Genomic DNA, 118783 nt, shown 5'->3' with positions numbered 1-118783 from the left:
AACGAAAAAGTGATGGGATTAAAGGCAGAACGATGATCAACATTGGACCAGCGTTTGCTCGTCGGCGTGAGCTGAAGGAGGCGTGCCCGACCGATGCTGTCATGCTTGTTACGGTGATTACCTACCACTCAAACATTGAACTGAAGTATCATATAGATTCTGTAAAACGGTAACTAATAGACTACTATAATGACGCTGGCTTGTAAACGTGAGCATCGTGATTATTTGGCGTTTGAAAAAAATAAAACCAATGAAATTATATTCATATGACATGCTGAAACATATGCCACTGACTGTACCTGGGATGAAGACATTTCACACGCACCGCCAGAAGAACACCTGCATGTGAACTCCTCCCTCAGTGTTCAGGTTAACTGTTAGTGCTGCACCAACCCGCAGGGACGCTTTTATGAAGTTATTTGGCCCGCACCGCACCACTGTATATATTTTTACAACCCATCCCGCACCCGCGATCATTAAATAGACATACGGGGTCCACGGGTTATGAGACGACCCACGCATCACTAGTTCAGGGCTATCAGGGTTGTCATGTCAACAAATGCACGCGCGATGGCATCCCCTGTTGTAGGATGACTGATCTTACGACAGTAGTTGAGGACATTATTTTTTCCAAACTGTAGGGGGACCCCGAGAGCAAAAGTTGCCAAGTGCGGCTTTAAGTGTTTTTAGTTTATACATTAGTTAGTTGAGTAAATATATGATTTGATCATGTAATTTAATAAGAATAAATCTAATGAGTTTAGAACAACTGTAATGCATTAATTGTGAATTTAAGCATTACATAACCGACTGTTACTTGAATACGTCAAAACGTACATTTCGACAGCGGTTTTGACCGTGTTTTAGAGCAAAAATACACGAAAGAGAGATTCATGACTTTTTTGTTTGTTGTTTAAAAACATCTATATAGTTTTTATAATGTACTTCTGTTTTAGTATATCAGGTTTATCCAAAGCTTCAATTAAGTATAACAGTTTTTTTTTTTTTTCCAGTTAACATTTATTTAATTTTAAGTAATAGATTTTTTTAATGGTCTTATTTTTATTGGTCGTATGTGTCAAATACTGTTCTTAGTCTTTCCTCCTGACTATGAGTTAAATGGGAATGAAATTAAATAGTTTGTGTAACAAAAAACGTATAATGTGTGGCTTTTAATTATAAACAAGCTTGAAATACACATTGACTGTTATTTTAAAATGTCTGCGCCTTACTATTGCAGTTACCAACCGGCTGCTTATTTAAGTTTTGATGAGGGAGATCAAATAGTTACAGTGGTCTAAAACATAAATATTGTGAACTAAACAGTGTCATTATTCATCAGCATCAGTTCATAAACAATTACCTGCATAAATGTGTGCTATTCATTGATTAAGCCGCTCCAAAGCTCAGTTTCTTGAGCCTGCAGAACGCGTAATGGTGTCACATTTTCCTGTGGTTAGTTCTGCACGTTACAACTCAAATGTGCGCATCTTTTACACAGGATATCAGTTCTGACTGGATCTCATCCTTAACATTTTTATCTTAACATCCTAAAACATTCGTTTTTATCATCCAAAACTGTTTATTTAGGTCTCGATTTTATCAGTAAAAAATGGTTGTTGACGAAAATTATTCGTCAACAGAATAAACACCTCTAAAAAAATTTTTTTTAAAGCATTTCACCATCACTCCATTTTCTTTATCTTCCATTTACATAAACGTAAAAGAAGCTAAATGAATTGAGATCATTCTTATCTGTCGACTTGGTTCCAGAATGTGTTTGTAAAGTAATGTGACCTTTGACCCATAATTAAATTGACATCTTTAACCTTCGTTACAGCCTGTCACATCTCATCTGTGCAAATCAGAATGCCAATACATCATTGGGTTTGAATTAACTGCACAACACATAGGCTTCGAGAGAAGTACACACAGGGACGATCAACAAGGTAAAAATAATTCATCATAATAGAAATATCAAGAATTTTGATAAAAGTAAGAAAAAAACAACTCCACAGGATTACTTAATTGTTTCTCATTACATATTAACTACAATGTAATAGTGCTCTGATACTACTCATTGCATTTATGCAATGAGCAAGAAAGTCTTTCAAAACATTCTGGCTGAAGCTCAATCATACATGTATTACACTATCAGGTAAAGTCACAGCAAAATAGTGAAGTGTTGAATACAGTTCAAAAGTTTACATACCCTTTGTAGAATCTGCAAAATATATATATATATATTTTTTTTTTTTACAAAATAAGCACCATCATGTCATGTTATTTATTATTTAGTACTGTCATGAATAAGGTATTTCACATAACAGATGTTTACATATAAAAGCTGCAATCGTTCACTGATGCTCCAGAAAGAAATACACTCTAATCTTGGTCATCCAATACATTTTCTTTTTAAGTAAACGCTCCCAGCATCCCTTAATGCATCAGGTTTCCTTCTGGAGCATGCAGCCTTTGTAAGTTTTGTTTAAAACCCTAAACCCTACAGATGAACTGCTCAGAACAAACAAGGGACTCATGAACAACCATCACAAAAAAAAAAAAAAAGCCACAGATCATGCAGGTAACAAGTTTTACAAATCAAGGGTATGTAAACATTTGAACAGGGCTATTTTTAATATTCATTTTATTTTGTGGACTATATGTAAATATATGTAGTGTGAAATAACATGCAATTTTCTGTAACGCCTCTTTTTTTGTAAAAGTTTACATTTTGCAGACTTTTGTGCACAACTGCCAATCTGTTATCAATTACAGAACTAGAGGGGGGGGGGGGGGGGGCAATCTACTGCACATTCAGCCATAAATGACAATAACGGGTCAAAATCGACTCTACTGAATATTTTTAAGTTATAATAAAAAATGACATCACAAACCAGCCAATATATATAAATAGAAAAAAGGGTTTTGCAGGAACGCATGTGAACATTTACACCGACAGACACCTTTAGCAGCTCCTCCTGCTTGGGTGTTTCTCACAGACTTCACTGGAGTATTTTTAACAAGTGATGGCTGAATCTGCCCGCGGTCTCGCGTCCTGTGGCACCCCTGACACTAGTATCTGGGATGATCCATTGCCCCTGGCAACACAGGGCCTATTCCCAGAAGCCCGTCTGATTTATGGAGCTAATTTTGCCATGTTGCTGGGGAATCTGGGATTTGTGGTTCAGCTGAGGGCAGTTGTCTGCATGACAAGGCCACTGTAGGGTTCAAACAGCCAAAGCTTCTGTCAGCACCTTTACCGACGCCGCAGAGTGAGACAGATGGAGCGACTCTTGACAACTCATCCACGGAGAGACATGCAAAAAAAAGACAAGCAAGCGCAAAACACAAGTGCAGTAATCTGTCATTACCAGCACAGTATTGAAATTCCCCTTACTTCTGTTGTTTTTCTTCCGTAAAATTGCAATGAATTCATCTTAAATTACTTAAACCATGGTCCCACTAGGGGGCCTCAGCAAACGCCCAGGGGTGCCTCAACTTATTTTAAAAAATTTACTTTAAATATTTTATTTTAGCTGTATTTACCTTAATTAAACAAAACATAAGAATGCACAATGATACACTGATATTGTATTTGTTGTTTATAGAGGCTTAATTAGCTTGCTTAGGAGGTCCTCTGAAAAATGTCTTGGTCATAAAGGGGCCTTTGGAGTCAAAAACTGACGTCCTATACTATACGCATGCAATTGCAGGATACCTTGAAGGGTTAATTCACACAAAAACTTTAATTCTTGAAAAAATTGTTGAATAAAAGATGTTAAATTCGTTTGATTTTGTGCACAAAAAGTGTTCTTGTTGCTTCCTAACATTAAGGTTTAACCACTGGAGTCACATGGACTATTTTATCAATGTCTTTACTTCCTTTCTGGACCTTGAAAGTGTTAAATACGTTGCTTTGTATTCCTTATAATTAATTTCGATCCCGAAAAGAACCGGAAAAAGTCCTGCTGTTTGGAGGTAAGTAAGTAATGTATATTCTGTTAAAATATGCTGATCTTTATGAGTGTTTGATGAGTAAGCGTTCATCAGACACAAGTGTACTGAGCAGCTCATCAGAAAATTGAATATAATGTGTAATTTATATTTATGTATAGAGACGGTCAGTGGAATTAGTTCAATAATATGTTTTCCAACATCTTCCAATGTTCATTTAATGAAAAACATAGTACGGTCATTTTGTTTAGCTTTGCTGAAACCATGTGAAACCATTAATAAAAACCGTTGGGCTTGTTTAATGAAATGTCTCTTCATTAATTATGTGTGTTAGATTTGATTTAATTTATTGTAATGCCCTTGAAAACAAATGCATTCAACATTGGGGAAGTAAGTCAGTAAGTAATTCATTAAAATGTAATGTAGCACATTTCAAATACTGTATTGTGAGACATTATGTAATTCAAAGCATATTGTACAATGTATAGCTAAGTAATAACACATTGTATTGTTATTGACTACAAAGTGTATATTTTTAGTAATTTGAATAAGTCAAGGTAAATAAAATATATATTATATTCATTGTATTTTGCTTGTGTGTTCTGAAGATACTGGTAATTAATTTGTAATTTACTTAAAACACAAATAAAGTATACCTATAATACAAATAAAGTATACTATAACACAAAGTGTACATATAATACAAATAAAGTCTACTTTAACACGATTAAAGTATACTTATAATACAAATAAAATATAATTAACACAAATAAAGTATACTTATAATACAAATAAAATTAACACAAATAAAATATACTTATAATACAAATAAAGCACATTTGATATCACTAAGCGTGTAGTTAGTCCCTATACGTAGTGTACTAAGTATACTTAAAGTTGTTCCAATTTAGCACACAAATGTACACTAAATGCACTTAAAGGTATGCTTTAACACAACTTAATTACAGCTAAAATATACTTAGTACAACATTAGTTGTGTCAAAATAGCACACTTCAAGCTAACTAGTCATTAACACACTTCAAGTATACTGAAAATTAGTCTGGCCGCAAGTATACCGGTACTTAGCATGCTTTTTTTCACTAGGGCTATGAAAGTAAAGGCATGAACTTAAAATGCGGCAGACTGAACACGCTATGTAACAACTATGTAACGTTATGCCATGCCCACGATTACCTCAGCTCTCATCATGAGAGCTCATTCAGCTTATTCATCACAATGAATGTAACCTGACAGCGTTTGTGTCGTAACTCTTGCTCGGCTCACACACATACACACATTATATTGAACAGACATGTTCAGTTTTTAATTGTAGTGTCTGTTCTCTAAATGAACTGATTTTATGAAAATGAACGAGGTGGGCAAATGATCCAGTAAATCCAGTAGCGGGGGCTTTGGGAGTGGCCTCATATGGCAGCGAAGCAAGTGCATTCTGGGAGTTGTTGTCTTTCATCCCCATGAGACAAAAATACATTCTCTGTCTTTTCTCAGTCTAGAAGGCACGAAATTCAAAAATAATATCCCATTTCTACTACATTAATGACCCAGTTTAAATACAAAGCTTTTAATGCTAAATCACTGAAGTAACCCTTTAATTTGTGAATGAAGGCACTTGACGTTTTGGAACGACATGAAGGGTGAGTGAGTAATTAATGACAGAATTTACATTTTTGGGTGAATTAACCCTTTATATAAGCTAATGCAAAGTAAGCATTCTACATCATACAAAAATTCAAATGGCCTGACCTGCTAATTCGTATGACAAGAAGAAGTAAACCAATATAGGATGCAAACATCATAGACTGAACTTTTGGTTGATTTGAAAGAACACTAATGGTAACGTGTCCTTGTCACGTTACATGTACATACAAAAATAATATAAAAAGATTTTACAAGCAACTAACGCTAATCTTAAGTACATACAGTACAGGTCAAAAGTTTGGACACATTACTATTTGTAATGTTTTTGAAAGAAGTTTCTTCTGCTCATCAAGCCTCAATTTATTTGATCAAAAATACAGAATTTTTTGTGATATATTACAATTTGAAATATTTGGTTTTCAATTTATAATACTTTAAATTATCATTTCTTTCTGTGATGCAAAGCTGAATTTTCAGGATTGTTCCTCCAGTCTTCAGTGTCACGTGACATCCATCACATGATCCTTCAGAAATCATTCTAATATTCTGATTTATTATGAGTGTTGGAAACAGTTCTGCTGCCTAATATATTTAATGAATAAAAGGTTCAAAAGAACTGCATTTATTCAAAATAAAAACAATTTTCAAATAATATAAATCTCCTTTACTATCAGTTTTATCAATTTAACACATCCTTGCTGAATAAAATTAATTTATTTCAAAAAAAGAAAGAAAAAAAATGGCCAACCCCAAATTACTGACCAGTAGTGTATATTGTTGTTACAAAAGATTTATATTTTTTAAAACATTTGCTTCTTTTTCTTCTTCTTTTTATTCATCAAAGTATTATAAAAACAAGTATCACAGGTTATGAAAAATATTAAGCAGCAGAACTGTTTCCAACTTTGAAAGTGAATGATCATATTATAATGATTTCTGAAGGATCATGTGACAGAAGACTGGAGTAACGATCCTAAAAATTCAGCTTTGCATCAAATAAATCAATGATCATTTAAAGTATAATAAATTGAAAACCAATTATTTTAAATTGTAATAATATATCACAATATTACATTTTTTTCTGTATTTTTGATCAAATAAATGCAGAAGAAACTTCTTTCACAAACATTACAAACAGTAATGTGTCCAAACTTTTGGCCTGTACTGTACATACAGTTAATATTACAGAGTACTCGACTGTATAATTACACTGATAACAAGGACACCTGAAACAAAGTGTAACAGCACAAAGGTTTTCAGTGCAGGAATATTTCAGATTTTGAATGCAATCAGCTATTTTGAACGAAATTCATTTGTGATTGATTATTATTATTAATACGTGACATCATATCCAGTGGCATTGCTGGTACAAATTTTGCATTCTTAAAGTAGGTCACGGGTCCACTCGAATCCAAAAACCCAAGGTCCGACCAGAGACCTGAGTGGGTTTGGGTCCAAAACTTTGACAAGTGCTTTGGACACAGGTCAGGTTTGGTAATGGTGGCCTCTGGTCTCAGGTAATTTAAAATAAGTGTGCTTTTCGTAATAGACACGAGAAGACCCGAATTCTTTTGAAATATGGTCAGCCATTTAACAAAATGTTATTTAAATCAATTTTGACAATGTTATCATCTCTCTTTTTCTAAGTTCTCTCTGGTTGCTTGCGCATTTAGACCATTTCAACGAGCGCCTTCAGCACGAATTAAAGTAAACTTTAATCATCTCATGGTCAGGTAAATAACATTACACCAAAAGTTATAGGACGTAATGAAGTTATTGTGATGAATGATTGAGGTTTCAGCACTTCAGCGCACACTTGCGTGTTCGTTAAGTGTATTTGAGAAACGCACATAGAAAAGCAACAAACTTTTGTAACCTTACACACAAATCTATCAGGGAAATCCACTCGCTTCATTAGGGTGCGTGACCATGCAGGGCTTTTCTTTTTCGTGTGCAGAAGCCCTTCGCTGAAGATGAGGTAAATAGCATTGAAGACAACATTAGGGAATCCATGATTTATTAGGCTATCGAATTCTTTATCACGTTCATGTTTTCAATCCACTGGTGACAATTGAAAGTTGAACTCAACTCTTAACTTGTATCCATTGGGCAGGCAATACTAAAGTAATAATAAATAAGTAAATAAATACATTAAAGTATTGGAGCAACGGCCAAGTCAGTCAGAAGGACAGGATTTTTCTTGACGGACTGCGGTGCTGCAGGCTGTGCACACCTCAATGCCGTTTACGTTCAGGTCCAGTCGGGTTTGATACATTTTTTTTTATTATTTAGGTAGCTTCGGTTAAGAAGTGATTTGGGTCGGAGGACAGGTTTTAGGACCCAAGGAGACTTCAAGCCCAAGTCCACTTAAAACAGTTAGTTCACCAAAAATAAAAATTCTGTCTACTCTCACTCATGTCCTTCCAAAATATGAATATTTTTGAAAAATGTATTTTGAAGCAGAAGAGTTCTGGTGGAATAGACTTTCAATGGAGGGTCAGAAATTGCTCAGATTTCATTCAAAATATCTTCATTTGTGTTTCTTTGAAAAACAGAAGTCTTATGGATTTGGAAGGACATGAAAACATTGGCCAGACTAACCCTTAAAGGCGTATGTATACTATGTATTCTTGGTTATACTTGACTTTAAAGTCATTTACACTATTAAAACTAATCTCATTTAAGTATTTTAAATCTGTCAAATCAGTGATGTCAGGGTTGCATATGGCACCTAGGACTTAACTACCAATCACCTTGCTTTTCTGGATAATTTTACCAAAAGAGAAAAAAATAAAAATGCATTCTTGCATTGTGTGTTTGTCTTTACCAACCAGCGCACCATGGCACGAAACCTAGTTCAAGGAATCTCAGTTTTCCTGTTTCTCAGATATCCAAAAAAAAAAAAAATGCAGCCACAGATTTCTCCTCAGGCCTGTATTATGATGTAGTGTTAGAGATTTAGTCTCAAACTGAGCTCTGCACGTCTGGCCGAGGGGGTTTTGTTTTTTTTAAAGGATGTCTGGGATAAACACTAAATTTATCATGTTTTGGCTGAACTTGCTGGGGACTGAAATTTGCTTATAGAGGCTCGTGATCACATAAAATATTAAAGACTTTCTCAGCACTAGAAGGAGGGTACGAGAGAGGTTGGGTAGGAGGCCACTGTCACCCATCGCAGACCATTAAGACTAGCATATTTTAATGAAACAAACGAATAAATGAGACTTCAATTCATCAGAACTGAATGTGGGTTATATGTAAATTCATATCAGCAGGACGAATTATGATTTTGCATACATTAAATGACCTAAATACTCAAGACGGAGACTTTGCACCTTATTTTCAATTCTAAAATTCACATCATTTACTTCACCGGTTAAGAAATAAACCCATTTATCTTACTGACACAAATTACAGATTAAAGAGTCTTTACAAATGACGGGGCCAATTTAAACGCGTTAGCTGAAGCTCTCCGACATGCTCTAAACTCGTTAGCCCACGTTTTCTGGGGTAAACACATTACGTGGTTTATCCTGCCGGAAATGCATTCGCCTCATGGACTCGCAGCTCACGATGAGTCTCAGTTTAACAAATACATCACTTCATTACAGAGTAGTCAGGCTGCGGGAGTCCCTCAGATTAAATAGCCCTATTTAAGAATTGCGATTTACATCCCTCATACACCGCGGAAATCTCCATTGTAACGACACACTAACTGACCCAACAAAGCTTATTAAAATGTTATATTACACTGGGATGGAGGTCAAAGGTCAGTTTTTAACTAGGGGAGGAATGGGACACACAAACACACTCACTTTAGGCCTGCATGTGCGCTGGTGAGAGATCAGGTCCTAGCCACGGACGGAGGGGGGGTACTGGGTGAGGATTGCAGCATGAGGCCGTGTAGGAGGGGGACCGCGTCCACTTAAGGGCCCCCTTGCTGGGCCGGGCGAGGTTTAGTTGGTTGGGGTAAAGCCAAGCTTCATGGCACACTCCAAGAGCAAATCGAATTCTTCACAATTAGCCGAGTTTCCATGACAGGCACCAAGGTGGGAGAGCCACTCACCGACTGCCACAGCTCTGATTGGGTAATTCATTCTCCACTATGCAAATGTGATGCTCTGAGGTTGTAGGGGTGGCCGGATACAAGTAACTGAGATGGTGTGATGGCATAAAGGGTCAACAAATATTGTAAAAACAGGTTTTAGTGTCCCTGCGGGAAAATAGGTGGGCAATTTCATCACAAGTTGACAATGAAATGTCCAAAAACTAGAGAGGCTATCAGGAAAATAACGGAGTCCATACCGATTTGTGACGTTTGGTGATCCGATGTAGTTCAACCTTCATCCATAATAATGTTATTGCTATTGCATCATCACACATGGCCTAATGGGCAGAGACGCACAAGAGTTAGGAGTCGTTTTTTTAAGTATAATAATAATAATATCGATAAACACATTGCTTACCTCATTTTATGCTGTTCGTGTTACATACCTGCTGGTACTGTGGTGCATGATGGATTTAGGAAATTTGCTCTTTTTGTGAGGATTGAGGGTGGGGGTTGAAATGGTCTTTATTCAGCTGTTCAATTTTTTCTTTTTTTTCTCAATGCTGCTTCTGCAGCAGAGCTCTCAATATTTTTTTTTCTCTTTTTTTCCAGCTGTTTTTTTTTTCTAGACCATTTCAATTCTTTATTTTTTTTTACATTTCAAAATTAAACTCAGGTGCTGAATTCAGAAGCAAAGAATTCATACAAACCATTAAAATTCATACATAAAATATGTACACAAAAGCTACATCCTCATCAGGCTGATTATACTAAGGAAAGCGTACAACATGTTTTATAACAAGGCTTCAAAAATGCTCTACTGTCGTCTTTGAAATTGAAACATTCTCCATATTAGTTTCAAACTGTAACATTTTCAGAACTGTTCAAAAGAAATATGGGTCAACGTATTGACCATAAAAAAATAAAAACAAAAGTTAGTCAATGTTTTGACACAATATAAAAATCAATGAGGGCGAGAAACCAAATTATTCATGTTATTTCACAACTCAGTTATTAAATTCACAGCCTTTTGACAGACAATCTCTATGTGCTGCTTAGGTTTGATAAGTAAAATAAAAAAGCCAATGAAATGTAAATTAGATTTTTAAAAACAACCATTTCAAAAATCACAGAACTCAAGAGTGGTGCAGTGCAGCAGGACAGAAGACTTCATCTTCATCTACGCCATGAGCGCGGCTCATTATCGTCTTCCTCTTCGTCATCGTCCTGCAGCAGGGAATCGTCCACAAGCGAATCCTCTGGAAACTGTAACCAATCAGAAAACAGACACTCAGAACCCAATGTATGCTCAATGACAAAACTTTTCCAGGTGGTCAGTCACAACTTGCTGGTCTAAGTGACGTTATATATACACACCATGTGATGGTATCAATGTTTTGTGCTTATACATGTATCTCTCACTCTACATGTGAGCTCTACGTAAGCATATACTTCACACAAAATATAGAGTGGCATGTGTCCTTTATTTATTGAGTAATGTAAGCAATACAAAGATCCTTATAGTTGCTAAGAAACATCACAACTTTCCACCATAGAAAAGATTTCTAATGTCACAGATGGGCATGTATTGGCTATTATGGGCCTGTTTACACCTGGTCACTTCATGCGTTTTCTCTGATCGGATAGCCATCTGATCGTGAGAAGACCAGGTGTAAATGCCCTCTGAAAGGGTTTCAAAGTGGTCCGAGACGCATTCCAGACAAAACTGGACAAATGCATCTTGTTATTTTTTTACTCCACCCAAAATGTTAAAAAAATAAACATGTGAGAGCATTAAAGGCTATATGACAGCACTACTGCAACATGCATCACTGCAGACGAGTAGCTGAGCATCTCTTCACCAAGCCAACGCACAAACTGCCGCAAATGAAGATGCAGACGCTCAAAACACAATCATCTTCATTGAAAGTAGTGAGACTAAATGATCTTACCAGTGCTGATGCCGCTCTCTCCCCTATTGCGGTCTTTGATCTTGAAATTAGCTGATGATAAATAAAATGCAGCTCACAACGGTTGCTTTGGTTGACGTGAGCTAATATTTGGATATAGCGCGAAATTTGAAGATTGTATTTATATTACTTATGCGGAGACACGTTTATGAGGCCACGTGTAAAGGGAACCTTTTTAACAAATCAAGCTATCTGATCAGTAAAAATGCATGAAGTGACCAGGAGTATGCAACAGTTGTAAATGTGGCTCATCCAATTAGAATTTAGCGTAAGCTGAAGAACTGTTTTCTAATGGCTTACATAAAGCTCTGATGCACTGATGACTGCATTTATTATAAATAATCAGATTTTTTGGTGTCCAATAAGTTCTAAATAACAAAAAAATTAAGATGAAGAACCTTTCAGTTTGTATTTTTTTAAGCTATTGGAAAATCCAAAAATTTGTATAACCGCAGAACTGTGTAACATATACAACCATTCAAATGTTTGGGGTTGGTACAATATTTTTTTTTTAATGTTTTTTAACCAAAGTTAGATTTATTTGATCAAAAACATTGTAAGAAAAAGTAATATTGTAAAATATATTTACAACTTAAATTAACGTTTTATTTATATATACTTTAAAAGGTAATTTATGAATTTTCAGCATCATTACTCCATTCTTTAGTATTACATGATCCTTCAGAAATCATTCTGATTTGTTGCTCAAGAAATATCATTATTGTTGTGCTGCTTCATATTTTGTAGAAACTGATACATGCTATTTGTTTGAAATTTCAGTATCATTGTAATTGTCTTTATCATCACTTTTGCTCAATTATGTGCATCCTTGATAAATACAAATATTAAATTGTTTCCAAAAAAAATTACTAACCCCAAACCTTTGAACTAGTGTAAATAAATGTAGTTAAATTTCCTGCAAAAATGAATATGTTGTAATATACAGTTAGATAACTTTCATCCCTAATATCTACAATACAAATAGCTACATAAAAGACTGACCAAAATACACTTCAAGTGAACAGTGATGAAGGCCGTACCTCCTCATCCTCAGGTTCAGCCTCATCCAGGTCTGTTGTGTTGAGGGAAGTCGTGGGCTTGTGCCAGGCCAACCGCAGCTCCTGATTATTTAGCCGAATGCCGTGGATGGCTGCCTGAGGAACAGAGCTGAAGTTTAGAGGCGTGCATGTATGTGTATACTGATGGTTATGGGAACATGTTAGTACCTGTTCAGCCTCTCCGCGGGTTTTGTATGTAATGATGGCACTAAGTCTAGAATCCTCCATCTGGCAATCTTCAATCTCCCCATATTGCTGGAGGTCAGTGGGAAAAACGGTTATGAGTCCAAGACATTTCCCATAAGAAGTGTGATGCAATGTGCCCTTTAAAGTTACTTACTGCAAAGTGCGGCAGCAGGTCGACTCGATCTGCCTCAGTGAAACCGCTGATCTCTAAAGCTCTGGGTCGATGATCCACCACAGCGTGATTTGGAGCTCCTCTCCCGCGCCCTCGAATCCCTCGGCCGCGGCTCCTCAGAGCCCCCCGACCCCTGGTGTGGGCCCCCCTCCCACGTCCTGGGGTCAAAAGTCCCCTTTTGGCAGCCTGAATTTAAAGAAAAGATCTAATACAAGCTTATAGAGTTTAAGTAGCACTATAGTGCCACCTGGTGGAAGGTTTGAGAATGAGTATAAGAAATAAAACAAATCCAGGGAGCATGCTTTGCTAGCTTTGTCTACAACCCATTTACAATTTGAATAATAGTATTGCAGTTTTATTTAATGCCATCAAAAGCATCTTCATGGCAAAAAAAAGTTACATAAATACAATAAAATTACAATTAAAAATTCAAAAACTAACATTTCTTTAACATTAACATTTGATAAAAATTCTACAAACTCTTCTGGTAAAATCTTGCTAAACAAGTTCCTAAGTAAACTTACTTCGTTAAAAAAATGTCTACTTAAAATAAAAGCAAAACCACAATCTGAAGTTTTATTTCTCATGCTACTAATTGAATTGGAAAATGCAATGTGTTACAATGAGACAAAAAATAAATCAATAAAAAAAAGATCAGATACTGTATGTCAAAATATGTATGCAAAGTCTTGCGATCTTATAGACCTGCTACTTGTTCCATGTAATGTGTGATGTGCTTCTTTGCCCTTCATGGGTTTCTTTGTTCATTAAAGTATTAGCTTTTTTTATTGCAATAACTTCAAGTAAATATGACTTTAAATGTTTCTTTAGTCTTCAACACTGTGGACACGACGACTAGATTGTTGTTTTTGCTGTAAAGAATTGTATGTACTATGTAAAAACTCTTTTATCCAGACAATGTCTTTTTCATGGGAAGCAAAAAAGTAGCACATATTAAATGTTTCAAGAGCAAATGCAAAAACATCAGGATATACATTTTAGCTGTAAATACAAGAAATAAACCAAAAAGTGAGGAGAAGAAAGTAGTTGTCTCCTTGTGAAATACCTCTAACTGCAGCTGAGTGTATCTGATCTTGAGTTCGGCAGTGTCCTCTCCTGCCTGCACTTTCTTATAAAGGTCCAACTCTGTGTCCAGGAGCTCCTTCTGAGCCTGCAAGTGGAGATGCATCAGGATATACATATGCAGGAAAATTAATGTCGATTATCTGGTGTTTGAGTGTACCTGGGCTTTACTCTTGACTGCGGTCCTCAGGACATTAGCACTGGACAGTCCTTTTATCTCCTCCTGAAGTTTAGTGATGCTGTTGGTAAGGGTAGTGAGGGTCTGCATGATCAGAGCTTTATCCTCCACCTTCATAGACTTGTTCTTCTCCAGCTTAGATATCAACAGCTGAACATGACACACACAAGTCTCAGTCATCTCAGACGCAGTTGTTTATATACAAAGTTATTAAAGCCAAAGTCCAGTTACATTTCTAAATCAAACCCTCACATAAGCCTGCTGATATAAGATGCAAAGAAAAACTTTGATTTATGAGCTTTACACAAGGCTCACTTCCAAATACTTATTCCCATCCCTCGTTAGTAAACTGTGACAATTATTATTATTATTTTTTTAAGTTCTTAAACATTTTCTCAGCACTTGTGGTAATCAAACCAGTGCCGGCATAATACAAAGATGCAGTTCCATACAAATGACATAAACTATAATAGTGCTTGAGATAACTCAAGGCATTATTAGTTTTGTACAATATGAACATTATATAATTTAAAAGTTTGGGGTTGGTATAATTTTGCAAATGTTTTGGTCTCTTATGCTCACCAAGGTTGCACTGATTTAATAAAATAATAAAACAGTAAACACAAGTCATTTTGTGAAGTATTACAATTCAGGGTTAACTTTTATATTTTTATATATTTTAAAATGTAATTCATTCCAGAGGCCAAAGCTGAATTTTCAGCATTACTCTAGTCTTCAGTGTCACATGATGAATTAATATAACATGCACAACAATTAATGACACACCTTCTGAGTCTGAATGTGCTTCTCCAGAATCTCCTGTTTCTTTTTCCTAACGTCCTGCTGAAGTTTCATCGCCTCCTGGTGTAGAATAGAGCCAGAGTTCACAAACACTGCCAAAAGAAGCTACTAGCAAGTTGCCTTTTCCACCAAAATTACACAAACCTGTTTTCTTTTCAGGGCATCCTCTGTGCTAGCACTTATCCCAAATGGCACCCCCTTCTGGCCAGCTTTCAGTGCAGCTGGGTTATAAACAGTCTTAGTTAGGCCAGTAGACGTGGAAAAGACCTGTAAAGAAACATTTGTTAAAATATGCTTTGCTTTACATTACATGTAAACGATTAGAAGGGGCTCAAAAGAAGCCAGTGATTCACAAAATAAGCCCACAATCACAACATTCAACACAAACATGTCAAAGTGGGAGGTTCTTGGACAAAAGCTGAAATGTAGACTAGACTTTATGCTAACAGTACAAAGCCTGGCTATAAAAAAAAACTAGACAAAAACAAACCTTTCCTCCAAGACCAGGTGGTTTCGAGAAACCCAGACGCTCCTTCACTGAAGCCTTGGTTGTATTCTGAGAACAGAAACACAGACATGCTGAGATCTAAGACAACATTGGAAGACTAAGCCAATCCAACAACATTACAGCCTAACTAACACACATGATCAGAAACACAGTCACCTGTGGAGCGATGCTGGGGCCTTGTGGGGACTCGGGGTGGCCTGTGGGCAAGGGTCCAAGCCGGTCTTTCACGGACTGTTTCGATGTGGTCACTGCAGGCTCCTGAGCAGACTGTATGCTCTACAAACAAATAACATGGCTTCTATAATCAGATTTTAACGCTGGAACCATCTGCTCTATCATAGTATCACTGTTGTGTGTATTGGGAAAACATCATGCCCGACGTATTTCATGTGACAATATTGTAAAAAATTGCCCTAAAAAGCAAAAGGATGTGTACCACAAACAGTATAAAAGTTTTTTGTTTTGTAGAAAAAGGTACTGAAGCATACAGCATGGGTTGTAATTAGCGGTCAATTAGAATAGCCAAGTATGATAAGCTTTTGTACAAATTCTTTATTTCTAAAAATGATATACTATAATAGGATTACAGAACAAAAAGATGCTGAAAACATTCCTTCTCCAGTTCAAATAAAGGTTAAAATTATTTTGGTAATTTTATGTAAAATAAATATTAATTGCACTAACGTGATTGCATTATTGTGCATGCGTTATTTAAATTGTGATAAGAATATAAATTGTGAGAGAGAGATATAATAAATATAATATAATATAATATAATATAATATAATATAATATAATATAATATAATATAATATAATATAATATAATATAATATAATATATGGGGTGTCAAGCGATTACATTTTTTAAAATCTAATTACATGATGTGGTGATTAATTAATCAAATCAAATTTGGCTGAGAAATTGCTCCTAAAAGATAATTTAAAGTCTGTGTAAAAAGTCAAATAGACATTACAAAAAGTAGCTTCAGAAAAAAATGTTTGGGGGTTTTACCTTTAATGTTTGACTTAATATGGAAATATTAAATCTTTTTTAATGAAATTATACTCTAAATAATAAGAAAATAAAACTGCCAGTAGGTGGTGATAAATGTCTAATGAAGTCACTCATTTGATTCATTCAAACGGCTGATTCATTTAGTTTTTGATTCAAGTGAAGTAGCCTAAAAGTTTCTCTTTATGGTCAATTGAATCATTGGTTTATTCGATTCGTTCAAAGTGCGGATTCAGAAATGAAATTTCTGTATTGCTCTGTATTGTCTTTATATTTTCATGGGCAGAATTGAGCAAAACAGACAAGTGTCTACAACAGTTTAATAAAATATATAAATAAATATTGTTTTGTTTAAAGGTTTTCGTCCACTGGAGGACGCCTATTCTAAACGGCTCGCGAGTACCGGGACTTTTATTATGACGGGACGGGACACAGTCGCCGGGCGCCTGCACTGCTGCTTTTTCCGGTCAGGTAAAACAGCTATTTTTATCATATCAGATACATTTAAGGGGTCAAGGGCTTTGGCCATCCGTCCACTCTCTTCCCTGAACTGAAGTAGTGGGCTGTACTTTCCACACGATTGACATCAGGTTCAAGTACGCCAGGCTGGATGGTGGTTATGTTGCCCGCATACCACCTCCCATGGCCGAGACTGGTATTACGATACCTGGCGGGCCGGGGCTAGTAATGCTACTGCTAATTAAGGTTGATATCTCTGCAGCACTATAACTTGACATTTTTTTAATGACATCATCACCCTTATTTCTTCTCATTCTTTTGATGCGTGTAGGTCATTTTTTGGATATTTTTACCTCAATTTTTACAGATGGCACCTTTAAGATCAGTATTGCATTTGCACTTGTGAGAAACAGAACTCATGAGACATTGCACACATTACTCGTGAGATATTGCTCATTTATCATGATGTAAATCTGAGGGGGTTTTCACACAGGCAGTTTAGTTAGAAACAGGGTATGGTTCTGTATGAATAAGAAGGGTATGAATAAGAAGTAATGTAAAAGCTGTCATGCGAACTGCATTCTATAGGCTTCATCACACAGTGAGTTGTTCTGCATCATATTCTTCATCAATCAACTGAATGAAATGTAAGATGACCTAAGTAGGTCTGGGGCGTTAAAGAGCGTTATTTTTAATGTGTTTTTTTTACCATAACTAATTAATCATCAATCAATAAACATGTTAAAAACAGCCCTAATATATAATTTCTGTAAGTAATTGTTATATTGGAATTACTCTGCCTAATAGCCCATGAGAATGCTCCTGTAAACATTAAATTGATTTTAATAATTTGAATGTACTTAGCACCAAGCAATAAGAAAATACAAGTATAAAATCGGGACTCGGTATCAGCAGATATTCAATATTCAAAGACTGATCGGATTAAATAATTAAGACAAATAACTTGATTGGGACAATCACTTAAGCACAGTCAGTTATGTTTTAAGTGAACGTAAACAGTTGAAAAAGAAGATTCACATGTAATAGTATGTGGATCAGTGTGTCAGGTCTTAAAGCAACAGCAGCCAAATATACCTGCTGCCAAATAATATATATCAATATAAGATAATATTAAAAATACCAATATGGCATTGATGTCAAAATTAGCTAGTAACAAGCCACAGGAGCAAAAAAAGTTAATGTCAAGGTGTGTGTGTGTGTGTGTGTGTGTGTGTGTGTGTGTGTGTGTGTGTGTGTGTGTGTGTGTGTGTGTGTGTGTGTGTGTGTGTGTGTGTGTGTGTGTGTGTGTGTGTGTGTGTGTGTGTGTGTGTGTGTGTGTCTTTAATATACATTTAATCACAATTAAATTTTAACATTTTTGTGCACTGGTCACTAAACCCCAAATAGATCAACAACTAATTTACACCTGATTGAAGACAGTTTTGCAGAACGGTTTCATTTTCGAACGTGATAGGGAGAATAATGATCAGATATTTATTTAAATGTTATTATTAATTTGTGTTTACGTTGCTAAAATAGAGCGCTTGGCTACAGCTACAGAGAAACTGGTAGACAGGCAGCAGACAAGTCACCAATTCTGAGTTTCGATGTCACTTCACAGATTCTACCAGCACGGTTCAGCACAATTAGACAACAGCAATTAAAATTTCGGGCAGAGAGCGGTTTGTAAACGTGCCGTGGAAACAAAACTGGAACCATTCCTTATGATTCTAGGAACCAGTTGGCCCAGCGGTAGAAAAACGGCTATAGCATGTTGACTGGAGGTTTCATACCAGATGTGGAGTGGTGTGTATGTGTTCCACTGTGTCCTCTCTGTGCCAGTTTACTCTGATGAAGCGGTTGTTGAGTACCGCCTCGGTGCTCTGTATGGCCCGCTTGGCTTCTTCAGGGGAGGCAAACTGAATTAGCGCCCCCTCTGGGTCATTATTGTATGCCACCTAAAACAGAGGTAATATGCCTATAAGCCTCACATATCACAATTGACTTTTAACCACAGGCTTATTTGAGTTACAGTACCTGTAGATTGACGATGGTGCCAAACTTGCTGAAGTGCTCATTAAGTTTGCTGATGTTGTTGAGTTCAGGAGGAATCTGACGAATGGCCAGTTTGGTGTTTATTAGAGAGTAGGGCCCTTTTCTTTGAAAGCTGTGGTGGTTGGGTTTGTTGAAGTTTGGTCTGAGGAGCAAAAGGGACACGTTTTAAAATACATGCATAAGGTAAAAAAATAAAAGAAAGCCTGAAGAGATGCAACAAATGTACCCTGTGCCAAAAAATCCTGCTTATTTTATTTGGCTGCATAAACTTCAAATTTGGACTTAAAGGGATAGTTCACACAAAAATGAAAATTCTGTCATCATTTACTCTCCCTCAAGTTGTTCCAAACCTGCAAGAATTTCTTTCTTCTGCTGAACACACAGGAAGATATTTGGAAGAATGTTTGCATACAAGCAGAGTTAGAGCCTCATTGGTTACCATAGTAGGGAAAAAAATACTATGGTAGTCAATGGGGCTCAAAATCTGCTTATATACAAACATTCTTCCAAATATCTTCCTTTGTGTTCAGCAGAAGAAAGAAATTCTTGCAGGTTTGGAACAACTTGAGGTAGAGTAAATGATTGCAGAACTTTCATATTTGGGTGAACTAACACTAAGCATTTGCAGAGATAGTAGTGTATAAGGAACACTGTACATTTTCAGCAACATGCAATAAAGAGGCTAGAGATGTAAAATATTGGTACATTAAATTTTCACTGTAGAAAAAAAAGGGGGGGGGGGGGCAAATTTTAAGTTTTTGACTTTTGGTCTTCTAATGCTCCAGTTATGTACTGAAATGTTCATATTAAACAGATGAAATCTCAAATAATTCCCCCTTAGTTTTGTCAAATTGTTAATTAAATAAATACTGTTTATAAAAACAACTTACTTGTCAAACCAGGGTTTCTTAGCAGGAATCGCTCCATCATGCGGTCCTGCTCCTCTCTTCCTGGAATCCGACTCTAAAACTATCCGAGCGCTGTTGCTATTTGACATTTTCTCTGAAAGAAATACACCCACAAAAAGGGAAGAAAAAAGATGAGAAAATCTAATAGGTACTTGACAACAGCTGGTTTAAAGTCACACAGGAAGAAAATTAAGCAAAAGGTTTATTGTATTCAAATTCTGAGTTTAGCAGAGGCCAGTGCTCATGGTTACCTCTGTGGGGGAGATCAACCTCACCCATGGTCAGACCAATCAGGTTGGGCCGCTGAGCATTGACTCGGTGTCTGTACATGGGCCGCGAGGTCATGCTTGGGGCTTCAGGATTATACACGTCTGGCTCAAATGAGTCTACAGACAAATAACAACAACAAATTTAAAAAAAAACAATCATCAGCATCTCTATTTATTTTGTATGTAAACTACCAAAGACTATATATGCAAAGATGGTTCACTCCTATTACTTATGAATAGGAGAAACTACAATGCACAATATGTCCCGCCTTCTAAATAAAATAACCAAACACCAGTTGAGCATAAAAAGCAACATTTATGCTTTATGGTCATTTATTCAGATTTTGTGAGAGGCTACTTACTGCAGAGCCATTACCTCTGAGATTTCTATTTCAAATAAATGCAGTTCTTATAAACTTTATGTTCAAAGAAAACTGATAAAACTTTCCACAAAAATACAAAATATTTGTTTTTATACAAAATAAGTTTTTTCATATATATATAAATAAATTGATATTCAGCAATAATGTTACAAAAAAATCCAATATTTTAAATGTTGAAATAGCTGTTCTTTTAAACCTTGTTGTGTTTTCCGCATCTACCTGTTCTTCAACTTATGTGTACAACTTACAACTTATGTGTACAACTTAATCAAGGCTTCTTGTAACAAAACCAGTTAATTTACAGATGATTTACATATATCCTCTTATGTGTCCAGGCTCAAGTTATGACAGTCAAGCAATCACTGTATTAATAATAATAGATTTTATTTATAACGCACTTTTCATTCTGAAGAATCTCGAAGTGCTACACAGGAAAATATACAAGTGCTAACAAGTGCTACACAGAAGCCACCGCTAAAAGCACTTACCCGAAGTGAACAGGGGTGGTGGAGGCTGGGTTATCGGAGGCCGGATCCCTGATGTGACTATAGTCGGCACAGAGCTTGTCATGGAGTTTGGAGGTGCGTCCATACCAGAGGGCTGCAGGGCAGGAAGAGGAGGAGGAGGACCTGAAAGAGACAGGAACAGAAAATGTATAAAAGACATCCAACATTAAATGACCAATTATGGCCTTTTTCAAAGTCTTGATTTTGTTTTTTGGGTCTACTTGAATAGGTTGTAATGCTTGAATTTTAAAAAAAGACCTTATTTTTTCATAAGTTTAGTTAAGTTTCCATCTCTATCAAGCCCCTCCTTCCAAATAACCACAATGTGCTCTGATTGGTTGGCAGGACCAGTGTGTTGCGATTGGTCAACTGTATTGTGTTTGGGAAATGTCAAACCTCTGACAATAACTGGGTTTCAACACACTACTAACTCAACCAGCCCTCGCGTCTTTATTTACGTATGACTTGGGTGGAATTATTTAAATGAGTAATACTGTAACGTGTTCGTTCTCTGAAGAAAACTCAAGAGTACAACGGAGGTGTTTCAGAAACAGTGACACTGATATAGAGAATAACTCCCGCTGAAGTAGAGACTAAAGAAAGACAAAATGAAAAAGCATAAACGGACCCCTTTAAAGATCAGAGTGAAATGTCTAGACCGGAATTATTATTTTGGTATCATACATAAACCTTTGTGTGTAATGGGTTATTATACAAGTGTTCATAATGTATGTTAAAGAATTATATATTTTCATAAAAAAATTTAAAAGACAAAATGCATTGTAATATTTGCTGATTCCTTGTTACATCTGAAATTGGTTGTTTGCCATGTGTTTTAATTAAATACTTTATAAAGGAATAGAAAATGATTATAAATTTGGTTACAATTATTCATAAGATCATACAATGCATTAGTAAGCAAGATTAATGCATTAAAATGACTTTTAACGCGTCTTATACTACATATAAGGGCTTTAAATAAAGTGTTAGCAATAATTTTTTTTTATCATACCTGCTACAGGAGGCAGGCTGGGAGGCATGGTGCCCGGTGGGGGCACAGGTGGCCTGAGGTTCACTGGTGGAGTCAGGAGTGAGTGAGGAGGCGGCAGACCCGGAGGAGGTGGGCCATCCACTCCAGGAAGAGGCGGTGGCTGGAAAGGTAGTATGCTAGGAAGATTAACATCCTCCACCACCACTGGATCACTTCCATGATCGAAAGGACACATGTCTCCTCGCATGCAGAAGCCTTTTTCTGTCAAGACAACCAAATCAGGAAGTTACCGACATAAGAAAGATGAAAAAGCCTGTGAAAACTGTTCACTGATTAGGGTGTTAAAAATGGCATACCATCATAGTCACGACAGCGTTTCCTTGGTGGGCCACCTCTGCCGAAGGGTGTGTGGTCCTGTGGAAATTCTGACCAGCTCTCAGTGGTGTTGTTCCCGTGGTGGGTGGGGGCGATGACAGTGATGGTGCTACTGAGGGTGGGGACAGGGAAATGAGCAGATGAGCTCCCGGGCGTGAGAGGCGGGGCGGTGTAGCCATCGGTGGTTGGGCCCTCCTGACGCTCAGGACGGTTGTGGTCGTATTTTAACTTTCCAGCATCTCGCTCTAGAAAGGAAAGAAGAGCATTCAACAGGAGCATGGAAAAAAAAAAAGCACTGTACATGATTTAAGTAAAGTACAGTTCTCAGCAATACATGAATACCTATATTCAGCAAGGATGCATTAGATTGATCCAAATTGACAGTAAAGGCTTTTTGAATGCTACAAAAGATTTCTATTTAAAATAAATGTGGTTCTTTTGAACTTTCTAGTCATCAAAGAATCCTGAAAGTTCCCACAAATAATTTGTATATTTGTGTAAAAGTTCAGGACTCTTTGAATAGAAGACTTTGCATTGCATTTATTTGAAATATAAATCTTTTTGCAGCAAAACTTTTTTCAAAATTGATAAGAAGAAATGTTTCTTGAGCAGCAAATCATCATATTAGAATTATTTCTGAAGGATCATGTGACACTGAAGACTGGAGTAATGATGCTGAAAATTCAGTTTTGATCACAGGAATAAATTACATTTTAAAATATATTAAAAAAAAGAAAATGATTTTAAATTGTAGTGTTTCACAATATTTGTGTTTTTTGTGTGTATTTTTTAATGAATGAATGCAGTTTTGATCTTTTTGCGATCTTTTTATTTAAAAATACTTAAACTTAAATGTTTTAGTTTCATTTTAAGCAAATATATATCATGCAGTCTATTAATACAAGTCACAAAATATAAGTCTGTAAGTTTATAGTTTTAGATGGCACATACATAAAGTATTTAGTGTCAAGTATCCACACAAATTCAAATGACAATAAACTACATCTCCAAAGTAAAGTGATGTCACACCTCTGCTTCTGCTCCTAGTGCGAGTTCGTGAGCGAGTTCGTGATCTGCTGCGGTCCCGGTCTCTGTCCCGATCTCTTTCTCTGTCACGAGTGCGGTCCTTACTCCAGCTGCGACTACGACTCCGAGTGAAACTGCGACTGCGTTCTCTTCTGCGGTTATAGCGCTCTCTGTAAGAGTCCCTTCGGGGTGGGTTACGGTCATACTCTCGTTTCCTGGAGCGGTCATCTTTCTTGCGGTCATCTATTCTCCTGTAAATTAATTTAAATAGAACAGAAAATACCAATGAGGTTAGTAAACAAGGCAGCTTAATGTGGGTGTGAGTGTGTAGGATTTGGGAAAAAATTAAAAAATAAAACAATGGCTAATGGCTATCTAACGTTGGTCTCACCTGCTGTCTCGGCTGTATCTGGAGCTAGACGGAGGACTGTGGTTTATTCTTCGGGAGAATTTCTTTTCTCGATCCTCATCTCGGTTTGGCTGCTTTTTAAAAAAAATATCAAAACCATTTAAGACAAAAGGAAACGGACATATGCGAAATTTCAACAATAAAACATTTAAAAGTTTGGGGTCACTAAGAGTTTATGGTTTTGAAAGAAGTCTCTCATGCTCACCTAGGCTGCATGTATTAGAACAAACATTAAGTGAAAACTGTAATATTGTGAAGTATTATTACAATTTATAATACATGTTTTCTATTTAAACATACTATAAAATGCTATTAATTAGGGTTGTGCCGATGGACGATATCATCGTCCATCGTGATGGCTCTGCGACATCATGATGGAGAAACACCATCGTGATGCCACGCCCCCGCCCCGCTGCGAGTCAACACACCAGAGTATGTGAGCGGAGTGGAGCGGCGGCAATTTCCCCTCCAAGCTCTTTCTAAGCATTCAAGAATCCCTCCGCTCCAGCTCCGCTCCGGGTTCACCATCTCCCTCTCCCCGCCTCGCTCACTGATATCAGAAACACCGCTCCGTCTTCGCTCCGAGGAAATTTGCGGCTAATAACTGCTAAAGTATTTTAGTAAGTTCTGAAATATCACTATAAAGTTTGGTTTATAACCTACATTAACTGAAAAAAATTATAAAAAATAAATAATAGGAGATTAAGAGCCTAGTTTCAACGTGGTTTATTGGAACATTTGTGTGCATTTTCCCCCCACTATGCCAAACTGGCTTTATCAAAAGTTAAATATCATTGATGCTTTTTGCAGTGCTAATTTGTTTGTATGTTTGGAAGTTTGGAAAGATGAACGTTTTCATTAGTTATTTTATCTACGGATCAATTCAGATGTCTGCTCATTCAAAATCATATAATAGAATATAATAACTGTATAGGCTACCTACTGGCTACTGATAACTGTATGCAGGTAAGCACTACAAGATGTTTTTGAATGCATTAGAGAGAACGATTAATTCGTGTGTGAATAAGTGCTACCTGTTTAAAATGCGCTTTCACCCGAACATATTCCGTATGAGGTTAAAAAAAATCCCTTAAACTTTAACATCCCGCTCATGCCCATCGCCGTGAGCATCTGTAGCCTATAACGCTGGTTGTTTACCGTGTGAGTTCTGAACACTGAACCATGCTTATTTAAATCTTTTCGTTTCTACACATATTAGGCTACATTTTTGTCATGTCTGTGACATGCCTGCTGAGTTTCAGTTTATTTGAGACGCGCTCAAGTTCATGATCATTGAAAGCGATCGCTTCCGCGACCTCATAGTCTAGGCTACTTAATTGCTTCTTATTAATTAAATACATGCAATTGGCCGAAGAAATCTTTATTAAAATTAAGATACAATTTATACAAAACGAAAGAAAGGCTTTTTACAAAACAAAACTTAATATTAAACTAAATATAACCACCAAAATCATTTCTGACCCACTCGCATCTTTGCACTTATCATAATCAGATGAAATTAAAAAATAATATTAGGATATAATATTTAAACATAAATTAAAAACATTGTTTAATGGCTACAACAAGTATAGTAAGCTACAGATTTATGTTATGTCTGAGCTGGATTTGAACGAACATCATTTGGCCGGCGGGTTCATGAGCGCGCGCCTGCGGATTATTGAGCTGATCACACCGGCTCCGCTCCGCTCATTACTCATTACAGGCTCGTTCTCGACAGAACGGCCACGTATTCAAAAATGGTCGGGTTTAAATGGGGCTCGGGCTCATAATTACAGTTAATGTGTTGGGCAGGGCCGGTCTCTCGGGTGCATTGGCTCGGGTAGGGTCGGTCTTGATTTTTTTGAACTGATCTAAGCTCTAGTTCGAAAAAACGAAAACGAAACTAAAATATTCGTTTTTCGTCAAACTGACTTTGGCTAAACTGATCTCTTTATTTTACCTCCTCTCTCTTTGTTTCATCTTTTTCTGTGCGCTGGTGAGTTTCAGTTCTACTTGTGGAAGTTAGCTGCTCTGGTTGAGGTAGGTAACTCTTTGCATTCACAGCTTCAAAAAGCTTATCCACAAATGTCTGTGTCTCTGAAAACAAAATTAAACATGTTAACAACATAGGGGTTCGGTTCAGACAGTGCAGCAATATAAACACAGAAAAAAGTGACATGGAACTGAAGCAGCTGTCAGCCAAACAATGTCAAAGCAACTTCAGATAATTAATAACAACCTCCACCTTGCCAGACTATTATTCCCCTTGGTTTAGCAAAAGCCAGTAAAGCAAACTGCATATCTTTAGAACATTATATTGGATTGTACCTTTCTGGAGAAATACATCCAACTGGTCAATGCATAGTGCTTTCAACTCCTTCTCAGATTTGTCTTTCTTCACCAAGGCAACCACATATTTCGCCAGGGCAGAAGGGTCAGCATCACATCTGTGGGACAGATACATACACTTCATTTAGAAGATTCACCTGCACGTCGTATCCTTGATATGACAACCTATAATATCTTTACAGCAAATTTAAGCCTTCTGTACAATAGACAACTAACAACTGCTATTTATTAACTCATAACTACTAAGAAAATCAGGTTCAAGCATGTAGTAGTTATTACAACTTAACACCAATGTACAAAAAGAGAGTTCCTGAGTCAAAGCATTTGTCAATAATAGTTTAAGTCACACAAAACTGACCTCACTGACGTTCAGGAAGATTTCAGTATCAATAATTAGCATGCAACATCACTGTGCGAGGCTCATTTTAATGCACAATGCATTCGCAGCATCACTTACATGGGTTCAAGAGTTTTCGAGAGCCATGTCTTCAAGGCATCGAGGTTTTCAATGATCATTTTTCAGGGGAGGGCTGTTTTTCTGCAGCTATGCCCCTGCGAGAGTGATCAACAACAGTGAGTTTATAGTCTAGTCAGGATATAGTAATGTGTTTGTACTGTCAGGCCTCATTCACTCACCGCCCTCATAAACTCCGGCAGGAATATCACATCTAATTGTACACCAGTCAGGGAAGACAGCCGGAAACTTATAGCTTAGATGCGGTCTTTAATTTAAGAGTTGGTTGGGGTTGGTTTCTGTGCCGATGCGAACGAACTGTCCGCCACACTTTCAGCTCTTTCTTACTTTCGAGAAATGGCGACTGTTTACTCTCGCGGACAGATCTCGCGAGAGCCCAACGACGCACACGGTCACTTCCAGAGTTTCTTAAAGGGGCAGTCTAGGCAGAATCACACTTGAATCAAATACTAGCTACATTATATGCAAATGTTATTTTTATTTTTTACTTTTGTATTATTTGAATTATTTTATACATACTACCGAGCATGTAATGTGATCATTAACCAACATCAGAGAACCGTGAACATAATTGTATTATTATTATTTACTTATTTTTATTATTGACAAATTACTAACCTAAAATCTAAGGGCTTACTTCAAGTAAATATATTATGTCAAAGAGGTTCAGATGAAAAAAAAGTTGCATAAATATAAAATTAATTTTCATATTTTAATGTGTTTGAAAGAGAAAAGCATTACAAAGACACAATAATACATGGTTAAATGGGTCACTAGTAATAATTCAAATTATAATTAATGTGATCATCAGGAATTGCTTCTGTAAATGTATAGCAATATTTTTTTATAAAGGAAAATGTAAAAAAAAAAAAAATTTAAATAGCAGGCTAGTATTTATGAACATTTTACTGCCATTGTGAGAAAAGGTAATCAATAAAAAAGTAAATGCTGTCTGATTAAGAGCATCTCGCTTTTATAACAATCACATATTTTATTTTGTGACAACTGTCGTGGCAAATTCTAAGTTCTTGATTGTCTCCGGTGCTTTAAAGAAAATCTCTCAGAGTCGAAGTTCCAGGTCTCAGAAGAAATGAACTTTATTTTATGAACAACAAAGTGAGATGCCAGCTGAACATCTGACCATCTCTTCCTTAGCTCACACTTTTATACAGTTCTAGCTCATGACCTCATTGCAGGTGCATTACTCCCCACACTCTTTGCCACAGTTGCTCTATTCATAAACTTATCTAGTCTTCTTTGTAATGGTGGCCGACTGCCACTAGTTTTTCTTTCTCATCCATTAGGCATCATTCTTTTTACAGTCACCTCATAGTTTTTTCCACAATTATATATATTTATCTGTGGACCATCCCCACCTTCCCAGTAGCATGAGTTTCCCAGCGCTCTTCACCAATTTTTTCCCATACAATTAATGTAATATCTCGGTGCTCACACTTTTATGTTACAACTAATACAATATCTCTTGTTTCTCACGCCTTGGATGTTTTTTTTTTTTTTTACAAGCGACAGACCTTGATTTGTTGGTGCTCAGCCGAGGCCAGCTTATACAGCAGCTAAGGCCTAGTGAGGCCTACTAAGGCCTAATGAAAATGAATTTCTTCTACACAAACTTGTATTGTTCTAATGTTTATTTTTAGGCTACTTGTCTCATGTCTGTATTATTTTATACATAAAATATGCTATTACTATCAAGTTGTTGTATCAGGTCCTGTTTCACACTAAAATATATTTGTCATACTGTATGACTCAATAATGAAAACAAAATCGAATAATTTGCCATTGTGGCTCATATATAAAACAAGAAATGAGAGTGTGAAGATCCACTACAACTCATGATAAAAATATATTTATTAAATTATTAATTAAAATTATTATTAAGTAGAAAAAAAAGCTTAAAACATCACTGACTTTTTCAACAGGACTTTAATGATAAATCTTCACGTATAACAAAGCATTTTCTCTGTACAGATCAAGGAGACATTTAAAACAATCTCATACAACTTGTCGTACCTGGGAAGTGCAAAACAAATACAATTCATAGACAGAAATAAAATTCATGCTGTACATTTCATACTGGATTCATAAATAAGCACAGATATACACACATATCAATTACTGACGGCTAAAATAAAAGCAGCTCAGTAAGTCGCCGGTCTGACATGACGGACAAGTCGCTGCTGAAGTTTGTCTGGCTGTCCACAGGGGTCACGAAAGGTCATGCTATAGAGTTTGCATCATGGAGTCTAATTTCCATGACGAAAGAGAATAAAAAGGCACTCCATTCGTTTAAAAGGAAGAAAAACACATATACATATAAAGAGATATGTGAATGGAAACAGCCACCTTGTGAATCTCCGGTTTAAAAAAAAACAACAACAAAAATTGAGAATCTAACAAAAGCAGGATTTAACAAAGAATAAATGCAAAGAAATCAAAGCATCAATTTAGATTTCTTCCTATAATTACATAAGAAACAAGCATATGCAGGGAGCACTTTGTGACAGGAAATAAAACAAACATAACATCCCGATTTAGACTTCAAATCTAAACTTCAGCACCATTCCAAACTAAAGCACATATATGGAAGAACATACAACACACACCAAACAAAACAGACATCCTGATAAAGACATCTGCATTTTGGTATTAGTATATTCATTAATATCTTCATATTACTGTTCACTTACAAGTTTCAAAACAACCGTCCTTTAATAAAGGAATGAAGTGTGTCACTCACAAAGACATTAGTTTAAAAAAAAAAAATTGTCCTTTCAAAAAACACTATGGCAAAGATAGCTTCCACAAAAATACCAGTTATCACCACAATGGTAATATAGTAATTTTGGTATTAACAAATGTAAAAGGCTTCTGAAAGCATCTTACACTTCATATGGTTTTACCATTGTGACTATAATTAACTAAGGCATTTTGCCAGAATCTATGGTTACTATGGTATATTTCTGTAAGGGAAACAAAAACACATGTACACACATAGTACGCTGAAGAAATAAAAACTGCATATGGAGGAGCAAGAATTCAGACGTCAATCAGTAACTGAATTCTCTAGAAGGCCTGAAAGTTTACCTGCATAGTAAACGAAGACTGCATGGCTTAGAAATATAAAAGAGGAGAGGAAACAGCATCTCACCTGACTATCTGATTACGCGGCATTGGTTCTTGTTGTCCCGTGGTACACAAGTACCCCCGCTCCCCTATGTAGTGCTCGGTTTGGATACTAGGAAGACTGCGGAGCATGAATTAGCCAGTGGAATGCTTCGATAAGCCTCATCAGAGGGACAAACCGTATTGCTTACCATCTCAAAGCCCTTCAAACTTTGCCCACTTTGTATTTGTAGTGTTTTATCCCAAAAAAAGTAACTGCAGAGGCAACGAATCAAACTGTAGTACTGCATGTACATCCACAACACATTTAAATCTCGAAATCTTGCATTCTTCATTGAAATAACTACATCGCGATTCAAGTAATGAATGACAACATTCAACAGTTATGCACAAAAAAATACAAAAATTCAACCTCAGCACTCCACACACGTTATAAAATGAAGCCGTGTATGATGCGTTGGTCTATTGGAACAGAATATGTCATACGTACTGTGAATTATACTGGTGTAAATTATCGTCAACGTGTCAAGGTCTGTGCCAAAGCAAGACTGTGCAAATAAATAATGCCTGTGTCCACTGATAAAACAATCAAAAAAACATCCAAAAGTTACGCAAGATCGCATATGAAAGGCCACTGACACTAAATGAATAAATGGACACATACTACAAATCCACATAAAATGCATATGTGAACGTAGACGTGGAAGAGACAAAACCATATGGTTGATGGTAACAGTGTGGTAATGATATGTGGGCATGGTGGAAAAAGACAGAGGGCAGGGTCTGGAGGATCAACATTAGGGTTTTACAGAATTCAGACAAATATAGTTAAATGGTGCCTGCACCAGTCCAACTACACGTTTACACCAACACGTACTAGGGAACATGCATACGTTTTGCAACACACACACACACAAATACATTTGCATAAAGGTGCTAAAAAGTCCTTCTTATTGTTTCAGAGTGAGGAGAGCCATCCTCCAAACTGAAACAATGAATTTGGGTGGCTGACAGGGCAGTGGGCCAATCAGGCAGGAAGGCTGTGATTTAGGGGGCGGGGTCAGGGCTGCTCTTGGGTGTGATACTCTGTTTCTCCAGACGAGATCTGAGTGAGACGCTTACTGGAGCCCCAGAGTTTCCTCGTAATTTGGCCAGAACGCATCTGAGGAACGGAGAGGAGAGGAGAGGAGAGGAAAGGAGAGGGCAGTGGAGGATAAAAGGAAGAGGAGGTGAACAGTGGGAAAAAAAAGATGATTGATGAGTGCATGTGAGATCATCTGTGTTGGATTCACTTTGAGGTTAGTGCAAAATCATAAGGTACATTTCAAGTGAGGTAACTCAAAAAAGATGAGATAAGGAAATGATAATTGTATGCACTGACTATGTGTATATACAAACCCAAAAGCCAAAAATACTCTCTATTCAAGTACACAAACACAGACGGAAATGCTTTGCGAACGAGTTTCAAGCGCATGGCCCTGCTGCACACACTTGAGTGTTTTCCATTTTTTTTTGCCTGAGGCCTTAACCAACCTGTCAAATGCTGTGTGATATTTGAAGGAAAGAGATTTAAATATGTCAAGTGTGATTGACTTTAACTTGCTGAGAAAGATCCTCTACAAGCTTGTTCCACTATGAACAAAAGTGACCATAGAAGGTGATATTAATGTCCGTTATAGCACCCCTTTTGGAAATGCTGAAAACGTCAAACAAATTTCATTTTGGAAAAATCACAGAGCGTCTGTGTTTATGTACAGATGTAGAGTATGTTTCGGGCTGTATTCTCAGACCAAAACATATTAACTCATCTAAAGCAGAAACCCAAATGCTGCTATTCAAGCTACTGGTATTAAAGAGGAAATCCTTGAGAACGCTTTGCATTGTTTGAAATATTAAAAAAATAGCTTCAGTGTTTTGCATGATTACCTGCACATTCACTTACATCGAAAAAAAATATCCATAAAGAAGAAAAAAAAAACATCAAAACACTCCTCTAATGATTACAGTTTTTAAATTATTCTACAATTAGCATGACACTACAAGTTATTTATTATCCCTACTACAGTTAGCTTTGTTAGTAGTATCATCTCTGCTAAGGTTACAATTCCAACTGCTAATAGAAAAATTAGTAAACCACATTTACACAATAACCACTGATTCCACAACAAATGCTCAAGTTAAAAATCCTTGGCAACGGTTTCAAAGCATGTTTTTACGATAACATGTTTGTGTGTGTATATTTTGTTATGTTTTTGTGATTTGGGGATAAAATGTCCACAGATGTTAGCTAAATCTGACAACTGTTATTGGGCATGTCTTCTAAAAAAAATTAATGATTAATTTATATGAATTAATTATGCTAAAAATGCTTATGTTTTTGGGTTCAGATTAGTCTGTAGTCCCTATTTAGATGGCTATGTAAACATGTGTACGTATCTGAACTTGACACCCGTGTGAGTGTGTGTATTTCTCTTAGATGATGTCAGGGCTGAACGTGTTCTGGTCTCTGAGGTGCAGCAGGCGTGCGGGCGATCGCACCCGAAGTGTGTTCATGAGAGGCGAGCCCTCCATCCTCTGGGTGATGTAGTTCCTGAAGGAGTTTTTTACCTCCGCCGGTTTCCCGACGCCCACCACGATCAGCTTGCCATCATTGAGTCCGACCAGCATGTGAGATTGTTCCTTGGTCACGGACACGCTCCGGATTGGCACCCGCATCGCCATCGGCGACACGCACAGAGTCAGGCTGCCATTGTAAGGAGGAGAAAGGGCGTGTTATGATAATGTTGAAAACGAATGATAAGAATCATAAAACACAATGGTGGTTGTCAGGTCTGACAAAAGCCAAGTAAAAATCCCATCCATTTTCTCCATACAGGAAATTATTTTTAATGATATCTTATAAACTGTAAAGTACTGTGAGCTACAAGGTTGTAAACCAGTGGTATATGCTTTTGTTAAAGCCATCTATATGCATTACTATATCTTAAGTAATCGGTTTAACATTTGGCCTTTCCATTAAGTACACGGTCTTGTACTTCTGTCTTTTTTTCAGATTTTTATATGACCACAATTTGTTTTATTTAGTTTACTCGATTAATCGTTTAAATAATCGACCGATTACCAAATTAATCAGCAGTGACAGCCCTAAGAGCCATTACTTTCTGATTTCAGGGAACTGAACTGGTTTCAGAAAGCTGATGCTTGTTTAAGTTCACCTGTACAGATCTCTGACAGACAGGAAACCCTGCTCGCTGCCGATGACAACATGTTCTCCTGAAACACACATGTCTGTCACCTGCTCCTTCAGAGGAGCGCTGCAAAGATGCTTCCCATTCACAGAGTACAGGTGCAGGGCGTTCTTATCCTGCAAACACGAAACACAAAGAGGATCGGTTTACACGGCACAAAAATATGTGCAGGGAGAAGAAAAACCGAACTGTGTTGGATACCTTCAGTGTGGCTTTGCCCTCTATGCAGGTGTGCACCACTAGATGCCCCTCCGAGGACACAGCCAGGTGCATGATGGACATGGGCAGAGAGCTCTCACACGGCGGCCGCAGAGAGCGCATGTACTGACCCCTCCGAACAGTGTGAATCATCACGGTTCCATCCTGTGACACACAAATACCTTCATTTTTATGGTTCTACTTTGAAATCCACTTTTCTCTTTCTCTAACCCTTAAGACGGAATTAGGAATTCTATATGTACAGTAAATTAGCTCTATAATGATTGGTTAACACAATTGCATAGTTGATGTCAAGTTGCTGAACCGTGAATAGGTGTGAGAAGTTAAAGTCCCAATTCATGTATCAATCTTAAATAGTTTTCAAAATTAGAATTACTGTCTCAAATCATAGTATGTCAAAATGAGTATATCACTTGCTGCGTTCACATGGACCCTTACAATCTGATCGTAACCAGACTGGTAGCATAATCGGAACAAAGAAAAATCATATGTAACCACGTCAATAGGAATAAATCTGATTAAAAAGAGTCTCCGCATGAAAGACCCTTGACTGGCAGGTCAACGTGCTGCTGCTTTTCTCTCTGATACAATAGGAAATTAAATTGATATGGAGGATTTTAACAGTCAATCATCTCGGATTTTAACGAGATGATTGACTGGGCAGTTTAAACTGTGACAGGATGTCTGTTAAACACGCAATCATGATGTAGTAGTTTGTTCGCAAGCTTGCCTAGTATTCTGCTACATACTCAAAAGTTTGCAATTTTCTTTACAAACACAGCATGTACTTTTAGAGCATAGTAACGGTGGATGTAAACTGGGATGCATGAAGTGTTTTTGAGTGTGAGAGACAAGTCTCACCCTTGATCCAGAGACCGCCATATCCAGCTCTGTACTGATAGACACACTCACAACTTCATCTGTGTGTCCATACAGTACCTGCACTGGCTTAGAGGACAGACCCACTGGAGCACCTCCCTACACACACACACACACACACACACACAAAAGTTAGACAAAGTCCCAACACAGCAGTAGAAATACATACCCTCTTCTTTACAATAGCAGAAATTGTATTCATTATATTTAAAACAAGTAAGCAAGCAGTTTTCAAAAGAACCTTTTCAATTAGAGGAAGGAAAAAAGGAAGAAACTACTGGAACATTGATTAAAAATGGCCAATTTGTCTAAGAAACATCACGGCAATGTCCACTCAAACTATTATTTAAAATTAATAAAATAAAATAAATAAAATCTCTACAGTTTGTTAACTTGTGCTATTATGAAATATGTATCATTATTTCCACCAACATTTTAAGCAGCACAGCTGTTTTCAGCATCGATAATAATCAGAAATGTTTCTTGAGCAGCATTTTAACATTTTTGAATGACTTCTGAAGTATCATGTGACACTGAAGATTGGAATAATGATGCTGAAAATTCAGCTTTGATCACAGGAATAAATGACATATTACAATATATTCACTTAGAAAATAGTTATTTTAAACTGTAAAATAATTTCACTATATTACAGTTTTAGAGTATGTATGATCAAATAGATGCAGCCTTGGAATTTTTTACAAATTTATACATTAAAGACATTTGATTGGGCTATAAAAATATACTTCTGTTTTGGAATGAACCACGACTGACCAACAGAACAGAAACGCACCTGCTGTAGCACCTGCCACACCATACAGGTGGTGTCTCTGGAGCCAGAGATCAGGTGAATCCCAAAGTGATCTGTGGCCAGGCACGTTATGATGTCTGCCGGGACAGAAAAATATAGACAAACATACACAAGTTAGCAGAACTGTTTCCTGCAACTCAAGGTTAAAGTGAGAACATACAATCTGCATACAAATTGCGTTTATTAATGAAATAAATTTAAAAAAAGAAAGAAGAGGAAGGTCAAGAGAAGCAGGGAGAGTTTGCATTACCCATGTGGCGGATATGTTGCCCGACTGTTTTGCCCTTGACAAGTGATGTCACTCTCAGGCTGTTGTCCCAGTGGCCTCCACTGAAGAGCAACTTCCCGTCATGAGACACAACAAACAGATGAGCTGTGATTTCAACTCCGGGAGAGAACGGCCCTGATAGAAACCTCTGAGTCCTACAGAGAGAGAAAAAGTGTGCTTGTTGATGTGTCGTTTATTTTAAAGGAAGTGCAGGGCAGCAACAGGATCTTTCCAGGATGTGAGACGTTAACCATTAGAGAGACTCACTTTGGACTGGCTACGGTGGGGTCTTTGATGAAGGTGAAATAGTTGGATATGTTCTTGTCGTAGGGAAGCCAGCCATGAGTTCCCATCAAGCAGTTGTGGCTCAGTGTTACCTTGATGGCCCAAATGATGAGAGTATTAAACATTCATAATAAGCAGAAACGTATTATTAAATACAAAGTAGAACAGTATTGGCATTAATGCATTTATGTATGATTTAAGGATTATGTACAGTTATGATGGCCATTTTTGTAAAATGAACAATGTTGGGGATATTAGGACTCCAACAGTACATAGAAAAGTATATAATTTTTTTTATTACACGGCTCTGTGAAATACTTGATTCTGATTGGTCAATCGCGCATTCCAGCGGTATGTTATTTCCAGATAACACCCGCTCATACGGGTACTACGAGTTATCTTGACCGGTACTACTTCTATGCTTAACGCTGGCGCCATCTTGTGGCTCAAACAACCGTGGGTTACAATGGAAGACTCCAAGGCAGGTTTCCTTTATAACGTTTTTAATATAGATATTTTTCTTTCACAAACGCATCGTTTCGAATCAGAAGGCTCTATTAACCCATCGGAGTTGTGTGGAGCACGTAATTTGACGGACAGCTGCATTTTTTATGGACTTCAAACACAACTACAACTACTGCTGGGATTAACGTTAGCCTGGACTTTTTAAATATAACTCCGATTGTATTTGTCTGAAGGAAGAATGTCATATACACCTACGATAACTTGAGGGTGAGTAAATCATAGGCTTGGTTTCATTTTTGGGTGAACTAACCCTTTCAGCATTCATTTTCAACATTTAGCAAGGGCATATGGCAAATCTTCAGCAATAGATAATGGCTTAAAGCAGGTTGGAACTGTTTTTCTTCGCGGAAGCTTTGCGTAAGAGCTAATCAAATATTTAATCTCAAGACAATATTTTGTGTCTAATAATTATTTATTTGAGACTAGTAGCCGTGTGAGTGTGCCTCCGCTTCGCGTCGGGTTCCTGATCACTCTGTCGGGGTTTATTCTGCGATAACAACCGGCTGGGTGTACATTATCCCTTACTTATATAAATACAAAATAGACTCAAATCTTTTTTTAATTAATTTTAATATGTATATATTTCATTACAATGTGCATTGATACATTGTTCAAAATGATACAGGAACATTCATAAAATATTTATTTTAAAAAATATGTTAGTGTGATCAGACACTATATTATCTTACTTATAAAATAAATTTTTTTTAATTAATTAATTTGTTTAAAATAATCTGATGAAAATAATTGTATGTATATATATATATATATATATATATATATATATATATATATATATATATATATATATATATATATATATATATATATATATATATATATATATATATATATATTATTGTATATTACTTTATAATTACCGGTATATATTTTTACAAATTAATATTTGTATACATTTTGCAATGATAACATGATAAAAAAATATATTATGTTAGGGTGACAGAACAATATCTAAATTATTTGAGTCAAAATAGTTATATATATTTATAACTATTACACAAGTGTGTGTGTGTGTGTATGTGTGTGTGTGTGTGTGTGTGTGTGTGTGTGTGTGTGTGGACTGATTAAATGCACACATTAAGACAAGGGTACCTAATTAAAAAAATAAAATAAAATAAAATAACAGGGTCAATTCTGATGTTACAGTATGTCTTTAAACATGTCTTTTCACATGTCACATGTCTAAGACATGGCTAATGAAGCCCAGACTTACCAGAGTATCTGGACTCCCCTGCGAGATAAATGAATGTGATTGGTTCTTAGGGACAACAGCTTTGACCAGTGGTACATTGTCACTGATGCCCTAAAACACAGTGATGGAACACAGAGATGAAAATCAGTCCACAGCTGCCACTTAACAGTACAACACATAAATAAAAGGACTGCCAATTTAGTCACCTCAATGAAGAATGATTTGAGTTCTGTGAGGTGTTCAAAAATGTTGAGAGGGCAGGAGTCCAGACGAGTTCTCCTCTTCTCTAGCTCCTCCAGAGAGAGACGCATGGGATGGGGCTCCTGAAATCACATTAACACAGAGCAGCTTACAAACCAACAAATGTGCCTTCATGTTTATGTCATCTCTACACTAGTGCTATGCATTTAACATTCAAAAATGAATATTCTTTCATCATTTATTCACAAATCAAGTTAAAAACTAAATGAGGGAGAGTAAATGACAATTGTATGTTCTGGTCTCCATCTGAGCATGTAATAACACTGCCTGTATGTCTGAAGAAAGCATCAGTGTGTCGTACCTTCAGTAACTGGCACGGTGTCTGTCCAAAGTTACTGATCATGCCTTCTAGAGCTTTCCTCTCCTTCTCATCTGTAATGGCATCCAGATCAACAGCCCCTAAAATATGCAGAGACAATATTAGTGTATTTAATTGTTGCACTATACTAATTATATGTGCACTATAAACGTAAGTGATCATTAGCAGTCATTATCGAAAATAGACACCAACAGGTTGATCAGGACCCTGATGTGAAACTGACCAGTTTTATTTCACCCTAAAGGAAAAAAATTTGTGTGAAAATGACAGGCTGACAATTTTATTACATGGATACTTACCAAATAAATAAATAAATAAATTCATTAATTAATAAGGGTGTATAAAATATTGATACATTTTGAAATTATTTCATTAAGTGTGAATAAAGAGACAAAAAAGAAAAAAAATATATATATATATAAAAAAAAAAAAAAAAATATATATATATATATATATATATATATATATATATATATGCAACTACGGTTTCTATTAAAACCATAGAAATGTTTTTGCAGTAGAAATGATTTTATTAAATGCTTTAAACAAAATCAATAAACTGTAGCTGTAATAAAATTAAGTCCTTCATAAAATAAAATTACAACATATCCACTAAAATGCCACAGTTAATAGTTAATGAGCACGTTTTCATGCACACTAATACACTGACAACTACTAAAACTCATCTTATTGAAATAACCTGATTTACCAGTTTACGTTCAAATTAAAAATGCAGGTAAACTGCATTTACAAGACTCTATAAAACAAATAAAAAAAGATTCCCTGGTAGTAAAGTCAAAACATAAGCATCAGTGTATTTTACTCAGAGTACTCTGTTTATTTGTGATTGAGTTGTGAAGTTAAATAAAGCATTAAAAACCCCAGAGTATTTCAAAATGTCAATGGGAAACTTGCTCATTCCTCTCTCATATTTCAAGTTTCTACAACCTTCCTCTCCATCCACTTGTCCTTTGGCTGCATGAGATGAGATGTTATATTTTTTAGGTCAAGAAAAAGTCTGAGTTTGCGTTGTATTTCGCTACTGCGAAACACTGGGTGTGGCTGGATGAGCTTAAATCTGTTGTATAAGGACGCTTTCCTGTCCTGTCTCACATCTCATATGCACTTCAGAAAGTTTAGCTGTATGAAGAACGTCATACCTTCATATGTGCAGTAATAGAAGACATTAAGGGCCTCCACTGCAGCTGGGCCCCTCTGTTTATAGCCAAAGATCAGATCAATCCATTCATGCAGATGGGCTGACACATACTCTGATTCCTGAGCAGAGACACACAACATCCACATCAGGAAAACGGTCACATGCGAAGCCTCCAAACCAATATTTCTCTAAGGATAAACCTGGGGCCATTAGCCTTTATGAGAGGAATCTGTCAGGAGGTGGCTGGGAAAGACTCTTTTGTCGTTCTAGTTTTTTAACCTTTCACAAAGCCATTTCTCACTGCTTCGTGCTTAATAGGACAGAAGCAGCAGAGGAATTGAGAAGAAAAAAGAGAAACAGATACTAAGAGAGGACCATATTCAATTACAAATTCCTCCCTGGAGGCTCTCTATTGAGGTTAGTGGAGAAGAGCTGTGATGAGGTCATCAGAAACGGGCTCACCAGGGCTTTGCGGTGCTTGTTGATGAAATCCTCGGGAGATTTGGCCCATTTAGGCAGGATGACATCATTTACCCTCTCTTTAGAGATCTGCAAGCGACCCAGGTCAAATCCTACAATGAGAGAGAAAAGGAGACGATACGATAAAAAGGATTTTAAGTGGAAGGGATAGGTTTTAAAAAGCGTTTTTTTTCTGAATTGACCTGCATTCAATTTTCAAACAAAGCAATTTATCTCTTCTTGGATTTTTGTCAGAAGTGTGCATGCAAAGTTGAGACACATAAATGTTTTTGGCTTTTGTGTTGGGGTCATACTGACTTTTGTTTTTCACAATTTTTTTTAACACAACAGGTAGGTTAAAAAGCTTTACTGGCAACACTATCTCAACCAATCGTGTGATTTTAGGGCGGGAGCATGTGTTGAAATAAATTAAAGAAAGTGTGAGTTTTTGCTATTCTTAACTTTTTTTTCTAAAAGTTAGAAAACTTCTAGAAAAATTTTTCTAGAAGTTTCTCTGAGAAATGTTTACTCTGCTGCCTCTGCTCACCGTTCTGGTTCTCCAAGAACTCTGGGAAGTAAAAGAATTCTGGGATGAGCTCTTTGACATCGTTGGGATTGTCCATGAGGGTCTGCCAGGTAGCAGGAATGGAGTGAAACTGACGGTCAGCACAGTCAAACCTGCGAAGATGATTTAAAAGCCATAAACATAATTACATATGACTGCCCATGTTTAAATATTAATCAATCAATAACCAATCATAACAGAGGCCAATCTTAAAGGTACAGTAGCAAAAACAAACTGCTTAATTCTAAGGATCAGAGAGAGAGAGGAAAATGGTAATGAAAAACCATTAAACCATATATGAAAAATTATTAAAAATAATCCTGTAAAAAAGGATAATCCTAAAAAATAAATCCCATTAAATAAAAAGTTGTGATTTGGTTGACAAGCGACACAAGAGAACGGATTGAATTACACTGACAACAAACAAAAAGGTAAAAAAGAAGAAAAGCAGACAAGCATCACCTGCCGCTCTGCAGCTGGATGTGCAGGGATGTGAAGGGTTCGACTCTGATGAGGTAATGCATGACTCCAGCGGCGTTCGAGTAGTGCGTGCCGTAGTGGAAACGGTCTATGGTGCCCGTGGGGTCTTCAAAACTCTCATATCTGCAGATCATTTACAACCATATTTATCAATTGCTGCCGCAAAATCAACTTTCAAAACATTTCCTCTTTTCCAAAACCTAGTGAGCTGCTTCACTGTCTAAATGGGAATCATCCTACAAAATGAGCACACTGCAAATGCAGTTTGCAGTGTATGAAGTGACTGAGAACTGACTGAGTTCTGGGCTGACTGAGAACCTAATGAAGTGACTGAGAACACCACAAGAGACCAGTGTTTCACAAACTACTAAAACCATGAACAAATTGTTTTCGGAAACTGAAATAAAGCTTAGCCATTTTGTCTTAGACAAACATTTTAATTAAACAACTGAAATAAGTTTAAATTAAAGGCTAAATTAAAGGCTTTATTTTAAAAGTTATTGAAAAAAAAATTGAAACAAAAACACTGCTAACTTATAACCAAGTTGTTCCTCACAATGCATTCTAGGATTGCATTATCTGTGAACGATACATGCTGCTGGATTTAACAAATAATACAACTGAAAAATGTATAAAACTGAAATTTTGCACCCTACTATTAGGTAAAGCTTTCAGAGCGGGACCATACCATCGATGTAACAATGTTGCCTAGGTAGGCATCTAAATAGTGTTTGGAAGAGTTGTTTTTGTTAACTAAAACTAACTTTACTAACTATTAGAAATAATTTCGTTAATTGACATTAAGTTGAAATAAAATTGTAATATTATTTGAAAAATTTAAACTTAAAAACTAAAAAGCTAAATAAAAAAAATTACTAAAACAAACTAAAATGAAAATAAAAATAAAAATAATTCAACATTTGAATAAATACTATAATAGTATATATATAAATAACACTGGTTATAGATTAGACAGTGCGAACTGATTACTGAGACTTCTATCTTTGTCGAGTTGTAAGGACAGAGAACAACACAAAGACATAAACATAAGACAGAAACACACTTCTCTCTGACGGCTTTGGCATTCCTCTCGTTCAGCACGGCCACAGGTTTAGAGAGATCTCTGAACACCCGTGGATCAGACAGATCCAGCTCCTCTGACGTATAATCTGACAGGATCCAGGGGAACTAAAAACATGTATGATCATTTAGTTAATAAATGAACTCTGATGTGTGACCATACCACAGTTCAAACAGAATCACGAGTGTGTGTGTAAATGTCACTCACCACAGGATACTGAGCCAGATCATTATACGTCCTTCCTGCTATAGTGTTTAACTGCATCAGGTAGTCAAAGTTTGAGATCTCCCTGTTCACCCATTTCTGATGACAGAGAGAAGTGAAAGTCAGTACGTAATCAGCTCTAAAATTGCAGTGTCTATATACTTCATCAAATCCTAAACTGAGAGTGCTTCATACGTCTGCAGTGACCTGTGTGAGTCCAGACGCTTTGAGCAGCTCCTGCGGTGAGTGAGTGGCCTGAAGAGAGATGGAACGCAGCAGCAGCATCCGACTGTACACTTTATTGCGCACCTGTCAATCAAACCCAGAAACAATTTTGAGAGACTGAATAAAATAAGGTGGGAACATTGACAAATAAAAATAGGTCTCATTCACCAACCCTCGTTCACACCCATTTGCACACCAATGTTTCCCCCTGCACAAATCATAGATATGTACAGCTGGTAAATGAGAGGTCTGTAATCTGCTTTCTCTACAAAAAGGTGTTTTTTGAGTTTGAACAGGTTTTGAGGATTGCGCAGCTGGCATTGCATGAGGATCTTGTTGTAAATGCTTTTCGTTGCATCTTTAGAGAGTGTAATACGTTTGCTGAGTAACGGAAGACAAGATCGTGAGGGCAGCCATCATATAGAGATGGTTTGAGCTTATTTTATGCAAATGACTAACCTTGAGAAAATGGCTGCTCATTTAGAATACTACAAATTTATTAATATTACAAATTAATGATGGAGGGAGGGAACAAATTCATGTGCGTATGCACGTGTTGTGAACTAGGCAAGAAGTTCTACTGAGTGCAAAAGTATGAATAATTCAACTATTGGTGAATGAGACCTGATGAGTGTTAAATCATGCACATAATTTTTATTTGTATTTTCATGTGACATAGTAATTGAATCAAAATAATTTCCCCTCCCTCTTGCAGTGACATCTCATCGGTTCTCTGATGATGTGTTTACTGAAGGGTGGGACAACCTGTCAGTCACATGACATGCGATCAACCAATAGAAAACTACAACCATCCAATCAATTCTCCACGGACAAAATCAAGCCTACGTGCGCTATCATACACCCTGCACAATACGGCACCAGGCATGACGCAAGTTTTTATCGTTAGTTTCAGCTCGACGCAGTTGTCATTGTCACGTTAAATAGCAAATGGTTTTTTGCCCATTTGTGCACTTATGTGCATGCATGGGTATTGGTACATTGATATTTAAAGCAAAATTGTATTTGTTATTTAAAGGGGGCATTAGTAATATGCGCCTACAGGCGGGTCCACAACACACGTACACTATGTTTATTACACACACAGGGACACGCAGCAGAACGCAAACATTTTTAAATATATATTTAAAAAAATGACCACCATTTTTACGACCATTTTTCCCATCATTAAACTAGCAAAAATGGATTCGGACACACCCAGAGTGCACTTTAGACAATGAGCTTAAATCGTTCAAAAAGGGCCCTACAATTTTTTCACTTGGATATACATCATAATAGGGAAGAAAAGATTATCGCAACTTCCATTTCATGATGACTTGCGACAATCCTGTAGACCAATCACAAACTGGCTTTTCCACATGGCGCACTATTAGCGTATTTAACACGATGACGAATAGAGAAGTGATGGATCATTGTCTGATCTGTTGAAGGACTATCCAATTGCATATAGAGTCATTTGAATTGTGCTCATTGATCACGTCTCTTGAAGTAGAAAATACATAGTAGACTCTCCAGACCGGCGTTCAATCTTAAAAGATTGAGCTTGGTCTGTTGATAGCCAGAGAAACATTTCTGACCTCTTTCTTGAAGTTCAGAAAGTAGTTGGTCTGGTCGATGAGAAAGATCTCTAACGCTGAGCGTCGGAGGTTGTATCTGCGCAGGTGGATCTCTCTGATCTGAGACAGAGGCCATTTAAAGTCTTGACCTACACCTGGAAATGGAGAACATCAATTTCATCTCTTTCCTCACATAGATGACCTTTGAACTTCACACTGCACTTTCCCAATTTCTCCTCACCTTCCTCTTTCTCTGCGCTGCTGTCGTAAAAGTAGATGTGTTGTGTGGTGAGCTCAAGACGACCCGGATAGACGTCAACCACTGTGACCAGCTCACAGTCCTCTGAGATCACCAACTTCTCCTTTTGACCAGCCTCTTCGGAATCAGCCCTTAGAGAATGACAGCGAGTTGTTCACATACACAACAATTTTATAAAGAAATTAATAGTTTTATTCCATAAACATACAATAAATTGAAAAAAAGTGAAAGTATTTTTTTTTAATTCAAATAATTTCTATTTTTTAGATCATAAATAATGTTTTTTTTTCTATTTAATGCATCCTTGTGAAGCATAAGATTTTCAAAAAGTGATTAACCACCTTAACGTTAATGTCAAAATGTAAACAGACTAAGTTGCTGTTTAAACAAACAAAGGCATTTACACCGATCAGGCATAACATTATGACCGGTGAAGTGAATAACACTGATTATCTCTTCAGCACGGCACCTGTTAGTTGGTGGGATATATTAGGCAGTAAGTGAACATTTTGTCCTGAAGGTTGATGTGTTAGAAGCAGGAAAAATGGGCAAGCATAAAGATTTGAGTGAGTTTGGCAAGGGCCAAATTGTGATGGCTAGACTATTGCTGGGTCAGAGCATCTCCAAAACGGCAGCTGTAGTGGAGTGGTCCGATTCTGCAGTGGTCAGTCTCTATCAAAAGTGGTCCAACGAAGGAACAGTGGTGATCCAGCGACAGGGTTATGGGTCAAGTGGTACTCACTGCAGAGTCAAGCGACATTCAGCTCCTCCTCTCTGGAGCTCCAATGGGGTGGAGGGATGGAGTTGTGGGTAGGGTTAAGGTGTGGTTGGATATTCTAGCTCCACCCATTAGGCACCCCTCCTCTCTGGAATTCTAGTGGGGAGGAGCTACATGTACGCCCCAGCTATTTGCTCTGCAGTGAGCAGCCTCTCTCATGGGTGGCCAAGGCTCATTGATGCACGCCGAATCAGGGCTATTTTGGCAGCAAAAGGAACTAGGATGGTCATAATGTTATGCTTGATCAATGTATACCCAAAAAGCAAAAATAATTGTATCAATCATTTTTTGGCAAAAAATTTACTCATTTACAGATTATTTAAGGAGTTTCCATGAGATTGCACATTTCTTGTTGTCTGTCCATCTCTCTTATTATTGAGTAAACACGTGTTTTTGTATTGAGCTCCAGTAATTGGCTTTTTCTCCTGTTCGTCTAAACTGAGACTCACTGATTGGCCGATGCAGGATCCTCCTCCAGGAGTTCCAGGATGTCATCCTCCAGATCACTGACCTTCACCTGCTTCACTGCCTCTAACAACAGTGACTCAGCGTTTACCTGCTTGTGCTGCACACCTGAGGTAACACACACAAAACCAGCTATTTTCCCAAATCCAAGTCACAAGATTCATATAAATGAATTTATATGTGTGTAAAATATCTTACCCAGGTTGTCTCTCAAGGCACTGGCCTCCTTGTGGGGGTCAAAGTTGTAATTTCGTACCAATTTAAGTCGCATACGGGAGTAGTTCTCAGCGCTAGAGAGTTTCCAGTGTGTATCCTTCTGCTGCCTGCCAAACAAAACCAGCTGCCTTACAGACCACATTTTTTAAAATAGCCAATTGCTTTTAGTCCATTACACCATGGGAAAAACACATTTCATTAGTCTTTAAACGTGTACACATCCACCTACACAAACACAACATCCACTCTTGATCTCTGCGACAACTACACACAGAAACAACACTCACTTGTCCACCCAGGGTCCTCTTTCACAGAAGAGTCCTCTGCGCGCTGCCCTCCACTGCCTGAGGATGGCGCTGTTTTGCGTGTGGATTTGTTTCAGCATGCTGTTGTACCTCAGGTTCTCCTGACGCCCACGACGACTGAACGGTTCCACAAACTGCTCCTGAAGGACAATGAAATGTTTATGAACGTCTGATACGTAAATTATGCATTCAATTTTAAGAAAAAATCTATTCGCTGCCTTTCAAGCAGGAGATTTGCCTTTTTGGGTTGGTGAGATTTCAGATGAGTCTCTTCTGCTCACCAAAGCTGCATTTATTTAATCAAAAATACAGTAAAAACAGTAATAGCGTGAAATATCATTACAATTTAAAATAACTGTTTTCTATTTGATTATATTTTAAAATGTAGTTTATTCCTGTGATAAAAGCTGCATTTTAAGCATCATTCCTCAGGTCTTCAGTGTCACATGATCCTTCATTCTAATATGCTGGTTTGCTGCTCAAGCAATATTTCTTATTATTATCAGTTCGTGGAATACATTTTTTAGGATTTCTTTGCTAAAAGGCAAATTCAGTAAGAAAATAAATGTATGAAAAAATGTTTGTTTGTATGTGTGTGTGTGTGTGTGTGTGTGTGTGTGTGTGTGTGTGTGTGTGTGTGTGTGTGTGTGTGTGTGTGTGTAGATGTTTTGCTACCTGGAAGCGTATCTTGCTCTCTCCTCTCTCTCTGTCCCTGCGGTGCAAATTGAGCATGAATGCCTCATAACAGTCCTTCCAAAAAAGGGCCATGTTCTCATGACCCTGACTAAACGTCTCGATCTCATATTGCTTCATGTAGGGGATAATCTGACGAAACAGAAAAACTACATTTAGATTTACAAACTAGAAGAGCATAGTACTTGCGATAGAAATTAATTAGGAGAGTTCGACCAACATTAAATTATAATACAGTTATACACAGCTCTCACATATTTATCCAAATAGACCCTCCACTCCGGGGAGCTGCAGTACAGCTGGAAATCCTCAAAGAAAGACGGACTTCCGTTGGTGTCGGGGAGGGAAGGTAGGTGCAGCTCCATGTACAGGAGTTTGTGGACTTTAGACAGGAGGGTACGGAGAAGAGGCACTAAAAACGAGTAGGTCTCCTCCGTCCGTTCCTCGTTCACGGAGCGCCTGAGGATTTCCTCCACGCGGCCCAGAAGATAACAGGCCTCGTCCTGAGAGTCCACCGTTTTTGTTTGTAAGATGCCATTCAGTTTGGCAGTAGCCATGGCACACACCTGCCGGAAATGAAGAACAAACAGTGTAAATAGATTAAAGATTTAAAGTATTTGTATTGGAGCATGTTTAGGAGTACTAATACCAATATATACTACCGTTCAAAATCTGGGGTGGTACGATTAAAGTTTGTATGTGTTAAGTATTATTATTTGATACATCAGGCTTATAGACAATATGGAGGTCACAACCGAAGAAGGAAAGGCCCAAACTGAGCAAAAGAATGCAATTTGGTGCAGATGTTGTTATTTATATGGCCAAAAAATAAAATGAAATTCTTACAGGTCGTAACATTGACATTAACACCCGCCAACCTGCCAAATGCGGGTGTATTTCAGTAGTGGCGTGTAACACAGTCACTCCTACTAGCCACTTTGCCGGGTTGAATTTTATATTTAACATATTTTTTTCGATTGTAGTCTTTTAAAAAGGCATCTGAAAAAATAAACTAAGTGTTTAGTGTTAAAGTGTTGTCAATAATATTGATTTTCAATTTTACATTTTGATACTGAAATATCTGAGACATTTCCAATTCTCATTTTTCGCTGATTAAAACATGACACCAGCTGCACTTTTTTCCTCTCTCATCTCTCCGACAGTGAGTTGACACACACACCGCCTCCCCTCACTTACTCATTTAATTAGCTCTGCATTAATATTGCTGGTATTACAAGGCTTCAATTTTGCAGTGGGATTGCGCGTATTGAGACAATCACACCCAAGCTAACATAAAGCCCTCCCAGTACTAAACTGAGTTCTTTTCCGCTGTTTATTGCATTTAAACAGTCCAGGGTATATGCAGGAATCCTGAAGTTAATTTCAAGACCTTTTTAAGACTTTTTAAAGACCTTCTCAAAATATTTTAAGACATCATTGCACTTTCTAATCGGCAACAAACCTTTAATAAACAGTTGTAGTCGAATGTAGACTTAAAATCTCCATCGTAGGCCAATTTTGTATCGTTTATATTGCATATCTGTTTCGCAACGTATGGAGGGCGACACATTACCTAACTGCGCATTTCGCAAAATACATGACGTCACCTGTAGACAGCGCTCGCCAGGGATGGAAATGAACTTTTATCAAATTCTACCAATCAATGTTTTTACCAGCCACTTTTTTGTTTTTAACCGACAATGTGTAACTGCATGTGAAAATTAATACTACAAGCTCTACAATACTTAAGCAGTTTATTTAATCTGAAGTCTCAATGAAATTTTGAAATTTCATTTTGACATTTTCAAAATGATTTGTGGTCTTTTATGGCTTCCAGTTTTATGGTTTTTAGTCCCAACAATGAAACTTTTCGTTCTGGCATTCGTTGACAACATACCGAGCAGAACATTGTCAGTAGGGATGCACCGAAATCAAAATTCTTGGCCGAAACCAAAAAAAAAAGAAACCAAAGCCGAAAACCGAAAAATAAAATTCAAACTAAAATGTTTAACTCTACCTCACTCATGTGTACATTAAATAATAATGCACAGGCCTACTGGCCAGCAGAAATTGAATAAAGTAATCAAATGTAAAATAACTGCATTTTTAACTGTTTAAATGAAAGATTAATCCTTATTAAACTTACAAAAGCTATTCAATCAAGAGCATTGTTTAATGTCAAACTAAATATAAGGACATCACTCAGGCAGCATCAAAGGCTACTGCGCCTTTAAGACCTGAGGCAGGGATATGCTCGTCTTTCTCGACTGTGCATATTATACAGTTCACTTAAGGCATATTCAGACTATGTCTGCTAGGATACTCAAGATGGACATGTTGACATACTTCTTGTGCGAGTTTGTCCGTTTTAAGCGCAAGACTTGAAAGAGAACTCAATATTTGCGCACTGTGAGACGAGTGCGCGCTCTCGGATGATGCACAGCGTCAGATCTTCTCTCAGCGCGCGCGAGTCTCACAGCACGTCTTCACGCAAGTGATGACAGAGAAAATGACTGGTCATTTGCGCACATACGGCAGCACTCGCATGCATTGAACAAAGTTTACAAAGAGGTGAAACAGCTCGGTAGGTGAAGCGAGTTTACCCGCCACAACTCAAAATCAGCCGCATTTGGCTGGTGGCGGTGCTAATGTCCATCCCTGGCGCGCGCTCCGAGCCGATCTCAGACTGAGCGCCCCGTTGTTTTTTAATACTTATGGGGATGAAAATAAATATATTCATAAATCCTTTTTGGAGTCAAACTCTTTTGACAAAGCTTGAACAAAATACTTTCAAAATTTAAGACTTTATAAAGCCGTGATAAGACTTTTTAATACTTTATAAGGGTCTTAATTTTCCCAAAATTGATTTATCACCTTTTAAGACTTTTCAAGACCCCGCGGATACCCTGCAGTCATATCCACACAAAATAATGTCAAAATGCCAGTCTTCATGTATTCATTTTAACACGGTTAGTTGTGTTTTGAGTGAACATAAACAGTTGAGAAAGAAGCAGAATAGCATATGTGTAGCAATTTAATAGATCAGTGTGTCAGGTCTTAAAAGTGACAGCAGCCTAATATAACTACTGCCAAACTATGAGATAGTACTAAAAATATCTATATGGCAGTTTTCCCCATGGCATCGATGTCAAAACTGTAGCCAGTGAAAATGCTGAGTGGCTAGTAACTTTGGTAAACCACTAGCCACAGTGACTGATGAGCAAAAAAAATCAGGCCCTGATTGTAATGTAAATAAAAGACATCTTTATAACAGTACAGCAGAATATTTGCATAAAATGCATATAAATTCCAGTTGTCATTCTATATCTCCCAATTATATGTCTTAGTAAGTTAGAGTTTAAATGCTTAGTTGTATGATCAAAGATCTAGTTTTTACTGTGGGAGAAAAAACATATAATGCAACACAATACAATGATGATTGAGAAATGTACAAGTAAATGTTCCTCAAAAGCCTGATGTATTTGATACATTGACCTTTTACTATAAACTAGATTGGATATAAAGAATCTATCTACTAACTCTAAGTAACTTTGCAACTGCATGTCAACGTATTCCATTAACCCTAACCTTAACATAATAGACTACTAATACTCTAATGAGAGTCAGCTGACATGCAGTTGCAAAGTTACTTATAGTTAGTAGAATGTCTAAAGTGGACCATCAAAATAAAGTGTTTTCAGCAAGTGTTTTGACCACAGGCTTATGAGCTCTCACCTGCGGATCTTCCTGAGCCATGAACCCGAGCAGCAGCCGTAGCCCCACCTGAGACAGCTGTAGCCACTGCGTTCCTGAGGCATACCACACCATCAGCCCGTCCATCAGAGTCACCGTCTCCTCCAGAACCTTCTCAGTCCATAGGGCGGGATTCACCAGACCCTCAGCCTGCAGGAAGTCCTGCACCACGTGCAGCAGACGCACTGCATTCTCTGTGTGCTGCGGCAGCGTGGCCGTCGTCGCCTCTCGGTTGTCCGTTACGGCCCATTCCAACATCCTCTCCATCAGACTGGAGAGAAAGAGGGTAGCAAACGCATTATCACCAGTTGTTCAGATCCACAAAAACTTTAATTGTATTTAGTAGACATTTTGAGGGCAGAAATCATTGACCAAATTTGTGATGTTTAATTAACGCTTCTCCTATGGTGCCTTTTTACTGTGTCTGTGTATATTTCGTGCACACAATGTGGATATGATGCTCTTTATAAAATGTCTTTATTTTTTGATTAACTGAGTTTTAAGCTTATGCTATTTTCAGTTCAAAACTTCATTAAACATTATTTCTACACAATAATCGTAATAAGCTTTGTACTTAATTACTTTTGATAAAAAACAAAGTCTCAGCTTTCAAGTTCTGTAAATTTTATAATGAAATTAAAAAAACAAACATGTTTTTTTTTTATGTTACATTTACCTCAGGAAGTCCATAAACTAATTAGTCAGCTAGGAAAAAAAAAACCTCTAAAGAGCATTTAACAATATTATTCTTGTGTTTGAATAAATATGTCTTGAAAACAAGTTATTATAGCCAGCATTTAAATGTTTTTATTTTAATAACAAATTGGGGAAGACTTATTATTATATAATATTTTTATCATTAAAAAGTTGATTTAAAAACGGCCCCATGTAGATTCATGTTGTATACAATCTTTTTTATGTGAGAGTTGATTATTAAATATGAAATAATTATATTAAAAGTATTTGTATGTGTGTGTTTTTGATAATATATTTAAAACTTAAAATAAAAACTTCATTCATAAAAAAAATCCTTCATTTATGTGCATCATTAGTATTAAGCAACAGTTCCAGGGAAACTAATCTGAACTGTAGTCTCACCTGAGTTTGATGTGGTCGACGGGCAGCAGCAGCTCATTGGCAGTGCCCAGTTTGGTGAGGGCGGAGAACACCTGACCCCTCTCCAGCCAGGCAGTGTCGTCTGACCCCTCCACACCTCTCCACATGACACACAGCACAATCTCCAACAGCAGACGAGCCAACTCCTCCTCCGTACGCTGGGCGGAAAATCAATCAATCAATCAGTCTTATTTGAAATGAAAAGACATTGGTTTCTGGGTTTTTTTTTTTTTTTTTAATTACAAATTTTTTTCAATTTTTTTATTGTTCATAGTGTTAACTAAGTCCTACAAAGTCCTCCATTTTACTACAATTATATTTTAATTATATGTAATACAAATATATTTAAATATGAATTTCTGATTGTTTTAACTAAAATACAGTAAAAATAGTAATATTGTAAAATTGTAATTATCAACAATGAAAACAGTTCATATATCTTTGTTTACACCATACTTTTTCAGGTTTCTTTAATAAATGGAAAGTGCATGAAAAATTGCATTTATTTAATACAATTTTGTTACATTATGTGTAAGTGTCTTTACTTCACTTTTTTTTAATCAACTTAAAGGGTTAGTTCACCCAAAAATGAAAATTATTTCATTAATTACTCACCCTCATGTCGTTGGACACCCGTAACACCTTCGTTTATCTTCAGAACACAAATGAAGATATTTTTGTTGAAAGCTGATGGCTGAGAAAGGCCTCCATTGGCATTCAGTATATTTCCACTGACCCACTCACAAGACCCATAAAGGCACTAAAGACGTCTTTACAAAGTCCATCTCACTACAGGGGCTGTACAATAATTTTACAATGCGACGAAAATAGTTTCTAAAAAAATCTAAATAATGACTTTACCCGCCAAGTTATTGTCTTCCGTGTAGGTCTCGGACGTGAACTCACCTGGAACTCACGCGATGCTCCTCTTCCGATTCGAACTGTGGAGCTGCGTCATATTCTCGTGTATGCGTTAAGTTCACGTCAATAATTTGGTGGATTAAGTCATTATTTTGATTTTTGTGCGCACAATAACTATTTTCGTCGCATTGTAAAATTATTGTACAGCCCCTGTAGTGAGATGGACTTTGTAAAGACGTCTTTAGTGCCTTTTATGGGTCTTGTGAGTGGAAATATACTGAATGCCAATGGAGGCCTCTCTGAAGCCTTTCTCAGCCATCAGCTTTCAACAAAAATATCTTCATTTGTGTTCAGAAGATGAACGAAGGTGTTACGGGTGTCCAACGGCATGAGGGTGAGTAATTAATGAAATAATTTTCATTTTTGGGTGAACTAACCCTTTAATGAGTCCTTGCTCAATAAAAATATTAATTATGAACAGTAGTGTAAACTAGAATGTACAATTCCTGAAGAAATTGTGAGTGGTGCTTGCGAGTGGCAAAACTGGGGTTTATGCTTTATAGTGACTTTACCACAGGTAAGTAAAAGATTGTATAAATGGCAGATGAAAGTTGATGAAAGACAACAATGTTTAATAAAATTGTAAATGTATTTATATTAAATCAATGGACTATGCAACCATTCCTCCAAGTAAATTACCCTGTAACAACTTGATACATTGATACAGATTTTACTGAATGGGTTTCAATATCATTCATCTATACATTTTGTTTTAGAATCACTTGACACCTTCATTATAATACTTTTTATTCAGGTACTTCTTGTTGAGAACTTGAAAAATGACAACACTATTTGTACGAGGAAGTTATAAATGTAACTTCCTGCTCCACTTATGCACTCAAAAACACACATCAGACCTAGACTCACCTCGCTGTTAAAAGACTCTCCCAGGGACACATTGTCACTGAACAGGAAGTTGTCATCGTTCAGAGAGGAAGTTCCGAGAAAAGGTTTCGCATTCTCTAGAGGAGACGGCGTGCTAGGCATGCTACCAGGAGTCTGACTGCCGCTGTCCCCGTGATCAAACAGATGCACATGGGAAAGGTCCAAACTCAAGACCCCTGCTTTCCCACCCCAGGTTTTTGGTGTCGGCGCGTCCACTGGTGTTTCAGAGAGAGACATCAGGTCTCCGTTGTCCAGGCTGTCTATGGACCTGCTGTCTGAGACACTGTCTCGCTCTTCGTTCAGCCTCCCCATGCTGTCTCCGAGAGCCTTTCGCTCCAGAGGAGGCTCCAGGCGGTTTCCTCCGCTGCTGCGACTCAGCTCAAAACTCCCCAGGCTGGCCGCGTCACCACGGCCCGAACCAGAACCTCCGTCGATCCCGGGGCTCCGGACGAGCAAGCGCATTAGAGTGCCCTGCCAACACATCTGCTTTGAGATCTGCAGCGCTGCATCCTGTTGAGACTGCAACAGCGCATACAGCTGCGGGAAAAAGAAAAAAGAAGTTGAAAACATTATAAACAAGTCTTTTTTGTCCTTTGTTTAATTTGGCGTACATTCGAGTTGCAATTTAGTTTTATTTTATTTTGTAAATTTAAGCTTTGATATTAGTTTGATAAAAAAAGATAAAAAGCACGAAGATAAAAAAGATAAAAAACACGAAGCCTAAGATTACTTTGATAAAAAAAGGAACACTCCACCGTTTTTAGAAATAGGACTTATTCAACTTCTGTTCTATATTTAGATATGTGGTCAAATGCATTTGTCTCAGTGCATGCATTGCTTGAGTTTGGCAGGGTCGCCGCTCACTTAGCTTAGCATAATGAATGGAATCCTATGTTGCCAGCTAGCATGTCCGGAGTAAAAGAAAGAAAAAAAACACCCACCTTCTTGTGGCCTGCATTAAGCTAAGCTAAGCTAAGCTGAGACAAAAATGCATCTGCCCACATATCTAATTGTAGGAAGAAGTTGAATAAGCCCTATTTCTAAAAATGGTGGAGTGTTCCTTTAAACTAATATCAAAGCTTGAATTTACAAAAGAACAAAAACTAAGCCCTATTTCAAAAAATGATAGAGTGTTCCTTTAAGGTTGTTTCTTTACACATAGCAATTATTTAGCTTTAAAATCCTTAATACATAGCTCATTGATTTTCATTTATTATTTTTCTATCTCTATAGGTATTTTTTCATTTTATATGGAAAAGAATCAATTAAAAAAAAAATCTCAATAACAATAAAAACTGTGATGTGTACATGTGTGAAATGGAAAAAGTGCTCTAACCCTCTTGCATACAGTCAGGCGAACACTGGGCCCAGCTTTATGGGTCAGCTGAATCACAGCCATCAGATCTTTATAGTTCACCACAGTATCTAGAGGACAAAAACATTATCACAATTAAGTGTGGCCAATAAATCAATACATTTATCTATATAAACTACACTGCCTGACCAAAAAAAGTCGCTGTTTGGATTTAAATAGGAAAATGTGTAAGAGTATATGATTGTTTCATTATTGCAGTGATTATGTTTCTAGCATATGTTATATGTTATAAAGGTATGCAGTTCTTCTAAGCCTAAATGATGGAGTTTGTAGCTTTTTTCATTTCTTAAACAGCCATGTAGGAAGACACTTTATAGCCATATTCCAGGATAACAATATCAAGATTCATCAGACTCAAATTGTGAGAGAATAGCTGTGAGGGAGTGTGAAGAATCATTTTTCACACATTATTTAAATCCAGACCTTAAATTCATTGAGAGTCTTTGGGATGTACTGGATGAGACTTTACAGAGAGCTGGAGTCTTGCATTGCCAATACCAGGCAAGAGGTACATACATTTTTGGTCAATATCTTGTATTGTCAATGCAAGAGTCGAGCACTCTGTAAAGTCTCCTCTAGCACATACTATATAGGGTAAATTCAGGGTGATTAGGACACTTTTTCCAAGTCATCTCAAAGGCAAAAAGTGTCCCAATCACCCTACTATGTATCTAATTCGTAAAAAAATAAAATAAAACTATAACTAGTAACTAGTAACTAGTTTTATTACATTATATATTTTATATTTAACACGTATTATGCATTTGCTTTGAAAATATGTAAATTATTCTAACTATAAGTAACCGCAACTACATGTCAACTAACTCTCAGAGTTTTCTGTAGACTGTCTGCTTAATATCTGAGTATCAGAGTACGTGCTGAGTCAGGTGGAGTGTGGATTAGTGTTAATCAGACTGACCAGTAGACAGCACTTGGTGAAGGAGGCACTTGATGAGGGTGGAAGTAAGGTGCAGTTCAGAGAATAGCAGACTGAGGCCAGAGTATCCCACTTCCCTCAAGCGTAACCTCTGTTTGCTCTTCTCATACACACGGTCACATTTAAGCATCCGCTCAAACAACTGCAGAAACACACACACACACACACACACACACAAACACACACACACACACACACACACACACACACACACACACACACACACACACACACACACACACACACACACACACACACACACACACACACACACACACACACACACACACACACACACACACACACACACACACACACACACACACACACACAATTTAAACTAAAGCAGTCATTTAAATGTCACAATGTACATAATACAACTATTTGACAAAAGCATTTAGTATCATTTACTTCATTCTCAAACATTATATAATGCATAATGCATCATACATAAAGCAGCATGAACACGTCACAGTGCACCCCACAAACACAATCAGGCCTTCGAAAGAATGTGTTTTACCACCCTTTTAAAGTCAATATGAAACAAAAATGGAAAATTCTTGAAAATTTTTTTTATGAAACTTGCCCAAACTTCCCTTCCCTCTTGGCGTGAGGTCGGGGCTAACTGTCATTCACATGAACAAATTACAAACTACAAGCATCCAATCAATTTAATTTATTTGCCCTACATTTGTTCTTGTTGGAGAAGCTGTTTCAGGATATACGTCACAATAGAGAAGAAAAGACTATTTGCAACTTCTGTTTCCTGCCAACAATGGGCCCTCTCCTACGACCGATGCAATAAATCGCCAAGTGCAACGCAGTTAACATTTTCACATCTTTAAATAACAAATGTTCACTGTAAAAATCTGTTCACCCATGGGCGTACTAGTCTGAAAATGAGGTGTGTACAGGCGTTGCTGTTTTGAGGAACTGAAATCAACTGTGCCATTGAGGTGCAGGAAACAAAAGGATTTATCTCTGGAGAAGCGTTCAGTCTTTCCGCTCACAAATTCTGCCATGGAGCAAGCGCAACTGCCTTTTAAAGGGAATGGGAGGTGTGAATCTGATTGGTTTATTGCACGTTATCCCTAAAAACACCCATTACTCATTAAGAGACAAAAATAGGGCCCTTTATGTAATGATCTGTTAAGCTCCTTATGCAACTACAATTTTACAAATTTACATTCTACTGCAGTGCAGTTGCTAAGGTGCTCTGTTTTTAGTGTGCTCTGGGTGGTTAATAGGTGGTTGGTTTCTAGACCAATTCAAAAGAACTACCCTCTGTTCTGATATTCTGGTTATCTTTAGATAGGCTCAGCTCTCTTTTTCAGGTCTATGGGATTTGTATTTCTGTTTAACTGTCTGCAAGGCTAATATTATAAGTCTGAATGCTTAGAAATGTAACAGTATGATTTTAGGTTTCATTTGCAGAATAGGTAATGCACATAAATTCAATTTTTTTTTCAATTCTTTAACCCCAAGCATTAGAAGCAAACACTTCTGATAATAATGTGTGTGTGTATCACCAGCAAAAGTTGCTTTAGAAAAGCTAGAGTATTAAGTGCACCTTGAAGACGAGCTCTCGGAGGCGGTCGGAGTGTTTGTTGTTTAGCAGCAGGGCGTAGCAGGAGTCGGCCGCTCCCGGTTCAAACAGCAGCAGGAAGAGCTGGTCCCTCGCCGCGCTGGTCTGCAGCAGAGTCACCATCAGCTCCAAGATTCCACACAGCTGCAACACAGCACAGTCGCTCAGACACCATTCTCCATTGCATCGATCTCATTTTTAATGTTTAATACTTATTGCTAATAAGTGATAACAGCAGGAGAAATCGGAAAAGAGCGATTCAATTAATTTCTTGGAGAGTAAATCGAATTTGTGGTTAAGTACATTGAGGTTTAGGTATAATTCAAATAGAGAAAGACAGAGGACGTCTGCTCTACTGATTAGAAAGTGCAGATCAATAACAATGAAAGAGAGAGCTACTCACCTGCACACATGCACACAAACACTCAGGCAAACTCAGTCAAATATTATGTATATCTAAAAGCTATCTTCACTCAAATGGTAAATCTAAAATTCTTCCGAAGATGAACAAAGGTCTTACGGGTGTCAAACGACATGAGTAATTAATGACAGAATTTTCATTTTTGTGTGAACTAACCCTTTAAAGGGGTGGTTGCATGCAATTTAACTTTTTTAACTTTAGTTAGTGTGTAATGTTGCTGCTTGAGCATAAACAGTATCTGCAAATTTACAGCGCTGAAAGTTCAATGCAGAGATATATATTCAGTACAGAGATGTTGTCTTTTAAAGTTATGGCAGTGTATTGCCTACAAAAATGGCCGGTTTGGACTACAACAAGTTTCTTCCCAGGTTGGGGACATCATAAACTCTTGCTATGAACATAAACACTGCTCCAGATGTGACTTCTACCTGTAATGGTAATGGGCGTGGCATTTCCGACAACCTGTGCTTCGCACTTCAGCCAATAAAAATACATGAAACTACATTTGGCCATCTAAACAATCTAAGACCATTGCGTTTTTCGGAGGGATGGAGTTTATAGAAGCAAGAAGCAAACGAGCCGTTCAAAGGACAGTGGAGACAGCGGTGTGGAATAAAGGTCAAATATAAGAAAAATACGGCATTTAAAAAAAAGAAGTATTAAGACATGTTATACTGCGCCCCATAAACACAACCAAGCCCCAACGGAACCACCCCTTCAGCGGGACCACCCCCCACCAAAAAATAAATTGAGTGTCAAAATAATCCAAAGTGCTCACTTTGCATAGCCTAGAAATCTAGACGCACCCTAGCGGCAGCAAATCTAATCTGCCCCCGAGTGTCGTCTAGCAACTCTCAATACACTTCTGAGCTGTAAACGCCAAACTCTGGTTGGGCCAATCACATCATGTATAGAGCCGGTGGGCGGGGCCATAATGACGGCCGAGTTGCGCTCGTGCTTCTAGTAAACACAGAAACTGGCAAACGGCGACCTTTCGAATCAGCTTTGACAGCGATTCTGGAAGACTTGGAGTTAAGCTTTTCTCTGAGAAAAGAACAAAGAACGGCACTGAAGTCATTCTTAAAAAGGGAAGATGTGTTCGGAGTTTTGCCGACCGGATACGGCGAATGTTTAATCTATCAACAAGCTCTGTTTCACCTTCGTTGCTCTGGTTGGTTGTAGCTCTATCCTATCGCGTGCAGAGGGAGTTTGAAAGACAACCGTTTATCCCGCCCCTCGGATTGAGCTGTCAATGGTGAGTTTCCAGACCAAACATCTTGATGTGGGTCTGGCTTGTCAGGCTACACTTTGCATACTTGTAGTATGTAAATAATACACTGTAGTAGTGATAAATTTAGTTTTTATGCATGAAATTCTTTCATCAAAGAATCCTGAAAATATTTATTAACAAAAATAAGAAGTGGCATAACTGTTTTCAACATTAATAATAATAAGAAATAATTATTAAGCTGCAAATCAGCATATTAAAATTGTAGTTTTGATTGCTTTGGTGATTGCCTTCTTTCAAAAACATTCAAAAAATCTTACCAACCCCAAACTTTTCAACAGTAGAGTAGTGTACTATTTTCAGCACCAATCCTAATTCCACCAATATCTTCTTCTCACCTGTTCCTCATCACCAATAGCAGCGATATATCCCAGAATGCTTTGGATCTCATCTTGGGTGGTACCCTTGCTGATGTAATACTTCAGAAGGCCACAGAGAGATGCTCTGATTGTCTTGATGTCGTCCTCACTCAGATCTGCATCTTTACTCCCAGAGCTAGAAAGGAGAGGGGAAAGAGAGATTGGATGAAGTGATGAAATGAGAAAGAGGCAGAACAGTCGTGAGATGACACAGCAGACGACGATTGTGGGAGATGTAGTTTTACCCATAGTAAAGGCGAACAGTATCCAGCAGGAACTGCACTCCATATTTCTTCCTGAACTGCTTCCTGCTGTCTTTGATGACAGTGGACATGTACTGGATGTGACCTTTAACATGACAAACACATCATGCTCATCACAAAAGTACACACAAATGGCGCATAAAACCGCCACATCATCAAAACTCAACAATAAAGCAAACAAGTGACTGACAACTTTTTCAACAGCCTTGTCGCAAATATCTCTCACATTCCTTTTGTTCATTGGGATTTAAGAGTTTTCAAATCTCTCTTCTAGATTGCGGGTAGTTTAGTTCTTCAATGGGAATGCATTATGATTTTTACAAATAATTTTGATAATCGCACTGGTTTGAGGCTTCTACAAAAGAATATTTATAATATCTTGAATATAAATAATAAAAATAAAGATTTTTTTTTATAAAATAAAATGAACCGGAGAATTAATGGTTAAGGAGAACTATGAGTGACACTTAAAAATAAAATGAAGGAACCAGTTATCAATATTATAAATCAAACATAAAAACTAATATAAATAAATCACTATTTAAACTGGAAAAAAGTGAATAGACATAATTAAAATGTACACTTCATTCATGGTTTAAAATGTATTTATATAAAATAATGAAACAATAAATTAACAAATAATTTTTAAATTGAAACATGCAGACATATTTTTACTTCTAGAACCTGAATATTGCAAGAATGAATGCATGCATGTTAATAAAACAGAATAATAAAAGCATGCATGAACAAAACAGTTTGCTTTTAGAAATATCCAAACATAATTACAACATTTAAAGCAAACACACACACAGAGAGAGAGAGAGAGAGAGAGAGAGAGAGAGAGAGAGAGAGAGAGAGAGAGAGAGAGAGAGAGAGAGAGAGAGAGAGAGAGCGCAAGGTGCATCCCAATTCACATACTTATGTAATATTTTGTGACGATTTGTAGAATAAATAGCGTGTTCACACTGACAATTCCAAATAGAAAAAGTGCACTTTAAATACCCAGATGATGCACTTAATTAACTAGGGGAAAAAACAGGTGTGGTATGTTGGAACCTTCATGCACTACACGGTTGACTACATAGTGCATAATTACATAGTGTCTAAGTGTATAGGGTATAGTGCGCCATTTGGGACACGACTAGAGACTGACCGATGCGCAGGGGGAAATCTCCTTGGTTCCAGATGCTAAAGTTGAACAGCAAGTGTGTGTGGAGCTGCTGCAGGAGCTGCGAGTTCTTCTCATACGTCATCTGCTCGATCAACAGCTGAATCGCCACCAGCACGCTCACGTCCACCAGGAACGCTGGCAACTGCACACAGACACAAAACAAGAGAGGGGAAATAAAGACATGCAGAGAGAAAGACTGAGAAATCAAGAGAAAGAGAATCATGGGTACCTTCTGAAGCAGAGCACCTAATGTGGCCACACCATGCGAATGCACAAGTGTTTCCTGGTTTATGGGATGCCGTTGCAGGAAATGCTTGATCACCAGCAAGAAGGTTGCCACAAGATTCTTCTCCAGTCTGGCCTCTGAATAATAAATGCCCACAAAAGATATAATAATCACAAATACAGAAAACGGGAAAGAGGTAAGATTATTGGCATTGGTATTGGCATCAAGCTTGATGAAATGTAGCCACAATTTTATTTATCTCTTCCACATCTTTTACATCTATGTGGGTTGGGATGCTTACCCTCTATTTACGCTGCATACATCTACAGTGCATCACGGCTCCGACGAGGTTTTGTTCTGTCCTTGTGCCACGGCGCAGTTAGTATAATAATTGCATTAGACATAAGCATTGACTAGAGTGGATGCGATCAGCTCCGGTGGCCTTTGTCGGAGCCGTAATGCGCCACAGACGGGGTTTCACACTACAGCCTCACATGTGAGCCATGTCCCTGTGCATAACCGCCGTAAACTAAGTTTTTTTCGACAACAGCCAATCATGCTGCATACTGTTGACACAATTAACCCCTTAGGTATCAAAACTTGGCATCGAACAACAAGACCTTTTATGATACTCAATAGTATTGAGGCAATTCGGTCGGTATCTAAAAAGTATCAAAACACGATACACACAGCCCTAGTTTTGAGTGAAAATAAACAGTTGAGAGAAAAAAAAACGCATGCATACCAGTATAATGATTCCATGAGTCAAGTCTTAAAGTGACAGAAGCCTAATATACCTGCTCCCAAATATTATTATTATTATTATATATTATAATATTAAAAATATCTATATGTCAGTTTTTCCCCATGGTATCGATGTCAAAATTTGCTAGTAAATAGTGGCTAGTAACTTTGGAAAACCACTATCCAAAGTAGCTGATGAGCAAAGTAGTAAATGTCAGAACCCACTTTCAACCATTTTAGTGAAATCTATAAAAACATTTAACAGGTTAAAGCTGCAGTCCGTAACTTTTTGCACTCTAGTGGTTAATAAACAGAACTGCATGCATCTTGCGGAAGAACATTGCAGCCGAAACTACTTCTCTCTGTTTAAGTCTATGGCGAGTCACGCAGGGACTGTGCTCCTCCGCAGCGGTACCTACCAGTCTGGCCTGATATAGTCCAAATATAAATACTTATTATAAGTGTACCATAATAATTCAGGGTAAGACAAAAACACGGTTTGGAAAATGGATTCATGTTGTACATTCTCATTATATAATTTTTGTAAATCTTTGTTACGGACAGCAGCTTTAAACTATCTTTATTTTTACATTTTGGCTTTTGCTTTTAGCATTTATTGATATTTTATTTGAAAGAAATAATACACTATTACAACACTGGCTAATGCGGAGCGTGTGCTCACCGGACGCCCTGTTTGAAGGCAGCATGACCCAGTCTCCCTCTGCAGGTGTGACTGAGTCAGGGGTGATGAACTCTGACCCCGAGCGGTCGATGTGATGTAAATCTGGGGTTAACAGTGTCAACTGTTCCAAGACTGGAAGCAACACAGGAAGCCCTCCAACACAGTTGATCATGTCCTGAGAGAGAGAGAGAGAGAGAGAGAGAGAGAGAGAGAGAGAGAGAGAGAGAGAGAGAGAGAGAGAGAGAGAGAGAGAGAGAGAGAGAGAGAGAGAGAGAGAGAGAGAGAGAGAGAGAGAGAGAGAGAGAGAGAGAGGGGGGATCAGGTGTTTAGGTAGAAGGAGACTTACGAGAGAACTTTCTGACAGATTATAAAAAAATAAAAAATAAAAATAAAGGACGGGACTACATACTTTGATATCCCAGTTCACCACTTTATTTCCTGTCAGGCGACCATGCAGCATATTAGGGGACAAATCCAGACAAATTGGGTTCCTACATGCCTGTATATGCAAGGGAACAATGATTAGTTTACATGCTAAAGAGAGTCACAAATAAGAGATATTTCTGAAAGAAGTCTCTTCTGCTCACCAAGGCTGCATTTATTTGATCAAAAATGTTAACATTTTTAAATATTATTACAATTTAAAATTACGGTTTTCTTTGAATATGTAATGTATTCCTGTGATTAAAGCTGAATTTTCAGCAACATTACTCCAGTCTTCAGTGTCACATGATACTTCAGAAATCATTATAATATGCTGATTAGCAAAATATAATTTTTTTTCATTCAGGATTCTGAAAGTTCAGAACAGCATTTATTTGAAATATAATTGTTTTAAACCATTATAAATGTCTTTACTGCCATTTTTCAATTTAATGCATGGTAGTATGCAACTTTTTGCATAAATGTTGTACTAGACCCTGACTTTAAACATAAAAACATGATATTACATGTAAAAATATAAACATATGACCAATGTAAAATAAGCTACTTTAATATCTCTGACATAGATTTTTTTTTTTAGTTAGTGTGATGCTAAGAGAAAAGGTAAAAATATATACATTTAAATATTTATATAACATTTTATTGTGCATAATTTCTATACAGCTCTTTCAGGCACACCTCACCTTTGGAGAATAGTGTAGAAGAAGTTTAGGTGCCAAGTCTCCGAGTTCAGCTTCTTGGCTTTTAAAAGGAGAAATACAGTTTGGTCCTGCGCTACAGAGGGCTTTGACGTGACTGGCTTGGAGGGGCTCGTGGAAGACCATGACACTTCCCAGCTGCCCTTGCAGTGAGGTGGGACTTCCCCACTCACTGTCTTGAGTCCCAGCAGAAATGAGTTTGGTGACGGACTCAGGTTTGGTCCCTAGCAGCCCGCCCCAGCCTGGGAGGATGCCGCTCAAAGACGTGCGTCCGGAAGAATTGCCTCCAGAAAACGGAGGATCTGGGATTTGAGAGGGAGGTGGGGTCGTGGTGCGATGACCCGCTGAACCGATACAGCATGACGTGAAGCCCTGAGTGAGACACAAAGATAAAAGACTGAACAGACGCATAGTGTAAATGGGTCCTATTATAATTTTTTACATCTTCAACTTTAGTTTGTGTGTAATGCTGCTGTGAGAACATGAAAAAGGTCTGCAAAGTTACAAAGTCACTCCAGCACCACTCCAGTTATTCTCTATATCAGTTCGCACTGTTTCTGAACTCCCTAAAACTCTTGCGTATTCTTCCAGGAGCAAACACGTCACAGTATTCCCCCATTTAAATGATTCCCACCAAGGCAAATAAAGTGGCGGGGCCTGGTTGAGTTAGTAAGTAGTGTGTTAAAACCTATTATAGAAGAGACCAAAATAAAATCAAGATTTGAAAAAGGGCATAATAGGTCCCCTTTAACATCACACTATCAGAAATGCTGCTAGGGTGGTTTTTAGGTGGGTTTTCAAAAATAATTAGTACAGAAAGCCTTGTTTCTCTCACCTCAGTCATGGTTGGGTATTTTAAAGGTGCTGATAGTTTCTGCTGTCCATCCACAAAGATGTAAACCAGACTCTGGCCAAACGGCCTCTTCCCCGGCACGTGAACTACACCAATGCTGTGCTGCAGTTCAAATACAAACATCTCATTATAACTCAATTTCACTTTGTTCTTGGAAAAAGAACTGGGTTGCCCATGCTGTAACAATAAATACAAACATTTCTTTGAACATGTGACTCACCCAGAGCGAATCACAGAAGCAGTAGTCAGGCAGCATGACAGTGACGTATTCTTTCTTCGTGCACACGGCAACCACAAGCACTCCAGCTGAACTGATGAAGGCCTCGAACCCAGTGCCACCTGGGGTGAAAAAACTATGCACATACAAAAACATAAGAAAAAGTTCGCATTGTGGAAAATAATAAAATATTACAATTAGGAGGTGCAAATACAGGATATACACACACTGGAGTTTTACATTTTGAAATTGAAACTGCTGTGTAACAAAAATAGTTACAAAAAAAATATGCACGACAGGTTCTCTTAAATATTCACAATTCTTTTATAGGGTGAGAGATACAGTATATCAAGTAATTACAAAATATGATGTATTACTACTAAATGATACTAAATGATTGTTTAGAACCTTTATAAATATATATATATATATATTTATTTATTTATTTTATTTTATTTTTGCTAAGGAAAACTTTTTTATATAAACTTATAAAAGTTATATATATATACACTTATAAAAGTCATTTATATATACACACACACAGTCTCTTGGATTAAATACACAATCGTTCAAAAGTTACAGTAAAACATTTAATGTTAGAAAAAAACTATTCTATTTCAAATTAATGCTATTTTTTTGAAATTTCTATTGATCAAAAAAATAATAATGTTTCCACAAAAATATGAAGCAGCACAACTGTTTTCAATATTGATAATTATCATTAATGTTTCTTGAGCTGCAAATCATCATATTAGAATGATTTCTGAAGATCATGTGACTGAAGACTGGAGTAATGATGCTGAAAATTCCACTTTTCATCATAGGAATAAATTACATTATACAATATATTCAAATAAAAAACATTTACTTTAAACAGTAATATTTCACAATCTAATCTCTTATTTCCATTCTCACCTATACAACTGTTTCCTCTTCTCTCCTTTACTGGGTGGGCCCAGCTGATCTTGGTCCAATGACAGCCAAGCAAAAAAGCTAAAGGCGTAGCCTGGCCAACGGAGGATGGTTGGCACGGAGATGCCAGCCATAGGCGGTGACAGATCAAAGTACTGCATGGCGCTCTCCAGGCCCTGTTTGCGCACCATCCCCAGGAGCGAGCGCAGTACCGGACCCACATACGGGTGAGCGCGGCCCGGTTCGTCCTGCCGCAGGAGTCTCAGTAGATTTTGGAGCTCAGAGGAACTAAGCGATTGACTCCCTAAAGAACCCAACAGCCCCACCAGACTCTCGGCACAGGCCCGGTGCAGCCGCTCGTGCCTCTCCAGAGCCGACAGCAATATCAGAGTCATGGAAGAGTTGACGCAGGTGGCTCGCGTCCGCCGGTTCAGACCGCAAATGCGGCGGAGCCAGTCAGCAGCGAAGATCTGCAGCTCGGCAGAGTCCAGCTCTGGAAGCCACTGGATCAGAAGCAGGAGAGGGTCCACGTTACTGATGCCCAGGAGGCCCACGGAGGAATGTTCACCTTCAACAGCCTGCCGGAATAAAAGGATGAAACGGAAGGATGTGAGACGACTCATTACAAACAGTTACCTGCACACTTAAGAGTCGTATCCCAAATGTCGCACAATACACTATGCACTATTGTACTCAACCGTATAGTGTATGAAGTTTATATGGTATTATGTAATTCAAGATAAGAGTCTGATAGCCCCTCCCCCTCAGCCACATAACTGTCACCCCCAGCTGTGACAGTTGAGCGCATAAGGATTCGAACATTTGAAATGAGCTTTTTCAGTTAATTAAGTGCATCATCTGGGTACTTAAAGTGTGCTTTTTCCTTTTAGAATTTTCAGTATGAACCATAGAATGTAAAAAAATATGGACGTAGTGTCTGTGACGTCACCCATAGGATTCTGAAGAGCCGCTTTAAAGCGTAAAGTAGAGATGAGCTGGCCGTTGCCATCTTGGCAGCGCGTCATCGCCATGCGGCAACCTCCCGCGATCTCTCTTGAAGCCAATACGGAAATAATGTAAACTGCAATTCCTCAACTGGCCACTGGAGGCAGGCTCCAGAAGGGAGCAGAATCTTATTGGGCCTCATGTTAAAATGCTCAACTTTCCAGCAGAAAAAAACATGTTTACAGCCTGATACAAAGTGTGGTTTTTGCCTATTCGGCTAATTTCGACCTTCATGACAACTGTGAGGGGGGGGATTTTTTTTATAACTCTTATAACTCGTTTACGTTATATAAAGCCTTAAAGTTCTGTATAATTAAGGGCGTGGTTACAGGTGGATAGCCATTTATCTGCCGTCTATAGTCACTGCGTTACCTAAGCTCCGCCCATATCCCGCCTTTTTGCCCATTTTCTGTTATTCGGGAGTGACACGCGATGACTCGCTCACAAGATGGCAACGTGCAGCTCGCCCATACTTTAAGCTTCAGAACGGCTTATCGGAATCCTATGGGTGACGTCACGGATACTACATCCATATTTTTTTACAGTCTATGGTCATCCCGCATCACGCCCAGATAACAGAAAATGGGCAAAGAGGCGGGATGTGGGCGGAGCTGAGTTGACGTTATGACTAACAGACAGCGGATAAATGGCTATCCACCTGTCACTCAAAGTGGCCACACCCTTAAATATGCAGAACAGTAAGTATTTATATAATGTAAACGAATGAGATATAAAAAAATCACCCCCTCACAGTTGTCATGAAGTGCAAAATTAGCCGTATAGACCAAAACCACAATTTGTACCAGGCTGTAAACATATTTATTTCTGCTGTAAATTTTGGCATTTTAACATGGGGCTCAAGGAGATCCTGCTCCCTTCTGGAGCCAGTCTCTAAAGATCAGTTGATGCATTGCAGTTTAAGTTACTTCCGTATTGGCTTCAACAAAAACTAGGGGAGGTTGCCGCTTGGTTTGAACACACTACTCACACAATTTATACGACATAAACGTCACCGAATAGTGCATAAGTATCTGAATTGGGACACATCAAAGGTGAATTTAAAGACATCAAAGGTGTGAATAGTCGGATCACTCGAGTCATAAGTAAACAGTCTGATGATACTACTGTCTGCTGTAGAGCTGCATTCGAATTTGAAACTGATGAATCTTGCAACACTGACAATGTTATTGAACTGAAATGAATCAGCATTGAACTGAGTTGAGCTGAATAAGGACACTTGTCTTTGAAGGACTGCTTCATAACTGTATTAAAAATGTAATAACTGATTAATTTTAACATCAACACTCTAACTGACTCGAGCTGAATAACAACACTATTTTCTTCTGTAGGGCTTTCTGTTTTACAGATGAACTGAACTTTACAGTTATTGAACTGATCTGAATCAACACCACTAATTCGAGCTGCATAACTTCTTCTGTCGAGAGAAAAACAATTTGTATCGCATAAGCGGTATATAAATAAAGGCTACTTGATTTGATGAGAAAGAAGGAGGCCGATAAAATCATGTGACTAATTCAACAGGAAACAGGTAGTGTTCATCTTACCATATTCATGAGTTCCTTCAGCAGGTGTCTGGATGGCTGACCCAGTGACACCAACACTTCATACAGGTGAGTGTAGCCAATCCGCTCCTTAAACACTTCCTACAATGACAAAAAAATATTTTCTTTATTATTTTATAAGTTTAAATTAGTTGGTGTTTAGTTCAAATTCACTAGTTCAAGAACTCCTTTCCAAGTGAACATATGCTGATAGAATAAGAATAACCTTTCTGTCATAATTTGGAACCAATCCAATGGGCTCAAATAAGAATCAAATAAAGATTCCTAATAGTTATTAATCTTTGATCTATTTATATAAATATTTACTACATTAAGTAAGATTTGTCCAGGCCTATAAATAATTTTTGATTATGATTATGGAAATCCTTTCCTAAAGGTCCAATTTATACTACTGCTAATTATGCATAACTACACTACCATACAAAAATGTTTGGGGTCCGTAAGATTGTTTTTAAATAAATACATTTTTATTCAGCAAGGATGCATTAAATAGAGTGTAGAAGGGTAATGTTACAAAAATCTCAATTTAACATTGATAATAATCAGAAATGTTTATTGAGCAGCACATCATATTAGAATGATTTCTGAAGGATCACGTGACACTGAAGACTGGAGTAATGATGCTGAAAATTCAGCTTTGATCACAGGAATAAATTACAGTTTAACATATATTAAAGCTACACTGTTTGATATTTCCCCCATCTAGCGGTGTAAAGGTATATGACCATCCAGTTTCTGTTCCTACGGTGGCCGATGTAGTCCAAGATTAACATGGCAATCCCCCTCTTCACATTCGACACGGTGCCATCGAGTGTTAAAACGCGAAAGGCGAAGCTTGAATTTACGGGGATGTCCCTCTTTGGCTAATGTACTTTCAAGATGGAGGAGCAACATGGTGACCGGCATTCGAACCCCTCACCCGTATGTATTTTCAATGGCATATTGTAAATGTACGAGAATACTTTATTCCTTGAAAGAAGTAAATATACATTAATAAGCACATATACTTTTGAAAGAACTAAGGGTTTTTAGCTAAGAATAAACTAACAAAAGTTACACAGTGTAGCTTTAACATAGAAAACAGTTCATTTTAAATTGTAATAATAATATTTCACAATATCACTGCTTTACAGTATTTTTGATCAAATAAGTACAGCCTTGATGAGATGAGATGTGTTTGAAAGAAGTCTCTTATTGGCGATCACAAGAGACTTAATTTAAAACATGAAAACACGTACTGAATTTTGAATGGTAGTGTAAATAGAAATAGGTATATTTGTTATATATTGGAATTCTATTATAACAAACCTTTGCAGCAGGTGACTTGTGCATCACTGTCGAGAGAGTTTTGATCGTGGCCACGGCAAGAGAGTCAAGCCTCCCTTGGAACACCTGATTGGAGGAAAACACAGTCAATCAGGAGATACAGCCAATGGCTGAAGACTTAGTACAGTGTTCGCTGCGGCCTGTTCTAGTCCTGCCTTGTCTGTTCACTTTGCCATGCAAATAATGAATGAAAAGCCATGATGAGGAGCTTTATTCATCACTACAATGCAACAACAGAACCATGCTTATATGAACAGGCAGGAATAGAATCGGGAATTGCGGGTGAAAATTTAAATGTATGTTGATTACCACAGTGAAATTGTTTGAGTTCTGAGCCTCTGATAAACATGACATCAGCTCATCAGTGCTCAGATCTGAAACTTAAAAACTCCCCAACACCAACTATATACACACACACACTTCACATACACATACACAGACATCAATAACCCCTAAACAACCCAAAAGAACTCTGTCCAGCCACACATTGTCATGAGACTCCTGATTGGCTGATTGCAAAAAACATGATGCTCTTTCTGTCATTGATAGTTTAAAAAAAATATAAGAATATGACAAAGACCGGCTGGAGAGTGACAATCACTGAGCAGCAATAAGGCATGAAATCAAGGAGGTCCTTCTATACAGCGTTAAGCACACACAGCTATAGGCCGATAATCTCCACGGGCAACACAAGGCTGCTGAGGTCACAGCATTCCAACCCTGTTACCATACCACCAGAGGAAAGGTCGAAAGGGGAACGGGAGGGAAACAAGCAAAGCAAAATAAACAGAATGAGATGATTATTGAAAGCATGACTTGAATAAATAAACTAAAGACCACTCCATTACAAGATTCCACATTCACAGCAGTTTAAATACAGAAATGGACTTGTACATCATTATTTTGATACCGAAACAAGGAAGTACTGAATGGCTTATGAAACAGGGCTGACCACTTACTGTATGGTGCCAACAAATTTGGATGGGACACTCAGTGTGTTGTCAGACCATAGTGTGAAAAATGCATGCAAGTAGGGGTGGGTAATATAAGCAAAAATGTACACTTTAAAAAATTTCATTTAGATTCACAAACATGTTGGTTTATAAAGCACATGCACACACATTTTTTTGAAGTAAAACTGTTAAAAGTAAGTTTTAATTTCAGCCATTTATATAAATTATATTATATACTTTATAATATATTCCTTATTATTTAAATTTACATTAGAAATAAGATTAATTAAAAATATTATTTCCTATTATTAAATTGGATTGTTTACAATATATTATACATTTTATAATATATATATATATTTATTAGTGCTGGGCATACTGTTTATCTTATATATAAATAAACACAAATATTTTATATAAAAATATATCATATTTTTCTTAAATATATACATGCATGTGTGTGTATTTATATATACATAATTTATACACAGTACACACCCACATATATATATACACATATATACACACATATATATATATACACACACACTATGTAAAAACAAACTTTTATTTTGGATGCAATTAATCATGATTAATATTTATTATTATTTATATTTTAAATAGGATTTTTTTATTATATTTTATAAATATACAGTATATTTATGCAGTATGTTTACAGTCAGTCTACTTTATACAGTTTTAATAATAAAAAAATATTATATTTATTAGTATTTATATTTTATAATACAAAATTATTTCAAATTATTTTATATCTATATTATATATATTATATATTATATCAGCCACTGTCAGATTAGCCACTTTAGATTTATATTGTATATTTAAAAACAAAGTTAACCACAAAATCATGTATATTTCAAGAAATAATAATAATAATATATAAATAATAATAATCTACTTGTTTTCACCAGTATATCACCCACCCCTGCAAGTTTATATGTGACTTTTTGACTCATTGTAACCCTGCTCAGGTGAGCGAGAGAGAGAGAGGGGGTGGTCTTGTCCTGGAGTGGTCATGTACGACGGGGGGGTTTGGTGGGGCGTGGTGAGCGGGAGTGACAGGAAGCAGGTGGGCGGTACCTGAAGCTCACTCTCTCCTGTCAGTAACCTGTTGGTTAAATCTTTCTGGTCCTTTTCTGCAGCTGTGCACCTAGCGTTAACCAGCTGCCGGGCGTAGCCGACCGCAGCAAGCACAGACGGTCAAATGAGAGGAAAGGGCAAAGGGTTAAGGTTAAAAGGTAGGAGGTCAAAGGTCATGACCCTAAGTGCCTAAGTGTTCCGTCGCTAAAGGACAGAAACATGCATGATAGAAGGCAGTGGTGCAGTTTAGATACGTGTACATGCTGTAAAGTGGTAACTATATAAGCACAGTAAGACAGTTTTAATAGCAACATACTAAAGAGGCGGTTGAAACATAATTTTGCACACAGCATACTGTTCTTTAAGGCAAAAAAAATCAAACACAACATTGTGAACATTTATACGGGAAACTGATTGGCGAGACAAATTCTCTCATGTGCATAAACACACAAAGAAAACCCTGCAACTGAACACCGTCAGTTAAACAGCAATAAACAATACATCTTTAGATTCACACTCAAACAGATGGATGTTCCTGTCAAACAATGTAATGAAGGTTAGATATTCATCTTTAACATCCTGGAAAAGTCCTGACGTCAATAGAGCTCAACGGTTGGGTTCTGGGAAAATCCCATTCATAAACACCACAAAACTTATTTTAGAGAAAATATATCAATATATAAAATATAAAATATATGTCTATCTCTAAAATAACAGAATTTACTTGAAATCTTAATATTATACATGTCTTTACTGTCTTGAGCTCTATTTCGACTAATAGCTGAGAAAACCCACATGCATGCAGTGTAGTGTAGTGTTGAAAGAGGAGCTCACCTTACTGTTCTGCAAGAGTCGGGTCAGATGCTCGAAGCAGTTACTGTTGAGAAAAATGGCCTGCAGAACCGGTCGGTCGGTGCACTCAAACATATCCTGAATGGTTTCTGAGTGAAATGAAGAACAGGGTTCAAGAACAGCACTGTGGTAAGGCAAGGCAAGGCAAGGCAAGTTTATCTGTGGTCATAAGCAGACCATTAAAAGAGGAAGTCTTGATTTACAAAAACATTCTTGATGTTTTTGGGCTCTACTAAAATATGTTTTTTATGCTTGAAATGTTCAAAAAACACATTATTTTTTACATAACTGACATTGTTGCAGCACCTCTCTTTAGTCTGCCAGTAACGCTCTGTTTAGTTCCTGTCTCTGTGGCCCTGTTTACACCTGGAATTAAGATGCATTTTGGTCGTTTGGATCACAAGTGGATGAAACTAAATACAGGTGTAAACAGTCTAAAAAGTTTCGAACTTGCCGAAAACACGATAAAACGCGAAAACTTTAATGGGACGGGATTTCAATTTTGCTGGCTAAAGAACCAAATTTGGTTCGAAGATGAAAAACGTGCCAAGCACAACATTCTCTCATCACTCCTGATTTCGGCATGGTCTTGCAGTAAAGCTGATGCTCTCTGTATGTTTTTCCTTCATCTCTGGGTGTTCATATGTATATTACGCACTCTTATTTTGTACATTACATCAAAAGACCTGAAAAAAGAAACCCATACATTTACCCGCCCATAGACCCTCCCGTCAAAGCAATCAGGACAGAAGTGGTTGAAAGTGGACAAAAGAGACGGATTAAAACACCTTGTGTAACACTACTTGTGATATGATCGACCAAAACGCATCTTAATACCAGGTATAAACAGGGGCTATGAAGAAAGTGTTATGTACTCAGATCAGTCGGCTGGATCAGTGTTATAACTGGCCAACGGCTTTGAGTGTGTTTTAGGAAATGTCACGCTCTTTACAATATCTTGAGTACACACTACTAACTAACTCAACCAGGCCTCGCCCCTTTTCAGTGTATGCCTTGTTAGGAATTATTTAAATTAGGAATATTCTGACATGTTTTTTTTCCCTGTTGTAGTCTTTTGTACTCAAGACTACAATTTAGGCATTTCAAGGAGTTCAGAAACCGTGCACTGAGAAGAGAAAAACTCTCTTTGGAGTGACTTTGTAACTTTTTCATGCCCAAACTGTAAAATTCCACACTATGAAAAGATGTAAAACGTAAAAAGCACAACAGGTGCTCTTTAAAGAACACAACACAAGAGACCGTTCTACTCACCGAGCATGTTCACCTGTAACGCCACAAAGCGGCTTTCCCAGTGCCGAGAGCGAGGCGGCGTCGGATGACCTTTGACCTGCGCCGTGGCGGCGGGGTCTGAGTTCAGCAGTTTGAAGTAGCTCTCCAGCACGGAGCTGATCTCCACCTGTCTCTGATCGGAGCTGCTGGCCAGGAGCCGGTGTACCACCTCCCTCAAACAGCCCAGGGTCAACAGGGCCTTCCTGTCTGGAGCCTCGCTGTCCCAATCCTCCCCATCTCCACCTCCGCTCAGACACTCACCTGTACCCAACACTCCCATCAGCACCTCCATTGTGGCCGGAGAGATGGCCAGCAGAGCATTACGCTTTTGAGACAAACGAGGCATTAAAAGAGACAGAAAAAAGAATTAGGAATCACATCTTTTTTGTATCCCGTTTAGGGTTGTGTATCATTTTAATTTGAATGATTCAGATTCTTCTTATCAATCACAATTCTTATAGAGTTCAATAAGGTATTAAATAAGACCTTTAACATTCACATTTATATCCTATTGCAAAACATTTCATTGTAGCTGAATACCATGAACACAAATCAACAGGCTAAAGAGCACAAGAAACTTCTGCCTATGGTTTAAATATAGCATAACAAAAACAACAAGCCTAACTCATATAAATTTTGAGCATTATTAAAGACAAGTAATAAAAAAGAACAAATAAATTAGCAACTGCACAAATAAATACAAATATAAGATATGAATTAAATAAATATAATTTTAAGATTTTCAGGCATTCAGAAACTGTAATCAAATCTAAAATAACAATGCACTTCATAAATAAAATATACGTGACAAATACTTTTGTTGTTTGACTAACGTTATTATAGAGACGGCAGCAGGAATAATAGGCTGCTGTGACTTTAAGAGCAGCACGGATCAATATCGTAATGATTTTTCTTTTCAACTGTTTACATTCAATTAAAACATAAATGACAGTGTTTGCGAGAATATTTTGACATATTTTGTGTGCGTATTTGTCCGTTTAAGTGCAAAAATACAGAAGAGACTTCAGTTCAGTATCGTGCACTATACAATATGAGAGGTGGCTTTCTGTGCACTAATTTTGGATGTGTGTGCACCACAGAAAACATTTTTTTGCATGAACTGTTAAAAAAAAATCACATTAAAATAACTTTTTCTGTGCAGCACAGAACAGTGTGTGTCTTGTTGCGCGTGCATGGTTTAAAGGCATATTAAAATGCACAGAAAGGAATTAGGAATTAAGAGGATCAAAGATTTTATTTTATAATAAGTATCCGATTCCTGATTCCAAGTATCCAAGAATCGGATACTTATTATAAAATAAAAATTTTAATTCCTCTTAATGCCTTTCTGTGCTTTTTAATATGAATTTAAACCATTCAAGCGCAACAAGACACGCACACTGTTCTGTGCTGCACAGAAAAAGTTATTTTAAACCATTCTTTCGATTTTCGATTCTCAGCCAAAATCCCCTTTGAGTGTCATTTTAAATGTAAAGGACTGTACTTAATTGCAATCATCGTGTAATTATTCAGATACAGAATTGCAAATGGTCTTCTTTTGTATATTTATTTTAATACCAAATTGTGATTGGGGGAAATTAAATTTTACCGCCATATCTAAAACTTCAACACTATTCTTTTGGTGCAGTGGCGTACACCTGTGGATACAAGCTCACCTGTCCACCCGCGACGATGGCTCCAAACAGGTGCAAAAGGCAACATTTAAGACTGTCCTTCAGGTGCTCACTCTCCTGAAAACATTCTGAAACACACACACATACACACACACACAAATTAAGAGGTGTCTGCTTTTTATGCAAATGACAAAAGGCAAAAACAACATGCTGAGTTATTTTCTTGTATGCATCCTCCTGTTGCTCCTCAGAGCTACAGACTGAAAGCAAGTATTGACTGCATTAACGCACAGGTACAGTCAGCAAAAGAGTGAAACTTCACATCTCTGGCTTCAACCATTAACATACAGATAAGCAGTGTGAGGTTAGAAGACACTGAGACTGCTTTGTTTAGAGAGTGCTGGTTATGTGCCATCCCTGAAGGCCAAATGATAAAACAGCAGATTCGATCAGTAAATAAACAAGCCACAAGCCCCACAGGGTTCATCCAAAGAGATAGACTTACGGTAGAAGAACGGCACAAACTCTACAGTGAGCGGGGCAGCTTTAAATTTCTGTCTGCTTCTTTCCACAGTACTGAGCTGCTGTCTGCAAGAGCGAGCAAACAAACACAAACCAGATAAACAGACCCATTACTCTCATTTCACTTAGTGACAATATAATATTACACAATCATGAATCATGCCACAGAGCAAAGATTGATTCCCAATCTTTTTTGTCAGCCAAAACCCTTTTATCTAGAATATTTATTTGCAGTCCCTCCTGAGATCTTAATGAAATATAACAACACATTTGCATGTTCTCTGAAGTCAGATTACGATCATGCGGGTAAACAAATAAAATATTTCATCTTTTTTTAACTTAAAGTGTTTTATTTGGCTTTTATTTTAAAATTACTACCTCCAGATGTTTGCAAACCCCTGTTTGGGAAACCCTAAAAGAGATTACGTTGGATTATTTTAATATTTTAATAATATAAACATAGATTAGTTTAAATCCTAATATACTAATTGAAATAATTAAGACATTATGACAAATGTAAAATGTTAGATAACATAAATTAATTGAAAGAAGGTGTATTTTGCTACTTTCAGTGGCATGTGCACCAAGAGCCCAGGTTCATTTCTCCAGCCAGGTTAAGGAGGGTGTACACGGGTCATTTTTTTGCTGTTGTACGAACTCGCAGACAGGTGGATTTTTTTCGGGTGGACATCGTGGAAGCTCGTGTGATCGTGGCTCGCAGCTTTTGAGAGCAAATGCAAAACGAGCTGAGCACTTTAGGAGCACCTCGATAATTTGTTACAAACATTTTTAAGCATGTTTAAAAAATTTGGGGAGTCGGCCCGATTTTCACCAACGTATGGCTGTTCCATATTGCCAAATCATGCACAACCACGTCACATAGGCTCAGGGCTGGGCGATATGGCCCAAAAACGTATCACAATATAATTTTCCATATCGGTTGATATCGATAAATATCACGATAAATGTAAAATCTTTATTGTTTTAAAGTTTAAAGGCATATTTTTGCTCCTGAGTAAAAGATGTAGAAAACAGACAGTTAACTGTGGTTTTAAACTATCCTTTATTGTCGAAACATGACAAACACTTCCCAAACAGGTGAACAATTTATTAAAACTGAGGTAGATTAATTTATTTTAATCTTAAATGTGGCCAGCATTTTTTACTCTACACTATATAACAATAATATCATTATATATACTTAATTGTGTAAGTAGTAAAACATTAAAAACGCGAACGGGCAAAAAAATGCGTTTTAAATTTTTGAGTTGCCCTCTCTTGCCTCACAGTGGATTGGTCCACCATGCATCTCACACACACACACACACACACACACACACACACACACACACACAACGCATGCATCTCACTGACTGACACACACCTCATCGACAGTGGGCTGGTCGGGAGAGGAGAGGAGGAAGAGAGCAAAGTTCAGTATTTGTGGATCTCCAGTAAGGGCTGCCGAGTCTGTTTTAATCATTTTACACATCGAATGTTATAATTCTTCTCCTTTGATACAGGCGATGCTGAGTCATTAATACATCACCAAAGACAAACAATTATGATAGCGATGTACAAGTCCGATGTTCTAATGATTATAGTTTGGTAACGTTAGCTTGTTGTCAGTCACCCACTACAACTAACAAGGTGATAATAAGCCTGCTGTGTGTGAATGTAGTTAATGTAGATTTACCGCTGTGTTGGGCTCAATGTTATCTGGAAGAACTTTGAAGAATCACAATAATTTAATAATTATATCCCATGTGGTGAACCTAGGATAAGCAGTCCACCCACGTCGCTCTGTTTTATGTCGGATGGGATCGCCAAAATATCTCAAACCACTGGAGTTGAGCGAACTAACTTGTCAACGATATCTGTGTCCTCTGAGCTGGTCGTGAGCGCTGAGTTTTCTTCATTCTCTCTCATTTTTCTCGCTCCACTTCACTCCGATCCTCAAGCCTGTCAGCCACTGTGACTGTAAACAACACCACGTGCAGCACCCAGAAGCCCGGTCTGCAATACGCATGCGCAGAATTAAGCATAGCGCGTAAGCATTATATCGAGAATTTATCGAACTGTAGTTATCGTTATTACATCTTGATAATTATCGTTATCGTTTTATCGCCCAGCCCTAGCTCGATCTATGAGTATTATTATGCTATAGCTCAGTGGCTGCAACCACACATCGCGCACACACACACACACACACACAATCTTTCTCTCTCTCACGCGCGCCATCTCTCTCTCCCTCTGGTTGTTTCAGTTGAAAGGAATAGCTACTCTTCTCTGCTTTTCAACAAATCATTTGCACACATATCTTTTCTTTATTTTTTGTATCTGAAGCTATCACCAACATTGAAAGCTCCGGTCTCAGTGTTTAACGCAAAAGCTTATGTGATTGCCGCCGGCTCGCCGTGCAGCACAGTCGTGTCGTGTACCAGCTGATTTGATGCGATTATCAAATGAACTGACTCGTAGCGTCTGCAACATCTCACGACCTCCCGAGTGTCCGAATTCACACAGTGTAGCTATGCACGCCTTTAATCTCACCTTCCCTCAAATAACTTTTGAAAAACACACACAAACACACACACACACACACACACACACACACACACACACACACACACACACACACACACACACACACACACACACACACACACACACACACAGTGGAAGGAGAAAAGCTCTTCACAGAACTTGCAGAACCAGACTAGACTACATGTGTTTATTGGTCAAACACAGCTTTGTTATTCACTGTAAACGTGTTACCCTACTCGACGATCTGTATATGTGCGGGTCATATTACTGAAAAAAAGGGAACTGCCGCTGACTGAGTGTTTTAGCACACAGCACAAATAGCAACATACCATGACTTGTAAAATAAACCCTCAAATACAGATTCTTCACTGGCATGTCATTATGGCTATGTCAAATAACTGAAGCAACAACATTTACAGAGCATTTTACTTCAGACAATGTCATGTATTTCTAAGGGAAGTTATTTCAGAGGTGAAAAGTTAAAACAGTTTGATAAAAGATTAGAAATACAAACTTTTTTTTCTTTAAAATAACATTGACGAATCATTCACAAAAGGACCAGGAATGTATATTAAGAAAGTAAATGATTTACTTTGTCAGTAAATTATTTTCATTGAACATTGACACAACACAGCTATTTCACACATTCCAGCTCTTCAAACAACATGGGTATATTCTACAGATTAGCTGCCTAATAATGCCCTATTCAGAGTGTATGAGGAAACTTCTGGATTAGTGCATGCTTGCACTAAGGGATTAACAATTGAGGCAACGGTTGCATATCTCACCCGTGAATGCGATGCCTCCAGTTGTGATAGGGATCATACAGACTCTCACAGAAGGCCAAAGCGTGACGGACAAACTCCTCGGCTTGTGTCTGATCAGCCAGCTCCTTCTCTTTCGTCTTACTCTTCAGCTAAATAAAAAGACAGAGTAATAAGCAATTAGAGGAAAAAAGGAAAATTCAAATTGAAGGAAGAGGAGAAGAAGAAAGTAAGAGAAAAGGAAAAGAAGATGAAAGGAAAGGAAAGGGGCAAAAAAATGGAAGTGGAAACAGAAATGACAAAAAAAGAAGAAATGAGGAAGAGGAAAGGAAAGAGGAAATATAGGGAACAAAAATATGAGAGAAATACAGAGAAAGAATGAGGAAGAAGACAAGGCAGATGGAGATGAAGAGAAAATAAGAGAAAAGGGAAAGAGGAAAAGGAAAAAGAAAGGAAGAGAAAGATGAAAACTGGAAAAGGAAGAGGAGAGGAAATGAAAAGAAGATGACAGGAAAGGGTAGGGGAAGGTGAAGAGGAAACAGACACAACAAAAAAAGAAAAAATGAGGAAGAGGAAATAGAGAGGAAATAGAGAGGAAAAAAGTCAAAAGAAAATGTAGAGGAATACATAGACAGAATAAGGAATAAGAAAAGGCAGATGGAGAGGAAAAGAAAATGGGAGAAAGAGGAAAATGAAACAGAAAGATGAAAACAGGAAAAGAAAGAGGAGGGACAGTAAGAGAAAAGGAAAAGGGCAAAAAAGTAGAGGAAAGGGAAGAGGAAACAGGAATGACAAAAAATAAGAAATGATGAAGAGCAAAGGGGAGAGGCAAAAGAAAGGATGTAAGAGTAGAGGAATTGGAAAAATTAAAGGGAAGAGAAAAAAAGAAAAGTGGGAGAGAAAGAGGTAAAAGGACTGTTTGACCATCAAATAATGGTTACAGAAAGAAAAAAGAAATAATGGAAGAATGTATAAACAGAAAGCGTGGTTTTAGAGGGCGTGTCAGACCTGTTGGATATAAAGCGTCGTCATGGTGATGACGTGGTTTATGTAGGAACAGGTGCCGATCTCCTCCACATTTGACAGGTTCCTGTCAAACAGATCACACAGCTGTCAGTGTGGAGAAACTGTGTGTGTGTGTGTGTGTGTGTGTGTGTGTGTGTGTGTGTGTGTGTGTGTGTGTGTGTGTGTGTGTGTGTGTGTGTGTGTGTGTGTGTGTGTGTGAAGCTGTATTGGATAGACCGCCGTATGACAGGACCATTAGTTCTAGCTGTCAGAGAGATTCCCCTGCCACCCCTACGATCATACATCACACACTGACTGCTGCTGAAGTGTGCATGTGTGTGTGTGTGTGTGTGTGTGTGTGTGTGTGTGTGTGTGTGTGTGTGTGTGTGTGTGTGTGTGTGTGTGTGTGTGTGTGTGTGTGTGTGTGTGTTTAACGTTTAAAGAAGACGACAAATTTGCCCCAGGAGCTGCAGTATCATTCATAAGTTTGGGGTCCATAAGATTGCTTAATGTTTTTGAAAGAAGTCTTCTCTGCTCACCAAGACTGCATGCATTTATTGGATCAAAAATACTGTAAAAACAGTAAAATTGTGAAATATCATTACAATTTAAAATGACTATTTTTTTTATATATTGAAAAATGTAATTTATTCCTGTGATCCAAGCTGAATTTTCAGCATCATTACTCCGGTCTTCAGTGTCACATGATCCTTCGGAAAACTTTCTATGATGATTTGCTTATCAAGAAACATTTCTTATTATTATCAATGTTGCTGCTTTATATTTTGTTTGTAGAAACCATGATACAGGATTCTTGATGAAGAGATTAAAAAAACCAGTATTTATTTGAAATAAATAAATCTTTTGTAACAATATATATTACTTTGCTCCTCTATGGGATGTCTATGGGATGTCTTTAAGAGTGTGTGTGTGTGTGTGTGTGTGTGTGTGTGTGTGTGTGTGTGTGTGTGTGTGTGTGTGTGTGTGTGTGTGTGTGTGTGTGTGTGTGTGTGTGTGTGTGTGTGTGTGTGTGTGTGTGTGTGTGTGTGTGTGTGTATGTGTGTGTGTGTGTGTGTGTGTGTGTGTGTGTGTGTGTGTGTGTGTGTGTGTGTGTGTGTAAATGAGCAGCAGCTGCCATTCGAGCAATCGTCAGACCCTGAAAAGTCTCGAAGTGTCGCTGAAAGTGGAAACCACACATGAACCTTCAGCAGCAGGTGCTCGGAGTACTCATGAAACATTCAGCAGGACCACGGGTGTCCAGTTTCTGTTTTCACTGAGATTCGATGCACTTCATATTTTCAAAAAAGACGTTGAAATGACTTTTTCTTTAGTTTATTTGCATTTCTAACCATCTCAACACCGATCTGTTTCTGCAATAGTTTTTTTTCTTAGTCATACAGCTCTCTCATCAGGCCACTGACCTGCAGATGACGATGAGGAACTTGAGGAGCAGGAGAGCTAACGTCTGCTGCTCGGGCTCCAGCCCCTCAGACGCTTTCTGCACACACTGCAGCAGTTGCAGACGCAACACCTGCAGGATGTTATCAGGCAGCAGTGTCATGACGGGGGGCGTCTCCTCCAACCTGCAAAACCATTAACGATGCAAAACCATTATTAAAGGCAGGGTACCCATTTGTTTCAGAAACATTTCTTGTTGTGCTAATTGAAAGTCTCTTCACATCCTGATAGCAATCACTAGGTTAAGTGGTCTAAATGTATTTATATACAGTTATATTGTCTGTGGAAGGCGTAGAACCATAAAATATCCGTTCGATCTGAATGCAATGGTACGATGTCCTATCTGCCTGTCAACTTGTTTTTTATACCTCTGTGCACCTTCCCGGCGCATTTCATGCTATGAGTTTAACAGACATTCGTCAACAAACACCACAACCGAAACAGCAGCCCCTTTTACAGTTCCTCCTAAACCAAAACAACAAGCTTATGCTTCGTTTACGCCATAACTACTGTAATTTGGAAAAGATTCAAACCCTCGATGTTATACTCAGAGCGGTTAGACTCGATTCAATGGCAACACTATCAACGATGAAATGAATCTGCAGCAGTCAGGTAGTAAAGGTCAGTGTTTAAATTGTTTATGTTCATTATTATTGTAATTTTATGTGTTTTGAGGCATGCGGTAGGTTAACGTAGTCTCTCATCTCATGACGCTTTGCAAACTCTGCCGTTTGTGTTCAAGTGTTTTGATGAAGGTGTGGTTTTGGAGAGTGGGATCTTCTGCTTTCAAAGCTAACTTGCTATCGCTAGCAGCTCTGAAAATTGCCTATCCTACCTTTAAATAGTCCATATGTTTTGAGTATGAAACTTATATGGTGCTTTGTTATTTTGGGATGCTTGACTACAATGAAAAAAATGGTAACACTTTACAATGAGGTATTTATTGTTATCATTATTGTTAATCAATGCATTAACTAACAAAAACTAACAATGAGCAATATCTGATCAGTACATAACATTATGACCACTGACAGGTGAAGTGAATAACACTCAAGGCACCTGTTGAGGGTGGGGGGTGGGATATATTACCCAGCCATTAAAACATTTGGCCTTCATAGTTGATGTGTCTGAATTAGGAAAAATGGGCAAGGATAACGGCCGTTTCACACCGCAAGCGTGAGCGGCGCGTGAGCAGCGCGTATTTTTTTCGGCGCCCATGTTAATCAATGAGTGCATTCACACCGGGAGCAGGAGCAGCACGTGAGCGTCAAGCAGGAGCGTCGCGTGAGCAGCAGTGAAGCGGGGGTTTCGGCTGCGAGCCTATTTTTGCTGCGCTGCTGACGCTTCTGACGCTCAATTAAAGTGAAAGCACACTTTTAAAGGACAAAATAAATGTGATTTCACACAAAAAGTGCCTAAAATGCACACAGGAAGCACGTGTAGTGTATTTGAACAATAACTGGAGTATGTCAGAGAAGAAAACGAAGAATAAAAATATCTGTGGAAGATTTTAGCAATTTAAACTTGTTTTGATTATTGAGTTTGGGTGAAAGTATGGTTATGATTATAAAAAATAAAGTAAACTAGCCAGAAAATATAACAAACTTTCGTTTAGTTTAGTATTTAATACTCAGACAGGTAAAGGCTCTCGGTCTGCAGCTGCAGTCACGGTGCAAAACGAAAGCACACTTTTGATGGACAAAATAAATATAATATCACAAAAGCGCTCAAAATGCAGAAAAATAAAACGAAGAATAAAAATCATCTGTAGAAGATTTACCCATTTAAACTTGTTTTAATTATTCAGTTTGGGTGAAAGTATTATAAAAAGTAAAGTAAACTAGGCAGAAAATATAATAATTTATTTTAGTTTAGTATTTAATACTCAGACAGGTATAGGCTCTATCATTGTGGGAGCCGCTGCTGTGACGCTGCACCAACGCTTCCAGTGTGAATACACTCGCGCGTCTGCAGCTGCAGTCAAGGTGTAGTTACGCTGAAGTGCAGCTCACGCGCTGCTCACGCTTGCGGTGTGAAACAGGCGTAAAGATTTGAGCGATTTTGACATGGGTCAAATTGTGATGGCTAGACGGCTGGGTCAGAGCATCTCCAAAACTCTAGCTCTTGTGGGGTGTTCCCAGTCTGCAGTGGTCAGTATCTATCAAAAGTGGTGCAAAGAAGGAACAGTGTTGAACTGGCGACAGGGTAATGGGCGGTCAAGGCTCATTGATGCACGTGGGGAGCAACGGCTGGCCTGTGTGGTTCGATGTATGGCTACTGTAGCTCAAAATGCTCAAAAAGGTAATGCTGGTTCTGACAGAAAGGTGTCAGACTACACAGTGCATCGCAGTTTGTTGCGTATGGGGCTGCACAGCCGCAGACCATTCAGGGTGCCCATGCTGACCCCTGTCCACCGCCGAAAGGGCCAAAAGAGGGCATGATTACATCAGAACTGGACCACAGAGCAATGAAGGTGGCCTGGTCCAATGAATCACGTTTTCTTTTACATCACGTGGATGGCCGTGTGTGTGTGCGTCCCCTTACCTGGGAGAACACATGGCACCAAGATGCACTGTGGAAAAAAGACAAGCGGGTGGAGGCAATGTGATGCTTTGGGCAATATTCTGCTGGGAAACCTTTGGTCCTGCCATCCATGTGAATGTTACTTTGACACATAACACCTCCCTAAGCATTGTTGCAGACCATGTACACCCTTTCATGGAAACGGTATTCCATGGTGGCTGTGGCTTCTTTCAGCAGGATAATGCTCCTGCCACAAAGCAAAAATAGTTCAGGAATGGTTTAACAGCACATCAGTTTTAAGGTGTTGAGTTTTAAGGTGTTAAAATGAGTTTTAAGGTGTTGACTTGGCCTTCAATTCCACCGATCTCAATCCAATCAAGCGTCTGTGGGATGTGCTGAACAAACAGGGCCGATCCATGGAGGCCCCACCTTGCAACTTACAGGACTTAAAGGATCTGCTGCTAACATCTTGGTGCAACAGCACACCTTCAGGTGTCTAGTGGAGTGCGTGCCAGGACGGGTCAGGGTTGCATTGGCAGCAAAAAAGGGACCAACACAATATTAGGCCATAATGTTATGCCTGATCGGTGTATGTTACAGTATGTATTAATCTTTGTTAAAGGTCCCGTTCTTTGCGTGTTTTCGAAGCTTTGATTATGTTTACAGTGTGCAACATAACATGAGTTCATGTTTCGCGTGTTGAAAAAAACAGTATTTTTCACACATTTTACTTATCTGTACAGCGCTGTTTCCTCTGTCCTAAAAACGGCCTGATGATTTCCTTGTTCTATGAAGTCCCTCGTTCAGAAACACATAATGAGTTCTGATTGGGCCAGCGCTTCCCGTGTTGTGATTGGACATCAGCTTAGCGCACTTTGCCTGGAAAGGTCTTACCATAACGGGGAGATGCAAGCGCTGAATGCGCGCTCTTCTCCACGTGGGAGAGCAACAAGACCACGCCCTCTTTTTTGTGTGTTCTTGTGGGCGGAGGGTTAGTCAACAAACGGTTCTAGTGACGTCATTACATCCCTGCACTTCCTGTATTATTTATGCTCTACAAGCAAAATTACACACTAACTAAAGTTTGAAAGATGGAATCGCGAAGAACGGGACCTTTAATTTAATAAAAATTAAACTGTTCACTGTTAGTTCATGTTAGCTCAAGTCCAATAAATATTAAAGTTGAATAATTCATTGGTAAATGTTCAAATTAACACCAACTAAGATTAATACATGACTTTACAAGTGTTTCATAGTTAGTACATGTTAACTGATGCAATTAACAAATGGAACCTTATTGTGAAGTGTTCAGTGAAGATTTTCACTCAGAAATTGCAAGTAAATTTAACAATTCATAGCAAAGAAACAGTAAGGTAACACATTGAATTAAACTTTGAAGCAGAACGACTGAAATAGTTTTTTTTTTCTAAAACATGGTCTAATGATCTTTGTTTTATGTACAATTTTAAAAACTTTTTTTTTGAGGCTGCATGGAAAATGAACACTAAAATATTGGTTTTGACTGAGCAATTGATGACAGAACTGTCATTTTTTAACAGAGTAACTACCTGCAATCGCGACTGTAAAGGCAATTACTGCACTATAAGAGTGTGTTCTTCCAGCACCAGCAAGCGTGAGAGAACTTCACAGCAATGAAGCAGATCTGTGCGAGAGCGGCACAGCTGTGAAGGAGAGAGAGCGCTGAGACAAATAAACCCATTACAATCCAATCTCCCTCTCTCGGTCTGTCGGTTCCTGGCTCTCCTCTCGCTCTGCATTACGTAATGTCATCTGACAGTCTAAGCACTTCATGATCACATGACCACAGCTGGGAGAGCCAGAATGATTTTCTCATGCCACACACTCTGGACTATCGCCACATAAATCCTTCGACACTCTCCTTCTGTAAATCCCCCCACCTTATCTCATCCCCCCCTTATTTTTTCCATGCAATTATGTGCACACACAGACACACAAAGACTGGGCTGAGATTTTGTTGCAATAACTTACATACAGCACAAGGAAGCTTGATTTCAAATGGTAAATTGAATTTAAAAAGATGAGTAAACAGAAATAAAATAAGAACAAAGAAATTACTAACAATAGCACAAATAAATACAATAGAATAAAGATAAAAATGAAATAGACTGGTTTCTTTTTTCAAGTAGGTCTAAAAGTATTCAGGTAAGAAATTGAATTTAAAAAAAGTAATCAAATTTAAAATAACACTGGATAATATTTATTGTAAAAAAAATTAAATAAAGATTAATCCATTAAAGTCACAAACGTTAATCAGTCAAGAGCAGTGAGTGATCGTTTGTCTTTTTATAGTTTGAATAACATTAACAACATAGAGAGTGGCACGTGTATTCGATTACTGTCCCTTTAAGACCTAACCAAGCCTGCTGTACCCCTCTCAGAAACGGAAGTTTTCGCGCCTCGATTGTCAGGCTAGCAGTTATCATCACAATGATTTCATTTCAAGTGTTCATTTTTAAAATAAGTTTAGTTTTAGTTAGTTATTTGATGCTATAAAAATGTGGGGGGGACGTCTTCTCTAAGCGAAGTTGTCACTGAGGCACTAACTGACTTTTTTCAGGATTTTTGGGAGCAGATTGGAGCTTAAGCTTTAATTTCTACATTTCCATAACTGTTTATTATAGACCAACATAATTAATTGTTCTGCATCTGTGAGAGCGTGGGCGAGCTTTTGATATCGCGACTGTACTTCCTGCTCTCTACTGCGCAGTTCCGGTCCCGAAATCAATGTCGTGCAGGCCGCCTGAAAGCTTCAACTCTGGCAAGCGGAAACGGAGGATGTTGAGTCGTCCATATTTTTTTACGGTCTATGGACGTAACGCACGCATGGAATCAAAATACAGCTCCTGTAACACATTCTTCTTGAATGGGTTACGACCGTTTTTATGTTAATACTCACCGAGATGCATAACAAAATAATATTAATATTTTTGACAACACTATGCCATATTAGGTGTTATGATTTCTCCCATTCATATAGTATGTACCAGAGAACCATCTCTGCCCTATACAGTCTCAGCTTCTACACAAATTCAGGGAATCCAAATTATTCAAGATTCAAAACTACACATTTTCAAAACGGGCTAGTCAGTGGACTGCCTGAATAAGGTGGACCAGACTTGATGCTAACAGTCAAAAATCTGGATATGCAAGACTTTGGCCCTTATTTTAGTCTAGAAATAGCTGAAGATTTGTCACAAGGACCTGTGAACTAATTAGCCTTTTCCTGATCTGTCTTCATGAGGTTTAAGTGCATCAGAATGATGGATGAATGTAGCTGGACTGCAGTAAAGTCTACCTGGTTGGCGGTTTCTCAAAATCCACATCCAGGCATCTCTCATAGGAGCCGATGAAGATCTCCAACCAGAGTTTCAGATAGTCTGGGTCCTTCTACAGGTTACAGAAAAAACAACAGAGAGAGAAAAAGGAATAAGTTAATCAAGGAAATAATTATTTATAGAGAAAAAATCTAAATGTGCCTTAGCGTTTACATTTGGCAGATTAATCAATCAAACAATCAACTTTATTTATATAGCACTTTTACAATGACGATTGTTTCAAAGCAGTGATCAGTTATAGTTTATAGAATTAAGACCTAATAAATACATTTTATTTGTATAATTAGTTGAATAACTTGGATCGAAATGTAAGTGTCCCCAACTGAGCAAGCCAAGCCAAAGGCGACAGTGGCGAGGAACCAAAACTCCACCAGGGCATGATGGAGAAAAATAAACCTTGGGAGAAACTTGACTCAGTCGGGGTGCAAGTTCTCCTCTGACCTATTAACAAACAGTGTATGATTATTATTCTGGCAGCCTTACAGGTCAGAAATCATATTAGATCGGAATATTAAAAATTTCTGGGTATCACGCAAGAGACGGGTTTATTGAGGTTGACCTGTCGATTAAACAAGAATATGAATATTTGAAAGATCGGAGTCATCGCGCCGGTTTATTACAAATGCTTTTTTTCAAAGTGACTTGCAATGTTTTCAGGTATACATATAAGCTCATGCATTCCATAATCAAACTCATGACCTTGACGTCAAGTACCAGGAATGCATTCAGCTATCAACAGTTATCTAAGGTGTGCCCAAATGTTTCAGGTATATCAGGTGCAACACGAGACACCTGACGACTAACAAACTGGCCTGACCACATTTCCTACCTGGCACACATTCCAACATTCCAGAAAACAGAGTAGCCTGACCTAGAACAACGTTCCTTAGAAACGTCCATATACAAACCCTTTCACCCTAGTCAGAATTAAATCTCCATCAACAGCCGGCGGCAATCTAATGAATTTATGAAACACGTGACGCTCTAATTGACATGGCTGGAGAGTATCACGACTCAATGCGGCCGTTTGTGAGGTCAGTGCTTAAGCTGTGTTATACTCAGACATCCAGAACAGGAAATCAAGCTCAGAAATTCCTCTCGGTGAGATCATAAGAACAGCTATGCCAGTCCATGCCAAAAAACAACTCACAATACCTGACCAATAAGAAACATGGACAACATAATACCAAAAAAAATTTTTTTTTTTGACACAAAAAAAGTGAGAATATTAGAAAAGAAAAGTAGAATGTGTTTATGTGTGCAAAAGAAAAAAAAAACATTTATTTGGGATCCAGAGGCAAGACACAGATGACTGGATCTGGCTAAAGGTGGCACACCCTGTTTATTTAGAGCTCACGCCACAGAATGGACACTGCCTTGCTCCTGATGCCCGCTCCAGAGGGAAGGGTGTGGGGCGATTCAGTCACATTCTCCTACTCATACATGTCAAATTCTTCCTAAAGCACTAAACAATAACACTAAGTAGTCTTTTATGCTGAATTGCACGCCCTGGGGGAAACTATTTTGTTGTAACTTGCACACCTGAATGAGTCCTGCATGATAATACTTGATTTGTTTGTTCTAGTAAAATCAGTGTGTATATTACAGTTTAAATTTGGCATGAAATAAAAGTTGTGATAGTCCTTTCTTTACTATTGTGACATATATCTGAGGGAAACGGCTTCTGAAACGAGAACAAATGAAAGGCGGGGTTTGAGTTTGTCCATTGGGAATAGATTGGATGGTTGTGGTTTGCTACTGGTGGATCTCATGCGAGTGACAGATTGCCCCACCCTCGAGCCAGTAAACACATCATCAGAGAAGAGATGTCACTGCAAGTGGGAGGGGAAGTTATTTTGATTATGGATTACAAGACACATTAATAAAATGGAAAAATCACTTATAATAAACACTGCAATATTCCATAAAAAAATAAGAATTATCCATTTTGATTTAATGGGGACTTTAATAAGTGTAACTTTAGTATCTGACGGTCTCATCCCTAAGGCTTATTTCATAAATGGTTATGTATTCATAGACTGGGCAATCCAAACCCTTACTAATGCAGGGCATATGACCTACAGCCACAACACTGAGCTCACTCTAATCACATGGGCTAGACATCCTGTCCATTTGACACGCCATAATAATTTGATAGTGTGATAAATCCTTAAAGTGTGCAGAATATTCCCTCTTCTGTAAACATTTCTATTTTCTATCTGTTTTCATCTCTTTCAAGAAATATTGTGGCTTACATGCTCAAGCTTGAGATGTTGTACATTTCCACAGAAAATGACGCTGCCTCACCCCTCAATTTGTAAAAACATGCATTTACAAGCCTAGCAAATAAGTAAGACCTTTTAAGCCTGTCTTACTATCTACATAAGCAGCAACTTCTAAGGCATGGTTGTTAAGCTAACAAGAATATACTTTAATAGAGTGCAGGAGGAAGTCCAAAAGAGTCCAAACCAAAGATTTTATAGATAGAAAGACGGTGCACTCGTGTTACTATGAATGGGAGAAACTGCAATGCGGAATATGGCGGAATATGCATTCTTAAGAAAGGAGCCAATCAGCAATTAGTCATTGTGTCACTGCAGCTGCCGTTAGAAGCTCCGGTTCCTGTAGAAACCGTCCGTGCTCTGAGACGCACGCTTAGGACTGTTTATGTGCAGTAGCGTGGTCCAGCGTGAAAAATGCAGTATTCTGGCCATGATTCCGAGCATTTAGACACAAGATGTATGAAATAGTTGTCAGATTTCATTGGTTTCGAATATGAAATTTAATCGTAAGCTTGGCGAACAGATTTGAAGATTTTTATTTATATGCTCGAGACTTGCATGCCCGAGACGAGAGGCGTTTCAAAGATGGCCACAGAGTAAAATAACAGGAGATTTTGGTCCAAAACTCCTAGATATTAGTTGAAGTTCCATCATCAATTAGTTTTTTGAATATGTTTTTGGGTAAATGCCTGAAATATGGTTTGTGGTCAACACAATCTCAAGGTTTTTTCATGTTTTATTCTACAACATAAAATACATCTAGTAATACTTGCCTTAAAAGCGGTTGCTAACAAAAGGCTAAATTTAAAGAGGTTATCTGGAAAATTAAGCATCATCACACCGAACAGCTAAACCCATCTACTTGCTAGTCCACTTTTACATCCTCGTTTTGTTTATAATCACGCTCATGCTAATTACATCCAGTCAAATTTTCCCACATAGATTTTAAATAAAAACTGAAAGAGTTGTCAGAAGCTTATTGTGCAACCGTGGTGTAGTTCCTTTAGCCACGTTTATCTTTTTACTTCTGAAGATTGTAATTCAGTCTTCAAAAAATCCTAAAAGCCAAGTTTATCTTGCTGAATAAAACGTGTAAGAATTTTGTTGTTTACAGGGGTGATGGAAAAATGATATTGAACCAGGATGATGCGCTTTAAAGTATGGGCTGGCCTACAAAATGACTCAGCCGAAGTCTAAAACACAAAAAAATACATAAATGTTAGGTAAAATAGTTTGCTTTAACTTTTTAAAAATTTGGGAGAAACAAGATAGAACTATTATGATGCTTACTGCTAACTGCTTTGTGTCAGGGATCTGCTAATATGATGCCTTAAAATTTTCTCTAGGTGGGCAGCTCAATCTAGGTTTTGGAACAAAGCTACTACTTCATATAACCTACACATCAACCTCCATGCTCTAGCATGAGACTTGAGGTGATAACCATAAACCATTTCTGCCTATGCAGTTATATCCTTTAACTCATGCCATCACTAGCTAAAAAAGTACATTGATATTAAAAAGAAAGTAGATTGATATTAAACAGAACTGGCATAGAACGCATAACACTTTCATAAAATGTATGTTTTTAAATTCTGAAAGATGAGAAATCCTCTCTGACCTGAGGTCACTTTCTTCTGAGCTAATATCCTACATGTGCATTTCAGTAGCCCTTAAATCCTTCACAACAGGAACTCGAGTTCCTGCGAGGATCGGATAGGGACTGTTACCATGGTGAGGAAAGAGGGTATTTGTGAGTGAGACAGCATAGCACTTTCCAATCCCCCCCCCCCTCTCTCTCTCTCTCTCTCTCTCTCTCTCTCACTCTCTCTCTCTCTCTCTCTCTCTCTCTCTCACTCTCTCTCTCTCTCTCTCTCTCTCTCTCTCTCTCTCTCTCTCTCTCTCTCTCTCTCTCTCTCTCTCTCTCTCTTTCTCACCCCACTCTCTTGGTTTTCTTACTTTTCTCTCACACTTAATTTTGCATCCCGCTGTCCTTATCTCCTCTCCCTCTCTCTTGCCATGTGTGTATATGCCCTTTGAACCTGCAAACCAGACGAGATGGCGAAAGAGAAAGGACAACAAGGCAAAAGAAAGCAGCAAAAATGATTTATGGAGCTCATGATCTACATATTCAATTAATTAACATCTGCTTTATGCTCTGCAACAGCACGTGTGTAGAAGTTCTGACCTGATCTCAGAGGTTAGACAACAACTGGAGTTGAAGAGTTGAAAAAAAATCATAATTGCTCCACTTTAAATAGTGAGTACTGCACGTGTGTGTATGTGTATAAATATCACACAGCCCTGTAAAAGCTGTTTATAGCCATCACTGAAGGACATGCCCTGATAATCACTGGTCTTAACTGGGTCAAAGGTCAACACACAAGTAGCTCCATCCCATTCACAAGACAACTGCTGCTGTCACATTGTGTGTTCAGTGGCTCTGTGCAGTCTATCATTATCTCAGAGGGGGCGTGTGTGTGTGTTTACGGGATCACGACTGTAACCAGGAAACACATAAAGGCCAGCTTCTATTAAATTGCTTGAGTAAACAGACCATATGAAAAGAGAGTACTTTCATCATGCATGCTTCATTCAGTCCATCCGGTTCTTCCTTCAATTGTTTTCAACTCCCTTTCATTCACTCGTCTTCCATGTAGGTCCATCTGGCATTCTTGCCATTCAGGCAGACAGCAAAGATGTAACACACTTTATGAGTGTAACCATCTCGAAATCACATGAAGCCACTAACAATGATCATGGAGACTAACCCAATTAGGACAATAATTGTTTTTATGGGATTGTAATGTCATTTAATTATTTACAGGCACTAACTGCCAACTTTATTACTGTCTGAATTGGAAATATCAGTGTTTTTCTCACAACCAAGAGAAAATGACCTGATTCAAATGTCCAGCTAGTTTCTGACAAACTGGACAAATTGAATTCCTGTCTGATGTGAGTCTACAATGCAGAAAATAACCACAGCAAAATGAAGGTCTTTGACACTTTCAAAGAAAGGGTATTTGATAGTTTTTGTCTAATATTACTATTACTACTGCTCATACTTAGGGTTAGGGTTAAATGTCTGTTCAAATCACTAGAATGTCTTAATACAGGTGTGTAAACAGGAAAACATCACTCATCAAATGGGCTCTCGACGAAAAATCGTATCACGTAATTATACAAAGTAATTTCAATAACTTGTGTATATGTGTATATGTATATGTATATATATATATATATATATATATATATATATATATATATATATATATACACACACACACACACACACACATACACATGTATATATATATATATATATATATATATATATATATATATATATATATATATATATATATAAAGCAAAAATAACTATATTGTATATATATATCCCGAAAGCACGGGTTGCTATGCCATTTTTAGACAAGACTTTTATGCATTATAATATCTGACCTCTGTTCGCAATGTCAAAATTAAAGGTCCTGTTCTTCGCGATTCCATCTTTCAAACTTTAGTTAGTGTGTAATGTTGCTGTTAGAGCATAAATAATACCTGTAAAATTATAAAGCTCAAAGTTCAATGCCAAGCAAGATAATTTATTTAACAGAAGTTCCCTTTCAAAGCCTACAGCGAACGGCCGGTTTGGACTTCACCGCTGCACTTCCGGGTTTAATGACGCAACTAAAACCGTTTGTTGACGAACCCTCCGCCCAAAAGAACACGCAAATTTGGGCGCGTGGTCCTTTTGCTCTCGCACGTCGAGAATAGGAAGTGTTGTTTTTGTAGAGTGTGATTGTCGCCATGCCATTGAAACGCTGTTATTTTCATCCCGGAGTCAAATCACCTTTGTTTGGCCTTCCCACGGACGCTGTACGTAAAGATCAATGGCTACAGTTTATGTTTAACTTGGTTCCGGAAAATTATAATCACAATTTAAAACTATGTGCAGCACATTTTGCTGAGGACTGCTTCCTTAATCTCAATCAGTTTAATGCCGGATTCGCAGAAAGATTATTCTTAAAAGATGACGCAGTTCCCTCTTTGTCTGGAGAAGGCGTTGTTTTTGGACAACAACCGGTAAGTGTATTTTATTATTTAAGTTGGTCCGTTTAACAGTTTATGTAACTCATTACACAAAGTGCAACGCTGTTATGACAACTACTTAATAGACCATTCTGAAACATCCTGCAAAAGTCTTTCCTGAGCAGGTTGTAATCGATCCTCTTCGATAATCTCCGGGTCTGATTCCGGCTCAAATTGATAAGGCAATATAGACATTTTTGTAATAAAATTGAGCGTGCGTATCTCCTCGTTATGGTAAGAGGCGGGACCTTTCCGGGTAACATGCGCTAAGCTGCTGTCCAATCACAACACGGGAAGCGCTGGCCCAATCAGAACTCGTTACGTTTTTCTGAAGGAGGGACTTCATAGAACAAGGAAATCATCAGGCCGTTTTTAGGACAGAGGAAACAGCGGTGTACAGATAAGTAAACTGTGTGAAAAATACTGTGTTTTTTTACACGCGAAACATGAACTCATGTTATATTGCACACTGTAAACATAATCAAAGCTTCGAAAACACGCGAAGAACGGGACCTTTAAAACATTTATTAATAACAAAATGTAACAACTTCTCTTCAGTCATTTGAAAACTTAAAGGTCCCGTTCTTCGCGTGTTTTCGAAGCTTTGATTATGTTTACAGTGTGCCATATAACATGAGTTCATGTTTCGCGTGTAAAAAAACAGTATTTTCAAAAATCACTAATTTCAGTTCTCATGCGCTCTATGAGCAGCGGCTTTATGCCGTGTGTCTCTCAGAGAATGCGCACATATACTGAAATTAGTTGTCTTTCGCTGCTAATTATGCTTCAACAGTTTAAAATCTCCTGTGCCTAAAAATGCATGCAAAACATAAGCTTTTTATATCGCAACTGATATAGAGACAACAGTCCAAAATCTCTACCGATTAATAGTGTCTAATGTAATTTTGCCCACCCATAGGCTCTAAATACAAGACTAGAAAGCTCCCCAAAAAATTTCATTTCTCTAGTATTTGTTTTCAGCACTGGGTTAGATTACTGATTTCCTCTATGGTTATGTTATCTGTTTTGTGAACAAATGAAACAAAGAGGCTGAGCAGGTTGGGCTCCTCATTTTGTCCCAGCTAACACAAACAAATGTCCCAGAATGCACAGCAAAAGCCGCTGTATTGTCTGTCAACCTGCATTAATGTTAATCTGACAGACATAAAAGTTTGCAATAGCGTGCTTAAAAGGAAATGTCACTTCACGCTGCGTTCTGAAGATCACAGGCTGGTTAATGCATCAGAGCAGAAACCATAAACAAAAGCAAAGGTCAATTTTGCAGCAAACAAAACCACACTGGACTTGTGACTATCAGCTCATGGCGGAAATCATGATAAGGACGAGCTGGCAGGTTGAACAGCTCACCGTTAGAGCGGCAAGACTGCACAACTATTTGATTTAAAAACTGAAACAAAACTGTTCTTCACTGGATATTAATCCAAAAAGGTCATTGCGACTTTTATCTCACAATTGTGTGCATAATTCTGACTTTTTCCATAATTACAAGAAATAAAGTCAGAATTGCAATATTAACTCACAGCATTTGCAAGAAAAAAAGTCAGAATTGTAAGATTATATATCTCACAATTCTGACTGATTGTCTATTAAAGACTTAGTTCACCCAAAAATGAAATTGATGTCATTAATGACTCACCCTAATGTCGTTCAACACCCGATAGACCTCCGTTCATCTTCAGAACACAGTTTAAGATATTTTATATTTAGTCTGAGAGCGTATGCAAGTGTATGCACACTATACTGTCCAGAAAGGGAATAAAAACATCATCAAAGTAGTCCATATGAGACATCAGTTAGTTAAAGGGTTACCTTACCAATTAGCATATGGCTTTGTATCAGTAGAAACCCTGGAGTATATTCGAATGATTGTGTGATTCGGATCGCCAATGTCACGTGATTTTATTAGTTTGGCAGTTTGACACATGATCCGAATCATGAATCAATACACTGATTCATAACCATACTAATTTTTATTTGAGGATTGAAAAAAAAAAAGAAGACAATGTTGAATAAAGTCGTAGTTTTTATTATTTTTGGACCAAAATGTATTTTCGATGCTTCAAGAGATTCTAATGAACTAACTGATGTCTCATATGGACTACTGTGATGATGTTTTTATTCCCTTTCTGGACATGGACAGAATAGTGTGCATAACCGTGGATACGCTCTCGGACTAAATATAAAATAACTTAAACTGTGTTCTGAAGATGAACGGAGGTCTTACGGGTGTGGAACGACATTAGGGTGAGTCATTAATGACATCAATTTCATTTTTTGGGTGAACTAACCCTTTAATTGTGAGATTCTTAAAAACTGAGATAAACTTGCAATTGTAGGTTATAAAGTCAGAATCATTAGACTCACTATTATGTCAAAAAAGAAGAATTAAGAGATATAAACTCGCAACTGTGAAAAAAAGACGCAACCTTTTTAATTATTTTTTACTCCCTGTCGGAAACAAGGCTCTATATAGTATCACAGATCATATTTCATGATGCCCTTTTATAATCATATCTCATAATTTAATAATCTATGTGCATTGCAAAGCACTGTGATACTTGCATTGGATGGCTGTTGTTTTACTTTTATCCATGTATTTTATCTATGTATTGTACGTATCTGTCCCTATTCAAATACACCATAAATATATAAAAATCACTTAAAACCTAATTGATCAGTGAAGCATGTCTTTTATTCCAACTTTTTATCCCTTTTAGACCTAAATCACATGTCCGCTGCCACAACCGAACGCTAATGTTCAGATTTTAAAAAATCTTATTTTATGTGACAGGTCATCTGGATAAGTCCTGAGTCCCTGTGGACAGCCGCGGATCTGAGGGGCTCAGGGTCTAATCACTGTAATACGCTGACATGACAGACCCACAAGACACTGCTGACAACTGCAGACACTCGTGGAAGTTAATATCCTCTCCTGTAGAAATGATAACGGTCTGGAAAATGTGTTATTATTTTATTTGTTCTAGATTATTATTACAGTGTTAAATGTCCTGTACAGCGACCTAACCTCGCCACAGTCTGATGACCACAACAGTCTCAATAACAAGGATCTGACAATACAAGCGCGGTGGTGACAGTTAAAGATCTGTTCTGCCAACACAAAACACAAAGACAAGGAAGTGTGCTATTGTGTTTAACTACTCGCCAACATCAGACTCCACTGCAGCTATACAGTGCTGCTATTGTTCGAACTAAAATTATTCAAATCTGCAATAAAAATAAAATAAAGTAAAAGTAAGTGAAGTAAAGTAAAATATAGGCTAAATATTAGATAAAACACTTTTCAACTAAAAATAAATGTTGTCTTAGTAAATAACTGAATTAAGTTGGAGTACTAAAATTGCTAAAACTGCAATAAAATACATTAAAGCTAGAAATATTATATATATATATATATATATATATATATATATATATATATATATATATATATATATATATATATATATATATATATATATATATATATATATATATATATATATATAAACTGAAACTTAAAAACAAAAAGAAAAAAAAGTATGACAGTAAAATAACACTAAAGCAATCTCAAAGGGTGAAAAAGTATCATATTAAAAAAACAAAAACATTTTACTTCAGTAATGTGATCTTTTTCCATGCAAAACATCTTTAAAACAAGGTGATTATACCATTCAGGTATTGATTAGATGAAGTGTGTTTCTACATGACATGGTGAAAACTATCGCATTGACGTTTACACTACCACTGACACACAGCGACATCACATGACCCCACTCATTTTAATGGAGAGCTGGGGATTTGCGGCCACACTAGCAACACTGACCGCTGGCGACAGGATGTAGACGCGTGTCAGCAATGCAACAAAATTTAACATTTTCAGCACGAATCAGCATGAAATAGAAGTTGTGATAGACTTTTCTTCCATATTATGACGTACATATCTGAGTGAAGCAGCTTCTGGAAAGAGAAAAAAAAAACGTACGACGAGACTCTACGATTCTGATCAAACAACTGAACAAAATAACCTCATTTACCAGAGGTTCTGACAAAATGTTATTTGCTACATTTACTTTTTTTTATTATTAATTTGAATTATTAAAAAAGTAAACTTACATCATGAATCAATGACTCATTCATAAATACTTCCACTGCAACATGAATCAAAAAAAAGTATGATGTGCATGGATAAGTCAATTATAGTAAACAAAGAAACATTCCGTAAAAAAAAAAAAAAAAAAAAAAATATATATATATATATATATATATATATATATATATATATATATATATATATATATATATATATATATTTCATGGTGAGTGACTATGTACTTTATGTAGATGAAGAGCTACTTTTGGGAGCGAAAACCAATTGGAGTGAAAAAAGACAGTGTGAATGTTTCTGTTTATAGAACATAGTTTTCATGTATATATGTACCGTAAAGGTGATGATACACGGGGCAACTTTTTGAGCAATGTCGTCGCCAATGGGCAACCATGTGAGGGACCACGACTGATCTTAAGTATCCAGACAGAAGTGTGTTGACCATTCTCAATAGTAGGAAAGTGACCAAGCAACATCGCTCAAAAAACAAAGCTCAAAAAAAGTTGCCCTGTGTATCTTCACATTTAAAGCAACACGTCAAATTTTTGGGACTTTAGATTACTGGTATTCACCGTCTCCCCCAGAGTTAGATAAGTCCATTATTATCTCAGTGCGTGCAGTAACTCTGTCTGACGCACCCATTGCTAGCCTAGCTTAGCACAAATACTGGAGGTAAACAGCTCCAGCTAGCCAAATGCCTTTAGAATTTGAATATTGTTTTATTATATTTAAGAATTTTGAATTTAGCTTTTCAGCCATTTTTACAGCCCTACTGTTTAATAAGTGACAAAATAATGCCAACATTTTCCTATTTACATGTTGTGATATAGTATAGTTACATAATGTACTAAGATTGACGGAAAATAAAAAGTTGCTAGGCAGATATGGCTAGGGACAACACACTCATTCCTGCATAATAATCAGGGAACTTTGCTACCGTACCATGAATGCAACAGACACAATAATATTATGCAGCGCCTGGAAAATAGTCCCCAGCACACTCTCTGTGCAAGCAGATTGTCACGTTGGTTATGTTGACGGAAGTTAACCTATTTTCAGGCGCTGCTTGATATCATTGCGCCGTTGCACCCATGGTACAGCAGCAAAGTTCCTAGATTATTACGCAGTTACATAAAAAGAAAAATGTTGCTGGTATTTTGTCACTTATTGAGCAGTAGGCTAGCTGGATTCGTTTATCTCCAGTCTTAGTGCTAAGCTAGGCTAGCGATGGGTGCATCAGACAGAGTTATGGCACGCACAGAGATGAGAATGGTATGTATGGACTTATCTAACTCTGGAGGATACAGTGAATAAGCTAGTCACCAAAAAGTCGGCGTGTTCCTTTAACGTCTTGGTGACAATTTCAGAGGAAGTCCATATTATCTAGTCTAGTCCTAAATGAGAAACAAAAAAGATATCTTTAAGGTGCTATATGTAAGAATGACAGCTAGTATTGTTTCCCCCGCCCCTCCTCCTCAGACTCAATGCTCCTGCAAGGTTGCCAGTTTGAGGACACGCAGCAGGAAGTGACGAGACTTACAGTGCACACTCTAAGTTGATGAGTTGATTTATCCTCATTTTAATGTGATTTTTAGATGGATGCTGAGGCTTTTTAGGTCAGGTAGAATCTGCAATCTCTGCCCCAGTTTGTTTGCTGGTTTCTATGGCTACACTACGTTTTATTTTCTGCCAACTGGCAACCTGTGGTGTTGAAATACTATTGGGAACATTGGCAACGAAGAATTATCGCACAGACCAAAACAAAAACAGACATTCTGACACGGAACATGTATTTCAAAGTAAAATAACTTTAGCATTGCTTTTCAGAGAAATGAGGATGTTTCCTAAATACCTACAAACATTATGGTATTGTTATGTTTTAGTACAATCAAAAACTTACATACAGCACCTTTAAAGCTAAAATGTTTCTAAACCACTAACAAAAACAGAACTGCAAATATGTTTTAAAACAGATGCCTCAACATTCCCCATATCTGCCATTGGTTAGTCAATGGTTAGCCCCGCCCCCAAACACACAGCATTGGTTAAGCCAATGTTGCACAAACAAACAATGGCATTTTGGGGTAAATAACATATTAAAGGTTTATGTATAACCAGAATAACTAGGACACAATGCGACACTGTGCACTGAATTATCTCGAGTTAAGTCTGATTATATGATGTCACAGAGGGAATTGGTAGAATCTCCATCAATGATCAGAAGAACCGCAAAAAAAATCACAGCCACCTGAGCTCAATGGCTCTATCCAGAGGGCATTCTGATGTCATGACAAGCGTTCAAGTACTCTATAGAACACAGTGTACCAGCTACATGCACTGCGCAATAAATAAATTAATAAAACAGTGCTCTTCTTATGTCCAAAGAGATCATTTGGTCATGTTTAAGGATGCAATGTACATTTGCATGAAAAATGACAGTGCATCCACTGCAAGCTGTTTACCTTATTGCAGTACAGCATCCAAACCTCATACAGTCTCTCGGTCGATGCCATTCTGCACTGCAAGCTGTGAGCATGTAGGCAGAAATCTTCCCGATAATAACGTGATCAATATTCCCAAGCCCTCATGGTGTTAACATCCTGCCAAATGGAGTTTGCCCAAATGCCACATTCGCTCGTGGATCTTAAATCCCACCAATGGGTGAATAGGAGTCTGTGTTAATCCAGGGTGACAGATCGTGTCATTTCCTCTGTGCACGGTGAAATCACATCCATCATGTGAACGATACGAATCCCAGATGGCTTGGACTTGTGCGTTTCCGGCACTTTTCCACCAGCAGCTTTCTGATATTCCAAAAATTCCTCTGTTCTTCCAAGCCCTGTCGACAAATAGAGCACACATTAAAAACAGCCCTGTGTTTAGATGCTGCGTGAATGTATTGAAATTTCAAAAAGCACATTTGCATGCCACAGATAACAGTAAATGTGCAATGCATGACTCTGAGAAAAGAAAAGAAAAGAAATATCCCAAAATAAACAGACCCATGACATCATCTCAAGCCAACTCAACATGTTCACAGAGCCAACATTATATATTCCTGGCTTTGAAATAGCAACTCAAGTCAAACTATTTCAACTTCAACAGTGACAATATCAGATCATATTATATTTGTGCATTTTTTTATTTATATATGTCCAACACATAGTAAAAGAGTTTATCTTCCACTCTGGGTGTTGTTTTTGTATGCTTTAGATAATAGACTAAAAATAATGACTCTAGATTTAGACTCCTTGAGGGTGTCAAAACAAGACTTCTGGAAATCTGTAAAGATATGACCAAAGATATGACCAAAATTATTATTTTAAATTTAGAGTTAACACTTATGAAACCCACACTAATATCAAGACTTGTTATCGTATAAAGATCAGACCATAATAACATACGAGACTAACAAGGTCTCCGCATTAATACATGTTTACTATCAGTGTGATACTCACCTGCCTCAACAAAAGCAGCCCGTCGAAACTCCCGAGCCGAGGCTTGTGTTCTGGTTACGAATCCAGGAATGTTGCATGAACCGAGAGCACCACTGACATTTGAACCAGGTCAGTTTCAACACCCCAAACTAGCTTTTGACTCGTTTAGTAACCAGATCAGCCTGACAGCCCGGATACATATGACGAATATCGTCGCAATGGACTGCGACGGCTCGTTACAATGCCACAGCACACGGGCGGCTTGAAGGTGTGTGTGTGTGTGTGACGTGTGCGTGCGCGCGCGCGCGCCTGTGTGTGTTTTCTTCGAAGATGTTTCACGACAGGCGAAACTCCTTTACGTTGCCTATGTGGAGCTCATGTGAGTCGCAAAGGCGTGACTGAAACTGGCGTTCGGTTACGTAATCTAATTAATATTCATAAGCACGCTTAGCTATCGCATGGCAACGTCTGAACTCTGGTCTGAACGTAAAGCTGTCAGCCAATCAGGTTGGCTCATTGCATAAACATGAGCGTGCGTAATTAATATTAATAAAATGCCTTCAACTTAAAAGGACAGGTAACTCCAGATCCAGACTAAAAAATTCGGCCGTCTCTGTTTTCAAATTAAAATTGTCATATAATTAAAACTATAATTCCTTTGTAACGTTTAAGTTATTTTGACATACACATTTGTTTTACAAGATTATTGTTAAAAAATCTATGTATGACATAGGACCGCTCCCTGCTGGCCAAAGAGCGCAACTACAGAAATAATTCAGTAAAGTTCATCAAACGCAACACAAATTGCTGGAAATGATTTGTGAGATCAAAGATAAAAATCACAAATTTAGATAATTTAAGGACTATAAGGAAAATAAGGTCAGTAACGTTAAGTGTTTAAGAGAAAAAACATGGAAAAAAAGACAGGACACCAACAAATTAAGAAAAAGAGTATGAATATATTTATCATATCATATGTCTAAATACAGATAACATAGAAAAAAAATCAGTGAATACAATATCGATCACAGTTAAAACTGCTCAGTCCTTCAGTTTGATCATGATTCTGTTCCAAATCACATGTTGAGGCAGTGTTGATGGCCGTTTGAACAGCACAGCATTGATGGTTTGGTTTATTTCTTCACAGGATTAAAACGTGCAGCTTCTTCAGATAGAGCAAGATGAGGGTTTTGGAAATCTCATCACAGAGATACACACAAACACATGTACTGTACACACACCCACAGGTTCACAGTCACAGGTTAAGTGGGTGATGTACTAATAACCTTCACACACACTCACAGACTCACAGGCTCGCACGCACGCACACACACACACACACGCACGCACGCACGCACGCACGCACGCACACAACATCTGTCTCCCGGGATTCATGGCTCAGTTTGATGACCTCACTCATAAGAGCTGGATCAAATCCAGTGATCGGCAGTCATTGGCTGCTGTGAACATCAAACAGGAAGCTCTTATCACACACTGACATGGCCTAATAGGAACAGCCTACTAACAGTATATACACTGTAGTATGTGCACAGTATGCATGGAATACTTGGGTGACCTACTATATTAGTCAAAATGTGCAGCATACAGATGAGCGCACCACATTGAAAATTATGGACATTTTTCTGTCCATAATGAAAGTGAAAATATTGCATAAAGTGAAAAAAATCATAGTTATTCAGAGCATACAGTATTTCACATTTAAAAACCGATCAAAAGGCTTGACGAGTGCAGTTTAACCTCCTGTACTTTACAGGAAGTTGGACGGGACATCAAAATGACATCTCTCGTTTAATAATGGCTAATAGTACGGCTGCACGATTAAGGGGAAATCAAATCTAATGGATAGGTTGATAACCTCACTATATCACAATTTCGGTTTTATTTTATTAACGTTCAGCCCTATATAACAGGCTTTTAGATTAGGTCATAGACATTAACGATGATTTGATACTTGCTATTGCTAGTCAGGAAATATCTAGGCAGCTGGTATGTACTCATTCTAAAGAGCATTTGATTGGCTAAAAATGTAGATACGCCCATAAGTGCAAGATGATGTCATCAATATTTTGGTCCATAAAGAGAGGGGATTTGTTCCAATGAGATTTCACTGTGGGTACCATAGTTTTGATATGACAAATACAAACCAAGTGAACGATAAAATGACCAAATGTAGCAGCTGGTTAGGATGGATTAACGTGGAGTATATTTATCGCTAGTTGATTGGGTCAAGGTTTGTGTGAGAAAGGAAATGGACAAGAGGAGGGACAAGTCCCTCCCTCTTCTTAGGAGAAGTCCCACATGCCATCCTCTGGCTCAGTATTGGTGGGAGACGGGGTGTTGCAGGTCTGAGTCAGTGTTCCGGATGGAGGTGTGTCTGGAGGACAGGACACTGGCACGGCCGGATACATCAAACTAAGGAAAGAGTCCCTTGTGTGTTTCTTCACCTGTAAGACACACATATCAATGCATGAATTACTTGAGGTTACACTCAAAGACTGAAGACAGAGTAAATTTAGTGAAAGCTTGATGAAAGGCTGAATCTACCTGTCTGAAGAAGGGGTGGGCGAGGAGAGCATTCGCAGATGGCCTGAACAACAAACACACATATTGCACAGAATAAAGATAAAGAGAAAAAGGTAAAATAGATATTTGTATCTGCCCTAGGCAGGGTGAACATTTGTATTGCCCAACTGATAGCAGGTGAATAGAGAAAACAGCTTAAAAAAATAAATATTTTTCAAGATTCTTGTTTAAAGGGGTCATGATGGTTCTAAAAATAGCTTTATTTTGTGTATTTGGTTTAATGCAATAGTTTACACGGATTATTAAATATTTTGTACAAAGTTTCCATAGACAATTTGATTCCTCTAAAAATGTCAGGTTAATGCGATTTTTGCTGTCGTACGAACTCGTACAAACTCGCACAAACGATGCTCGTATGGTCGCGGCTCGCACCATGTGAGAGGAAATACGAGACGAGCCGAGCACGTTAAGAGCCCCTCCCGACCTTACGATCATTTTTAAACATGTTTAAAAAGTTCAGGGAGTCGGCCCGATTTTTACCAGCATATGACGTCACATAGGCTCAATCTATGAGTATTATAAGCTCAGTGGCTGCAAACATACAGCGTTCACACACACACACACACACACACACACACACTCTTTCTCTCTCTCACGCGCACCCTTCTCTCTCCCTCTGGTTGTTTCGGTTGAAAGGAATGGCTACTGTTCTCTGCTTTTCAACAAATCATTTGCACACATTTTTTCTTTATTTTTTGTATCTGAAGCTATAGCAGCAACTTTGAAAGCTCTCTGTGTTTAAAACAAAAGCTCATGTGATCGCGGCCGGCTCGAGGTCCCGAGTGTCCGAATTCGCACAGTGTACGAAATTCTATGTCTAATTCTAGTTGGTGGAAAAAAGCGATAGACTGAAGAGCTTGTCTGTGTGAAGACCATAGACCGTAAAAAAATATGGATGACTCGACATCATCCGTTTCCGCTTGGCAGATTTGAAGCTTTCAGGCAGCCTTGCACGGCGCGGACATCTTGGGACCGAGTCTGCGCAGTAGCGATTTCAGGACCGGAGTTGCGCAGTAGAGCGCAGGAAGTAGAGCAGGAAGTACAGTCGCGATATCAAAAGCCCGCCCACACTCTCGCAGATGCAGAACAATTAATAATGTTGGTGTGAAATAAACAGTTATGGAAATGTAGAAATTAAAGCTAAAGCTCTAATCTGCACCCAAAAATTTCGAAAAAAGTCCGTTAGTGCCTCAGTGACAACTTCACTCAGAGAAGCCGTCAGTCTCAGCTGTCAATCATGACGTCACACCCCCGTTTTTATAGCATCAAATAACTAACTCAAAGTAAACCTATTTTTAAAACGAACACCTGAAATGAAATCATCGTGATGATAACTGCCTTCAGTGACATAAACTAACTTTGGGGAAACATTTTTGAAGTGTAATTTTATTATTTAGTTTGCCTCGCGTCCATTAGAAAACACAGAGGGGCGGCTATACTGGGACCAGTCACCGGGGGGCGATCGAGGCGCGAAAGCTTCAGTAAATGAGAGGGAGACTGCAGGCTTGGTGAAGACTGAACGTGCCAAAAGAGAATATAAACCCCGACAACTCTGATTTGATTGGCCATCTCAATCATTATTGGGGGGGACCTTTCTGTAGTGTCCATGTTGAAATTCTTAGAAAAGCTTCATTTTGAACACTCTGGCTGTGTAGTGTGTTTGCAAAGAGTTTCTCTATCTCTACCTGCGTTCAGGCTGCTGCTGCAGGCACAGTTGGACCAGGTTGTGCAGTGTAGCCGAGTGGTTTTTTGGAGCGGGGCTTTGAGGTCTCTCAGCAGTGGCGGTACGAGTCAGACTTCCAGTCGCGACACTCTCGCCGATCCCCGAATCCACACCGGAGCGAGACACCTTGAGTGCCCCCATGTCTCCGAGCGGGTAAGGGGGGACGTCGAGGAGACAACAGTGAGAACCCCGCAGCTTCTGAAGCAGCATCTGAAGAAGAAAAAACAGGAAGTGAGTGTTCAGTAATCAGTTACATGTTTACAGGATGCAAACGTGGAAATTGGCAGTACCAGAGTGGGCGGCATGTCCTGGAACGGCACTCTCCCACTGACCAGCTCACATGCAACGATTCCCAGACTGTAGATGTCTGATTTCACTCCATAGCCATGAAGATCCTACATGAAAGAAAGAGAGCCACAAAAACACATCATAATGTCTCATGAAGATATACGCTTATCGGCTGATATTATTGAACTGTTTTTTTTTTTATTGTATTGTTTTGGGGTGATTTTTGTGTATACACGTACACACACACACACTACTGTTCAAAAGTTTTCATCAGTAAGATTTTGTAAATGTTTTTTTAAAGTTTCTGATCAAAAAAACTGTAAAAAGAAACTGTAATATTGTGAAATGTTATTACAATTTAAATGTCTATTTTTTTATGTTTCATCTTCATTAGTGTCAAATGATCCTTCAGAAATCATTCTCATATGGTGATTTGCTGCTCAAGAAACATTTCTGATTATTATCAATGATGAAAACAATTGTGCCACTTGATGTTTTTGTGTAAACTGTAATATATATACCGGTATATATATATTATTATTTTTTTCAGAATTCTTTGTTGAATAGAAAATTCAATAGAACAGCATTTATTTAAAATATATATATATATTTTGTAACATTATAAATGTCTTTAAATGTCACTTGTCATCAAATTAGTGGTTCCTTGCTGAACAAAAATATATTAATATATTTTTTCAAACTTAATGACGCCAAACTTTTGAAAGATAGCATGTATATCAGACAGATTGCTCCAGTCATAATCTACTGCTCACTTCAGTTTTTTGTACTGTGTATAAAGCTACTGTTTGGAACAGCTTTCGAGTCTGAATTGTCACCTGTCGCAGAAGCTCTGGGCTCAGCCACGGCAGGAGAGACGGACTGTGCTGAGGCATGTCAAACACAGCTCTCACCCTCTTGCCATCCTTCATCAGACTGTACACACTCTGAAGCCCTGACAAACACACACGGCCTTCAGCTGACAGCAGCACATGACTCGCCTTCACACCTCTGCAGGACAGTGGAGATGAGAAGACAGGAGACGGGCCAGATTAAAGGAACAGTTCACTTAAAATTGGCTCTTTATTGGTTCTTGGCATCAAGCAAGCATGCTTGAGCTTATGTTTACCATATTTGAATGCTGATCAATGTTTATATGTGAATAAAAGCCTGAATTAATCATATAAAGCGGATCATATCTCTTCAGAAGACTTGTGCTCCCAATTCCAATACTGTCGATCCTATAAAGTATTAGAAATTAGAATTAGCTTGTAACATATCATAGTATGTTGAGATGAGTATTCTATTGATACCCGGATGGTCTACTATTTCCGGCTAGAATCCGAAGTGCAGATTCGTGCACACACTAATGGCTAATATTGCCACAACCCATTGCACATTGAAAGAGGATTCGATAAGAACTACAAAAACAAACCAGTTTAAAAAAAAACTACAAACATGGCGGATGTGCGAGGCCGATAGTTAAGTAGATGATTAAAGGTGTCATGAACTGGCTTTTAAAAAAAAATTATACTGTTGTCTGAGGTCAACTAATGACGTTTGTGTGGTTTTTAAATTCAAAAACATCATAAATAATAAGTAATAGGCTATTTTCTATACTTGTTTCGAAGCTCTCTCCAAAACGCTGGGTTTTGGTGGGCGTGCCGCACTGGAGACTTGCATATTTAAGATCTGCAGATTTAATGAGCTTCAGCTCCCCTCTCAGTTCACATGAGCTCGTAAATGTCTTTATCAAACAAACACAATGATTTATTTCTCATAAACCCGTGATTGATTGGACTATTATTTTTATAATACACATAGCCCCCAAGATCGGACGATATAAGCGTGAACCGCGCGCACACATACTCATGATTAAATAGTATGAATAGATATCTAATCTGACGAAAATATATTTATTCAATGTTATCTACATTATATTTTATCTGCAACAGCATTGTGAAGTTTTATAAAGATACGTTTGGTCATTAAATTTTAAACGCATCACTATGCAAACACACGAGGAGAGTCTCCGCATGAAAGACCTTCGACTGGCAGATCAACGCAATTCAAGCCATCATGCACTCACCTGTGCACGTAGCCCATGTGATGCAGGTACTCGAGCGCTCGGAGCACTCCATACAGCAGGTACGCGATCAGAGACTCGCTCATTCCATCCGGAAAATACGACCTGAGCAGAGAGTCTGCAGAACCTGAATGAAACGGGTGCAGAGGAATTTCATGAGGGAAGAAATGTGAAGAGGAAAAGAAGGAATGAGACTGAAGTGTGGACTCTTACCATAACTCATGAGAGGAGACAGAACCCAGAGCTGACAGCAAGAGCTGAACACCAGTCTGGACGTGAGCAGGTTTGGGTGACGGAACCGTCTAGACAGCAAAACCTCATTCTGCAATGAATACGCACAAACTATGAATGCGCAAGCACAATGGGCTTATCTGAGAAAGATTTGTGTCTATAAATCTGAAGATGCCCTCACAATTACAGTCAATCCTCTTCAACCAATGCGAGGACAATCATCATAACAGGGCCAAAAAAATCCCTCTCATGTTGTTGCAAACAATAATGATTCTCAAACAAATCATGGTATGGCTTCAAAAACCTTAAAAAATAATACACAAGCCTTATGAACTACTTGTTGTATTTTTTTTTGTCATTTTAGGAGCGTCAACAGTTATTTCATACACAAACAGTCACTTTGAAAAAAGCCTCATGTCACAAAAATGATCATCAAATCACTTAGTCATTACATTAATTGAATTAAAAATAATTCATACTCATTTTAAGTGTGTAAACCAGTACAATATACAGCTCTGGAAAAAAATTAAGAGACCACTTTACATTGATTTCTCTCTTCAATAGTCTCTTCATTTTTTCCAGAGCTGTATGTATTTTCATTAATATAATCTCATTGATTTTTACTACAACACACTGTTAATATTAACAATTCACAGTTAGAAGCTCCCTTCAAAAACAAAAAAATAACATAAAAAAAAACAATAGAGATGGCAGTACCAGAAAAGTCTGAAAATGAAAAAAAAAAAAATTTTTACAATAGACAATTTGATTTAAACATATATATATATATATATATATATATATATATATATATATATATATATATATATATATATATATATATATATATATATATATATATATATATATATATATGTATTTTTTTTTCGACAGTTTTTTCATATGTCAGGTTTTAAATGTAATAAAGCTTCATTTTAGATAGTAGAAATCAATGGGATGTTCTCACAAGTGAATTACACACCATCAGCTGCAGCAGCTCATCTTCTGTACACTCGTCCAGGTTTGTATTTTTTACTGCCACCAGCCTGCCAGACGGTGTGTGACGTGCCATGCTCACCTGACTGAGGTTATTAAAGCTCTGGCCTGTATGTACATACACAAATACCCACACATAAGCTTTAAGAACAGAGTAAGGCATACGGTAATGCTCATCTTAGTTGCATGATAGAAATAAGATTCCAGGAAATAACTAACACATCATACTATAAAGTAAGGTCCCTACCCAGCTGTGACAGCAGCTGATAGTGTGCGGGGTCAGTGGAAAGATTTGTGACGTCATCTTCAGCCGTCAACACAGAACATGGAGAGACGTCACTGCTCTGTCACACACATAAACACAGCAGACAAACACGCACGTCCAGATATGAACAAACACATCACTCATACACACTCAACTCTACTGCTGTACATGGGTAAAACTGAAGAAATCCTCCACCCAACGGTGGTCGTGGTTGTTAGGTGTTCACTGGTGTATTCTGGTGAAGACTTCCAATGTTAATAGAACAGAATAATACACTTTCTGTCCTGTGAATGACACTAATGTGATGCTTGCGGGCCAAGCAGATCCTCCAGTGACTGGAACACAGAAGAATGTTCACACGCCTCAGAGTTTTATCCTGCATTATAGTATAATGACTGAGAAACAGGGTTATTATCGTTGGGCTATTAAAACATGTAAAGCTGGAATAAATATTAGATGAAAAACTGAGTGACTGGAGATAAATATAAACCAAGGTAACACTATTTTACAGTGTCCTTGTTACACGTTACATGCATTTACCGTATTAACTATAAATTATGCATAATTACATGCAACAAACCATAAAACAAACCCTAATCTACCATACCCCACAGTATGCAGTTAATTATTATTAAACAGTACTTATATGCATCTTAAACTAAAGTGTAACCAAAACTAAAAATAAACTAAAATTAAAACTGCAATAAAGATAAATTAAACCCAAATTTAAAAATTAAAACTACCAGTAATAATAAAATTACAAAAGCACATAAAACTACTAAATTAATATTAATGAAAATTATAATAAATTATAAATAAAACTAAAACAACAGTGCTGGCAAACACTGATCTTTATAATCAGATCGTGTCTAGTATAGATGAAGGTTAGTGAGTTGTACAATATTTAAAGGTACTAGTGAAGTAAGAGACTAACATAAATAGCATTTTAAAAATGCCATATACAGTCAAAACTAAATTTATTCAGACACCAGATATCAAATTTTACTTGTGGGTGAAGGATATTATAGTTCATTTATTAAGTGAGGATAGCAAAATAAAGTAAACTGTGACAGTTATACCCCAAAATTAACAGTGGACTACCAGTGAAATGTAAAAAAATCTGGGACCAAAATGATTCAGACACTTTGACCTGACCCTGTTTTGCTTAAGTATTTTTTCTTTCATTTTGTTTACTGAACAAAATGAAGCATTGCTTGGTCATTGGTTGAACTAAATTAGTATTATCTAATTGTGTACTTAAATTTAACATCTGACAGCAGATTGGTTGATTGTAATCCATTAAATATATTTTTATCAAAGTTATCTGACATTATCAAGATGAATTTTAACTATAGCAGATAAACTGTGATAATGTGAGAAATGTTGAAGGTGTCTGAATACATTTTGGTTTGACTGTACATTTGTCATGTTCGTTCATTTCCTGGGAATCAAATAAACATGATCTTGGTGTTGCTTGTGCCATTGAGCTACAGTAGTCATGTTTTGTAATTAGAAATGAAAAAAGATTAAACTCAATGATAAGTTACATAATGCATAATGATTTATGGGAGTTCATTCAATTCCTCATTAGTACAAGTCTTGAATTTTTTTATTTTTTTTTTTTTTACTGTTAAGCCAGATTAGTAATTATTATTTAGTTAGCTTCTACAAATGTGTTAACATTTTAACATTTTATACTTTAGCTAACTTCATAAGCTCATAACCTTTTTATTGAATAATTTTCTGAAATGTCTCAGGAGACCATGAATGGGAAAGTGACCCAACAGTCTGCAGAAAAAGAGCAAATATTTCTGTCACAGGAGGGGAAAGTCACAGGCGCCTTCAGACAAACACATCGGACAATAGCACAAGTGAGCCTTCATCCAGATCAACGGAACAGAAAAACTGCTTTGTGAAGCCCAACACAATGGATCCACTCAAAGTCTCAGAACACAATTGAGCACAACAGCATTCTGAACCTCACCGGAGCTTGTGCTGAATATGCAATGACAGTTCAATTGGCATGCCATGACTACACTGATGTGTCCATCGATACAGGGACTCACACTGACAAATATTTGAAGTGACAAAGTCACTGGATGTCATTCATTTTAAATCAGAGTTGATGATTTAAGGCGACGTGAGTGACAGAGGCCGTTGGCAATGAGACAAAGTTAAGCTGAGTTCAAAATTGCATAATGGATATTTAGGTACCAAATAGCACACAGTTTTGGTAATTGAATTTATGGAAGTAGAATTAAAATGGAATTAATATTATATATACACGCATAATATTTATGCTATATATAAATAAATAAATAAATAAATATATATAGAGAGAGAGAGAGAGAGAGAGAGAGAGAGAGAGAGAGAGAGAGAGAGAGAGAGAGAGAGAGAGAGAGAGAGAGAGAGAGAGAGAGAGCTGCATTATTCTGCATAAATGAAGAATGTTTATATCAAGCCTGATTTTAACTTAAAAACTGATGCCAAAACGTCTCCATCGCCCCTTGGTGGTTGGTCCCAGTATAGCTCATAACCCTCGCCCCTCTGTGTATTCTAATGGACGCGAGACAAACTAAACAATCAAATTACACTTCATATTATTATTTATCATGATGATTTCATTTCAAGTGTTCATTTGTTAAAATAAGTTTAGTTTTAGTTAGTTATTTTAATGCTATAAAAACGGGGGTTGTGACGTCATGATTGACGGCTTTTCTGAGTGAATTTGTCACTGAGGCACCTACAGACTTTTTTCTGGATTTTTTGGGAGGATGTTGCAGCTTCAGCTTTAATTTTTACATTTCCATAACTGTTTAGTTCTCACCAACATAATGAATTGTTCTGCATGATTTTGATATCGCGGCTATACTTCCTGTGGGTCTCAAATCTGCACAAGATGTCAGCGCCGTACTCAGACCTCCGGCTTCCCTTTTCTTCAGTAGAAGAAATGAAGTTGTGTCATCTATATTTTATTTATTTAGATAGATAGATTGTTTTGTAGTTTAAATATCTGTATATAAAAATCAGAAATATATGTTGTGTCACAAAACCTGTAACTAACACATTTCTTAAAATTGTAAACTCTGTAATTCCTCTTCCTGTCTTTCCCAAATTTCAACACCCTGTGGTTTGTGGGCCATTCAACTCAAATTCTTACTCACACCACATTGTGAGAATTTGAAAAGCCAATCCCTAAATTCAGAATTTGTACTCAGTCCTGCTAGCAACCAACAGTGTTATTCACTGTCAGTGTAAATTCCCCTTGAATGGCTTGTCTAAAGAGCAAAAGTCAATGCCTGATGCCTGAAGCCATGATCTATTATTAGACTCTACTGACCGAGCACTGATGGCTGATGTCTTCATACTGCTCCTCTATGCGGATGGACTGGACTTGTGAGTGGGAGGAGATACAGGTGCAGTCCTGAGGGGAAGAGGGGAGGAAAGATGAGATGCACACGCCACACCACAAATGAATATGGAGGTGAAAATGAACGTCCAAAGTATGAATATGCATGGAAGGGTAGGCTGAAGGGCAAAGGGAGACACGGCAAAAGAAAGAGATGGTTATGGAAATCAAACTTGCCATGTTTGATTAAGCTTTGGTTTCAGGAATGTTCCAATGCAAAAAGTCAACATGAAAAACATTTTACTTCCATAATGTGACGCATTACTGAGTAAAACAGTATCCAGCGATTGAGTAATGATTGAGTAATGATTATAGAACCTGCATTGAATTCAGAACAATATAACAAACACATAATATTAATGGTTTTTAATATATATATATATATATATATATATATATATATATATATATATATATATATATATATATAACTGATTGTTTTATAGCTTCACAGAATGTATTAGTGAGTAAAACAGGATCCATTGTCAGTGTATTACTGCAAACACAAAGTCATGCATACAGACCTTATTCACAGCAGTGCTAGGGTTGAAAAATCAATTCCACATTTTTTAATCAGATTTTGGAATCAAATCAGAATTATAACATTTAAATTATGATTACGCTTATTAATTCCTATGTGTGCATTTTAATGTAGTTTTAAATGATTCAAGCTCAAGAAAGCTGCCTCTCATATAGTGCACAAATAAAAAAAGTTTCCTCTTTCTTGTGCTTACACAGATAAATACACACAACATTAATGTCAAAATATCCTCGGAAACTTAGTCGGTTAAGTCTTAAAGGTGCACTATGCAACTCTCTGTCCACTAGGGGTTGCCTATTCGAAACAAATGCGTAGTTTGATGATGCAAAGTTTGAGCACAGCATCTTGGGACATGTGGTCTTCACCTCACAGCCGGTGGAAAATAGGACTTGGACAGACATCATGTTCATACATGCGGTTATTAACATTACTGTAGTCTGAAGCAAAGCAGGACCGAGTGTTGTGGAGCTGAGCACGCCCGCTGGAGCGATTGTTAAACAAGCACACGGCTCACGAACACCGGGACTTTTATTATGACGGGATGGGACACATTCGCCGGGTGCGCCTGCATTGATCCGCTCTTTCAGTTATGATTATGAGGTAATGCAGCTCTGTTTATCATATTAGATACATTTAAGTGTGTTGAAAATGATGTTATGACATTACTCCATGCGTTCACTTGTTCACAGTGCTAAGAGTAAAGCGCTCCTGCCAAATAAAACCCGAAACTGAGGGTAGCGCAGATATGACGCAATTGACAGGCGACTTCCTCAGACGCTATGCTGAAACGTCCTGGTCCTTATTTAAAACAGCAATTTTCTCACAATTTAGTAATAGTTGGAAACATTTGGGAAATTATAAGTACTCAACTGAACAAAATATTTAACACAGGCCTAGTGGTTTTTGGATATTTTACTGCAAAAATAATACATAGTGCACCTTTAAAGGGTTACTTCAGCGATTAGCATATGGCTTTGTATCAGTAGAAACCCTGGAGTATATTCAAATGATTGTGCTTCATTATGAATATATCTCTCATCCCCCTGAGATGAGAAATTTATGCATTTGATTTCTGTAAAAATTCCTCCCATCTTTGGAATGTTTGTAGCCTGACAAGCCAGACCCACATCAAGATGTTTGGTCTGGAAACTCACCATTGACAGCTCAATCCGAGGGGCGGGATAAACGGTTGTCTTTCAAACTCCCTCTGCACGCGATAGGATAGCGCTACACCAACCAGAGCAACGACGGTGAAACAGAGCTTGTTGATAGATTAAACATTCGCCGCATCCGTTCGGCTAAACTCCGAACACATCTTCCCTTTTTAAGAATGACTTCAGTGCCGCTCTTTGTTCTTTTCTCAGAGGAAAGCTTAACTCCAAGTCTTCCGGAGGCGCGGGCAGAGCTGATTCGAAAGACCGCCGTCGTTCACCAGTTTCTGTGTTTACTAGAAGACTGTGTTACTAGAAGCATGCAAACGCAACTCGGCCGTCGTCATTATGGCCCCGTCCGCCGACTCTATAGCCTACACGGGCCGTCCAGATTCTGAGGAATACAGCTCAGATAGGAATTGAGAGTTGCTAGACCACACTTGCGGGCAAATTAAATTTACTGCCACTAGGGTGCGTCTAGATTTCTAGGCCAGAGGCTAAAGACTACAGCCAGCTAAATAGCTATGGAGCTATTTCCGCATGTTTTCAACACGCACATGGGGGATGGGAGATCACACTCACAGCTCAGCTCGCAGCTAACCCTAACCCTAACCACCTCTGTTTTCTCGAGGTGGCAAGAACAAGACCAAAGTTTGTTATGGCCAGTATATTCCATACATCAAGAGAAATGCAGGTGCAGATCATCTGCGTTTCTCTGCATTAATCACGCCCACATTAAATGTATGACCAATCACACAATAGTTCTCGGACACCCAGAAGAAAAAAGTTCTGCTCAGGCGATGTGTCAAGAACAAGCTGCAAGAACTCCCGAACCAGGGCTGCGAGAACCGAATGACATCATTTTGTTCTCACAGCCTTGGGAGCCAGAACTTTTTTCTCTGTTCTTCTGGAGTATGTTGCAGCCTTAATCGGATTATCCAGTAGCGGTGGCTTTGGGAAAGGCCTCACAGGGCAGCGAAGCATTCTGGGAATTGTAGTCTTTTATCCCCATGAGACTTTTCTCAGATTAGAAGGCACCAAATTCAAAAATAAGTTCACATTACTACTACATTAATGACCCAGTTTAAATACAGATTCATCTTTCCAGCGCTGAAGTACCCCTTTAAGTGAATGTAAATGGTTGAGAAAGAAAAGGCATGTGTAAAAGTATGTTGGATCTGTGTATTCGGCATTACTGACTGTATTTTTGACATGTATATTAGTTAATCAAGTTTATTTATTAGTTGTTCTTTAGGCTGCTGATTTTTGGTATTTAGCTGCGACAGAATGTTAGTGTGTATATGTACCATGTTGGAATCGAAATTGAGGATCAATAAACACTGGAATCGATAAGCAGAATCGGAATTGGAATCAAAATTGGAAAAAATAAAATTAAACTTAACTCTAAGCAGCGCCATCTTTGATTTTTGAGGGAAATGAAAGCGAGGCTGTGAGAGACATACATCTCTTCCGAGGGTTGTACTGTTATTTAAAGCTGCAGTCTGTAAGTTTTGCCTCTGTCGCCATCTGTTTGAAACCTGCAATTGCAGTTATTTGCAGAATTATCATCTTTACATGGGTTGTGCATCGGCACGGCTCCTCTGTGCGGACGAATCTAATGTTTTGAGGAGTATGTTCGGCTGTCAGTCACCGCACCGGTGTGGACGATCATAGATTTTACGTCTTGGAACTTGGAAGTATGACCAGAATTTTGCCACTTTTATTCTGACCAACTGAGAAAAAACAGTGATTAAATCTAACAATCACTCAGCTCATATCACATCCAACTGTACACATTATTTTTATTGTTATACATTGTTCTCAAATTGTTCATGTTAACAACATCAGCAGTGAGTGATTATGTGTATTCAGTGTGTATTAGCGTTACCTGTATATTTTAACTTCCATACAGTCTAATTTTTTGCTTTTGACTTCGGGTAAATCTCCAGTTGTCACTGATGACTACGGATTGAACCTTTCTAGATTACAATCTGCCATAAAAATTATAAATGTAATATTTTACCTGCTGTGAGAAAAGGCTATAAATGATCCTCCACCTGCAGCATCCTCACATGCGGTACTACTACTAGCCAGACTCCTTCTTTATGTATACCGAATGACCCAAAGACATGCACGAATGTCCCGCCGAAATCCACCAGTACCACTCAAATTATAAAACATTATTACAAGCTTACCGTAGTGAATCGAGCTAAGATAAGGAGATACTTTTGAACACTGGCTGGTCATGTACTTGTTCAGAAATGTATTTTTGTATCATTTTTAGGCCAGAAAAGGTTACGGATGGCAGCTTTAATGTGTTTTTGGATCGTTTTGCTGACGAAAGATTGCAAAAATAGCTTACCAAAGAGTTTCAATAGACAAAAAACTCCAGACAGCATAAGATGTGGAAAATTATAAGTGATCTAGGAGCTTTATACAGCAGATGCCATTGAAAACATGGTAAGTAATCCCTCACAGCCTGGTTTTCATACCTGTCATGGCTGCTCTGAATAAGGTCTACTGAACCTTTATTGAATCCGGAACATTTCTTCATAAGTGACACATTGACACAATCCTTTTGGATTCAGGGGTGAGGTGGAGGATTAGTGGATATTAATGAGGGCGTTTATTATTAAATATTCTAATATCTAGGGACTAGAGAAGAATCAGGCCATAGATTTTGTTCAGTGAACATTTTCAGCCCATTAAAACATCTCTTCTACTACTATACTGAATACTTAACCCACTCCAGAATCAAAACCAAACATTTCTGACACCTAAAATCACAGAAAGCATGAAATCCAGAATGCATTGAGCTTTTCACAAACAAGCTGGGTAAAAAAAGATTTGACTCTCACCAGAAACGACATGAGGTGCTTTTGGCTGAGCTGATGCTTCACTGGAGTTCATTTATCTGATTATGGAGACAGTGAATAACAATTAGAGCATCTGCAAAAATATTACAGTGGCTGTTTCCAGTGTGCCACACTGCATTTTTCATTACAAGAAAATTTGCCTGAAAAGCACAATGTTTTTCTGCTTACCTGGCTGTGCTCGGATTTCACTGCATAAAAGACGCAGACTTCATCTCATGCTGCTCCATTAGAGTCCTAAAAACCAAACCATCAGTTGAGATGCTTTCGAGCACATAACACTGTATATGATCCAAATCCAAAGCTTTTATTTGAATTGCACACGTCTTGGTTTTCTAAATGAAAGCTTACAGTTAATTCTTTCTCAACAGTCTGATTTCAAATGCATCCTGTCTGAAATTCCCCAGCATCTATGCATAGATTGGCGCTGTGCCCACGAACAGAGCAGCCGGATTCAGTGTCTGGCTCTGCTTGAATGAATCTATGAGTATGATCATGCTCTCTGCTCGCGACGTCATCATCATCATCATCATCCTCAGTTATCTCAGCTGAAAGGATGTCACATCTGTCTAGGTGCATCAGCTCTGATATCACCACAGATGACATTGGGAACGACTGTCCATTTTGTCTCGTTATGTAAACTATGAGCAGCATCTAAATGAGTTCATGCTTGCCACACTTTATTTAATAAAAAAATATTAAAGATTATTACATATTTACCGCTCAAGGCGAGGCTTTTTAGATAGATTGCAAATGCAAATTAAATCAATGCATACTGATGCACAATGCAGTAACCCTATAGATATGCATGGCTTATTAATTATGTAATTATCCGAGCCACTGACAGAAAGTGCCCTTCCTAGTCCTTGACAGTGATTGCATGTAGGTTAACAGGGTAAATATTCAGGAAGAGCCACAGAGCACTAGAAGTTTCTAAAATAAACTGGACTTTAACATTAAACCCACCTTGTTTCATTAAAATGTTAATAATGTTGCATTTGGTGATTGTACTAGAGAATTATGACATTAATAATTCACGATAAACATTTTTGGGACGTACTACACAAACTATTGGTTTATCATGTTATGCAGCATAGCAATGATTTGCTGAGTTTGATGTGAAGCTCAACGCAATATATGATAAAAACAACTCACCATTGTTATACTGTATGTTGTGGATGGATGGAGGTTGATCAGTAAATTGATTTTGCACCCTTGATTTTGACGGCGCGCGTCAGTTCTGGGAAGTTACAGTCACTTCGGTCACATCACAGTTTTAGTCTATGAGAAATATCTCGCGGCGCCTCTTACATTTGATAAAACTTGCCAAATCTTTTCTTCATAGTCCCAGCTGATCAAACGTCACGCTCGACGTATCGGATATATTTACATAATAAAAGTCTGTCATACACGAGCACAAG

General features: G+C 37.8%; 3 protein-coding genes across 10 annotated transcripts; all 3 read right to left on the bottom strand.

The window, feature by feature from the left end:
- Positions 1-10165: 10165 nt before the first annotated feature.
- rbm26 (RNA binding motif protein 26) lies at positions 10166-27194 on the bottom strand. 4 transcript variants are annotated; one of them, XM_067458926.1, is made up of 24 exons: positions 27001-27194; positions 26822-26916; positions 26344-26462; positions 25976-26112; positions 23998-24086; positions 23610-23857; positions 22562-22825; positions 22227-22466; positions 21197-21337; positions 20308-20442; positions 20039-20150; positions 19131-19290; positions 18887-19051; positions 15778-15897; positions 15604-15669; positions 15258-15380; positions 15099-15173; positions 14295-14462; positions 14118-14222; positions 13034-13237; positions 12862-12948; positions 12676-12789; positions 11618-11668; positions 10166-10931 (listed from the first exon to the last, which is right to left on the bottom strand). In XM_067458926.1, the coding sequence occupies exons 2-24, from the start codon at positions 26878-26880 to the stop codon at positions 10842-10844; spliced, it is 3072 nt and encodes a 1023-aa protein (XP_067315027.1). In that variant the 5' UTR covers positions 26881-26916; positions 27001-27194; the 3' UTR covers positions 10166-10841. The 4 variants fall into 4 exon arrangements, with proteins under 4 accessions (XP_067315027.1, XP_067315026.1, XP_067315028.1 ...); XM_067458925.1 differs by having other exon boundaries at positions 23998-24089; positions 27001-27193; XM_067458927.1 differs by lacking the exon at positions 11618-11668 and having other exon boundaries at positions 23998-24089; positions 27001-27193.
- A 1570-nt stretch (positions 27195-28764) lies between these two features.
- Positions 28765-101500, bottom strand: nbeal1 (neurobeachin-like 1). Of its 4 annotated transcripts, none has more exons than XM_067458920.1 (54): positions 101220-101500; positions 100224-100600; positions 87225-87316; positions 81328-81489; positions 79910-79991; positions 78926-79053; positions 75574-75656; positions 75111-75196; positions 73417-73759; positions 72127-72233; positions 71293-71376; positions 69221-69304; positions 67895-67993; positions 65328-65902; positions 64416-64548; positions 64178-64297; positions 63328-63714; positions 62610-62699; positions 62201-62375; positions 60778-60911; positions 60531-60690; positions 59360-59462; positions 59094-59250; positions 57032-57190; positions 55444-55603; positions 54486-54574; positions 53132-53686; positions 51326-51501; positions 50210-50498; positions 46729-47040; positions 46457-46606; positions 45764-45921; positions 45459-45583; positions 45245-45368; positions 44000-44148; positions 43780-43913; positions 42155-42268; positions 41963-42058; positions 41738-41862; positions 40657-40797; positions 40177-40307; positions 39633-39742; positions 39172-39289; positions 37994-38091; positions 37638-37754; positions 37453-37542; positions 35676-35785; positions 35391-35563; positions 35123-35217; positions 34312-34428; positions 33433-33594; positions 33199-33347; positions 32591-32726; positions 28765-31145 (listed from the first exon to the last, which is right to left on the bottom strand). In XM_067458920.1, exons 2-54 carry the CDS (start codon positions 100272-100274, stop codon positions 31044-31046), a joined length of 8199 nt encoding a protein of 2732 aa, XP_067315021.1. In that variant the 5' UTR covers positions 100275-100600; positions 101220-101500; the 3' UTR covers positions 28765-31043. The 4 variants fall into 4 exon arrangements, with proteins under 4 accessions (XP_067315021.1, XP_067315022.1, XP_067315023.1 ...); XM_067458921.1 differs by having other exon boundaries at positions 42167-42268; XM_067458922.1 differs by lacking the exon at positions 71293-71376 and having other exon boundaries at positions 101220-101499.
- A 672-nt stretch (positions 101501-102172) lies between these two features.
- stradb (STE20 related adaptor beta) lies at positions 102173-117843 on the bottom strand. 2 transcript variants are annotated; one of them, XM_067458918.1, is made up of 13 exons: positions 117714-117843; positions 117534-117599; positions 117348-117403; positions 112729-112916; positions 109371-109467; positions 109110-109231; positions 108110-108218; positions 107900-108023; positions 106650-106821; positions 105816-105920; positions 105488-105735; positions 103764-103806; positions 102173-103663 (listed from the first exon to the last, which is right to left on the bottom strand). In XM_067458918.1, exons 3-13 carry the CDS (start codon positions 117397-117399, stop codon positions 103502-103504), a joined length of 1422 nt encoding a protein of 473 aa, XP_067315019.1. In that variant the 5' UTR covers positions 117400-117403; positions 117534-117599; positions 117714-117843; the 3' UTR covers positions 102173-103501. The 2 variants fall into 2 exon arrangements, with proteins under 2 accessions (XP_067315019.1, XP_067315020.1); XM_067458919.1 differs by having other exon boundaries at positions 102175-103663; positions 112729-112812; positions 117714-117839.
- Between the last annotated feature and the right edge of the window lie 940 nt (positions 117844-118783).

This window comes from Pseudorasbora parva, chromosome 12, assembly GCF_024679245.1.
Source record: "Pseudorasbora parva isolate DD20220531a chromosome 12, ASM2467924v1, whole genome shotgun sequence".
Lineage (NCBI taxonomy): Eukaryota > Metazoa > Chordata > Actinopteri > Cypriniformes > Gobionidae > Pseudorasbora > Pseudorasbora parva.
Note: the sequence above shows the minus strand (reverse complement) of the source record. Positions and strands in the feature narration are given on the sequence as shown.

What these genes read in the sequence shown, in the direction of transcription:
- stradb (XM_067458918.1), bottom strand. Translation starts at nt 117,399, where the DNA reads ATGAACTCCAGTGAAGCATCAGCTCAGCCAAAAGCACCTCATGTCGTT. An exon ending in CACATGGGCTACGTGCACAG is followed by an intron (nt 106,822 to 107,899) that starts GTGAGTGCATGA and finishes ACTGTCCTGCAG; the next exon opens with AGGTGTGAAGGCGAGTCATG. An exon ending in AGGACATGCCGCCCACTCTG is followed by an intron (nt 105,736 to 105,815) that starts GTACTGCCAATT and finishes TTTCTTCTTCAG; the next exon opens with ATGCTGCTTCAGAAGCTGCG.
- nbeal1 (XM_067458920.1), bottom strand. Translation starts at nt 100,274, where the DNA reads ATGGCATCGACCGAGAGACTGTATGAGGTTTGGATGCTGTACTGCAAT. An exon ending in GCCTGACTGTATGCAAGAGG is followed by an intron (nt 53,687 to 54,485) that starts GTTAGAGCACTT and finishes TTTTTCCCGCAG; the next exon opens with CTGTATGCGCTGTTGCAGTC. An exon ending in ATCCAGCTGCAGAGCGGCAG is followed by an intron (nt 40,308 to 40,656) that starts GTGATGCTTGTC and finishes TCATCTTCGCAG; the next exon opens with GTTTGACTGTGCTGACCGTC.
- rbm26 (XM_067458925.1), bottom strand. Translation starts at nt 26,880, where the DNA reads ATGATCATTGAAAACCTCGATGCCTTGAAGACATGGCTCTCGAAAACT. An exon ending in TCGAAAACTCTTGAACCCAT is followed by an intron (nt 26,463 to 26,821) that starts GTAAGTGATGCT and finishes TCTGTCCCACAG; the next exon opens with ATGTGATGCTGACCCTTCTG. An exon ending in TACACACCACTCCACATCTG is followed by an intron (nt 15,898 to 18,886) that starts GTATGAAACCTC and finishes ATTTGTTTGTAG; the next exon opens with AGCATACAGTCTGCTCAGGA.